This window comes from Aedes aegypti, chromosome 2 (genome assembly GCF_002204515.2).
Source record: "Aedes aegypti strain LVP_AGWG chromosome 2, AaegL5.0 Primary Assembly, whole genome shotgun sequence".
NCBI classification, from domain to species: domain Eukaryota; kingdom Metazoa; phylum Arthropoda; class Insecta; order Diptera; family Culicidae; genus Aedes; species Aedes aegypti.
Window position 1 is genome coordinate 233,764,475 of NC_035108.1, and position 124,694 is coordinate 233,889,168.

At 38.0% G+C, this 124,694-nt stretch overlaps 2 protein-coding genes and 2 long non-coding RNA genes across 5 annotated transcripts; 2 read left to right on the forward strand and 2 right to left on the reverse strand.

The window, feature by feature from the left end:
* The first annotated feature begins 65,393 nt into the window (after positions 1-65,393).
* On the forward strand, positions 65,394-79,488 carry LOC5569111. Its single transcript, XM_001652660.2, has 2 exons — positions 65,394-65,809; positions 78,168-79,488. The coding sequence occupies exons 1-2, from the start codon at positions 65,509-65,511 to the stop codon at positions 79,442-79,444; spliced, it is 1,578 nt and encodes a 525-aa protein (XP_001652710.2). The 5' UTR covers positions 65,394-65,508; the 3' UTR covers positions 79,445-79,488.
* Positions 66,652-67,720, reverse strand: LOC110676469. Its single transcript, XR_002500417.1, has 2 exons — positions 66,949-67,720; positions 66,652-66,882 (listed from the first exon to the last, which is right to left on the reverse strand). It is a non-coding gene; the product is annotated as an uncharacterized LOC110676469 (long non-coding RNA).
* A 1,592-nt stretch (positions 79,489-81,080) lies between the features above and the next one.
* Positions 81,081-85,238, forward strand: LOC110676470. Its single transcript, XR_002500418.1, has 2 exons — positions 81,081-81,972; positions 82,030-85,238. It is a non-coding gene; the product is annotated as an uncharacterized LOC110676470 (long non-coding RNA).
* Positions 85,239-87,657: 2,419 nt separating this feature from the next.
* LOC5569110 (protein yellow) lies at positions 87,658-118,636 on the reverse strand. Of its 2 annotated transcripts, XR_002500419.1 has the most exons (5): positions 118,158-118,636; positions 97,675-97,799; positions 89,170-89,414; positions 88,335-89,109; positions 87,658-88,125 (listed from the first exon to the last, which is right to left on the reverse strand). XR_002500419.1 is itself a non-coding variant. In XM_001652659.2 (4 exons), the coding sequence occupies exons 1-4, from the start codon at positions 118,397-118,399 to the stop codon at positions 88,435-88,437; spliced, it is 1,287 nt and encodes a 428-aa protein (XP_001652709.2). In that variant the 5' UTR covers positions 118,400-118,636; the 3' UTR covers positions 87,658-88,434. The 2 variants fall into 2 exon arrangements, 1 of the variants encoding a protein (XP_001652709.2); XM_001652659.2 differs by having other exon boundaries at positions 87,658-89,109.
* Positions 118,637-124,694: the final 6,058 nt, after the last annotated feature.

A 124,694-nucleotide genomic window follows, 5' to 3' on the forward strand; every position in this document is an offset into this window, starting at 1 on the left:
TTTGCTGATTTGCAAGTTAGAGCTATTTGAGTAATTAAATATATTACATAAATTTTAACGATATTTTTCATACAAAATTTATTTAAAACATACTTGTCCACTCTTCATGCACATTTTGATCAAACTCGGTCAAATAGTAACAAAATTTGCGTTTTCAGCCAAGTTTAATTGTAACTATAATAAAAAATACGATTTAAAAAAAGTTACGTAATATGTGAATAAGCCCTTCGGAAACAATAAAAATGCCAAATAACATATTTCATCGATTAGAGCGATAAAACTAGTTTTGCCGGAATTTCATTTTTTTTTTCGACCATTGTGCATCGATGCTTATTACCTTGGCTGCAGAATCGTCTGTTCCGAGTCCAGTGCAAACAACGGCGGAAAAAGTCATGGAATTTCCACCTGGGCGGAAGAGGCAGGAGCGGAAAGTATTCTACAGCTCCCAGTACTGTTAATGATAATTACACAAATCCCGAACAAAAATTAATAGACATCTCCGTTTTTCTACATAAGGATGGTAGTCATATAAATCACATGTGCTTCACTACGTTACTGAAAAGCGTTATTCAAATGCGTTGCGTAATGAGTCATTATCAGACTCATACGACAATGCGGTAAAGAAGACCATTCCATGACAGATTGACGTGATGGAAAACAGCCTATTACGATGAGAAATTGCAAAAAATTAGTTTTTTCAACAGCACTTACTTTCCTCAATTATTGAACTTTTTGAAAACGTAATTTTGAACAGAATTATGGTCTTGAAACAATGTTGGCTAAGCAGTCTTAGGGGAATTGAAAACGGTTTTTTTTTTATTTTTCCCGACGTTTCGGTCCGTTTGGGACCCTTTTAAAGGGTTAAATCATTACGGTTTTCATGATGGCCTTTTCGGGTTCAACAGAATTTTATTAAAGTTTTTAATACTAATAAGTTCTAAAATGAATTTTAAAGATACGGTGGTAACACCTTGTAGTAAGTGAAAACACTAAAAATAATACTCGAGATATTTACTTGTGGGCTTCGTGGCCTTGCGGTTAGCGGCGTCAGTCATTTAGGCGGATTGTGCCACGGGGTTTGGGTTCGATTCCGTTCCAGTCTTTTTTTTTTTTTGTTTCTACAAGTTTTCCGACCAGCATCTGCGGACCAGTATTTAAATATTTTTAATCTCAGTGGTATGACGAATGATAAAGATAACTGAATTTCTAGGTATTTTAATACCCGGAACCGGAACTTGAAGAAATGTCAAATGAAAAAGAGTTGAAGGAAATCGATAGATTATCAAGAGCAAGATTTGCATTTGTAATAAATAATTGCTTTACATGAACGACCTAAATACTGTATCTGATAACCCGACAAGAACAAAATAAAAGGTTCAATTAAAGGACTCACTTACAAAGATTGAATTGTAATGTAAGATACAGAAAAACATTTTTCTTACTAGCTGTTGCAACATATATTCATACAACAATGAAAACCCATCAGGAGGGCAAGCAGCCTGGCTGCGCCTGTACGTAACTCCGAATGGCTTGCAGGATCCTATGCTCGAGGTTGGACTTGTAGGAGCTTATCTCTCGCCATATAAAGCATTCATAACCATGTTTAGTATTCATTGTGATAAAGGCTGCTTCCGTTTCCCTGCCCGCGTAAACTCACCATCGAGACGGAACCGGTTGCCCGTCAAGGAAAATATTTTTAATAATGGGGGTTTATCTCTTTTAAAAAGTTACTTTATTCTGTTCGGATCGTAATTATGTATGTGTGCTATGCCACCCGCCCACATGGATATAGCTTTTGATACTGCTGCTGCTGCTGCTGCAAGGTTTAATGATGTCGTTGGAATCACATAAGGATTGTGCTTCGTACATAAAGGAACCATACGGTCTTATGAAGCTCCGGTGCCAGTGTAATGTGATCCCATAAAATGTTATATTCTACTTCTCGTCATATCGACGACACGCTAGCATACTGGCGAACAAGGGAAATTGTTTGCGAGTTCAGCAGGAGATAATGGTTCGTAATTTAATGAAGAAATTAAAACAGCGACCTCATCGTAGCGAGAAAACTTTTATCTCTTCTTCTGACTAGGGTGTGTGATACAAGTGTTTTGAACATGTTACTAGATAAATTGTTTGAGAAACCATAAATTATTTTAATCGAAAAAGAACTTCGTCTTGACATACTTCCGATTCTTGGCTTACACATTTCATAAACATTTCAAAGAAAGTTAATTCTATAAACCTGTTTAAATCGACATGGAAAATTTTGTTCCTTTTTGATAATTCACATAAGTCCACATGTTCTATTGATTACGACAAGCAACACAAAATGCTATGAACTTTTTAATTTGACATAGTTTATTTTTCCGACAAAGTTGTTGTGAATTACTATTTTCATCAAGTGTATAAATGACCAATGTATCGATAATCGCAGTGATTAAAATGTATACATTTGACTATTTAAATTAGGCGCTTCAAAAAATTGACGTGCAGCGTTCCAATCGGTTTTGGTATGAGTTAGTTTTCAAATATAAGTTATATAAATGTATTGGGATACTTAGGGTATTTCTAAATGATAAGTAAATGCAAAAAACTTCGTCTAACAATTTAAAAAAAACGATTTTAAAGTTGGCCTATATGACAGATGGTTTTACTTGTTTTAATTTAGAGACTGTTGCATGAAAATGCAAAATTTTGTCAATTAACAAAGAAAGTTCTCAGGTCAGTAATGTGAAGGTGCTCTCGAAATACTAAGCTGAGAAGCTTGCTCTGATGTGGTTGGAACGTAAATCCCGACAAGAGGATGGATATGTGATGATATCAATTCACTTCTGAGCGAAAAATCATGAAATGTGAACAGTTCTGCGACAAAGAGAGGTTCCAAAATCGATCATTTAGAGCCCTATCGGAACCTGTTATCGGGTGTCCGAAAATGATCGAAACCATTTAAACATTCATGACATGATATTTAATCACTTCTGAGTGAAAAATCGAGATATTTGAGCAGTCAAATGGTATCAGTGCGTAATAGTCTGGAAGTGTCCCTATAGGGAACCGATATCCGGTGACTATGTTCTAGAAATTACTACAATAGTGTCTAAACTGATGAAATAGGTGATATATTACACCAAATAATTCAATATTCCATTGATTTTTGAATGTTTTTAATTATATTTCTTGCATTTCTCCCATAATTTCCATAATCCACCCTAGGTACCCAAGGTATTTGAACCTAAACGCGGAACCATATCTAAACTCAAAAACATTAATGCAGGAATCAAAACTATAACTCATTTGTGTGTTTTTCCGAAAATTATTGCTTTTTGAAAAATCAGTTCATTATTTTGAAATGCGAATATGTCATTCATGCTACTAAGACAAGGGAATTGTGTACCACTGCAGCTGTGCAGGTCGCCAGAAAGCGACACTTTTTTTTTTGGATGAAAAGTATATAATTAAAGCAAATCTTGATTTGAAACTCGAGTGATGCTCTTATAATTTCGCATCCATTTGTTCATAAGTCTGTGCTGCAATGTACATGGTCCTCAAAATAAAACTCAACCATGGCTTACATTCATGTACGCCTATTTCACTGTGGACATCAGAAAGGATTTTGTATTGCGCACTTCATCCCAAATTGAACTTGCATCGGATAATCTTGATGTATTCGGTGCACTTGCTCCTTGAACTACAAGGAATATGTGCACAGAATACATCATCATGATTCAATGTAACCCTGAGCTTCTATAACACTTTGGAGGAGCGTGCACACTTTTGTGACGGTCCAACTTGGGGTGAAATCGACAATAAAACTACATAAAATAGGGTGGTGCTATTTTGACTTCGCAGAGTGTATGAATAAAGAGAAAGATATATTTTTTGGATTCTAGTAATATTGCCTCTTTTTCTTGCTGAACTTATGGTAACGTCCGTGGTCAAAAAACATAAAATCAAGCTCATTCAGAAATATTTTGCTGAAATTTGCCAAGCTGACACGTTCAGCAAACCAAACTGCTGAAAATCATAAAAAAATGCTGAAATTCTTCAAATTGATGCTGATAATCAGCAGAATTTGCTGAAAAGTTAAGCCATTTTTTGCTGAAAATTTCAGCAGGACTAAATTCAGACAATTTTTCCTGAATTCAATTAAAAAAATATTTGGTGTGCAAGAAATCCACAAGAGTTTGATTCCTATGCAGGGCCGCATTTACAGGGGGTCCTAGGGGCCCATGGCCCCAAGACTCTCACATTTCAGGGCCCTCCACAAATTGCGACTTACATATTTATTATTGCATATTAAAGAAATATTATAAATCTATTTGAGGATAACAACTTTTTTTTTATTCAAACAACAGTGGGACGAATTTGGGTTTTAGGAGGAAAGATGGAACTTACGCATGTTTGTGGTTTTACCCAGAAGTGATGTTCTACAAAGTTGTTGATTTTAAGTTTCGTTTATTAACATTTCAAAGCAGTTAAAAACAATTCTCTGGTAATTGGAATTTGGGAGACCAAGTCTTGATGCGATCGCAGCAAGCTGTGCACGAGGTTAGCTGCTTTTGGTTTTCTGTCAAGATTTTATGCCTTTCTCTGGTAAATTTAAATCGGCCAATCGATGCTAGAAAATTTGTGTTGCGTATCAGCATGAAATTGCAGTGAAGTTAGGGCGTTTAGCGAGTAAAATAAAGTGATCTTCATCTGTGGAATGGTGAATTGAGAAGTTATCACAAATATTGATATAGAGCAAAATCGTAGACGAAGAATGTTTTTTGTTCGGAAATTTTCATCACAATGAACGATAGAAGATGGAGGGAAAGTATATGATTTTCCAGTCCTCAATTACGAGTGAGCGGAAATCGGAAGAAAATAAAATATCGGAGCAGAATTTCCTGACAATTACGAAGAATCGCGTTTGCGGTTCCTTAGGGAATTTAGTGTTGAAGCTAACGATAGAAGTGACCGAAATAATCAAGAAAGATTCGACTGCTGGTAATCAGAGGGCTTCTGTAACTGCACCAATGCTTTCAGATTGTGGAAGCTACCTCATAAATTTGGTAAGAGATTTCCATTTTAAACTTTATTTGTTATTTTATATTTCAATTGTTTTCTATACTAGCTTTTAAATGTATGGACAATTTCTGTATAACGGGAAAGGGGCAAAACAAATTTTCATCTCGTTTCAGAGAGTGAGCAAAGGCGCCGTTTCTTCTTTTCTTGAATTGTCTCGTTCCTTCTTTTCTTGAATTGAAAATATATTGCGTGAATATCCTGATCGTCTTAATTTTTTTTTAATTATCTTCAACCCCAAAGTCTTCATAGTGGGCCTGACCATTTTAATATTTGTATTATATCGCAAATATTTTGCAAATATTAATGCTGACAAGAGAAAACCTGAATGAATTTAGGTTTTCCTAGGATGTTTTTCAATATTGACTGTGCAACCGCTTAGATTAGATAAAATCTTTTGGTAATTGGAATTTTACGTTCAATCTAACTATCAAAAACAAAAAACTTTGATAATAAATCTTCGAGCTGTTTAGTGGAATACCTATAAAAAGTCGAATCTAGTACACGACACTGAAGACGGCCTTACAGTTGAGGTCGAAATACGCGTATCTGTCAAAGGATACAAACTCTAGTGGAATTAAATGGTAAAGTACTGAATTCGGTTTTTCATCTACTTAAAAAACTCAGAGAAAAATGCTGCCACAAGATTCTGAACCCGGGCCCCACCATTTGTAAATCCGGCCCTGTTCCTATGGTTCCTGGTATGGTTCGTTATAATGATGAAAATCAACACGTTTGATCTATGTATGGATCGATCCATGAACGTCCATATTAACTTGTTGTGATTTTCTTGCAAACTTCGTGTGTGTTACACATTTAATTGTTTAGTTTAGTTTTTTATGCACTGATTCAACGTCCGGCAGCAGGGATCCACTTAAGTTCCAGAAGCTTTCCCGTTTAGATTTGTATGCGTGAATCTATAGGTGCATAAATCATCACCCAACACAAATTCAGCGTATTTTACTTATGGTTATCTTGTGTCATGATAATCATGTACAAGTTGATTGAAAAACGTCTGAAAGAGGCTCAAAATGGCTAAAAACGGCTTAAAATGGCTTAAAATGGCTAAAAACGGCTTAAAACGGCTTAACATGGCTATAAACGGCCTAAATTTGAAAATTCAAATAATTGAAAATTTGAAACGTCTAAAAGAGGCTTAAAATTGCTGAAAACGGCTTAAAATGGCTAAAAACGGCCTAAATTTGAAAATTCAAAAATTGAAAATTTGAAACGTCTAAATGAGGCTTAAAAATGGTTAAAAACGGCTTTAAACGGCTTAAAATGGCTTAAAATGGCTAAAAACGGCCTAAATTTGAAAATTTGAAACGTCTAAAAAAGGCTTAAAATGGCTTAAAACGGCTTAAAATGGCTATAAACGGCCTAAATTTGAAAACTTGAAACGTTTAAAAAAAGCCTAAAATGGCTAAAAACGGCTTAAAATGGTTAAAAACGGCCTAAATTTGAAAATTCGAAAAATTAAAAATTTAAAACGCCTAAAAAAGGCTTAAAACGAATTAAAATGGCTAAAAACGGCTTAAAATGGCTTAAAACGGCTTAAAATGTCTAAAAACGGCCTAAATTTGAAAACTCGAAAAATTAAAAATTTGAAACGTCTAAAAAAGACTTAAAATGGCTAAAAACGGCTTAAAATGGCTATAAACGGCCTAAATTTCAAAAATTCAAAAAAATTAAAATTTTAAACGTCTAAAAAAGGCTTAAAATGGCTAAAAATGGCTTAAAATGGCTTAAACCCAAGTAACCACAAGCATTAAGGTATTACCGTATTTTAACTTTAATTCAACGAGTGCAATGCATCATTGCTTTTATTCTGCAAAATGCTTGCAATAATGCTTTTATTCTGCAATATGCGTGCAATAATGCTTTAATTCCCTTTTATGAATGCAATGTAGCATTGTTTTATTGTAGCAATGAAATGTGCATCAATGGGTGATATACGGTCACCGCTCAATGCTTCATTGCATCATCTTACTCAATGCTACATCGCAACAAAAACGGCAAGACTTTAATGAAGTATTTATCGTCGGTCCTTCATTCAATCAGGCAAATAGACTATAGAAATACTTAAATATCCCTTATGAAAATTCTTCACAAGAAATCTGGTTAAAATTTGTAGATAAGACAAAGAGAAACCAGAATTTGAAAACAAAAAAAAAGTTGCAACAACCTGGAATTTAACCCAAAACCTTTCGATTGATAGGCCCGTGCGTACACCACAAGCCTATCGACGACTCAATGTGGCAAGATGCTAAAACGATACAAAAAGCGTGAAGATGAGCAACCGATTTAGCCCCACACAATCAAAACAAAACAAAATCTCAACAGCAAAAGAGCGACACTTGGAAGTGCAACAGTCGTGTCCACCAACTTATTGCGCACTTTACCCCAAATTGAACTATCACGAAATTTGTAGAGTGCAGAAAAAGTATGATATGAGTGCACACTTGCAACTGATCATCTCAACGTATTCGTTGCACTTGTTCCTTCAACCACAAGGAATAAGTGCACTAAAACCATTATCATGATTTGACGTAGCCTGCTATCACACTTTGAGGGAGCTTACACACTTGTGATGGTCCAACTTGGAGTTAAATCGACAATATTTACCACTGGCAACGAAAGGGCGCTGCTTGAAGTTGCACAATTTTCCCGGCCAAGACATGCAGCATTCATGGTCCGGAGGATAGGCGCGGGGAGTCATCGATAACATCTCAATTAATTTGGGTTCGAATCCCAGCAAAGGAAGGAATCAAAATAAGCATAGAATCAAACCAAAAAAAAAAAGTGGTCGGACAAATACGTTCGTAAGCAACGCTGACCTGACATCCAATATTTTTGTGTTTCTATTTTTGATCTTCAAATAATGGTTTCCTTCATGCATTAAATACACTTTGGCTAAAGCTTTTATACGGTACAGACAGTAACTATACTTTAGCAATTGCCAACATAGAGCTAGGAAATGTAGCCGTATTTACACTTTAATAGCGCCCTTTTCCACTTTAATACTGCATTAATGAGACATGTAATGCAGTATGACTTTATATGCCATATTTTATAGTAGCATATAAAGTGATATTGATGCACCTATATACAGCTGTACGGTTACTTGGGAAATGGCTAAAAACGGCTTTAGACGGCTTAAAATGGCTATAAACGGCCTAAATTTGAAAATTAAAATAAAATGAAAATTTGAAACGCCTAAAAAGGCTTAAAATTGCAAAAAACGGCTTAACATGGCCTAAAATAGCTAAAAACGGCTTAAAACGGCTTAAAATGGCTTAAAATGGCTTAAAATGACTAAAACGGCTTAAATTTGAAAACTCGAACAATTGAAAATTTGAAAAAAGGCTAAAAACGGCTTAAAATGGCTAAAAATGGCCTAAAATTTGAAACGTCTAAGAAGGCTTAAAATGGCTTAAAACGGCTTAAAATGGCTTATAATGGCTAAAAACGGTCTTAATTTGAAAATTCGAAAAATGAAAAAAATGAAACGTCTAAAAAAGGCTTAAAATCGCTAAAAATGGCCTAAATTTGAAAATACGAAAAATTGAAAATTTGAAACGTCTAAAAAAGGCATAAAATGGCTAAAAACGGCTTTAAATGGCTAAAAACGGCTTAAAATGGCTAAAAGCGGCCTAAATTTGAAATTTCGAAATTCGCTTAAAATGGCTAAAAACGGCTTAAAATGGCTAAAAACGGCCTAAATTTGAAAATTCGAAAAAATGAAAATTTGAAACGTTTAAAAGAAGCTTAAAATGGCTAAAAACAACTTAAAATGGCTGAAAACGGCTTTAGACGGCTTAAAATGGCTATAAACGGCCTAAATTTGAAAATTCAAAAAAAAAATTAAAATTTGAAACGCCTAAAAAAGGCTTAAAATTGCAAAAAACGGCTTAACATGGCCTAAAATAGCTAAAAACGGCTTAAAACGGCTTAAAATGGCTTAAAATGGCTTAAAATGACTAAAACGGCTTAAATTTGAAAATTCGAAAAATTGAAAATTTGAAAAAAGGCTTAAAAAGGCTAAAAACGGCTTAAAATGGCTAAAAATGGCCTAAAATTTGAAACTCCTAAAAAGGCTTAAAATGGCTTAAAACGGCTAAAAATGGCTTATAATGGCTAAAAACGGTCTTAATTTGAGAATTCGAAAAATGAAAAAATTGAAACGTCTAAAAAAGGCTTAAGGACATGTCCCCATGAGTACCAAAATGGCCTCTAATATGGCACCTTACTTCCCCCTTCGCTTTCCGCTTCCTCCTCTCACGCTTCTCACAGTGTTTTGGAGAGCGATAACAAAAAATGATTATTTGAAGTTACTAAACTTATTGTAGAGCGGTGGTTTCTTAACTGAAAGCATTCCATAATGTGTTTTTCACAAATCACCAGTTTTTGAATGCAAATAGGTAGTTATTGCTGTGATTTGTGTTATAAAATACCACGCACTTCCGAATCACTTCTTCTTCACGCACCGAGATATTGTTTGCTGGCTTTTCGGTGCCCGTTCTAAAACTCACTTTTAATCGTATTTCTACTCATCGTAGCAATTCAAAAATCTAATGCGATACTTGAAACACTTTGATTTTTCACGCACAATGCTCCTGGGAGCAATAAATCACTTATATTAGCCAATTTGTGCTCGAAAACAGCACCGGAACGCGAATTCACTGAGCCAACATTGTTTATGATTCCGATGCACCGCTCTCACTGATTGGAGGTGATGCCAGTTTTTATGTTTGCAATTAGAATGGTTTGGATATTCATACACTTGCTACAACCACGTATTTTACAATTTCATAATACTCAAAAGGTGTACAATGTCACAAGTGTTGCAAAACATTTTTATGCGTGAGAAAAACAATGTACGACGCAATTTAACAGCCAAAAAGAATATAAGATATTATACAGTACAATTGAATGTAGAATTCAAATGCATACTGATGGCAACTTTCTCCCTCCGTGAGAAGCGAGAGAAGAGAGGAGGAAACTGCCAAAAATAGTAAACAACACACGCATGGTGTGAAAAAGCCTTATAATTTTGGTCAAAAAACATGTTTTCACTACCAAATGAAATAAATTGTGATTTTGAGCTTTTATGAAGTTATTGATGAATTCATATCGACAAGAATACCTTTATATGAAACGTGTGCAAGTAATACTGCCTACATAATTCTGTAGGTGGAGGTATACATGGAACATGATGATTTATTTTTGGCCGACGCACATAACATTGTGCTCCGCCTTGTTGGGTGGCTCGAGAGGGTGCTTTAGCGGGTGGCTCGAGTGGGTGGCAACATTATGTTTACGTGCTCAATGAACCTTCACCTTAAAATCGCTAAAAATGGCCTAAATTTGAAAATTCGAAAAATTGAAAATTTGAAACGTCTAAAAAGGCATAAAATGACTAAAAACGGCTTTAAATGGCTAAAAACGGCTTAAAATGGCTAAAAGCGGCCTAAATTTGAAATTTCGAAATTCGCTTAAAATGGCTAAAAACGGCTTAAAATGGCTAAAAACGGCCTAAATTTGAAATTCAAAAATTAAAAATTTGAAACGTCTAAAAAAGGCTTAAAATGGCTTAAAACGAATTAAAATGGCTAAAAACTGCTTAAAATGGCTAAAAACGGCTTAAAATGGCTAAAAACGGCCTTAATTTGAAAACTCGAAATTAAAAATTTGAAACGTCTAAAAAGACTTAAAATGGCTAAAAACGGCTTAAAATGGCTATAAACGGCCTAAATTTGAAAATTCGAAAAAATTGAAAATATCAAACGTCTAAAAAAACGTCAAAAAAAGGCTTAAAATGGCTAAAAACGGCTAAAAAAGGCTTAATTAAAATGGCTAAAAACGGCTTAAAATGGCTATAAACGGCCTAAATTTAAAAATTCCAAAAAAATGAAAATTTGAAACGTCTAAAAAGGCTTAAAATGGCTTAAAACGGCTTAACATGGCTTAAAATAGCTAAAAACGGCTTAAAATGGTTTAAAATGGCTAAAACGGCCTAAATTTAAAAATTCGAAAAATTGAAAATTTGAAAAAAGGCTAAAAACGGCTAAAAATTGCCTATATTTGAAAATTTGAAACGTCTAAAATAGGCTTAAAATGGCTGAAAACGGCTTAAAATGGCTTAAAATGGCTAAAAACGGCCTTAATTTGAAAATTTGAAACGTCTAGAAAAGGCTCAAAATGGCTAAAAACGGCTTAACATGGCTATAAACGGCCTAAATTTGAAAATGATAAAATTGAAAATTTGAAACGTCTAAAAGAGGCTCAAAATGGCTGAAAACGGCTTAAAATGGCTTAAAATGGCTAAAAACGGCTTTAAACGGCTTAAAATGGCTAAAAACGGCCTAAATTTGAAAATTCGAAAAATTGAAAATTTGAAACGTCTAAAAAAGGCTTAAAATGGCTTAACGGCTTAAAATGGCTAATACGGCCTAAATTTGAAAATTTGAAACGTTTAAAAAAAACTTAAAATGGCTAAAAACGACTTAAAACGGCTTAAAATGGCTAAAAACGGCCTAAATTTGAAATTCAAAGAATTGAAAATTTGAAACGTCTAAAAGAGGCTTAAAATGGCTGAAAACGGCTTAAAATACCTTAAAATGGCTAAAAACGGCTTTAAACGGCTTTAAACGGCTTAAAATGGCTAAAAACGGCCTAAATTTGAAAATTCGAAAATTGCAATGAGTTTTTTATGATGAAATCGATGAGCTTTGCTTTCGATTTCCGTGTTCAAAATTTCTTAAATGTCTGTTATCAACCATAGCGAACTAAATTTCGCGACCTCGGGTGAACGACAGTCACCAGCATGCTTCAGAAGAGAAAAAGCAAATTCTAAAGCTAAAAGTGTTGGAGGAAAAGTTGCGGATTCGATTATTCTTTTATCAGTAATGATGTCCGAAATAAGAGGAGTTTATTCTACCTTTCTATAAACATAATGCATTACTTCCAGCATTGAATTTAATGTATGGTGTACAAGAAAAATCGAATTCCATCACATTGTGGACTTTTTCAGTGTAGTTCCTGGAAATGCTTTGCGTTTCCCGCCTTCTGATTTGACGAAATCAGGTTATGTCCCAAAAGGGATGTAATGTCTGAAGGATGGAGGATGAAATGTTGAAAAATATGAAGACCTTGTGTATTGATCAACACACAACTTTTAATGAATCGTATTGAACCACGTTAAAACCACGCTTGTCCTGAAAAGATTACGTAATATGATATTTTTGTTCAATCATAAAATTTAACAGTTCTTTTGCCTACAAAGGTATCGACCGTGAAAATCATATTTAATTTGTTTACCGGCATATCGGTCCATATCCATCTAGAATTCACTGCTTTCTTCTTCATGCTCCCTCTTGCTTTGAGCAAAATAGACCAATTTGCCGGTAAACAAATTAAATTTAACAGTTGTAATATTTCTAAGATAATCTATAAAAAAAGATAGTCTACAAGAATAGTAAAAAAAAAAAGATATCGATAAACCTAATATCATTTGATAGATTTTGTAAAAAAAGTCCATTGCATACATCCAAAACCATTGAAAGTAAGTTCAGTTGCAATGCCAAATTCTTCGATTCAAAAAACCGTGCACCCTCACTCTATTACCTTCTTTCATCTAGTCTTCTCGGTCGGTGAAAAATGAACCAACAAAAAACCGACAAGGATTTATGAATTCAATCCTGGCCTTTATGTTGCCGTGGTTGTCTTGGAAAATGGACTCGGAGCACGGGATGAGCGTTTTATATATAGGAGCATGTGTATGAACGCGGAATCCTATAGCCATCAGTAGCCATATCCGATGCGGAGAAAGGAAGACTCTGTAGCAGTTCTAGCAGAGTGTGGATGAAATTTATGATTTTCGGTAAGTTTCAGAACATATTTGATCATGGCGTTTATGCGCTTTATAATCGACAATTATGATGTTAGAAAATGAATATCGGTCCGGCAGCCGTTGGTGCAGAAACGTGCAGAGCTGAACGGGACTTATGGTAGATAAATAATTCAACAGTTAATTTAGGTACGAAATATTAGAGGTAATTACCGATTCGTCATGGGGATAACAGGTAATGTTATAAAAAGTGACAACGCCCTACTTTTCTCAATTGTGAGCCACGATAGCCGTCCGAAAAACCAACAATCACTGATCGCGTATGATCCTCATAATTCCTGCCTCCTGCATTTGGTCCCATCCATCCCTGATTCATTGTCATGGCCCAGTGGACAGACAATGGAAAAACAAATATTCTTATCCTGCAGTAACGCCCAAAGTTTGTTTTTCTCGATCTTGCTCTGAAACGGGTAGAAATCCATTACGAATATTTGTTTTTCACTAATTAGATGCCTGTTTACGACCTTGGATGGGTAAATGGGTCTGCTGCAAATATCTCTCTCATTAATGCATAGAGCTTCATTTGAATACGGGGTATACAGATGACAGATATTTATTGGTAACGTATTTGACCTACCATGATTATTTAGGCTGAAAGTGTGCGTAATTCATCTGTTATTTAACGGTTTTATGAATTATCAATATAATCAAATTAAACTCCCGAGCGGGCAATGAAAGCTGATTGAAAACTCATTTTTATGATGTGATATCATCGTATATGATAACTCAGTTTCATAATATTTTGATCAAATTATCAGCAATCAAACCAAAAAATGTTTTTTTTTTTTTTAATTTTGTAAGAAAATAAAGCAACTACCTTTATATTCTTATCAAAAACATCAAAATAAATAATCTATTAGTTCTTTGTTATAATGCGACAATACACAATATGAAATCAAAGTTAGTAATGCTTGTGATGTCTATATTAGAAAACGAGTTTATTATTATCTAAATTTTGCAGTTTTGTTCGTCACAGTTTTTGGATATAATTCTCGCATAATTTATGATCACTCCCTAAAAGCTCTTTGGCATAAGAATGGATTTATACGCTGATGGTTTGGATGTTTATAATTTAATATGCACAGACCCAACGTGTGCATGTTAATAAGGGCGTAAATGTCATGATCGATCCTCTCTTCTATGGATAAAGGTGACAAAATGCAAGTTTGTTGACATTTTTTCACCTCAAGGAGCAAGTTTACATAGCTGCCAAGCGCTCTGAAGTGCAAAAATGTTAACGAACTTGTTAACTTATTGACTGCAAAGATCGATTTGTATTAATTGGCCGGGCGATTGTTCACGGCTGCTATTTTCGATTCAGTAGAAAGAATTCATGAGAGAACAATGTTACAAAATGTACAATCCCAATGGGGTCATACAAAAATGACGTCCATCATTTAGGGGAGGGGGGGTCTACGAAAGTGTGACAGTGCATGTAATAGGCATTGGGAAAAGCGTGACAGAGGGGGTAGGAGGGATCTAGAAATTCCGAAAAATGATGGACGTCATATTTGGATCTTTTTAATCAATGTTTCAATGTTACAATCGATTGAACTATGAGTAATAATCCAAACAGAAAATCGACGAAGAGATCATCGATCACTGAAGATATGCCAGCCTGATACAACACGCGAGATGGTGTTTTGTATAACTTCAAGTGCTCATTTCAAGCTCAACGTATAAAAACGATTAAGAAAGATTTTAATCAATCTCCATAAAATTTGGAAGCCGAAAACTAAAATTTGGGTACATATTAGAGAATTATAGACTACACGGATAAAAATCTGATTCCCACACTATGATTTGCAAGTCATGAAATTCATAAATTGGTTAGGCCATGATATCAGGACGACAAATCATGGTTCCTGGAGCCATAATCATGATTTTTCATAAACGCAACATCCAGAGCGACAACACAAAGCGGTGCACTTTGCTTCAAGTCATTCGCATCGATCATGCTTCATTCATCACGATAGATTGGTATTGTGGTAAAGTACGTGGCTCTCAATCTAAAGGTTCTTGGATCGAATCTCGTTCTTCAATATTTTGTTTTTTTTTTGTTTTCATTTTATCGGGTTGACTGACAGAAATATAAATAGATTCGAAATGGATGCGCGAATCATGATTTTCGAGCATTCGATGCATGATTTAGAGCACTCAGCTGCAACTTGCGTCTCATTACGACAATCTGACTCATGATATCGTGAGCCCAAATCATGGTGTATTTTCATAAGATGAAAACACACTGGAGTCATGATATCCGGGTGCAGAATCATGGTTTTGGATTCTGATTTCTACCCGTGTAAATAATATCAGTTGGATATACACTCCCGTGCATAAGTTTGAGTTCACCCCCTAAAAAACATACAAAAGTGTTCAGTCCATATCTCTGGGATTACACGTCCAATTGAAACTCTCTAAGCCGCTTTCGAAAGGCAAAGAGTTATTTTTACTTCGTATGTAGTTTTCCAAAAACATTTTTTGAATTTTGTAGGGGAACACGATGAACTGCATGAAAAGTTTTATGTTTCTGTGGAAGCCTGATTCGCTCAGAGGGTTTTGTGATAACTCCTACCAGGACATGACTAGACATGTTTGAAACAAATTCTCCAGAAGGTCCGAATTGGACTAACCCTGTTCCAATTCGGACCCCCTATGTTCTAATTTGGACCACCCTATATCTCATTGTTTTTGCTATGGTAGTAATAAAATATAACTCCGGTTTATTTGGTATCAGAGCTTATTTTAGTTCTTATGTGAGTGCAGACATAAATAATAAACTTAATGTGTGACAAACTTCTATTTAATTTGAGTCAGAACTAGCTCAAGTAAAATGTGAATTTCATTTAAAAAATGGGTGAAATCCGAAGCTGATTCAAAACTGAGTACAGTCTACTCTTCCTAACTCGATTTTGAACGGCCATAGCGCATGGGAGATATCGAAGTAAAGAACACATATTTTTAAAAATTTTGAGCTTTATTTCAGTTTGGTAAAATACATTCGTATAGGTCATTTTAACTTTGAGTGTAGGAAAATTTCAACTTACTGAAACTTTGCGTGAAAATATCTGGTTAAATAGCTGAACTTGCATGGGACACTGAAACAGATAGCATCGAGTCAAAGGACATCAAATTGGAGAAGTATGGACTTAGATATAGGGGTCAAAGTACGCCATGTCTTATGATTTATTGACTCCTTTAGTTTTTGGTGATTTACCGTATTTCTTAAATATTTTCGAAGTTTTTGTCTTAACCGCAACACAAACAAAAGCACCACCGATCAACATTACAACATCTGTGATTTTCTACCAAGTCGAGAAGATTTTCACGGGGCGGAGCTCTTAGAATAGACTGAGTGCACGTTAAAAATCAAGAGATCCGTATTGAACCATATCAAAAGGTCCGGGTTGGACCAACACAGATTTTGTGATGTTAGAATTAGTTGATCACAAACAGTGCATAGACATGTCAAAGTCAGATGAAAGCTTAGGCTTTGGGGATTCCATTATAAAATAACACAGAAAGATTTGAAAATTATTGACGCTTACAAAATCTTGGAAATAATGCCAACAGACAGTACACGGCAACGCGGATCTACTCAAATTTTAGTTGTTTCAACGCAAAACCGTAGTTGAGCCCAATAACCCAAATTTGGCTTAATTTCTAAAGCCTCCATTAGGTACTTTGCCTTTAAAGCCATAATAAAAATTTACTTAAATTTGGTTTGATTCAACGCAAAATTGAGTTCATTCAACCCAAGCTTGAGAATAATGCATTTTACCCAAATTTGGCTTATTGAGCCAAACTACCCCCATTAGGTAGGTGCAGCTCTCTTTATTTTTAACAACATTGGTGGGGAAAAGAGAGAATACCGAGAGATTTTGGGTTGAGAGAATAATCGATATACTTAATTTTGGGTAAAGTCAACTCAAAAATTAGGTAATCTGTTTTTTTCCGTGTACACTAGAGCACTTCAAAGCAACAAACGAATATAAAAATCAAACGAAATATCTGGAAGACGTCAAATTTATTGTGTTAGATACAAACCGGAAGGTGGGTAGAAAAACGATACACACGATCTGTACAGTAGCGCCAGTATCAAGAAATGCTTGATGGTCTGAATTAGAACAGGAACCGAATTGGACCAAGTTCCCCTATACTAAATTTTTACTTGAAGTTGTGACATTTTTCAAAAAACACATTGAAAAAACATAGCTGATTTCCTCAGCATTGGAACGACAAAATTTTAATACAAGGTGTCATTAGAATCTTAATCTTATATTCTTTGAAGGGCGATTACGAAGTTTTTGCGGAAAATTCTGAAAATTATTCAAAATCAATGAAACAGTCGTTCAAGTCATCGTGCAAAAGTTTGGGTTCACCCCTTAGTATGGTGCATCGAAGCTGTCCGTAATATTATTCAAAACGGTATTAGGGTATCCATGACGACATTCCGCGAAAGGACTGGCAGCTAAAAGTGTGCATGGCACCGAAACTAGGGTTACCATCCGTCTGGATTTAGCAGGACATGTATCAATTTAGAGATTATTTTGTGGCGTCCTGATTTAATTTTCAAAATTCATGTTTTGTCCTTTTTTTCCTACCTGGCGAACACCATCGAATGTAAGAGATAATTCGAAGTAGTAAACGCTATCCCAACACCCTATATTGGTAGGGTGAATGTTCAAATCTATCTCAATATTTATGTTGAATTTTGTGGTTTATATATCGACTTCAGTTGCATTAAAAGTTTGGGATGGGTTTCACACAGTAGGGTACAGAGCTACTTGGGCACTTCCTTAATTCACTTTGGCATCGGGGGGTTTTCTCGCCGAATTGTCTGAAACTTTGCAATAAGAGGCGTTTCAATACGACGCATATTGTGGGCAAATATGAGCTTCGTAGCTTTCAAAAAACCCATTGCCGAAGTGAATCAAAAGTGCCAAGAATATGATCCGGTTCCCTATCACAATACCTTCAGATTCAGTTAATGTTTGACGATTCTGATGCTGCTAATAGGATCGTTTCGGCTCATATTAAATCATATGTGGTGTATTTTTTTCAGCATTGTATTGTTATCTGAATTAAAGAGATCTCCGAAACTCTGATTGGTAGTTTGAGCATAGATTGTAGCAATCATAGGAACATAACAATGTTTCGTGCAAAATTATGATACATCACAAAGAGGAATTCCCTCCATATTTTACCAAGGTATGTGCAATCGCCTAACATCCCGCGCTCCACATCATGTCTAACCATGAGTTTATGGAGAGATCCTTAACGCATGTTTCCCAGAATCGTGTAGAAAAACTTTCGATTTCCAGGGAATTCTTTGATGGATTTCTCCCAAAAACTTTGATTGATTTATGTAGGACCCTCTATGTACTTCTGACCAAATCCTAAGCAAACTCTCAGGAGATTTTTTAATTAAAGGAATCTTCTTCATCTCCGAGAAGGTTTGTCGGTTGTCTGATAAGTTTTATGAGATTATATTTAACGTACTTGTCTTTTTTTTATATTGTTAGTTATTTCCTAGCGAGATTTTGATCAGACACTAGAATGATTTTTTTTTAATCATCGGTAAATTGCTGGCAAGATTATTGCAGTATTTCGAGGGATATCTAAATTAATATTCTAAGACCCTTGGCAGATTCCTGGCGAGATACTTGATGTAATTTTAAGCAATAGCCTGGCAAAGAGATTTCTGCTTTGGTTTTCTACAGACTTTAAATAATAACCTTAAGAAAATTCTTGGCATATTTCAAGCAAAATCTTTTATGAAGTTCTAGCAAGTTTTTAGCGGATTCTATGTTTTGACTCGCGTAGTCGAAACACCCCAGTGTTTTCGGAAAAGTGATAGAAGATTGTCTTAGCCAACGGCTACATAGTTATAATTAGAAATTTGTACTTATTTTTATTAGCCGTTGATTAGAAGTTTCTCGTGATCTTACATCACAAATCCTCAACTTCAAAACCAAATCTTTGGAAACGCTGTTCATGCTCGGAATTTGACTTAAAATAGAACTTGCACAGGTCAGTTGTGAAAATTGCTATGTGTCCTGATTTTGGATCTTCAGGAGATGGTCACCCTAACCGAAACGAAAGAGTAAACAAAACATGTGAATGTTTTCAGAGCTTTACGTTTCCCTTCATAATTCGAGTTAATGGAGGTACGGTGCTGCCATTTGGAAAAAGTATATGTTGAACTGCAGAATATTGTGTTTTTTGTTTCACTTTGATGCAATTTGAAATCAAATGTGTATTACTTCCGTCTGGTTTAAGTCTGAAAAGGAAAATTCCAAAATATTCCACTAGATTTGAATCAAATTTAAGATAATTTGCGCTGTTAAATAAATTGCTCTTCTATGTCTACCTGTCAAACAAATATTTCTGGTTCAGCAAAATTTCATAAAACTCATAGTTTTAAATATTTTGCAGATCCATAGGTGTTGTTTACGGAATATAATAAAAATGTGATCCATGCCATTCCATGAAAAACCGATCTAGTGGGTCACCGAATTCCGTAAAAATTTGCTATTTTGTTCCTTATGCGAAATAAGGATACGTATTTTTGGATTTTTTGATAAGGGTTTGATTTCCAAAATAGAGTGACCAAAAAAATCACGACTTTGCAAATCTTTTATTTTTTTTTAGATCATAACTTTTGAATTTCTTGACCGATTTTCAATTTTCTTGAACAAAATGAAAGCTAAAGATTTAGACTTTTCAAGAAAAATATAAAATTTCACAAAAAAAAATTTTTAACTGAAAAAAAATCAAAACAGTCTGACAGTCAAACAGTTTTTTCGTGTTTTGAAGGCCTCGGGACAAAAGGGCTATTAATGTTCTCATTTTTCATGAAAGTCAAAAAAATTTACGTTTACTGTTTTTTAGTTTTGAGATATATTTTTTTGAAAATAAAAAAAAACACACAAAAGAAAATAGAAAATTTTCGGAATTTTCGGAATTCGGTGACCCACCAGATCGGTTTTTCATGGAATGGCTGTATACAAATATACAAATTCAGGGGGAGATCCCCCAGTACCGGACAGCACCCAATACCGGACACCGTCGAATTGAGAAAGCATGATCCAATCAAGATAGTGTATTAAAAGAAAAAGAAGCTATTATAGAGAGCAATGGTTGCGTAGAATAACACATGCTTGAAATACGCACGCTTTTTTTGAAAAGTAGAGATGCTTGAAAATCGATGAAAAGTAGACGTTTCTCCTTAAATTTGAACTTATTCGGTGATGTTTTTGAATATGGGAAAATAGTTTGGATCTCGCAAGCATAATGAAAAACCATCATAATTTGAAAGTACGAATGTGTTTAGTATCACGTTTAAACTGAATACAGTAATGACCCGATTTTGTCAGCCCCCGATTTTGTCAGCCTAAAATGTATATTTATTTTAATTAGTCTAAATACGTCTATACTGGCAATATTGGGTGCATAAAGTCAATTATGACCTTTGCCACGTCTATACAATCATCAAGGACCGAAATTTTAAAATTTGAAATTCTTATTAACTATCCAAGAAACTTATCAATGTTACCTTAGATTACGGTACATAGAGAATGAAGTTTTTCCCGATTTGAGCTCTTTCCCGATTTTGTCAACCCTAAATGCAGCATGGGGCTGACAAAGTCGGGACATTACTGTATGGTCAAACTACAATTTTGACCTAGCAGCACCTGTCCCCCAGTTTCAGACAACTTTATTTATTACATGATATCTTTGTAATTTTTGCACCAGTGTCTCCAGATGCATTCATTTTTCATAGTTTTTTATCGATCATGGTATCAAAGATGCAATATATATAAGAATAATGAAAATAAAGCCTAGATCATTTAGAAATGGGGCACTTCATTTTAGCGATAGCAGCGCAACCAGTGGTCGGATATGCAAGTTTTTTATACCGTTTTGTTGTTTGTAAACAGTATTGTTCGGTCTATTTTTTTCACAGCTCGAAACTAACGTCACGGAGAAAAATAATTGGTAAAAACAACCAAAACTCGATTTATTTCAACCAAAATTTAAGGTTGATTTTTGCACAAACATGATTCTGGTTTGAAACAACAAAGTCTCTTGGTTAAAACAAACTAAAATTACATGTAGATGCTTTCTGACGCCTACATTTAAATTCAACTAATATTTGTTTGGAACAACCTTTATTTTTGTTGTTTCATTTTGTTGACGTAAAAACAACCTAGATTTTTGGTTTATTTCAAACCAGAAAAAGTAGTTTGACATTACTAATATTTAGATAGAATTAACCTAATTTTTGTTTGAAATTAACATGCGGTTAGTAAATTCTGTTTTGTTTTGTTTCTATTTTTGAAAAAAAAACTAAGAAATTCACAGTTTATTTTATTAAAAATAATTGCATAAAAATATGAATATATAATTGTACGATAACACAATGAACCGGATAATTGTACGGCACGAATCTGGCATGATTATTCTCATAGGTATAGTTGAAGCGGGATGTTATCCTGGAATGGATGTTTGCTCCATCCATTATGATTGATCAATCAATTTATTATTTGATACGTTGTGGCGTTCACTGGAAGGTTTAGATTCTATGGATAAAAATCTCATTTAGTACGAATAAATTTTGCTGTTGAATGTTAATTTTACCTGTAGAGCAACGGCCGATTATTGCCGGCTGGTTTTTCATTAGAGTAATCTGAAATGAACGCAATCATGAGTCGAGCACTACATATATTGTATAATATTTTATACTAACCTTTAAAAATGCAGAGGTAATAATTTGACTAACTACTTGAATTTAAAGAAAATGTCCTTCGGACACAACAATTTGACTGGGCGCAAGCGAATCATCGAAGACCTGACAATAAAAAAAACAACCTAATTTTTAGTATGAACAAACTAGTCTGTAGTTCAAATCTAAGCCGATTTTGGTTGAAATAAACTAACCTCTACGTAAAAACGACATAATAATGCAAGATTGAAATAACCTATAAAACAAGGTAACTTCAAAATAAGACCATAAGTTAAATACAACCAAATTCAACCTCAAAACAATAAAATTGTTAGGTTGAAATTCAACAAAATTGTTGGTTGTTTCAAACTGAGGCGATTTTTCTCCGTGGTGTTTCGAAGATATTCGCCATGCAAGAAGAGAAAAGGAAAAAAATGTGCACAGTTACCAGCAAAATCCATCTGCGTCAACTCGGGAGTTGGCGAAACTGCTGGATTATCCCAAAAGTACCGTGGCGCGAGTGATAAAAAAGTTCAAGGAAACTCTAACAACTGCTCGCAAGGTGCAAGTTAAGCGTCGGAGTGGAACCGTTGATCGCCAGCTGCAGGTGAAGGTCTTTCGGATGCTCAAGAGTAATCCCAACATCTCGGATTACGACTTGGCGACAAAACTGAATGCCGACCGTTGTAACGTGCGGCGAATCCGTCTCCGAGGAGGCTATAAATGTTACAAGGCAAGTAAACAGCCCAACCGAAGTCTTAAACAGCAAACAGTGGCCAGAACTCGGGCCCGTAAGTTGTACGATTAAGTACTGACGAAACTAGATGGATATCTTTTGATCGATGATAAAACATACGTGAAAGCCGATTTTCAACAAATCCCGGGGCTCAAGTTCTACAAGGCTCCTGCTCGTGGCAAAGTTCTTGCACGATTCAAGTTTGTTTTCGCGGATAAGTTCGCAAAAAAGTTCATGATTTGGCAAGGTATTTGTTCCTGTGGGAAGAAAACCAGTGTTTTTGTAACAGATAAAACAATGAACTCGGAAGTGTACAAGAGGGAGTGCCTCCAGAAACGGATTTTGCCCTTCATTAGGTCCCATGATGGTCCAGTAACGTTTTGGCCAGATCTAGCCAGCTGCCATTACAGCAAGGATGTGCTACAATGGTACAAAGATAATGGGGTCCAGTTCATCCCAAAAGAGAAGAATCCACCCAATTGTCCTCAGTTCCGCCCAATAGAGAAGTATTGGGCGATAGTTAAGCGAAAACTCAAGATGAAAGGTGCAGTCGTTGGTGACATTGGTCAGATGAAGAATGGTGGAATCGTCTTGCCAAAACCGTGACTGAAGAAGGTGTGCGTCGGCTAATGAGCGGCATCAGCGGAAAAGTGCGATTTTCTTCGAAATAATGATGATTAATTTGTTTCAGATTTGTTTATGAAATAAAACATTATAACCTTTGTTTCATTCTTGGAAAGTTTTTTGATTGAAAGAAAAGTTTAAGAAATACACGCATTTGAAAGTGCCCCATTTCTAAATGAACTAGGCTTTATAGAACAACTAAAGTTAAATAAAACTTAAATTACTCTTGTGAATGTTGAAAATGCATTAAAGTGGCAATAAAATACTATTCCTAGAGTTAAATTATTCAATGATGTACAAATGTACAGAATTTGAGGTATTTCTAGATCGTGTCCGGTATTAGGTGCCACCTTTTCAGATTGGTCAATTTGGTACTAAAATACATCATCAAAATGCAATGTCAAATCTCATAATATTATTTACAAATTTATTTTTGTACGCTACAAAAATGATAATATTTATCATAAATGGGAACCAAACCCACATAAAATCAATTATTTTGGAATTACGAATTTAGCGGCTTAGGTGTCCGGTATTGGGGGATCTTCCCCTACAAATAAACCTGAAAAAATCAGTGGCGTATCGTGTATCACATATAATTGTTGTAAAGTAGGGCTGGATTTAAAATTTGATTTATTTTCGATAATTTTTGATTTTCAGCTATTTAGTTTTGTACAAGAACTGACTGTTGAAATAATACATATAACAGTCACTGCATGTTAAACGTCCATCATGTCATATGTATTATGCGAAACGTTCTCATATAAAATATGTTTATTCGAAAAGCGTCACCCTTTCATCATTTCCATTGTTTCGAATACTTTGGAAATAATTTTACAGCTACTGTACAGCATAGAGTATAGAGGATTAAGAAATAATTTTTCAAAACTTGAATTTGAAAAATTAAATTTCAATTTAAATGTAATAATAGCAGTTTTCTTGCGATGTTCATTAAAAAAAATATTGTATCGGTTGATCTATAATAGTGTTATAAGATGACGATGAATCGAAGCCAAACCCAAAATTTTCAAGAGCACAAATCTGGAGAACCAGTCATCCGTTTATGCTGATAACTTATTGGACTGGTCACTTACTGGTGTTGACCAAGCGATTAAATTTTCAGCTCAAACGGATGTTTGGTTCTCCAGATTTGTGCTCATGAAAATTCGTGTTTTGGCTTCGATTCATCTTCACCATAAGGTGCTAAAATAATCTCAACACTATTGAAAAAATTCGAGCATCTAGTGAGTACAATGAGGAAGAAACAATAATAAAAATAAAAACTCTACAAAACAATAAATCCAGTATTATATGTGAAATATGGCTTCCTTCGATTTATAGCTGCCTTTCCCAACCAGGAGTCCGTGAACTCCTAGGGGGCCGTGACGACCTCTTAAGGTGAAACAGTTTGGAATCAACTTCTAAGATTGCACTAAAACTTCAAAGCCACAAATCTCGCGAAGGAAGCATCCCACAACAGTGCACTTTTTATTTTGGCTTTGTGCACTAGCAGAAAGCTTAAAATAAGAAGATCAGGAACGTTTGCCAACTATTTCTCCAGTTTTGTGCCTTCGAAAACGTGAGTAGGGGGAGAAATCGGCCTTTGTGACGGCCATCTTTGAATTCCGAGATGTTTCACCTTAAGAGGTCCGCGAAGCCATTGAAACTAGAAATATTTGTTTGACATAGGTAACTCACGAAAATCGGACTTTTTTTAATTTCTACGAGGCAACCTGTCACATGTCGGACAAGAACCAATACACACAACAAAACGCAGCCTCTAAACCAGTGTTCCCCAAACTTTTTTTAACTTTCGCCCCCTTGAGATGAATATTTTTTAGAATCGCCCCCCTGAAACACATGTATACTCCAAAAATGTCTTTGATTGGCATACTCTTAGAATGGTTATTTATACAATAACTATTTTGATCATTTAAAAATGTTCAAAATTAATTTATTTGAATTGTTTTCGATACAAGTTTTGTCCACTTTCTTCTATTTCTAATGCAATAAGATTCGTTTGTTGCTATTTCTAAAATAACTGAAATTATTTTCAGAAATTGTGAATAGTAAATGTTGGATGTTTCTGGGAACGCTTTTTTGTCAAATCCAAAACCAAGAATAGATGTATGAAAATCCAGAAAGTTTTCCTACTGATTTTTCATTGCAATAAATAAAAGAGGTATTTTAACCAACACAAAGAAAAACTTTGTTTGTTTCTCTGATGTTTTGAAGGTTAAAATTCAACGTATATGTGATATTTCCTTAAATCTATTTTTATATAGAGTGTTTTACGTTTTCGGCATTTATCGATTTTATCATTGGAACCTGATTTTCGTTTGCCAATTTTTCCGAAATTTGTTCATTACATGAATTGTACCAGAAGAACTGCGCGCTACCGAGGTATCAAAATGGGTACTGTAGTTTCTTTTGTGAAAAACCGAATGCCAACAAACGAAACATTAGCTATCTTATCTTAGAGTTTTCGTACTAAAAAAAAAAAATCATCATATTAAACATTTCTTTCTGTACTTACAAAACATGTTATCTGTGTTTTCAATGTATTCTGTGACTTATCATTCCGATCTTGAGAAAATCTCAAATATCAATTATTGTTAAAACTCCCTTGATTTGAAAAAAAAAACGCTGAATGCATAACACAAACATTTTGGGTTTGACAATCATCAAGTGTTGTCTATTATAATTTCAAGATGACCACGCTTAGTGGTATAAACGATTCAAGATAAAATAGTCCTGAAAATACTTAATTTCGAGTAGATTTTTTTTCCGACGCATTAATATTCTTTTAACTAATGTTTGTATCCTTCAAACGTTATGAGTAATTATTTTCAATTAATTTCAATTAATTCTTATGTAAGCTTTTTCGCCCCCCTTTCTGGATTTTCGCCCCCAAATACGGTTTTACAAATTTTCGTAAGATTGGGTAAGATTCAACTCACAGATTTTCTATTCATTTCACAAAACGATAATGCAGTTCTCTTCATGTGGCTCAAATGATTTTTAGAAGATTAAAATCAATTTGAATTATCAACGTAAAGAAACTTGGGATAATCCATGCAAACAGTACTTGACTTTGCATCTGTGAGCGAAACAAACAAGTCAGTTGAAAGCAATTTAACCGTGAATGGATTATTTCGTGCTTGCCCATTTGCTTCAGGTATGAAGATCAAAAAAGCATTATCAGGGATGGAATTATTAAAAATGCGTTTTGGGAATTAACTTTGAAGATACTTTTTCTATTTCCTTCATATTTACGCACAGGGACCTAGGAGTGATTTCTTAATTGCCGATGACGACCTTGTAAAAGATTCAATATTTTTATGTTTATATAACTTAATTGCTGACAAAACCCCATGCTAACAGTTTGGTTTCGTCGGAAAGAGGAACCGTCAAAAGGGCTCGGCATAGTAGATAACACTGGTTGGGTGATCTGCCAGTCAGCGAGACGAATTCTGTGGATGAAAGATGGTTGTGGAAGGAAAATGCAATTTCGTTCTGCTCCATTGGTGTGGCTTCACTGGTGCTGAGCGAAATAAAGTTATATTGCTACCGATAGGTTGTGGAACACAAGAACCTTCTCAAATGCTGGTCGGTTTTGTCGCAAAGGATAGGTGAAGAGTAGCACCTCAAAACGGTTCGCCAACCAACCCCTAGTTAAGGGTAATATTTTGAAGAATCGCAGCATGGCGAAAATGTGGTGCCATAAACTGAACCTTACTGGATAATACATACAAATTGAGCTGTTAAACGTACAACTGCGGATCAATGTGAAATAAGTAGATTTCAATCGTAGTAATTTAGCAATATCACTTGACACCAATCATGAATGCGTTCAAATAAAAAAAAAAAAGCTCGATAAATATTGGTTGTTAATTAGAAGAGAATCATGTACCAATGGCTCTTGATAAAGTTTTACAAGCGTCCTGTCTGTCACAAAACGCGATTAAACCAGCAATTTTATATTAAACCCGAGAGAGACTCGCGAAGAGGAAAAATATCAACGTCATATGCAGCCCAGATTCTGCTGTCACGAAACGTCAAATGCAGCCCGTCGTGAAAAAGTGAAAAGTAATGTATTCAAAATAAATTATTATTAAAAACCTCAATCAGTAGAGCAGTTTTTCCAAAGATGCTGATAAATCTAAACACAAGATTAGTTATTTATAATTTCTGCTACGCTTGCTGGCATGAAATTTCACTCAAAATGCCGTTTATGCTTCGGTGTGATTCAAACGCAATAGTTTTTTGCTGCCATGCTGAGGGTCATGGGTTCGAATCCCGCTGGTCGAGGATCTTTTCGTAAAGGAAATTTTCTCGATTCCAGGGCATAGAGTATCTTCGTACCTGCCACACGATATACGAATGCAAAAATGGTCAATCGGCATAGAAAGCTCTCAGTTAATAACTGTGGAAGTGCTCATAAGAACACTAATATGAGAAGCAGGCTTTGTTCCAGTTGGGACGTAACGCCAGAAAGAGGAAGAGGAGGAGATTTTTGCTGCGATGGTCATGTGAGAGCTTGAACGGCTTGCTCAAGATTGATGTAAATAATAAGGGTAATAAGAAAAAAAACTCAGCAATCGCAGAAAAAGAAGACCGTCTCCGCGAGTCTCGTCTCACACAGTTAAAAATAATGAAGATTACACGTCATGTAAACCTTATTTATGCGATGTAAACATGACGTCATGTAAAATTAAGTCTGAAGTCATGTAAAAATGTGTTAAATGTCATGTAATCACACAGGATCCTGCTGGATTACATGACATATAATTGAAGTTTACATGACATATCATGTAAATATCCATTATACTCCACGCTTTAATTATGTGCATTATATGTCTCAGAAATTTACACGTTTCGTTCGAACTGTGCAGTATTAAACTAGTTGACCCGACAAACCTTGTTTTGTCCCGAAGTAGGCTGTTTGATAATGTGAAACGAAACTCTACTAAAAAGTGTCAGTTTCCTACCCCTGTTTCATTAATTTTCCGTGAAGTTCTTCGACTTTTTGTACACAGTAACACGTCGGAACACTTCAAGAACCTAACTGTGCAATAATCAGGTAAATCTGTTGACTCATTCTCCAATTATTTCGTGACATACAAACACCATTCCATTTGTATTTATATAGATTATTTATATAGAAAATAGATAGATAGAAGAAGATTATTAGCAGTTATATTGAAATTGTTCAACAAAGTGTTATTTCAATTCAATTATGTTATCCCAAGGTTAAACAATCGCCTGCTTGTTGAAAACAAAACTATTGTGATGGTCCTGACGAGGCTGCGCATGCTCTTGAGTTGATTCTACGAACGAATGAATTGAATTATTAGGTTTCAATATCTAGTATCCAGGGTATCCATAATAAATCGACAAAGACGTTTGAACAAAGATGTCTGGAGATTTGCTTGGAATGTTCACAGATGACTAAAATACTATTTGAAAATTCTGAATTCCCCACCGGGGGTCTAAAATATAGATAGTGGACACTTAAAACGATGTTGATTTGCATAGGTCCTCCATACTAGTATGGATTTCATAGCAAAGCATTAACGGCTGTACAAATCGTAGGTGGTAGTACAATTCTCACACAGTTCGAACGAAACGTGTAAATTTCTGAGACATATAATGCACATAATTGGAGCGTAGAGTATCATGGATATTTACATGATATTTCATGTAAACTTCGATTATATGTCATGTAATGCAGCAGGATTATGACTGGTTACATGACATATAACACATTTTTACATGATTTCCGATTTAAATTTACATTACGTCATGTTTAAATTGCATAAATGAAGTTTACATGACGTGTAATCTTCATTATTTTTAACTGTGCAGCTCTATCGGTTTTGAGAATTCTATGTGTAGTATCGCAAAAAAAAACGTTCAGTTGATCTTTTTTTTTATAATAGAAATAAACAAAACAAGCAGCACATTGTACACGTCCTTACAATCGCTGAGGAAGGGAAGGAATGTTAGATCTATGTCTACTTAAGAAGGTACAGGGGATCCAAACATAGACATCAATAGTAGGGCATAATTGTGTTAGTAGGGGTAGTAACATTTATAACAATTAATTTTTGAATTTACCTGTTCACTTCTGAAAGAGAATTGTTATTAGTACAATAAAAAGAAATCTTTAAATTCAATAATGCTCTTCCCCGCGTCCTCCATATGGAACTACAGTAATGACCCGATTTTGTCAGCCCCTTTTTGCGGAGAGCTTTTTGCTCCCACGGTTTGAATTTCAAATTTTCTCCAAATCTTATACAACTCAGTCAAAGTTATTATAAATATGCATAAAATAGTGAAGAAAGAATTATGATAACTTGTTTTATTTTTGAAGGAGAGCTGAAAAACGTTTTAAAAAAGAGGCTGACAAAATCGGGTCATTACTGTAATACCCTAATACTCTATGCCTCGGGTAGTCGCAAAAAATTTCAACGCAAGAAAATCCTCGACCGGACTGTGTTCTGATCTCACCTCTATCGACATAGTTAGTGGGGCACATTTTCAAGGGTTCGCATAAAAGACTATATCTAAGAATTTATACCAGCCTGATAAGCACCATCGGCCCTCCAAAGCGTCAATTCAACAAGGCCATGTTGAAAGTGTCTGGGTTCCAATTTCAGAAGTTCCAGGATCCTTTCGTAATGAAAATCTACCAGGTGTTTGTTGTGAGAAAACACGTCGAATTGATCAAATACAAGCCATGTTCCCCCATTGTATACTATCGTGCTCATATGAAAACAACACATCACCCAGTTTCTGTGGTTTTCGGAATTGTAAATCAACCGTCACTGTACGATATAACATACTTCAAACAAGAATACATTTACGATGACTTGTGACATTTTCGGCGAACTGAGCTCAAGTTGATTTAGTATTTCGATTGGGAACATTCAAACTCAATCAGGACACAACTTGAACGATCGGCAATAAATGAAGACACTTATTTTTCATCATTTCGTACCCAGCGGTAAATGACCCAACAGTTGGAAGCTGGGGTGTAGTTATTTTTAATTTTCCTCCGAGATCGTTCCCTCATTTCCCTCGAAATTACTTGCAATTTGTACATAAACAAATGGCACTGAAGAAAGCTAAGGGGAAAGTGGCTGAACTATGCATTCTCTCGAAACCGCTGGCGAAGAAAAGAAATGCTTTAAAATCTCTCAAATTGACAATTAGTATGGCACCCACTAAAAATTAAAATAAATTAATTTTCTTCCAACCAGTCCGGAATGAGAAAATGGTTCACAAAGCTGCTACTTTATGGGTTTCCAAGTGTGCTCTACCAATCGCGAGGCGTGAACATTCCTTGAATCTTTCTCCGCTCTGCGAACGATGGCAGCAGAAGCTAGATCTAGCTAGTGGGTCTACCATTATATTCGTTGATTAGTCATCCATTCATTCACTATAATGGAAGGGAAATGTTGCTGTAGCTCAACGGTTTTCAGATCGTGCTTTCCGGAGCACTGATGCTCCGCGTCTTCCGCGATAGCTCATAAAATTTCTATCCTAGCCTTAAAACATCTTAAATTAAAACATTTTATTTGAAAATATTGGATACCAGCTTTTTACGCTAGCTTGCCATAAATTTTGAATTACCCCATTTGACATTTTCTTGCCTATACTATAAATTGTTTATAGTTCAATCAAAACAAGCTGTGTGCTGAAAAATTTTTTCAATATTGACAAAGTTGTGTCACAACTTTTCACTCTTGGTTCACAAGGAATCACATTTACAAAACTATTTCTCATCTTTTTAATACTTATTATAATCTTTTTTGGCGAACAAGCTGCGCTGCATAGTAGCTCATAGATAATTATAGTAGCAATAATCCGAGATATTTTTGATTGGAATAATTTTGAACAAAAACTACCACTTGGAAGTAGCACGTCAAACCACCGCTCAACACTCATGCTTGTTGCAGAAAATAATTATGCCAAATTGTGATTTTCAAATTCATGATCCTACTCAAAATGTGAATGGTTCCCTATAAATGTGGTGTCTATAAATCTTTCATTAAGTGTCCTCTGTAAAAAATGTTCCCAAAATCTGATTTCAAATATGGATTTGGTTTAATGTTGTATTTGAAGTAATCATAGGTCAAACACCCCAGGTTCTCCAGGCATATTTCGGTAATATTTTGATGTCGGTTCAATTCCAATTGGTTTGAAACCTAAGTAATAACTCCACATGGATTGGTAATAGGTTTGCCAAACTCTTGATTGATTTGATTGATTTATGCTGCTCACCCCGTAGCTTACCCTACACAAGGCGAATAATGAGTGTCAAATAGACAGTCCCCTGGATGTTTTCCAATCTGTGGATAGTGTCAAATCTGCCATTATCTCAATTAATACATCCATAATTAAATGCACATTGACTAAACAAAGTCTAGACAAACTAGACAAAGTAAAACCAGAAAGCAAATATTCTTCTAACGCTGCTTTGACAACAATTCTCAGGTGAATTTTCTCCATTGGTCTGGCATGAAGCAACGGCTACACAGTGAAGGATTGAATATTGCTGTGTGCGTTTGAAACGCAAATATCAAATGCGGGAACACCAAACGCGGTAAGATTTTCCACAAGAAATGCGATGTCAAAGATACGTTTTTCTATCTAGGTCAGCGGTGATTGAGATAATCGTTGCTAGGAGTCCTTTGATTGGTTTGTGTTACCGCATTTGGAGGACATTTAGTCAAGATTTGCAACTCAAATGCAAACAGCAATATAAATCGATGCTCATCGGTAACATACAACCGTTATATTTTTCCGTCGATTTCCAAAACAAATGCTTATTTAATTCCATTATATGTGATTGAATAATTACTTCAAAGTCGAACACCTAGAACCGTAGAAAAGAATTAAAGTTTATGAAATAAATTTGGTAAATGTAAAATGCTATGAACACTACGTAATAGACAACAAATCTAGAGAAAATTTTTGACAGTTCAATCAACAAATTCATATCAGCGCCTACTAAGACTTAGCTATAAAACCTATAGGCAACAAATGTCAAAATCGAATCACCCCCTGTTATTTTATAGCTAGCGTAAAAAGTTGGATTAATTTGCCGAAATGTAGTAATTTTGTAGTTGAATACAAATAAACCGTAGTGATTGCAAACGAATCAATATTTCAGTGCCAGTAGCGAATGAGTGTCATAAAAAACGAATAAATATTAGATTTTTTTTTTCAGAAAAATAGGCTATACATTTTTTTAAGATATTTAAAGTTTTTTTATATAATCTCATGACAATCAGGAATCTCTTCCTAAGGAAATTCCCCAAGGTTTTTGTTGAAGGTAAACAGATAAAAATATTTAAATTCCAATGTAGTGTAAACTGAGGCATAGAGTAAAAATAAAACCAAATTCATTTGTTTTTACGGCATTTCGTTTAGTTTTCAACAAAAGATGCTTGAATGTTACCATGATCGTGTAAAATTAAAGTGGATTTGATTGAAAAATAAGCGATTTATCGTTGACATTTCAGTTTATTTTGATGCTCCAAATATATGCAAGAAAATAAACTTAAATTTACAACATATTTTTAGCTGTGTACCTTCAAGAGTTCAACCTAGAATATTCCAAAAATTCTACCAGCATTGACTTCAGGACTACCTCCAAAGATTTTTTCACTATTTCCGAAATCCTCCAAGAACTTATTCAGTGATTTTTCCAAGCGATTTCACTAAGATTTCTTGCAAGATTTTGAGATATGACATCTCCAAGTAATTTTTTCAGAGATGCCCCCACTGATTTCACAGCTTATTTCTTTTCGCTGAATTGTACCGCTGCGTTGAAGCCAATAACAGATGGTTGGTCTGCAAGTTGTACTCCCGTTATTTATTTAAGATCATTCACAAGGTGGACATTCTGTCGGTTGTTGAGCGTCCTTTACGAGAACCAGCCTGGTATTCGCCGACGAACAGGGTGTGTGACAGTTATTTCGACGAATTCAGCAGGGTAATCCCCTGTGATTGGCGCATTCCAGTCTGTGCCCTTTATGTAGATTGGGCTTATGAGACCATTAGAGCAACCGGTATTCTTCGTCCTCCCATACTTTCAGAAGTAAAAAAAAATTCTATAAGATTGCTAAGATAATTGTCACTCAGTTTTCCAACTAGAAACAAGTCAGTAAAATTTGTACCACCACATTTCAATAAATACGATGGAGACCAAAACAAATGTTTGATTGTAGAATTGTCCCAATTTATGCACTTAATGAAGCAGCTTTTAAAATCAAAGCGCAAATCTTTTCAGATTCTAAATTAATTGTTTTTGAATTGTAATGATATAATAGGATCCATTTAGGCTGGTCGAAATTTCCGGATTTCGAACGTAGTCGCAATCAAATTAGAAAAGTGCTCCGCGAGTCAAAACATCTGAAAGCACCTACTATAGCTTTAACCAACCAATACGTGTGATTCGGCTAAAAGAGACATAAGTATATTCACCAGTTGAAAATCCACACCGAGAGCATCGTCGCCCTAATAGTGTGAAAGTAGAATCAGTGAGAAGATCGGTTCCCCATTATCACTGCTTAAAATTCATATTGAAGAATTATGACACGATCAGTTTTAGCTTCTCAGATATACACACACTTAAGGACATTTCCCATGAGTATCAAAATGACCTCTAATATGGCACCTTACTTCCCCCCTTCACTTCCCGCACCCCTCCTCCCACACTTCTCACACGTGTTTTGGGACGATCACAAAAAATGATTATTGGAGTTACTAACCTTATCGTAGAGGGTGGTTTCTTAACTGGAAAGCATTCCATATTGTGTTATTCACAATTTATCAGTTTTTTGAATGCAAACTCGTAGTTATTGCTGTGATTTGTGTTGTAAAATACTATTCACTACCGAATTCACTTCTCTTCACGCACCGTGATGTTATTTGCTGGCTTTTCGGTGCCCCGTTCTAAAATTCACTTTTAATGGTATTTCTACTCACCGTCAGCCACTCAAAAATCTGATGCGCTGCTTGAAACAGTTTATTTTTCTCGCGCCGTGCTCCTGGGAGCAATAAAATGCTTAAATTCATTGATTTGTGCTCGAAAAAATAACACCGGATCGCGAAATCACTGCGCCAACATTGTTTATGAATCGGATGCGTAGCTCTCACTGATGGAAGTGATGCCAGTTTCTATGTTTGGAATTAAAATTGTTTGGATCTTCATACACTTGCTACAACCACGTTTTTTACAATTTCATAACACTCAAAAGGTGTACAATGTCACAAGTGTTTGCAAAACATTTTTATGCGTGAGAAAAAACAATGTACGGCGCAATTCAATAGCAAAAATAAATATTAGATATTATTACAGTACAATTGACTGTAGAATTCAAATGCATACTGATGGCAACTTTCTCCCTCCGTGAGAAGCGAGAGAAGAGAGGAGAAAAACTGCCAAAATAAGTAAACAACACACGCATGGTGTGAAAAATGCTTAATATTTTGGTCAAAAAACATGATTTCACTACCAAAATGAAATAAATTGTGATTTTTGAGCTTTTATGTAGTTGTTGATGAATTCATATCGACAATAATACCTTTGTATGAAACGTGTGCAAGTAATACTGCCTAAATAATGCTGTGGGTGGAGGTATACATGGAACATGATGTTTTATTTTGGCCGACGCACATAAACATTGTGCTTCGCCGTGTTGGGTGGCTCGAGAGGGTGGTTTAGCGGGTGGCTCGAGTGGGTGGCAACATTATGTTTACGTGCTCAATGGGACCTTCACCTTAACTGAAAACGCATTTCTATGGCGCTCTATGTCGATGGAAAAGAACTAGACGCGGCAAACCACGAAATTTTCAGCGCCATTCGTTCCCACCCATTAAAGCAGCAGTTTTTCGGTTGGTATCTTTTGGCACCTTAGAGTGCTCATTACTCATCACACATCAAACAGAACTGGCAGTATGGTTATATGAATGTAATAAATTTACCAGTTAAATTCCACATGATCATTGAAACCGTCATAGCAGCGGCATCTTTTACACGTTTGTGAATACATATTCATAGCTCTTTCATCGCTACCTTTTCATTGAAACTGCCTAAGTCGTATATGAGAACATGAGAAGTTTGTAAATGCGGCTTTGTTTGAACTTGAGTACTTAATTTTTTTAGCAAAATGAGGTGCCAAATCCCTTTTACAATAGTTAGCTGTTATTGACAGTTGTTATTTCATACAAATAGAATGTTTGTATGTATGAATTCACAAAAAGCTTGGCCAGTCAGAGATGTCGTGAAAATGGGTAAGGTTGTAAAGATAAATACAATAAAACGTTATGAATGGTTGACTGATTTAGAAAATCTAGCGTAACGCTTTTGTCTTCTAAACTATCATAGAGCAAGCTGAAGGGCCGCTAAAAATTTGAAGGGAGAACTACAAACAAATCAAAATTTTGTATGCAAAGGAATCATTGCGGTCGAAGATTTTTTCGCAAAGGGAATTTTATCGACTTCCCAGGACATATAGTATCTTCGTATAGATACCACACGATATACACATTCAAAAAGGGTCAATCGACAAAGAAAGCCCTCAGTTAATAACTGAAGTTACGTTTACGTTCATAGGAACATATCGAAATGATTGAATGGTGTCAATTATGATGAAAATCATTCTCCCAAAATTTGAAGTGATTTGGAAGAAATTTGAATGAGCACCCGCCATTTGAAGTTTATATGGAAATTTTTATGGAAAAGGCAACCCTTTTGTATTCAATTCTCTAATTACTGGTCTTAATAATCTATGTAAAAGTGAACAACTCTTCTCAATTGAAATCTTCCCAGCTACAACTTTGCGAAGACCAAATTTTGATGGGATGTGAGGATAATGTGTCATAACAAAGTTTAAAATCATGCTGATATGCAACACAGCAACACAGCTATTTTGCTGTAGAACATAGTAGCCTGAATTACTTTGATCTATTCTAGCCGCCAGGAGCACCACTGTGGCCTGCTGAACAGTGCACAGTGGTCCAGAAAGCAGTTTACGCGGGAAGATGCATTTTTAAGCTTTAGAATGAAACACTAGACGAAAACGGTCTTCTACAAGTTGTTTGTATTAGTTAGGTCCTTTGTTTGGTGCTATTGAAAATTAGGGTGGTCCACATTTTCATAGAAATGGTGTAACTAACTTTCTTTTTCGTAGAACTAATAGTATACATGATTCAGCAAAGTTGTAGACCATTCAATTTCAAGCAACTTTTCCAAAAAAAGCTTTCTGTACGTATCAACTGCTTCTGGCCAGGAACATCATTCCATTAAATAGGGGACAACACACCAAGAAAAAAAACTGAGGAAGATAACACAGGAGAATTAAACTTTCATACAAAATAGCAAAGAAAATCGACATCTTATGTTTAGTATCATAAAGGCGTAACTACAGTGATCGATTTTCTCTTAAGCTTCCCAACAAACATTTTTGCTGAATAGCTGAACAAATCACTCTTAATCTTATTTCGGTTTAAAAAACCATTGTTCAGCTACCGTCGATTGGGTGACAATGGGTCTAGGGGTGAGATTGGGTTTAAACGGCAAAATATGATTTATAAGTTATTTCTGCCAATAACGTTGATATTACTCAAATATACAATTTATATGCTAGGAAACATATTATTGAACGTCATTTATCAAAATATACACTTTTATAAAAAAAAAAATATTTTTGTTTAATATATCAATAAACTTGTATGTTGAAACTAGAGAAAATTAACAACATTAAAATTCTCCTGTGCAAAGTACCACGCATGCACCTTAACCTCTGTTGTTATATTAGTAGAAGGTTGAAAGTATTTTCAATAACCTTCACTTGTATTTTCCGGAATCCGTTTGATTTTTTCACAAAAATTTCATTTATTTTGATACGGTGTTTAAAACATTTAACATGGGGGCCTTCCTTAGCCGAGAGAGTCCGCGGCTACAAAGCCATGCTGAAGGTGGTCTGGGTTCAATTCCCGGTCAATCCAGGATCTTTTCGTAATAGAAATTTTCCTTGACTTCCCTGGAAATAGAGTATAATCGTACCTGCCACACGATATACAGGGGATAGGCAAAATGATTGAGATAGGCAAAATTTTGCCCAAATTCAAATGCTTATAACTTTATGAAAAATGAATGAAATTGGATGCATCTGGAAGCAGTCCGACGGCAAATTTGGTCCAGTTTTAGGAACTTCCTTGGCCATGCATATTGGCCACTGGACACCGGAGATGTTCCGGATTCTCTGAGGTCATGTCCAAATGTCATTTTTTCTGTCGCTTGTATTTTTGTGCGGTGTAAAGTTAGATAGATGTTTGCAATTTTCCTAGAAACTAGAACTTATAGGAAGTTGAATGCCACCGGACGCATTAAGATTGGTTGGAAATCTTCAGAAATATGACCATTTCCGTAAAACTGGTTCCGGAAAGCATGGTCAGTCATGTTTGTATTTCCAACCATGTAAATATTATCCGGAGCTATATCCAAGCGGACAGCAACCTTAAAAATGATGTTTCCTGCAGTGTATTCTGAACCATTAGATGCACAGACCACTCTATAGAAAGTTCCAGGTACCCCGGGGGAAGTGGTCAATTAGGAACATATCCGGAACCATATCAATATGGCATCAAACTTCATGATTTTCAAAGGTTATGCTTTCCGAAGCATTTCCAGCATCACCGGCTGCCATGAACACTTTATAGTAGGTTCCAGGTGCCCCGGGGGATGTGGACAATTCAAAACATGCCAGAAAACACATCAATATGGGTATAAACATCAAGATTTTTGAAGGTGATGCTAATAGAAGTATTTACAGCGCAACTTATTTATACGACCACTGTATAGTAGGTTCCATGGGCCCTGGGGGATGAGGTCATGTTTCGAATTGACCACATCTCTAGGAGCCCGAATCTACTATAGAGTGGTTATTACATCTTGTGGTTCTGAAATGATCGTCATTTTCCAAGTCACATGGATCTTACTGTTTATGGTAGAATGTGATTCTAAACAGATGAGCGGACATGTTCCGAATTGGCCACATCCCCCGGGGCACCTGGAACCTACTATAAAGTGGTCATGGCAGCCGGTGATGCTGGAAATGCTTAGGAAAGCATAACCTTTGAAAATCATGAAGTTTGATGCCCATATTGATATGGTTCCGGATATGTTCCTAATTGACTACTTCCCCCGGGGTACCTGGAACCTTCTATAGAGTGGTCTGTGCTTCTAATGGTTCAGAATACACAGCAGGAAACATCATTTTTAAGGTTGCTGTCCGCTTGGATATAGCTCCGGATAATATTTACATGATTGGAAATACAAACATGACTGACCATGCTTTCCGGAACCAGTTTTACGGAAATGGTCATATTTCTGAAGATTTCCAACCAATCTTAATGCGTCCGGTGGCATTCAACTTCCTATAAGTTCTAGTTTCTAGGAAAATTGCAAACATCTATCTAACTTTACACCGCACAAAAATACAAGCGACAGAAAAAATGACATTTGGACATGACCTCAGAGAATCCGGAACATCTCCGGTGTCCAGTGGCCAATATGCATGGCCAAGAAAGTTCCTGAAACTGGACCAAATTTGCCGTCAACTGCTTCCAGATGCATCCAATTTTATCCATTTTTCATAAAGTTATAAGCATTTGAATTTGGGCAAAATTTTGCCTATCTCAATCATTTTGCCTATCCCCTGTACGAATGCGAAAATGGCAACTTTGGCATAGAAAGCTCTCAGTTAATAGCTGTGGAAGTGCTCATAAGAACACTAAGCTGAGAAGCAGGCTATGTCCCAGTGGGGACGTTAATGTCAAGAAGAAGAAGAATGGGGGTGATATTGGGTCAAGCAAAAACAATAGTGAATGAAATTGCAAGTCTATTTTTTGACGTTTTACGGCATCGTGTGAGCTTTTTTCTCATTAAAATGTGTTTAATCTTTCTAAATACGATATTGCTGAAACATAAAAAAAAATCTACTTTTGAATTTCGTACATTGAATAACATTGCAAAGCTTTTTGACAGCTTCTCATACCAGCAATTGTTTTTCGTGCGCAGCAACATCGTATTTTTCCCGAATATTTTTTTTTTAAGGTGAAGATGAATCGAAGCCAAAGTTCAAATTTTCAAGAGCACGGATCTGGAGAACCAAACATACGTTTAAGCTGAAACTTAATCGATTGGTCACTAGCTGGTGGTGACCAATCGATTAGATTTTCAGCTCAAACGGATGTTTGGTTCTCCAGATCCGTGCTCTTGAAAATTTGAACTTTGGCTTCGATTCATCTTCACCTTTTAAATGCAATTATTTATTATAGGGTGCCCCAGAAAGTATGGACACGACTTTAACATACTGCCATTTCGAGACTAGTGCAGGTAAAAGCTAGTTTTCAACACATTCTATTCTCGCACTTATTAAAGCAGATTTTGAATTTTAAGTGTTTTTTCGCTACCTGTTTGTACATGGTGTAACATCTGCAAGCTCCTCTTATCCGTTTTGGCACAAATCGCGTTACATCTGAGCGTTTTGTTGTACAAAATTTGTGCCAGATCATCAAGAACGTACAATAAAAATCTGAAAAAAAATCTATTCGTCATTGCCGATACGACAAACGATCAGACTATCACATATTTTATTGGACATTATAAACTTAAGTATATGAAAATTGAATAAAAACTAAAAAATCAATTTTAGCTGTGGTAGATTTTTTAAAGGGTCGAAACCAAGTCCAAACCAAGTATAGATATTTGACATAAATAAATACAAAATGATTCATTTTTATTTATATTGAAAATACCTGATAAGCTATGATTTCGTGAATGTATCTTATGTGGGGAGAAAAATTAACAATTTTTAAAAATTTTAACATTTGACATTTCTAGCAAAGCCGAATATAATTTGAAACACAAATTCTTGTGGAACATCTTGGATGCAATGTACTTGAACTAATCACATCGAAGGATTTCGGTAAAAACATTTATTATTAATGGATCATTAAAATAACCAAAACGGTCGCTATGGAAAGCATAGATAGCGCTACCGTAGCCTTGTGTGTTTGACAGAACAGTAATGCTGTCACAATGTTAAATCCCATATACAGTGGCGCCTTTGTTTTGATGCGGTGAGCACTGACAAAAACTACCTTCAATGATCCATTAAGCTTCAACAAAATACAAAAGGGTTGGCCAGATAAAAATTGATTTTCTAATGTCAAAAATTCCAATGTAAATAAGTTATCATTATTATATCAAACAAAACTTTCACTAGCATCAAATGCTGCAAAATGCCCCAAAAAATACAAAACCATACAAATATGTATTTGTTTGGAAAAATATTGCGATATTCGTTTTTCGTGCCCATACTTTTTGTGACACCCTATTAGTAATTTCATATTATAGATATACAGTCAACTCTCCCTTACTCGATATTGAAGGGACCATCGAGTTAGGGAGGTATCGAGATACAGAACACATGTATTTCAAATTTTAAACTTTTTATTATTTTGATTAAATACATTCATAATAGTAATTTTAACGTGAAAAAGAATACAATATTACCATATTTACCTATGTGACACTTTTTGAACGGTCCGAAAAAATCGAAAATTTTATCACCCAGAAATGGGCAGTAAATCTTAGTTTTTACAATCAATTTAATCATAATATTCAAATTCATGAAATTTATTAACATTTCGAGGACATTTGGAACTTTTCATGAAAATATCGAGTTAGAGAGGTATACTCACATGGGAAACTGAAACAGATAGCATCGAGTTAGGGAACATCGAGTTAGAGAGGTATCGACTTATAGAGGTATCAAAGCATGCTAGATTGAAGGGACCGCGCATTCCATCGAGTTAGGGGAAATATCGAGATACAGAATATCGAGTAAGGGAGAGATGACTGTATTTTGCAGAAGTACAAATGAGTTTTTGGATCTCGGAAATACCGCACAGAAAAAAATCCGTTCTCGTATCCGTGAACAGCAAACGTGAATTCGTCAACAAGCAAAAATACACCGTGAACTAGATCATGTTTATGCGTAAACATGATGGTAGTTCATGGTGTATTTTGACAGTTCACGTTTTCCAGAACTCTTTTTTGAGCATCCGGGATTATTCATCTTCAACAACTGCCTGAAATCAACTGATCGCAGAATGTCGCATTGAAATTAAAATATTTGCGAAAGTTTAAAATAATCACTGTTTCAGTACATCTTCAAATACAATTTGAAGGAAAAAACTAGAAAATGTTTGTAAACTTGACGATATATGCTGGTTTCACATACTTTTTGCACATAGCTCTTCAATTTTTTGGTATAATCGTACTTTAAAGTGGATTTATCATATTTGCGAAACATCTTAGATGTCTTTACTTCTTACTTGCATCGTATTTCATCAATATTTTCCAGCAGTGAATGGTTTCAACATTGGCAATAACATGCTTAAAAACAAGACTTGGATCATTAAAATAACCAAAACGGCCGCTATGGAAAGCATAGATAGCGCCACCGTAGTCTTGTGTGCTTGACAGAACAGCAATGATGTCACAATGTTAAATCCCATATACAGTGAAGTGGCGCCTTTGTTTTGATGCGGTGAGCACTGACAAAAACTACCTTCAATGATCCATTACGATGACCCAAAGCCACCCTCTCTATGGGATGAGATTGGATCATTTTTTATTCACTTGTAGTACTGCGGTGAATAATTTTTTTATTAAATTTTTAGACAGTTGTTGGTGTAACATCAAATAGCATACACACCAAATTTGAAGTTATTGGAGTTAAATTTCAATAGTTATTCAATGAATAATTCATACATATCCTTTTTGACCCATTCTCACCCCAACGACGGTACTAATGTTACTTGGGTTATTATTAGGCCGGGCGACTGTTTTCGACTACTTTTTTAATTCACTAGAATCGTCTTTCACCATGCCACATCCTACAATGTTACGAAACTCAATTGAATTTCGTATAGGTACCTACTACTCCAAAGATAAAAATCGACAAAGAGAATCATTGCAGACACGTCTATATGATACTAAACGCGAGACATAATTGATATTTTTCAATTATTTTGTATAAATTCTTTTTGCAAATAATTGATTAATTGACCGAGAATGTTTCTAGAATCTCGTTTCACGCAAGTTTAAAACGAAGAAGATGGGAAAATTTTAATCAACATATAATATTAATCTTTTCGAAATATTTACCGCACTATCTGAAATTATATAATATTGGAGGTTTGTCAGAAAATTCGGTACAATAATGTCTATTAGAAGATCAAGCATCATGAATGTTTCAATTTTCCTTCCGATTCAGTCGTTATCAATAACAATTTCGGGACTACCTTGGGTGTTAATGGGTTAACAAAAATAAGAAGTAAAATATGTTTCATTTGGGTCATTTATATCTAACGATTTTTATATGAAAACCTTCAATCTTATTGTCCACAAATCCTTTGCGGCATAACATTGGCATGTGCCAAAACGGAGAGCACTTGAGATACGATAAAGCAGATGCTACAATAATCGTGTTCTCATTTACTTCCGCACTTGAGTGGCGGCATTAAGGAAAACACCAAAAATGCAAAACGTCGTTGACTCGTAAGCTGAATGTTCTTAGGTTCCGTTAGTCTTTCAGTATCGAGACAGGCCACTTAAGCATGTCTGGCCGTTCGGGATGATCGTAAAATTGACTTCCCGTTTTCCAGCATATGTGCAATGATTATGCTGTTCACTCTCACTTCTAATGCATAAGTTCATCATTGGACTTGTTTTTTACTTCACTCCAGACAGATCTTATGCGTGCCGCCAAACTTCCGACTAATTTGCCTCAGCCAAAGTCCATGAAGCCGCTCTTCGCATCCAAGTGTATGTTGGACCAAAAGATCATTGAAATATTTGTGTTCCAACACCTACGCGGAGACGATCCATTAGCGTAGGAAGCACTTCCAGAGACGAAAATAAATAAAAGCATACATTTATTTACCCACTTTTTAGTCATTGATGATCGACTAATAAATGGTGCTGCCGCAACGATCTGGTTGACGCCATTTTTAAATGTTTCATTTTTGTCGATTCTCTTCTCGTTCTCACTCTAGATTTATCCGTCCCTCCATGCGCGAGTAATTTTTATTTATTTTAGAACCTCCAATCAGGAGACTGAAATCATTCATTTTCTAGCTACTGCTCAGTCGTTTTATGGTTGTAAAATATTTAACTTGTCCTTAAATGTGAATGTTTGAGAATTAGAAATAAATGAAAATTATATTACCGTTGTAGAGCATATGCATATGTCCAAATTGATTTTTGAATGATTCTCGCAATTTGATTCAAATTATTTGACTTGACATGATCGTTCAAGAATGGAAATACGTTCATGGTATACTCACTCAGGGCTGTCAGTAAGGTTAGCTTCAAATTTAATAAAAATATGAATTATTTAACCCTTGATATATTAACATACTCTCTCACACGCATACCTGGAACCATGATATTATTTTGAAAGAAGCCAAAATTCTCATTCACAGGGTTTTATTTTATGCTTCAACCTTTCAGAAATGCCTGACTCAAACAATTTATCAGTAAAAAATTGAAAATATGAAGTTTTAATATTTTATAAGTAAAATATCAAGATAGACGATCTGTCAAACAAAGTATGCAGTGCTACGGTAGGTAGGACATGTCCTACACACAAAAATAGTTCAACAAAAAGTTCCTAATATCATTCTAACAAAAAAAAAACTGCAGTGAGCGTTCAGGGAAATATTTCTTGACAAATTAGTGGAATATCCATTAGACCATTTCACAAATTGAAAAAAAAATCTGGAATTTCGATAGTCACCCTCCAGGCTACATTCTTATGGCGAGGGTATTATTGTGTATTTCTTAAACTACTGGACTGCGAAGTGCGGCTTCATAAGTGCGAAAATGCGAATAAAAGTGCGGTGTTGCATCGAATCATGTTGGTGTCTTCAGAGCACTTATTCTTTGGACTTCGATAAATAACCCCGCTGAAGACACCCACTCTTTGAAAATTTCATGTAAATTTCAGTCTTCTATGATGCACATAAAAGAAGCGAACATTTTGACGTGAACTTACATCAGTTCTTAAAATTACATGACTGTCACAAACCAAACAAAAAAATACACGCCGTCACGTGAAAGTAAGTTATAAACATTTACTTTACGTCACGACGTGTATTTGTTTTGTATCAATTATTTGTTATGTCGGATTTGATAATATGGCGATAATCTCGGCAAAAATCTTTTTGCAATCAAACTAATTATAATGCAACTCAGCGAAACAAAACACTTACCATCTAGCAGTGAGACTGTTATATTTCTCACAATGAGGGCACCAAAAACTGAAGCATTCTAGATTCTGTGAACCCTGTCATCTAGGAGATAATGCACTCTCACTGGCGTAACCCGCTTATTTCACACAAATTGACGATTGCATCGGCAGTCACACTTTTATTCGTAGAGCGGAATCATATTATAGTTTCAAGCATTGGAAAGCCTATGGCAACAAGGATACTAATGCATCAGCTTACATTATTTATACACGGCATCATAATTAGAATTGTTATGATTTTTTCGTTCCACTTTGCTCATCCTCTTGGTCAACCATACGGATGGTAAATCACTTTTGCATCACACTTTCGCGCACTTCTTAAACAAATTGTTGAACAACACTTTTGCACACAACGGTGCTTCTTCATTTATCCTGCAAATATAGTGACGAACGAACATTTAACGGAGGCTAACTACATTTAATTTTTCCTTGTAAATGAACCGCACTCGCAATGGCTTACACCGACGACGATCGAAAACAGACTTGACTGTTTGCATATGGCGTGGTCGTCGGAATCGAAATCATGTAAATTTACGCCTTAAACAACATAGAATTGGGTAATGCGTTTAGTTTCAAATGTTGTTGTAAAAATAGGCTATAAAGCAATTAGAATTTAAGATACATCAAAAGAAACATAAAATTGAATCATATCTATGTTTAAGTCGGCAAAGAAATCAGTGTTGCAATGTTTACGTCACGCGTAAAACTCATTATTTTTAAGAGTGCCGATTCGATTTGATGCAATCGCGCACTTTTAATAGCGTTCCCGCATTTGTAAAAACTTGTGCGATAGTCCAGTGGTGAAAGAAATGCGCAATACTTGGTCAAATTTTCGTACAATTTGGTTAAAATTACGAGGTGCCTCAAGTCAATTTTATGATTTTGTGGTAATTTTGAGCTTAAAAAACCTGACTTAATCCACCGATGGTGAGACTGAACCCTTCTTACTTTTCCATACAGGTTTGAGATAATTATTATTCATCATTCATTTGGAACCTTGTACCAGTATAACTAAACATTAGAATTTTGTGACTATGTTCTATCTGCTCTAATAGTTTAATGATTTGCGAGAAAGTCCTGGCGGATATCAAACTTTATTACTTTTCATACGCTCTTTATCATAGTTTAAAAGGGTCTACAAACCCATGTTGCCATCCTGTAAAATAATATCGAAAAATGAAAAATTGATTTTGCCAGCGATTTTTTAAAAATTTTGTGTGCAAGTTTAAATTAAAAAAAGGGGAATTTTAGAAGATTTTTGAAAATAAATTATTTTTATCTCTGTAATTTATAATTCGATTGCAGTATGATTGTGAATGATGTCAGAGCTTTCAATCGATGAAAAAAAGTGCTCAAATCGGATTAAAAATAGCTGAGAAATTGATCAAAATGTAAAAAGTTGAATATCTTAGAAAAAAAAAATTTCCAGTACCTTAGAAAATTCTTCCATTGATATCTCTGTAACTAGTAATCCGATTTCAATGAAAATTTGAAGGCTTATGATTGAATATCAAAGCTTTCATTAGCCGATAAAAGAACTTAAATCGGTTCAAAAATGGCTGAGAAATCGATCAAAATGCAGACAGTTGAAAATATTAGAATATGCTTTTTCTAGTACTTCACGATACTGATTGAATCATAACTCTGTAACGAAATGTCCGATCGCAATGAAATTCAATAGCGTTCTATGGGAATGTTGTAGCTTTCTTTTAGAGCTAAAAGTGTTTAAATCGGTTGACAAACGGCTGAGATAATTGAGTGACATTTTTTGTAACACACGCACACACATACACACACATACACACACACATACACACACACATAGCGAGTGCCTACCGAACCATATCTTCGGAGGCAGTATGCGTGATTGCCGGAATGGTCCCTATCGGCTACGTTTTGGAAGAGGATAAGGAGTGCTACGAAGCTAGTAGTACTAGAGGAGCCCGGAAGATTGCCCGAGCCGACACGATGGTGAAATGGCAACGCGAGTGGGATACCACTGAGAAGGGAAGGTTGACTTATCGCCTTATTCCAAATCTGGCGAAATGGGTGAGCAGATCCCATGGAGAAGTCAACTTCCACTTGACGCAGTTCTTGTCAGGTCACGGCTGCTTCAAGAAATATCTGCACAGGTTCGGCCACGCAGAGTCGCCGCTCTGCGCTGAGTGCCCAGTCGTAGAGGAGTCGCCGGAACACGTCATTTTCGAGTGTCCACGTTTTGCTGCGGAACGTAGCGAGATGACAGCGGTCTGCGGTGCTGACGTAACCGTAGACAACGTAGTGGATAGAATGTGTAGCGATGAGGTGATGTGGAACGCGGTGAACATGGCGGTGACGAAAATAATGTCATTGCTTCAGCGGAAGTGGAGGGAGGAACAAGCCGGTGAACCGGAAGTCAGTCTCCAACCGGAATCGCCGAACCGACCTCGGCACCCAACCGGTAGGTAAGCTTGATCCACCGTCGGGGACAAGACCGAGTAGATCGTGGAAAAGCCCCGGAAATTGTAGGCTTCGTGGCCGTGCGGTTAGCGGCGTCAGTCGTTTAGGCATATTGTGCCATGAAGTGTGGGTTCGATTCCCACTCCAGTCGGTGGAAACTTTTCGTCAAACGAAAAATTCATCATTGGGCTACTGGGTGTTTCGTGTTGTCCGTTGCCTAATGTTTGTGATTGTTCAGTCTGTGCAGCCTTGAGCTGAAGACGGTGTAAATTGTCTTGCCAAATTGGTCGTCAGGGCACCTGTGAACCGGAAGTCATCCACCAACCGGAATCGCAGGATCGACCTTGGCACCTATCCGGGCAGCATCGGTACCGGAAGAACTTCCACCTCCGGGGAAGTCTTCGTCGGGGTAGGGTAGATTCACCGCCGGGGACTATCCGAATAGTGCGCGAGAACCTGGAGTGCTAAATGGCATGCGCCCAGCACCGAGAGAACTTCCTTCGTCAGGGAGTTTCTGGCACCCATGGTATCGTGAGCCGAATGGCTGAATATGGCATGTTTAGCTAACAAATTATTAATGGGAGCCGAAGGGCTCAGCATGGCATGGATTAGGAACTAACAAATTAATGATGGAGCCGAAAGGCTTAATGAAGGGTGCGCGTAGCATGTGTCGCCTCTTCTTCGAAGTAATACCGCAAGGTGGTGCCGGAGAAGAATTCTTTACGGTGACGGTGTACCTAGGAGACTGTTTTTTAGTGGGTAGGCGCCCCATTGCGAATCCCACACAGTGCCAAACCATACACTGTGGCATGAGCATGAACAAATACAGGCCAGTCTTGAGAAGATTTTTTAACTCCTAGAGATGCATGAAAAAAAAAAAAAAAAAAAAAAAAAAATACACACACACATACACACACACACACGGACATGTGCTCAGTTCGTCGAGCTCTATCGATTGGTATATGAGACTTGGCCCTCCGGGCCTCGGATCAAAAGTCGGTTTTTCAAGCGATCTTTATACCCTTCTTATGGTTGTAAGAAGGGTAAAAAGAGGAATTTTAGAGATTTTTTTGGATAAAATCGATTTTTATCTCTGTAACTCTTCGTTCGATTGCAGCATGTTTATGAATGATGTCAAAACTTTCAATCGATGGAAAAAGAGCTCAAATCGGATTAAAAATAGCTGAGAAATTGATCAAAATGTAAAAAATTGAATATTCTAAAATAAACTTATTTTTTTTTCCAGTACTTTACAAAATTTTTCTATTGATATCTCTGTAACTAGTAATCCGATTTCAATGAAAATTTGAAGGGTTATGAATGAATGTTAGAGCTTCCATTAGTCGATAAAAGAACTCGAATCGGTTCAAAAATGGCTGAGAAATTGATCAAAATGCAGACAGTTGAAAGTAATAAAATATGCTTTTTCTAGTACTTCACGATACTGTTTGAATCATAACTCTGTAACGAAATGTCCGATCGCAATGAAATTCAATAGCGTTCTATGGGAATGTTGTAGCTAAACCCAGATATGTTCAGGATCGTACTGCAAAAATGTATCGAGGAGGGTAACTTCCCCGACATTTGGAAGCGACAAAAGCTGGTGCTGCTGCCTAAACCAGGCAAGCCTCCTGGAGATCCCTCAGCATACAGACCGATATGTCTGCTGGACACAGTTGGCAAAGTGCTGGAGCGAGTAATCCTAAACAGGCTTACGAAATACACGGAGGGAGAAAACGGCCTGTGTGACATGCAGTTCGGCTTTCGGAAAGGTAGATCCACCGTTGATGCCATCCGAACGGTCGTGGAAGCTATGGATACGGCGCGGAAGCAAAAGAGGAGAGGAAATCGTTACTGCGGTGTGGTCACTCTAGACGTAAAAAATGCCTTCAACAGTGCCAGTTGGGCTGCGATCGCCGAATCGCTGCACAGATTGGAGGTCCCCGAGTATCTTTGTAAGATTTTGAGGAGTTACTTTCAAAATCGTACACTGATCTACGAAACAGACGCTGGGAAAAGGTGCACGACAGTCACAGCGGGCGTCCCACAGGGTTCTATTCTTGGCCCGACTCTCTGGAACGCTATGTATGATGGAGTGTTGAAGCTGAGCTTCCCCCGGGGTGTGAAGATCGTCGGCTTCGCGGATGACGTGGTGCTCGTAGTCATCGGCGAATCAGTAGAGGAAGTAGAGATACTTGCTACCGAAGCAGTAGACGCCGTGGAAGAATGGATGCGAGGGAAGAAGCTTGTGTTAGCCCATCACAAAACCGAAATTGTGATGATAAGCAACCGAAAGGCAGTGCAGAAGGCGAGAATCTCGGTTGGACAGTGTACCATCGACTCAAAGCGGGAAGTCAGACACCTGGGAGTGATGATTGATGATCGGCTGAGCTTCAACAGCCATGTCGATTATACATGTGAGAGGGCCGTGAAGGTGATATCAGCTCTATCCCGGATCATGCCCAACAACTCAGCGATCAGCAGCAGCAAGAAGCGACTACTGGCGAGCGTGTCGACGTCGGTACTCAGATACGCTGGCCCCGTGTGGGTGACAGGACTGCAGACGAAGAGGAACCGCTCCCGGCTGAACAGTACGTTCAGACTGATGGCCATGCGTGTGGCGAGCGCGTATCGTACGATATCATCGGAGGCAGTCTGTGTGATTGCAGGATTGATCCCTATAAGCCTTCAACTCGAAGAGGACAGCGAGTGCTACAGGGACCGACGCACGCGGGGAATTCGGAAAAGAGCCCGGGATGAAACCATGAGGAAATGGCAACAGCAGTGGGATAGCGCTGAGAACGGTAGATGGACCCACCGTCTAATTCCGTGCCTGTCGACGTGGGTAAACAGAAAACACGGAGAAGTGAATTTCCACTTGACGCAGTTTTTGTCTGGTCATGGCTGTTTCAAGAAATACCTCAATAGGTTTGGACACGCAAGATCGCCGTTATGCACCGGGTGCGGCGATGTTGACGAAACCCCTGAGCACGTGGTCTTCGAATGTCCGCGCTTCGAGCATGAGCGAGCCGAGATGACATCCGTCGTCGGCAACGACGTTAATGTGCACAATATCGTCCGAAGAATGTGTGCCGACGAAGAGAAATGGGACGCGGTAAACAGGACAATCGTTCAGATGATGTCTCTTTTACAACGAAGATGGCGAGACGAGCAGCGGCACTCAACACAGCGGACAGCACATGGCTCCGAATCGTTGGGGCAGCCGGAATCGTCGGAACGACCTTGGCGCTTGTCAAGTCAGCCTGTTGAAGCGAGCATATGAAGGAGACCAACGGGCGCGACCGGAGTAGGCTAGATCCTCCGCCGGGGACTAGACCGAGTAATGCGGGCGTAGCGTTATATCGGTAATAAGTCGTCGAGGCGCCTGCAAACCGGAAGTCATCCTCCAACCGGAATTGCAGGACCGACCTCGGCACTTACCGACCAACATCGCGTCGGAGTAGGCTATGTCCTTCCGCCGGGGACTAGCCGAGTAGATCGCGAAACAGCTCCGGCAAATGGTCGTCGGGGCGCCTGTGAACCGGAAGTTTCCCTCCACCGGAATCGCAGGACCGACCTCGGCATCTGCCCGGTCAGCTTCGGAGTAGGTTAAGTTCACCGTCGGGGACTAACTGAGTAGAACGCGTAGTTGCACCGGCAAATGGTCGTCGGGGCGCCTGTGAACCGGAAGTTTCCCTCCACCGGAATCGCAGAACCGACCTCGGCATCGGCCCGGAAAGCATCGGTTCGGGAGATCTTCCGCCGTCGGGGAAATCTTCATCGGAGTAGGATAGATCCACCGTCGGGGACTATTCTGAGTAGTCCGTAGCGAGTCACCGGCTTAAGTCGTCGGGGCACCAGTGAACCGGAAGCCATCCTCCAACCGGAATCGCTGGATCGACCTCGGCACTTCACCGGTCAGCAGCAGTGAAGCGGGAACAAACGCGTAACGTTATCGGTTTCGGGAGACATTCCTACGTCGGGAACTCTCCGCTGGAGTAGGCTAGCTCCACCGTCGGGGACTATGCCGAGTAGCGATCGTGACAACCACCAGTTTTGGGTCGTCGGGGCGCCAGTGAACCGGAAGCTACCCTCCAACCGGAATCGCTGGACCGACCTCGGCATCCAACTGGTCCAACCTGGAGAACTCGAGAATCGGCGGATTAGCAGCAGGCGCAAAAGTTGCGCAGGGCTCTGGCGAGATGCCAGCCCCAAACACGGCGCAGCAGACCAACGAAGCGTAGCAATGACAGAAGCGGCAGTAGAAACATGGCCCTGGCGTAATGCCAGCAGTACGAAGAGAGCAAGGGAAGTACAGGAGCGTAAGAAGCAAGGAGCAGTGCAGCGGTTAGCACAATAGCCTCCCCCATGAAGTAATGCCAAGAGGCAGTTCCGGGGGAATGGCTCGTGGGCGAAGGTGGACTTTAGTCGGTATAAAGGAGTCCGACACTCTGGCGCACGATGGACGAATTCGATATGACTAGCCTCCATATCGAACGTGAAACGCTGGGTTAGTTCGTAAATGTAATTTACCACTTTCAAAAAAAAAAAAAAAAAAAAAAAAAAAAAAAAAAAAAAAAAAAAAAAAAAAAAAAAAAAAAAAAAAACACATACACACACACATACACACACGGGTTGCAAAATGGTGAGTCGACAACTAGGAAGGAGCGTCCAACATAGCTCTGGTCCTCACAAGCCCCTACCTCACGCTTCCACGGGTCTAACGATGACAAAGACCGCCAGCTAAGGGTTGCGTACTTAGCTGGTAGTGCAACCTGTTGTCCTTCTGACATCAGCTAGAGTGAGGGGGTGCCAGGTGGGAGCTTGGGATTCTTACCTTTTCCAAGCGAAACTTGTACATACAGCCGTATGGAATACCACCTTTAGTACTTCCTTCGGGAGGTGGCCGAGCGTCTGGTCCATCTGACCAGGGGCTCAAGCATGGTCTACCTAGGATGTGGCGGAGGTTCATCAGTGGGCTCTGGTGAATCTCTACAAAAAACCACATATCTGCAAGTAACCCTGAACAAGCGACCTGGTACCGCTTTCAAAGTACCTTAGCCCTCTGGAGTGCCAACCGGCACATCAGGATGGATGCCAGTAAAATCCTGATTATGGTATACTGGTCACGGCGCAGAACAACGGACAGGACACGGATTACGGATTACACACCACATTGCGACACAGAGCTGACAGTCGTGTTATTCTATTCCCCGAGTAAGGATGGGTGATACCATCTTGAAACGGCGAATAGGCTAATGGTGCGATTGCCCCCGTCCCGGTAAAACCTTGGCAGGCCTCTGGATACGTTCGGAATCCGTCCATCTTAAGTGATGAGTACTAGGCTCGGATGACTAAATCCCGATCTACGCCGATCCGGCTCTGAACACGATTCTCATAAGGGATCGTGTCAACCCTTGCATGGCCTCCCTGCTTGCATAGATAACCATGGGATCATGAAAGGCGACTACGTACGGCGGGAAATGATAGCGGCCCAGAGGGGGACCCTGAAGAATGGAAGAGAGTATAATTGAGATCGAAGAAGGCGCGGCGAACCCTTTCGCTAAAGGTGGCTTAGTACGGTCACCACCATCGCAGCTAGGGCAACAGCAGCGCAATCAGGAGGAGCAGCAGGTTCAGCGGCAGCTTCAACAGCAGCAGCAGCAGCAGCAGCAGGTTCAGCGGCAGCTTCAACAGCAGCAGCAGCCTCGAGAGCAGCAGCAACAGCTTCAGCAGCAGCAACAGGCTCAGGTCAGTGCATGGTCGAAGGTGCCAAAACTACCGAGAGTTGTAGCAGCCAAGAAACTGGTGGACGAATTGCACGAGTTCGTCGATAAAAGAAGTAATGTGCACAAAGACATCAAGACTTTGGTGTTGAAGATCCAAGGAACCCTTGGACTAGCTGTCAAGGAATGGGCGGCCGTTGCACAGAAAGTGGAATCGACTGCGAAGGAGTTGTCGGCGGCAAAGACTGCCTTAGAAATAAGGCAAGTGCCGATTCAACAAACGGCGATGCCTATTACTTTTGCGAGGGAAACCAACGCAAAGAGGGACAAATCCCAGAGGACGGAGAGCGTGCCCTTTACACCGAAGAGGCCAAGAGCATCACCAGGAGATGCAAGACCGGGTGGTTCCAAGAAACACAAGGACACCCGCGTCAACGAGTCAGGCCCAGCGAACGCAGCAACCACCAAGGAAGGCCACGATACCCCATGGGAAATCGTCAAGGCAAAAAATCGGAAGACGAAAACCAAGAGCAGGTCCGAAAAACAAAGCCTCTTCAAGGGCCGGAAGAGAGGCGAGGCGCTTATAGTCAAGGCAAGCGATGACTCTTACGAGAAGGTTCTCCGTGCAATGCGGACAAACCCGGAGCTCGAACAGCTGGGTGCAGACGTGCGGAAAGTCAGGCGCACTCGCACCGGAGATATGATCCTGGAGCTAAAACGAGACCCGATGGCCAGCAGCTCTTCCTACAAAGAGCTTGCCGAGAAAGCCATGGGTAATACGGTAGAAGTGAGAGCCGTGTGTCCGGAGGCAGTCCTTGAATGCAAGAACTTGGACGCAATCTCTACGGACGACGATGTAAGGGTTGCCATGAAAGAGCAGTGCAAGCTAGGAGAAGTGCAGATGCAGATCCGCATAAGGAAGGGGCCATCCGGAATGCTAATAGCATCAATTAGGCTTCCGATTGAAGCGGCCGTCAAGGCACTAAAAACGGAGAAGATTAAAGTAGGCTGGTCGGTATGTCCACTGAGCGTCTCTCAGAAACTGGAAGCATGCTATAGATGCCACGAGTACGGCCATCTTGCTAGATTCTGCAAGGGGCCTGACAGAGGTAATTTATGCAGAAGGTGCGGAGAAGAAGGCCACAAGGCGCAAGCCTGCCGGAAGCCTCCAAAGTGCATGATCTGCGCTAACGGGGAAAATAACAACCACGTTACAGGAGGCCTGCGATGCCCGGCCTTCATAAAGGCGACTGCTACCAAACCACAGTGGAGGTAATTCAAATTAACCTCAACCACTGTGACACAGCACAACACTTGCTGAGGCAATCTGTGGCGGAGTACAAGTGCGATGTGGCTATCATCTCGGAGCCATACCGTGTCCCGGCCGGCGATGGGAACTGGATAGCAGACAACGCAAAATCAGTGGCGATATGGACGGTGGGAAGATATCCTTTCCAGGAAGTGGTACATCGTGCAGATGAAGGCTTTGTTATAGCCAAAATTAACGGAGTCTTCTTCTGTAGCTGCTACGCACCCCCGCGATGGTCTATTGACCAGTTCAACGAGATGCTCGACAAGCTGACTGAAGAGCTCACAGACCGCAGACCAGTCGTCATAGCCGGCGATTTCAACGCGTGGGCCATAGAATGGGGCAGTCGCTTCACCAACTCAAGAGGGAGCAGTCTACTGGAGGCCTTGGCAAGGCTAAACGTCGATGTTGCCAACGATGGTACCACCAGCACATACCGTCGGGATGGTCGAGAGTCAATTATTGATGTAACTTTCTGTAGCCCTGGGCTGTCAGGAAGTTTGAACTGGCGAGTGAGTGAGGAGTATACGCACAGTGACCACCAAGCGCTTCGGTACAATATTGGTAGCGGACGGCAGTTGGAAGCGCGTGCGATCCCACCGAAAGAGCGGAGGTGGAAAACGTCGCAGTTTGACAAGGAGGTGTTTGTTGAGGCGTTGAGATTGGAGCGCAATGCTCAACACGCTACTGCGAATGAGTTGACAGCGGCATTAGCACGAGCGTGCGATGCAACCATGCAGAGGGAAGGTAAACCGCGACATGGTCGCCGCCCAGCTTACTGGTGGAACTCGACGATTGCCGATCTGCGTACAAGCTGCTTTCGGGCTAGGAGAATGATGCAGAGAGCCCGCAACGACGCTGAAAGAGCAGACCGAAGACCAGCGTACAAGGCGGCGAAAACCGCTCTCAACAGGGAAATCCGGCTCAGCAAGAAAGCCTGTCTGGAGGAGCTCTGTCGAAACGCCAATTCAAACCCGTGGGGTGACGCCTACAGAGTTGCAATGGCGAAGTTGAAGGGCCCAGCTGTACCACCCGATAGGTGTCCGGAGAAGATGAAGACCATCATTGAAGCGCTATTCCCCCGGCACGAACCGACGAGCTGGCCGTCCACACCTTACGGAGCTCAGGATAACGACGAAGAAGAAGCCCAGGTAACGAACGATGAGCTGATCGCGGTGGCGAAAGCCTTAAAAACCAGGAAGGCTCCGGGACCAGACGGTATCCCCAACGTAGCTCTGCAAGCAGCAATCCAAGAAAACCCAGATATGTTCAGGATCGTACTGCAAAAATGTATCGAGGAGGGTAACTTCCCCGACATTTGGAAGCGACAAAAGCTGGTGCTGCTGCCTAAACCAGGCAAGCCTCCTGGAGATCCTTCAGCATATAGACCGATATGTCTGCTGGACACATTTGGCAAAGTGCTGGAGCGAGTAATCCTAAACAGGCTTACGAAATACACGGAGGGAGAAAACGGCCTGTGCGACATGCAGTTTGGCTTTCGGAAAGGTAGATCCACCGTTGATGCCATCAGAACGGTCGTGGAAGCTATGGATACGGCGCGGAAGCAAAAGAGGAGAGGAAATCGGTACTGCGGTGTGGTCACTCTAGACGTAAAAAATGCCTTCAACAGTGCCAGTTGGGCTGCGATCGCCGAATCGCTGCACAGATTGGAGGTCCCCGAGTATCTTTGTAAGATTTTGAGGAGTTACTTTCAAAATCGTACACTGATCTACGAAACAGACGCTGGGAAAAGGTGCACGACAGTCACAGCGGGCGTCCCACAGGGTTCTATTCTTGGCCCGACTCTCTGGAACGCTATGTATGATGGAGTGTTGAAGCTGAGCTTCCCCCGGGGTGTGAAGATCGTCGGCTTCGCGGATGACGTGGTGCTCGTAGTCATCGGCGAATCACTAGAGGAAGTAGAGATACTTGCTACCGAAGCAGTAGACGCCGTGGAAGAATGGATGCGAGGGAAGAAGCTGGTGTTAGCCCATCACAAAACCGAAGTTGTGATGATAAGCAACCGAAAGGCAGTGCAGAAGGCGAGAATCTCGGTTGGACAGTGTACCATCGACTCAAAGCGGGAAGTCAGACACCTGGGAGTGATGATCGATGATCGGCTGAGCTTCAACAGCCATGTCGATTATACATGTGAGAGGGCCGTGAAGGTGATATCAGCTCTATCCCGGATCATGCCCAACAACTCAGCGATCAGCAGCAGCAAGAAGCGACTACTGGCGAGCGTGTCGACGTCGGTACTCAGATACGCTGGCCCCGTGTGGGTGACAGCACTGCAGACGAAGAGGAACCGCTCCCGGCTGAACAGCACGTTCAGACTGATGGCCATGCGTGTGGCGAGCGCGTATCGTACGATATCATCGGAGGCAGTCTGTGTGATTGCAGGATTGATCCCTATAAGCCTTCAACTCGAAGAGGACAGCGAGTGCTACAGGGACCGACGCACGCGGGGAATTCGGAAAAGAGCCCGGGATGAAACCATGAGGAAATGGCAACAGCAGTGGGATAGCGCTGAGAACGGTAGATGGACCCACCGTCTAATTCCGTGCCTGTCGACGTGGGTAAACAGAAAACACGGAGAAGTGAATTTCCACTTGACGCAGTTTTTGTCTGGTCATGGCTGTTTCAAGAAATACCTCAATAGGTTTGGACACGCAAGATCGCCGTTATGCACCGGGTGCGGCGATGTTGACGAAACCCCTGAGCACGTGGTCTTCGAATGTCCGCGCTTCGAGCATGAGCGAGCCGAGATGACATCCGTCGTCGGCAACGACGTTAATGTGCACAATATCGTCCAACGAATGTGTGCCGACGAAGAGAAATGGGACGCGGTAAACAGGACAATCGTTCAGATGATGTCTCTTTTACAACGAAGATGGCGAGAGGAGCAGCGGCACTCAACACAGCGGACAGCACATGGCTCCGAATCGTTGGGGCAGCCGGAATCGTCGGAACGACCTTGGCGCTTGTCAAGTCAGCCTGTTGAAGCGAGCATATGAAGGAGACCAACGGGCGCGACCGGAGTAGGCTAGATCCTCCGCCGGGGACTAGACCGAGTAAAGCGGGCGTAGCGTTATATCGGTAACAAGTCGTCGAGGCGCCTGCAAACCGGAAGTCATCCTCCAACCGGAATTGCAGGACCGACCTCGGCACTTACCGACCAACATCGCGTCGGAGTAGGCTATGTCCTTCCGCCGGGGACTAGCCGAGTAGATCGCGAAACAGCTCCGGCAAATGGTCGTCGGGGCGCCTGTGAACCGGAAGTTTCCCTCCACCGGAATCGCAGGACCGACCTCGGCATCTGCCCGGTCAGCTTCGGAGTAGGTTAAGTTCACCGTCGGGGACTAACTGAGTAGAACGCGTAGTTGCACCGGCAAATGGTCGTCGGGGCGCCTGTGAACCGGAAGTTTCCCTCCACCGGAATCGCAGAACCGACCTCGGCATCAGCCCGGAAAGCATCGGTTCGGGAGATCTTCCGCCGTCGGGGAAATCTTCGTCGGAGTAGGATAGATCCACCGTCGGGGACTATTCTGAGTAGTCCGTAGCGAGTCACCGGCTTAAGTCGTCGGGGCACCAGTGAACCGGAAGCCATCCTCCAACCGGAATCGCTGGATCGACCTCGGCACTTCACCGGTCAGCAGCAGTGAAGCGGGAACAAACGCGTAACGTTATCGGTTTCGGGAGACATTCCTACGTCGGGAACTCTCCGCTGGAGTAGGCTAGCTCCACCGTCGGGGACTATGCCGAGTAGCGATCGTGACAACCACCAGTTTTGGGTCGTCGGGGCGCCAGTGAACCGGAAGCTACCCTCCAACCGGAATCGCTGGACCGACCTCGGCATCCAACTGGTCCAACCTGGAGAACTCGAGAATCGGCGGATTAGCAGCAGGCGCAAAAGTTGCGCAGGGCTCTGGCGAGATGCCAGCCCCAAACACGTCGCAGCAGACCAACGAAGCGTAGCAATGACAGAAGCGGCAGTAGAAACATGGCCCTGGCGTAATGCCAGCAGTACGAAGAGAGCAAGGGAAGTACAGGAGCGTAAGAAGCAAGGAGCAGTGCAGCGGTTAGCACAATAGCCTCCCCCATGAAGTAATGCCAAGAGGCAGTTCCGGGGGGAATGGCTCGTGGGCGAAGGTGGACTTTAGTCGGTATAAAAGAGTCCGACACTCTGGCGCACGATGGACGAATTCGATATGACTAGCCTCCATATCGAACGTGAAACGCTGGGTTAGTTCGTAAATGTAATTTACCACCTTCTAAAACTAAAAAAAAAAAAAAAAAAAAAAAAAAAAAAAAAAAAAAAAAAAAAAAAAAAAAAAAAAAAAAAAAAAAAAACTCAAAGCGGGAAGTCAGACACCTGGGAGTGATGATCGATGATCGGCTGAGCTTCAACAGCCATGTCGATTATGCATGTGAGAGGGCCGTGAAGGTGATATCAGCTCTATCCCGGATCATGCCCAACAACTCAGCGATCAGCAGCAGCAAGAAGCGACTACTGGCGAGCGTGTCGACGTCGGTACTCAGATACGCTGGCCCCGTGTGGGTGACAGCACTGCAGACGAAGAGGAACCGCTCCCGGCTGAACAGTACGTTCAGACTGATGGCCATGCGTGTGGCGAGCGCGTATCGTACGATATCATCGGAGGCAGTCTGTGTGATTGCAGGATTGATCCCTATAAGCCTTCAACTCGAAGAGGACAGCGAGTGCTACAGGGACCGAAGCACGCGGGGAATTCGGAAAAGAGCCCGGGATGAAACCATGAGGAAATGGCAACAGCAGTGGGATAGCGCTGAGAACGGTAGATGGACCCACCGTCTAATTCCGTGCCTGTCGACGTGGGTAAACAGAAAACACGGAGAAGTGAATTTCCACTTGACGCAGTTTTTGTCTGGTCATGGCTGTTTCAAGAAATACCTCAATAGGTTTGGACACGCAAGATCGCCGTTATGCACCGGGTGCGGCGATGCTGACGAAACCCCCGAGCACGTGGTCTTCGAATGTCCGCGCTTCGAGCATGAGCGAGCCGAGATGACATCCGTCGTCGGCAATGACGTTAATGTGCACAATATCGTCCAACGAATGTGTGCCGACGAAGAGAAATGGGACGCGGTAAACACGACTATCGTTCAGATGATGTCTCTTTTACAACGAAGATAGCGAGAGGAGCAGCGGAACTCAACACAGCGGACAGCACATGGCTCTGAATCGTTGGGGCAGCCGGAATCGGCGGACCGACCTCGACGATTGACAAGCCAGCCTGTTGAAGCGAGCATATGAAGGAGACCAACGGGCGCGACCGGAGTAGGCTAGATCCTCCGCCGGGGACTAGACCGAGTAGAGCGGGCGTAGCGTAATATCGGTAATAAGTCGTCGAAGCGCCTGCAAACCGGAAGTCATTCTCCAACCGGAATTGCAGGACCGACCTCGGCACTTACCGATCAACATCGCGTCGGAGTAGGCTATGTCCTTCCGCCGGGGACTAGCCGAGTAGATCGCGAAACAGCTTCGGCAAATGGTCGTCGGGGCGACTGTGAACCGGAAGTTTCCCTCCACCGGAATCGCAGGACCGACCTCGGCATCTGCCCGGTCAGCTTCGGAGTAGGTTAAGTTCACCGTCGGGGACTAACTGAGTAGAACGCGTAGTTGCACCGGCAAATGGTCGTCGAGGCGCCTGTGAACCGGAAGTTTCTCTCCACCGGAATCGCAGAACCGACCTCGGCATCAGTCCGGAAAGCATCGGTTCGGGAGATCTTCCGCCGTCGGGGAAATCTTCGTCGGAGTAGGATAGATCCACCGTCGGGGACTATTCTGAGTAGTCCGTAGCGAGTCACCGGCTTAAGTCGTCGGGGCACCAGTGAACCGGAAGCCATCCTCCAACCGGAATCGCTGGATCGACCTCGGCACTTCACCGGTCAGCAGCAGTGAAGCGGGAACAAACGCGTAACGTTAACGGTTTCGGGAGACATTCCTACGTCAGGAACTCTCCGCTGGAGTAGGCTAGATCCACCGTCGGGGACTATGCCGAGTAGCGATCGTGACAACCACCAGTTTTGGGTTGTCGGGGCGCCAGTGAACCGGAAGCTACCCTCCAACCGGAATCGCTGGACCGACCTCGGCATCCATCTGGTCCAACCTGGAGAACTCGATAATCGGCGGATTAGCAGCAGGCACAAAAGTTGCGCAGGGCTCTGGCGAGATGCCAGCCCGAAACACGTCGCAGCAGAGCAACGAAGCGTAGCAATGACAGAAGCGGCAGTAGAAACATGGCCCTGGCGTAATGCCAGCAGTACGAAGAGAGCAAGGGAAGTACAGGAGCGTAAGAAGCAAGGAGCAGTGCAGCGGTTAGCACAATAGCCTCCCCCATGAAGTAATGCCAAGAGGCAGTTCCGGGGGGAATGGCTCGTGGGCGAAGGTGGACTTTAGTCGGTATAAAAGAGTCCGACACTCTGGCGCACGATGGACGAATTCGATATGACTAGCCTCCATATCGAACGTGAAACGCTGGGTTAGTTCGTAAATGTAAATAAAAAAAAAAAAAAAAAAAAAAAAAAAAAAAAAAAAAAAAAAAAAAAAAAAAAAAAACACACACGGACATGTGCTCAGTTCGTCGAGCTCTATCGATTGGTATATGAGACTTGGCCCTCCGGGCCTCGGATCAAAAGTCGGTTTTTCAAGCGATCTTTATACCCTTCTTATGGTTGTAAGAAGGGTAAAAAATCTCAATGAAAAATGTGACGATCACTGTTTGGAAGTATTCTTTATTCTCTTCAACTCTTATGAACATTGTACGTTGATTTTTTCGAGTTTTCTCGGTAAAAACAGATTTTTGTGCTTGAATGTACCCATAAAAATACACATATCATTATGTTTTCATTCTACGCAAATTTCAGATACTTCATAAATCATTGTCAAATTTTAATCAAGCTACTCCGTGGATTACACTTGACATTTGAGTAACTAATCTATCAAGACTGGAAAAACCATAAAGTTTAAAAAATCGTAATGATTGCATTACTCTATTTTTTTTTCAGCACCGGCATGAGACTATTGTTGACAAGCAAATTAATCAAACGTAGTAGCTTTACTTTCTGATAATGATTGATGATTGCTGCCAGCGGCGCGAAAATCAATCATTGTGTGCATTGGCGAAGGAAAATTGGCAATTCATATGTCGATGTAACATACCTTAGATAGCTCAGATGGTAGATCTTAGGATTTGTAATCTTGAAATTGAGAGTTCGAATCTTAAATTTGAAATAATTTTTAGATAAGCTGTCAACGGAGAACTCTCAGGAAATTCCTGAAAAATCGTTAAAAACAATTCCTTGGATTAACCCAAGACCGCGAACACTGTTTTAGCTTCCAAGGCAATCTTGGAATGATTGAAAACTTCTTTAAAAAAAAACTTATCAGAAAGTTTACAACAAGTCATGATTTGTTCTGCATATTAGAGAAAAAAAAAACTATAGATGAGTGTAATAAGGAAAAATGAACCGTATTTTGATCATTTTCTTGAATGAAAAACGAATTTTTCAAATTTCATTGGGATTTTAAAATATTCCAATCTTCTGGTTTTTTTACGAGGTTAGATTTATTTTATTATACAGCCATTCCATGGAAAACCGATCTAGTGGGTTAGCGAATTCCGTGAAAATTTGGTATTTTGTTCCTTATCCGAAATAAGGATAGGAGAATTTGGGGCATAATAGACATAATGTTTTAAAACCATGCAATGACATTTTTTCAAATTATTCCCGGCTAGTTTTTAAGTTTTATGTTAGTACGACGTGCTACATTCATTCATGGTAATAAAACTCATATCATATGCCAGAAAAAGTGAGACAGAAAATTAGGTCCATATCAAGGCTAGTAAAAAGGTATCGGAGCAAACACTTGCATGAAATTTAATGATTCCAAAATATTTAATGTCTGTCAGTCGTTCCGATGTGTGAAAAGGCTCTTCTTCATAAGAGCTGAAAAGAACTTTCTGGGTTCGTTGTTTTGCTCAAATTCTCCCACCGCCTTGTTTATATGCCAATTTAAAGCGAAGTCAAATGTCAAAGCACAATTGAAGCAAAACATAAACTTTTTTACCGTCAAACATTTCAAATGCAATACAGATTTCATACAGTGTATGAACTTTTGATGAAGTATGCATACTCTCAGAGATTGAGGGGGTGTCCATTTCGCCCCGGGTGTTCATTATGCCCCTAATACCCCTACACGTGTTTTTGGATTTTTTTGATTAGGGTGACCATTTTCAAAAAAAGGTGGAAAGAAAAATCGCGATTTTCCAAAATTTTTATTTTATTTATTTTTAATTAAGGATTTTTTATATTTTTTCATGTAAAAAAAATCAGAGTTTTATAATTTTTCTGAAAAGTTGAAATCTTAAGCTTTCATTCCACAAAAAAGAATGGAAATCGGTTGAGCTGTTCAAAAGTTATGATTTTTTTTAAATTAATAATCTAATGCGCTGAGACGTACAGTGTGTGCCGATGAAAAATGACTGATTTTTTTATGTTCAAAAAAAGGCTCTACCCCATTTGGCATAATGCCGTTTGGCATAATGCCATTTGGCATAATGGCCATTTGGCATAATAGCCATTTGGCATAATTTAAAAAAAAATAGTATTGTTCTTTCACATTTCAAAACGTTCATTTTAGTACTTGAAATATTTGTTTAAGACAAGTGAAGTTTACTGGAAGAAGAGGAAAATATTGGTCATGATTTTTAGTCCATAGAAATTAAAGTGGAGTTTTAGGAAAAAGTGACTCGTTGTCCCAAAGTATGCATTTGAGGCTGATGACAAGCATGAATTCACATCTTAGGTTGAGCATATCGCTGGAGATGAATCGTGTAAGATGGAGATCCAAGCATATGGGATAATTGATTTCAATATAGCATCATAAGCAAGCTTTCAAGTTTGAGTGAGGTGAAACTCAAACACCGAACTGGATCGTACAATTTAAATAATTAAAGAGGGCTTGAATACCATTAGCTGAATTTCCATGTGCACCTGTATACCAATTTGGATTATTTTGAATTTTACGTATACGTTATATATCTAGAGGAGAAGTTGAAGTGGTAGAAGTAAGTCTTTGCACTTCTACCTGCAAAATTGAGCAGCCGTATTGTTGTAATTTTTCAGAAATTTAAATTTCGCACTGGTGCACAGTAATCAATTTAGATTAGTAAATTTAACCTTCTTTCAAACATGAGCTGTTCTTTCTCATCTTTTCTGAGACATAAAATCCCTGATCACGACTTCTTCGTCAGGGAAGTGAAACCGTTGGTCCCGGCCCATGAGTTGATAGGTTCGATATGTAGGGTCCCAGGTGTGTGTGGCTGTCTCTCAGGGCGTCGGCATTTTAAGTCTTCGATTCTAGACAGAAGAAAACGTTTTTCGATTAAAGTCCATAACTGCGACGTCTTGTACATTCTCCATGCAAAAAAGTAATCGAAGAAATGATTTTTGGGTGAATGAAGGCCGATGTCCGTATTTCAAAGCATCCGGGCAATTTAAATCTACACGGTACCAAGGTAATCCGATGTGAACAAACATCGATCTTGGTGTGTCTATGATTAATTACGCTGCAAACTACAAAGAACAGCTTATGTTTGAAAGAAGGTAGAATTCCCAATAGAGTAATCGTCAATTATTGAATGCCTAAAAAGCTCGCTAATTGGAGAACACGTCATTAAGAATTATGTATATGTTCAAAAATAGGCAATTTTTTAGCCGTTAAGCAATAGGCGAATTACCCCACTGAATTTTGACTCATGTATCAACTGAAAATTTAAGGAAAAGTTGAAGTTTTCCTTCTTTAGAACATTGGCTGTTCTTAATGCCTTCATGAATAAAAAAAAATATAATTTAGATACTAGGCTATAACTGCGTTTCCAGCTACAATGAAATCGTGGTCCCGATCCACGATCAAAAATTATAGGTACAGTATTACCACAAATAAAGGAAGACAGACGTCAGAGAGCATTATAAGATTTATACTCTACATAGTACGCCTTCATTAAGCGATTTTAATAAGTTCTCACAGCTACAAGTGTGACTTGGAAGGCGCCGGTGAACTCGGAAGTGATTCAATTCTATCTTATAGAGTCGGAGATGACATACATTGGATTTAGTCCAAAGTTGAGAAAAATTGTTTGTGGAAATGTGTTCTTCAAATTATGCCAAATGCCCGTTATGCCAAATGGCCTTTATGTTAAATGACCATTAGGCCAAATGGCGTTATGCCAAACGGCGTTATGCCAAATGGCATTATGCCAAATGGGGTAGAGCCCAAAAAATATGTCTCAAAAACTAAAAAACATACATCACTGAAAATTTGTCAGTAAACGTAACAGCAATAGCCCCTTTTGTCCCAAGACCTTCAAAACACGAAAAAAAACGGAAATTTTTGTTATTTTTCCATGTAAAAAAACAAGTTTTGTGAAATTTTATTTATTTTTTTGAAAAGTCAAAATCTTTAGCTTTTATTTCGTCCAAGAAAATTCAAAATCGGTCAAGCGGTTCAAAGGTCATGATTTAAAAAAAAACACAAATTTTGCAAATTTCGGAAATGGTCACCCTAATACAAAAAATCCAAAAACACGTGTATCCTTATTTCGGATAAGGAACAAAATAGCAAATTTTCACGAAATTCGGTGGCCGTTAGATCGGTTTATTCATATTAAAAATAAATAAAGGAATTGTGGAACAACATTAGCAACCGTTTAGTTTCACAGTTCATTTCATAATCATTTTTTGATAAAGCTGTCTGAGTGAATTTCGACTAAAAAATAAGTCACTTGACCTAATTAATGATCTCGAAGCTTGCTTCTGAGTCTTGTAATAATGACCGGCTTAAAAACAGTTTTTTTTTCAGTCTTGGATTCCGTAGGGTTGAACAATTTTGTCAATGAAAAAAATAAAACTCGTCATGAATCTAAATTTAAAATTAAGTATATCGATTATTCTCTCAACCCAAAATCTCTCAGTATTCTCTCTCTTCCCCACCAATGCAATTGGCCCAATAAGCCAAATTTGGGTAAATGCATTATTCTCAAGCTTGGGTTGAATGAACATGCATTTAATCAAACCAAAGGCTTCAAAGGCAAAGTACCTAATGGAGGCCTTGGAAATTAAACCAAATTTGGGTTTTTGTGCTCAACTACGGTTTTGGGTTGAAAAAAACTCAGGTTCGAGTAGATCCGCGTTGATGTGTAGCTCTGTGCGTTACTAAATGGTGAGTAGCGAATATAGCGTTACATCTAACCCGAAATGATAACTCAGTGAATGAGTGGAAAATTCTCATTTCTGAGTGCTGTGTTTTGCAGCTGTTAAAATATCGTTTTTAGACAGTGCCATCTATTGGCATTTTTGTGGTTTTCGTTTTCCATTGGAGCATTTGGATTTTTTCAGAAGTTACTCGATTAATCTGTCGAAGTGTGAAGCCGGCTTTGTTGATTGTTTATTTTCAGCTTTGCGTTCATATAAATAAAATAGTTTTATTAAAACAAGCCTCCAATTTAGTGCTGATTTGAAAATGAGTTCCGCGAAGCATCAAGACAAAAATGCTATCAAAACATGTATAGTGGAGGGCTGCGGTGCCGACTCAAAGTCGTGTCCATACCTATTCTTCCTGAAAGTGCCGCAGAATCCGGAACGACGCGTCGATTGGTGCGATGCAATGGGAATCGCCGTCCAGAAGGGAAGAGTCTACTGCTGTACGCGGCATTTTGAGATTCCCGGAGACTTCGATGGCGACGCACCGGCGGACAAATCGAGCGGCATCCGTTTGAAACTGAAAAGCGACGTTTTGCCCCACAAGGACATACCTTTCATTCGTAAGTCGGAGAATCTTTAATTTTATTTATCCATGATGATTGAGCATCAGCAGGGCTGGTAGCGAATCACTTTTTTTTGTAGCGGGTCACTATAGGGTAATTTGTGTACACGGGAAAAAATTCTGTAGTAGAAATTACTATTTTAGCTGACTACGCCCATTCTTGAAACTACCATGGAATTTCAGAACAATTTACTATGTTTACGGTACATCCCACCACATTACTGGTACATTTGACAGAAATAATTTACAACAATCTGATTTCGACTACAGACATGGTAAAATCAAGCGCATTTCTGGTCTGCTGAAAATTGCCGGTGCGAGCGCTTAAGTTAACCCCCTAAAATGGTAGTTTTTACCGCACATTTTTTTTATAATTTGCACACTTCTATTTTGATTTTGCCTTAAATAGGAGAATTACCCGCATAATTATGAACCATACATCTACTGTTTCCCATTCAATCCACAACAATTAACAACAGTATTCGTATAATTCGGTGTAAAATTAAAAATAACAATAAACCAACAGTACCATAAACGGGTTTTACAGTTCGGGGAATGGTAATTGCACAAATTACAATGTGGGGAATAGGCGGTTAAGTTATGTAACCATTTAAAAAGGCCGATTTTGTCGAACAAAATTTTGTCATTACAATCTGCCAAACTGTTCACATACCTTCCATTTTTTGATCAATCTACTGTAATCCAAACAGGTAGAGAATGGTTGAACTTTATAATTTAAATCAAAACAAATACTGTACATGTAATTATCGTTTAATTGTAAGTATAGTATTTAACCCAAGAATTATCCCTGTTGTGATTAATCAATGAAAGATGAATGGATTTGGTCTTTTATGTATTTTTTATTCATATCAGAGCAATCACACTGTAAAACAGATTGCGTTTCTTATTTCACAACTTTTTTTCTGCTTTTTTCGCCGTTCCAAACTCTGGGGTTTCTTACCCACACAATTCGGGCCTTGGAAGCACGATTTCTCAGCTAGAAGATTACGGGAAGATCGGTAACGGTAATGATTTGTTGGTTTCATTTCTAGGTCACTGCAACAACACATCCTGGAAACAACAAATTGGTGCCCGTTAGAACTTGGATCTAAGTTACACGGAATAAATTCTTCTTACCTGAGAAATCTGGATATGAAACGGGTCACTTGGGATCTAGCTCATAAGCCTTAAATCAGAGGGAAGAAGCTTGAATCCTTCTCAAATAAAGATCCGCCACTTGAAAATTTATTTCCGCACGAGTTTTTTTTCACTCCTAAACCAAACAAAACAAATGGCGAAACGATGAAAATATTGTAGGTACTTCGCTCACAAACACTAAAGCGAGCCACTGTTTGTCAAACTGTTAAAAATAGGTTGTATACGGTAAAATGTAAATGTGTTTGTGTTTTGCGATAATGACCGTTTCGCAGAATGTCAAGTAATAATTTTACCATTTCTTGGAGATTTGAAACTCCGTATAATTTTACAATATCTGGACAGTATCTTTTATTGTTACTGTTTGGCATACATCACGCAAACCATTTTTAAACGTCTTAAGCCTTAGACTGAATACAGTACAACATAAAATCAACTGTTCGGAGTACATTAACCTTAACAGATAAAAGTGATTAATTGTTTTGAATGTAAGGCGAACTGTGATTCTCTATGCGAGTTGTATAGGGGAAGTGGCGGTCAAATGAACAGGGGTGGTAAAAATTGTCGGGAAACCGGGAAAACATGGGGAGATGCCAGGAATTTTCAAACCATTTTAGTTATGCCGTTTAAAACAAGTCTTATTCTAATTGCAGTTGGAATTATTCTCATGAATTTTATCATAATCTTTTTATTTTTTTCAGCTGGTTTTAGTCAACATTTTCCATAGATATCTATAGAAATATATAATGCTCAACTGCCTTAGTCGCCTTTTTACTGGTGTGTCGATTTCAATTAATGATTTGACTATTCTATTGATTTCCATGAGCTGTACGGAATTAGAATCAAAGTGTCTGGAATATGAAAAGTCCATACATTTCTATTTATTTAACCTTCGGTCTGTTAAGGGGGGTCCGTAGCCTTGAGGTTACGCTTTCGCTTCATAAGCGGAAGGTCATGGATTCAATTCCCAGCCCCTCCACAAAAAAAACCCGTCCAGCCATCAGAAGACACCGCACGGAGGAGCGTGCTTTGGGGAGCACATTCATCCTCCGTCAGTATCAGATGGTGACTGAGACAAACTGACCCTCTTCGCAGGCAGCTAGCCTCACTAACAGCAGAGCTCTCTCCTACCTGCTCGGTGTGAGAGTGAAAGAGTAGGAGAGAGTGAAAGTTGATGTAAATATAGATAAGTTAAAAATAGATCTGTATCGATAAAGAAGCTACAGATCAACTGATTCCGGCGCAGTAGTGGCCACGAGCACGGAGTGCCTTAATAAAAAAAAAAAAAAAAAAAAAAAAAAAAAAAAAAAAAAAAAAAAAAAAAAAAAAAAAAAAAAACCTTCGGTCTGTCGCGCTGTTGTACTTTGTACAACGGTTGTGATTTATATGCTATCATTTTGCAACAATGATATCTATCGACACCAAACCAAAATGTATTCCTCAAGAATCATTATAAACGATTCGAGTGAACCACAGTTTGAAATCGGTATATCTCAAAATCCAGATACAGGTCGGACTCGATTATCCGGAGAATCGATTTTTTTTTCATTCCGGATAATCGGATCACTAAGAAAAAAATTGAAATCTTCGATAAAAGAACTTAAATATTATCTTTTTTTGTTGTGTTATTTATATGATGCGGTGGCGTAGCCAGAAATTATTTCTAGGTACAGTAGGGGTCTTTACAAGAAAAACAAAATTTGATCAGCGTACACAAAGAAAACACTTTTTCAAACCCCCCTTTTCTTGAATACGTTCAAAACTGCAAAACCATTCATATTAGCTGTGTTCAACGAGCTGCTCGAACTTGGTTGCAACCACTTGCGAGTCAGCTTTTGGTGTTCATTGAGCCACTCCAACCTACTTCGAGTCGCTCGGGTTTGTGTTCATTGAGCCGAGTCCAACCAACTCCGAGTCGCTCGAAACAGGTTGGAAGCTAGAGTCCGAGCTAGTTCAACCAGCTCGCAGTAGCTCGTGTTTTTGACGTTTAAAAACGTAAACATTGAAAAAATAAGCAAAATTCCAAAGCGATACGGATTGTTAAGTGCGCGAATTTTTTTTTCACGTGGAATTCCGGTAAATTAGTGCGGACGAAAAAGAGCGTTCATTGAGAAAGCAGCTTGGAGTTGCTCGAAGTAGCTTTGACAGTTATTTGTTGACAAAAAATACGAGCTAGTACAACCAACCCCGAGCAAGTTCGATCAAAGTCATTGAACACAGCTATTGTATATTGCAATACCAAATTATTTCAGATTTATGCATAAACATTGAAAAACAAGAACATCAAAAATCAAATTCCGGATAATCGAGTCTAAAATTCCGGATAATCGAATCCCGGATAATCGAGTCCGACCTGTAATATAGAAGCTTGGGGTCTTTAGTGAAGTTGTTCTGGAGGTGAAGCGCTATCTAATGGTACCTCATTTAAATCGGAATTTCACCGCTAGGTGGCACTAGTGGGCATGGAAGTTTTACTTCTGTTTTGCTGATATTTCAGGATCTTGAGCAGTTTTAGTAGGATGGCGTTTTCGACAAAGTTGTTTAGTAAGTTTATGACTATCATTGTTTAAGCTAGTTGATTCAAAATTTTGCCATTAGGCGGCGCTAGTGAGCATGATACTTTTGCTTTGCAGATATCTCAGGAGCCTGACCACATAGAAAGATAGTGTCGTCGGCAAAGTAGTTCAGTAGCTCAGGATCTTGACTTTTTAGACACGCATCTTCGGCAAATTTGTTCAGAAGCTCAGGGACTACCATCAGTACACCACATTCCGCTCATTTAAGGGAAGTTATGTGTTAGCCGAGTGGTTAGAGTCCGCGGCTACAAAGCAATGCCATGCTGAGGGTGTCTGGGTTCGAATCCCGGTCGGTCCAGGATCTTTTCGTAAAGGAAATTTCCTTGACTTCCCTGGGCATAGAGTTATCATCGTACCCTGCCACACAATATACGAATGCGAAAATGGCAATTTGGCAAAGAAAGCTCTCAGTTAATAACTCTGGAAGTGCTCATAAGAACACTACGCTAGGAAGCAGGCTCTGTCCCAGTGAGGACGTAAATGCCAAGAAGAAGAAGAAGAAGAAGAAGATGTGTTCAAATGTTTATTATAAAATAACTATTATGTCACTCAATGCTATTTTTATGCCACAATGTAGCTCCAAGTATAGGTAATCAGCGGCAAAAAGAATTTGAAACACTTCAATAAAAAAAATATTTAATTACATTTGTTACTGCATCTAAGTGTTCCTAATTCCGCTCACAATAAACACATTTCGTGACGAACTTACTAAAAATGCATTATTTCGAATTTTGTTATTATCGTGATATTTTTTATGGTCAAACCATAGCTACCACTGCAATAAAGAAGGCTGTATACAAAAATCGACATTTTTTAAAAATTTTGTTTTAATATTTTGCATGAGCGGTTATTGGAACACACAAAAATATCTAGTGATCCAATAATCGCTCACGAGGTCTTGTGTTTCCAATATAAAGAATTATGTTATCAAATAAAAATAATGCCAGGCGACTTCATTTGAAAGCTGTTAATATTGCTGAAATATATCCGTGCGAAAAATGTTGGGTTTTGACACGAAAAATCAATTTTTACACTAGTGAGCGAAAATAGGGGCATGAGCGGATACTGGTGCAATGATGGTATTATTATTTTACAAATTCAGGTTAATTATCAGAACTCCAGATCTGAAAGAATACCTGTAAGAGCTGGTGTTCCCCAAGGCAGCATTTTGGGACCAATATTATACAATATTTTCACATCTGACTTACCTGAGTTACTTCAGAGATGTCAAAAATCCTTCTTTGCGGATGACACAGGCCTCTCCGCCAAAGGACGAAGCCTGCGTGTCATCTGTAGTCGATTGCAAAAAAGTTTGGATATTTTTTCTTCATACTTGCAAAAATGGAAGATTTCTCCTAATGCTTCCAAAACTCAACTAATAATATTCCCACATAAACCAAAAGCTCTTTATTTGAAACCTTCAAGTAGACATGTTGTCACGATGAGAGGGGTTCCAATAAATTGGTCAGATGAAGTTAAGTATCTAGGGCTCATGCTAGATAAGAATTTAACTTTCAAAAATCACATTGAGGGCATTCAAGCCAAATGTAATAAATAGGTAAAATGTCTCTATCCCCTTATTAATAGAAAATCAAAACTTTGTCTTAAGAACAAGCTTTTGATATTCAAACAAATTTTCAGGCCAGCCATGTTGTATGCTGTACCAATATGGATTAGCTGTTGTAATACTAGGAAGAAAGCTCTGCAGAGAATTCAAAATAAAATTTTGAAAATGATTCTGAGACTTCCTCCCTGGTATAGTACCAATGAGTTACATAGAATATCCAATGTTGAAACATTGGAACAAATGTCAAATAAAATAAAAAATAATTTCAGGCAAAAATCGTTACAATCTTCTATTGCCACGATTAATGCGTTATATGTTTAGGTTAAGTTAGGTTAAGTATATTAAAAACGTTTTTTTTTTCTCTTATAAGCAGGTGAAATCAACTCACCTGTAAAAAAACTGAACTGCTACGGCAAATGAAATGTAATATGTTGTTAACAAAATGTTAATTAAATCTTAAATTTGTTTTACCAAATTAGGATGATAGTGTTGTCTAATAACACAGAACACCTAGATATAAGAAATGAATGTAATGTTTGGAATGATACTAATAAAGAAATTGAAAAAAAAAAATATTTTACAAGACTACGAACTTTGAGGATTAAACAAAGAAAGAATTTGAGCTACTGAACAACTCTGCCAACCATCTTTCTAAGTGGTCAAGATCCTGAGATCTGCGAAACAAAAGTTTCATGCTCACTAGCGCCACCTAGTGGCCAAATCCCGCATTTCTTGGCTAAAATAATGATAGCCCTTGAGCTACTGAACAATATTACCGAAGACGTCATCTTTCTAAGTGGTCAGACTTCTGGGATATTCGCAAAACCAAGGGTGTTGTTCAAAGTACAACGCGCGACTACTCGCGTTACGAAAATTCGCGCGATGACCGAATGGTTAAACTTATTCATGTTGCAGATTAAAAATCTTCACCCATCATTCGAAAATTGATATCGCCGAGGAATCATACAGAATGATTTACCGTGCCCACACAGTTACGGATCACTTTGGTGTTCAACAACGTATAACGCGTTCAAAACATAAACGTTGACGTAAAACATATTTTACCCATGTCATACTATTTGTCTTCTACCATTTGTAATATTAGGCACAACATTCAACCGCTAAATAACGGTGTTTTTGACAAATGTTTAGTTGGTACCACACAGCTATCAATATATGGTCGTTTTCTGTAAGAAGTGCCGTCAGCATTCATAAGCTCCCACAGGTGGTAAAATTCAAATGTTATAGCATAAAACATGCTCGTTCGCTTCGATTTAGTATGAATTCAACTTTGGAAAACATTTTTCTTGATTGTTGATTCTAAATACCGAATATTAGCACTTCTAACTAGTGATCCATAACACAGCGTAACAAAAATGGCATTTTTGCGTGCCTCAAGAATCAATATATGTGTCTCGAGTAAATTTGGGATTGCTGAATCTGATGCCATTCTCAGAAATGTTCCAGCACGTCACAATTTTTAGCTACAGGTCGTCAAAATTGTATAAAAAACTAGTTTCATCGATGTTTACATAATATTTTAAGGTTGATTTATCATACTTTTTTGAGATCTAATTCACCAAGCATGCAGAATAGTACTTAAACCTTCATTTAAGATATAATTTGGTGGAAATCGAACGATAAAATTTAGATGAAATCGATTTTTTCAACATGCTTGCTGTCTCCATACAAAATTCTTCGTCTCTCTTGTATGGCTAAATACAATACTTTTCTAAACCACCAAAATAGTTATTTATGCAACAAGTTGCAAAATGATGATTTTTTTCAGCACGAGTTGTACATTTATCCAACGAGGCTCGCCGAGTTGGATAAATACAACGAGTGCTGAAAAATCGAGTTTTGCAGCGAGTTGCATACAACATTTTTTGCTATTACGAAAAATGCCTTTTAAGCTGGATCATTTCCAGAAGCACAAACACACATTTCAACAGAAACCACGTGGGCGTACATCTATGTGTAGTATCATTTCAGTATTTTTCAATCGCGTAGGCTGCGCCATAGTATCTACGTATGCCACAAATTTTCTAATTCACATCAATGTGACATCATACAGACCCATATTCCTTGTAGGAGGACAGAACCGGTAACTGTAACTGTACGCCCCCAGTAGCGGGTTCTGCTGTCACCTCTACGAATGCTGGACGATCCGTTCCTAACCCAGTATTGGAAGATCGGTCAATCATAAGAAAATGCAGTTCGCCGAAAATCGATTTTTCTCGGTATCCATGGAAGATACCATGCTTCGGAAGAAGGGCACATTAGAACGCATCGGGGTGCGAATAGAATGCACCACTTTCGAAGATATCTCGCATAGATTCTGAAAAAAAATCCAACTTCGGCGAGCAACCGATTCTAACTTTTTATCGCGCCGACAATGTCACCAGTCTTGCATCTGGGTCGCACATCAGATATAGAATCAGATGGTATGGCAGAATAGACTGGGATATTTGGCTGACGCCGCCCAAACAGAACTAAAAAGTACTACTCTTCAGCACCGAAACCAGTGCTGAAAAGTAGCACTTTTCAGTATTGTTTTTTTGGTAGGAAAAGCAGGCCATTATGTTGCGTATCTTATCAATAAAAAGTTGATTGATTTGCAACGGAATCGCAAAAAGTAACTTTTCAGCATCGAAAGTATTATGAACTTTGTTGATAAGTATTGTTATCACGGCATAAACATTAACAAGGCAGGCTCTTTACTGATGTAAATATCAAGTTTTATTGTAAACATGTGGCGTCACTCCTATCGTACCATATACCTTCCGGACCACTAGATCATTTTTTTCGCAAATTTGTTCGAGGTGGATAGGAATGACGTCGTCCTGTAGCTGTCTGTTTTCGGAATATATCACCTTCTTAAATTAGTACACCGTGTATTGTTATATACATGAAGTTTGCATTAGGTGGCAAATTAAGCAAATAATTTGCCATACAAGCTGGCAAACTTGCATGCAAGTTGGCTGAAATAGTCAAATTTTAGAATATTCAATAGCCAATATCTCAAAAACTAGACGTGCTATGACATATTTGAAAACGGCAATGTATTCAACAACCCTGAATTAAGTAAATAGAGGTATTTTGGTGCTTGAGACAAAAACGTGTTTTGCAGTGTTATATGGGCCAGGAAATGATTGTTTACCACGGTTATGAATCACTTCCAAAGAATGTAGATTTCTGCCATTTTAAGAATTGGATTCGACATTTTCAGACAAAAGGATAAAACTCATAAGACATCAAGGTTTGTAAATTTCATTTTTGAGCAGACAAAAAGGTGTGGAGCGAAAACAGTTCATGTCTCAGTTACTACAATGCAGTATCACAAAAAAGGGCATTTTACCCTTGTTTCCAGCTCTAACACTGCTATTTTTTGCTGTAATATGCAGGGCAGGCAATCGTCACCGTCAAATGGAAAAAGTCGCCGACGAAACTAAAAAAAGAATCGTCATCGTCACTCAACCAGCGTTGGATGACGATTTGCTGCCGTTGTCCGCCACAAAGGCTCGGCGTCATGACGAACAAAGAAGCCTCCTCCATTATGGTCGAATCTTCGTTCGGGAGCTCTGAGCCGACTAAAAATATGAGCCGTGGCGTCGATAGATTATGAGCCTTGTTTGAAACAATAAAACAACAAAACGTGTCCGGAATTTAACAAACGAGCTCTGAATAGTCAACGTCACGCGCTTACCAACAAAGCTATTGTTGAAGCTAGAGGAGTACGGGTTAAATTGCCAATACAAGCAATTCTGGGATGGCATTCTCCGCTTTGTGCATAGCAAGCGAATATACAATAAACGCCTCCTTCGTTTGAGATAGGGAGCGAACGGAATGAAGACAAAGTGGTTCGTTGACAATTTTGGATTGACGTTCGTCGTGCATGACGGATTTCACGCCAACTCGACACGCGATTGGCAGCACCCCTTCAGAATTCAATGAAACTTTCTGGATGTCGAAAGTATGTAAAACTAAGATACTTTGCATATTTTGTTTTTTTTTCAAAATCGATCTAGACTAACATTTGGAAAGGGTCAAAGTTTTTTTTACTTTTTTTATAAACCCATATAACTCGAAAACGGTAAGACCTACAAAAAAGTGTTGTATGGGGGACTGTCGTGAAATTTCCTGAAGTTTTAGAGAAAAATATTGAAAAAATAAAAACACATTTTCTACACTGAAAAAAAAAATATTCAAAACTTTAAAGTCGATTTAAAAAAAACGGTCACTTCAGAATTTGATCATCCTTAAGCAAAAAGTTTCGTAATTAAATTTATTAAAAGTCGTCCATACATTGCAAATTGGGCATATTTTAGAGAAAAAAGTTTTTCTAACATCGAATTTTTTAAGTCCCAAAGTTTTTTTTTACTTTTTTTATAGACCCGTATAACTCTAAAACGGTAAGACCTACAAAAAAGTGTTGTATGGGGGACTGTCGTGAAATTTCCTGACGTTTTAGAGAAAAATATTGAAAAAATAAAAACACATTTTCTACACTGAAAAAAAATTATTCAAAACTTTAAAGTCGATTTAAGATCAATTGAATTTAATTAAAAAAAAACTGTATAATTCCGTTTTATTTCTTTTAACTACTCCCAATAAAACAAATATAATCTATTTTGTGATTAAAACTCATTTATCACTTGAAAATATGATCATACTAGACTACTTAAAATAAAAAATTCATTTTGGACTTAAAAAATTCGAAGTTAGAAATACTTTTTTCCCTAAATATGCCCAATTTGCAATGTATGGACGACTTTTAGTAAATTTAATTACGAAACTTTTTGCTTAAGGATGATCAAAATCTGAAATGGCCGTTTTTTTTAAATCGACTTCAAAGTTTTGAATCATTTTTTTTTTCAGTGTAGAAAATGTGTTTTTATTTTTCATTTTTTTTCTAAAACTTCAGGAAATTTCACAACAGTCCCCCATACAACACTTTTTTGTAGGTCTTACCGTTTTCGAGTTATACGGGTCTATAAAAAAAGTAAAAAAAAAACTTTGACCCTTTCCAAATGTTAGTCTAGATCGATTTTGAAAAAACAAAGTATGTAAAGTATCTTAGTTTCACATAGTCTTCACACCCAGAAAGTTTCATTGAATTCTGAAGGGGTGCTGCCAATCCCTTTGTCGAGTTGGCGTGAAATCCGTCGCATTCTCTCGTCGATGACGAGACGGCCACCTGCCAGAGTTATTTTACTGGATAACGATGCCTTTTTTTATTTCGTCATCGCACTGTGACGAATCTGACGATTGCTCCAATCATGCAATACAGATGCATTGAGTTGAACATCTCTTGATTTTATTTTATTTTTATTTATTTACACCGTCTTCAGTTCAACTGTACAGACTGTTTACTTAATCGTATATTGCCTTAAACTAAATTAAATACAGAAAAAAAAACAGGTAACAGGCATAAAACTTTTCGATCGCAATCAGATAAACAATACAATTATAGTTGAAATGCAACACAAACATACAATATCGAATACAAAACAAAATAATAACACATAACCATCGTTGCAAATAATACTGATAAGAAGCCAAAGATAATTCAAACAAATATTTCTAGCACTAAACTGTTCCGTTCATCATCGATAAAGGTTTCCAAGGATTTTTCTTCCGGTGAGCAAACTCTCTAAAAGTTAATCCGCGCGGCCAAGTAGTAGCAGTCATGGCTAATTGTTTCCATCGTTTGGGTAACACTATTTTAAACGATATATAATCCAACTCTTCGCAGTTCTTCCAAGAAGGTACTAGTTTCGTTACATTCATACACTCGGGTTTTGGAGCACAAAGCGATTCGGATACTAAGTGGGCAATTTCGTTTTCTGTCACCCCTCTGTCGATGTTCGTCAAGAGCAGAGGAAACGTCTCATCACGGGTCTGCACAGACGAGCATTCGGGCGCACATACACTCGAACTGGTTAACGATTTCGGCGAATCAATAGGTGTTGAATGTCGTTGTTGTCTTGGTGTTGTCGAAGATGACGTTGATGAAGCAATGGCAACAGATAATTTCGCGAATGAATTATTAATATCGTTGATTTGCAGTTTCAGTTTTTCAAAATCAGTTGCGAAAACATTCTCATCCGCCGGTTGAGTCTTGGAAGATTCTGGAATGCGATCTCTAGCCTTGCAGAACTCGATCATACAGTCATCGCATATCCAAATGATGTTTTTCGAAAGTGCGCATAAATCGTTCTCAGTGACACCGACACAAGTAGCGTGGAACTTTCTGGCGCATCTACCCTCACACACAGTGTAAAGACAGTTCATAATATCGATGTCTGCGGAGCATTTCTTGCATGGAACGTCCATTGCAGTTGTAGGCTGTGATTCACTTTTCGTTACGGCAATATCACGGTCAGGTTTTTGGTAATTTTCGCACTAGCAATAACTCCAACCGATACTTTTCTTAATCACATGAGTTGTGCACAGCAATACCGAGTGACAAGGACTATATTATCGTTTAATAGACAAAACTTTACGCAGAAAACATAATTTAAAGACGGAGCGCTAGAAACGTTACACTCGGGCGTAAACAACGATACAGAGCGATTTTGCGCACTGATCCGTAATATGTCACAATTTGATCCATAATATGAACATTGATCCATAATATGGTTTTCAGAAACCGATTAAATTTTTAATTTTTATGCAATCCTATGTAAATTACACTCAAAATAGTTTACTAATCAAAGTTCCAATTCGATTCAATTCGTGCTTTTAAATTATAATTTTACGTTTTCCATGTTGTTGTGTTGAATTTTATAGATTGGACTCCACACTACATATTTGATCCATAACTGTGGGGTCATGGTATTTTATATAATTTCTGATGAGTTATTCTTCACTGATGCCTTAAGTGTCCGTAATATGAATTAAAACTGTTTTATTTAAAAAAAAATACTTTTAGTTTATTACAATCCGAAATATGTTCTATCAGATGGCGAAAACTAGGGAGGGGCAAAGATTAACTCATCTACCTACCCTATATATTTAAATAATCTTTACTATTTTCCTTTCGTTTCCACTTTCAGATGAAGTGAAAAATATTTACCATCTTTTCGACATGATGAAGACAACTGGAAAAATAGAAAAGCAATGCAAATACTTGCTCCCAGCCATTGAAAACGATTTGAAGATTAGAATCCCTCTAAATATTAAGCCGGAAACTCTTGACGAGACTCACGAATATCTGATCGCGCAAATCACGGAATATTTCAGCTCAAATCTTCCAAAGTCCCGATACCAACTTATGCAGATGTTGAAGAGCCATCGCGATAAAATTACAGAAATTGCTTGTAAGAAAGTCTTGAGGGGAACACTGCAAGGCGCCGTAATGCTTAAAACTATCCAACCATTCCTCCAGTATGAATCGAAAGCGTGTCTGGATATACCGATCGGACACAAAGACCTCGAACAGTTGTATTTTGTGTTGGAAGCGAATCAACTCAAAGCTTACTTCCGCCCTGTTAATCCAGCATCTCCGATTGCCTGTAGCGACGACAATGATTTCAAAGATCTTTTCTTTTTGCCTGGCATACGAGTAAATCTAGCGATTCCCTTCTTGGAGCTGTCAAGGGAAGTTGCGTTAAACTCAGAAAAGTTCATAGTAAATACGAGCAGTATTCCAAAACCTTCGGATGCCAAACCAAATGGGCTTGAATGGTTTCAGAAAGTTGATAAACCATATAGACTGAAATCGTCAAAGGTTGGACAGAACGTTACCCTGGAATACTTGGACATTCTAATAAATCTTTTCGAAAGCTACGAGTTTATGATGAGCCAACGACAAAGATCGACTTTGATATGTCTTTTACAGCAAACAAGAAAAGATTTATCAGATTACGAAATGAAGGAACTGCAAATCACCTACTGTCGTTATTTATCTCGCCACAAATACCAACGTGTCATTAATAAGGACATTGCCAAAGAACTAGGAGATGAAGAGCTCTACATGTTTGTCAAGGAAGTCATCAATCCGGAGATAAATTTTCAGTTTATCAGCGCAATCGACACCGACGTGGCAAGTATCGAGAAAATAGAGCGGTTCTTCAGACCGATCCTAGGATATGTTAATGAGCAAGCAGAGTACACCGACGGGGAGCCCTATCTGAAGTTCGCTGAGCAGCTCAAGAAGGCCATAACGTACACTTGCCAGGAATGCAACACAACTTTTGATTCGCCTCTCGCCCATTTGACCATCAAAGAACATCGCTTTTGTGGCATCAAGAAGTGGAAATGCGTTCATTGCAAAGCTTCATTCACGGAAGCTAAACTAACTGGAGATATGTGGTCACACAAATGTTCTTAGAAATTGAAATTTGATTTAATAAATATATGACGGTTTAAAACATTTTTAGAATTTTCGTTTATTTTCCATAATCTATGATAGTGCCTCGTGGGTATTCAAAAGTTCCCCCGTCTCAAACACTCAGGCAAATTAATCAATAATTTTATATTTTTTCCCAAATGAAGCATTTAAAGCATGGAATCTATAATAGCAGTTTACGCAACAAGTTGCAGAATGATGATTTTTACAACACGAGTCGTAAGTTTATCCTACGAGGCTTACGTACAACATTTTTTGGAATTTCGTAGAAGACCACTTGAGGGTATCAGAAATTATATCGGAATGTATTCACCATTATTTTACAATATCTGAGAAATTGTTGTGTTATGATTCATTACGCAACTCAAAACAGTTGCGTAATGAAATAGCGTTGCGTAATGAATCATTACAGCACTGGTTTCATTTGCGTAATTACCATTCCCGCACTGCATACTTCAGTGCAGGAAAGTAGTCCGTTTCATGACAGATATGCGTGATATAAAACATCCTATTACAATGAGAAAGATTCCATAGCAATGAAATGATGATCATAATCGAGAAAATAGTTGAACATAATCAGGGTGTCTACTACCTGGAAAACCTGGAATTATCAGGGAATTTTGTTAAACCTGGAAAAAACCTGGAATTCTCAGGGAATTTTACTAACAATCAGGGAAATTTCTTTGAGGCAGTAATTCATGGTAGAATGTGTACATGACAAAAGATGTTCACGTCGAAATTTTCCAAAAAATTCGCCGCTCATTCAGCTGTTCAGTGAATCTTATCGACTTCCCAAGACATGATTGTCTCTATTTATGATAAAAGGTCTTTTTTCTAACCAAAATGGTCTCTAAAGTTCATTTTTTCCATATCTTGCTTGCATTGAATTCTGATACAAAATATGTAGCACCAGAGAAACCTTCAGAGATTATTACGAGACTTTTCAACTAATTCTTTAAAATTTTAATCTAAGATTTCTCGAGGAAAACCTTCAGGAATAATCCTAGTTGTTTCTCCGGAGATTTCATCTGGAATACTTCCAAGGATTCCTATCGGGATCTCTCCAGACATTTTTCTAGAGATTCCTCTACCAATTCTCTTAGATATTCTCCCAGAGATTTTTATAGAAGATCTTTAGTAATGTATTCAGAATTTGCTCCAAGAAACACTTTCTCTCGATATTTTTCCATTAATCCTTCAACTGAATTTTCTAGTTGTTACTCTAGGAGATCTTCTAAGGATGTTTACTGTATTTTTTTTCAAAGAAAACCCGTAAAGGTCAATTCCAGAGTTTTTGAAAGAAATTGTTCAGAGGTTTTTTCAAGAAACCCGACAAGAATTTCTACGTCATTTCATCCACGGTGCCTCCAAAGAATTTCTCCAAAATTTCCTCAAGGTGTTATTCGAGAAAATCTATTAAGAACTTTTCAAAGAATTTCTCAAACTCGACCCTGCGTTTGATCATGGAGTTCTTCTAGACTTTTTTTTTCTAAAAAATACTCCAAAATTTCATCGAATAATTACAATTGCAGTCGAGTCTAGTACACGATACTGAAGACGGCCTTACAGTTGAGGTCGAAATACGCGTATCTGTCAAGGAATACAAACTCTAATGTAATTAAATGATATAGTACTAAAGTCGGTTTTTCATTCACTTACAACTGCAGTTCTTCCAAACATTTCTCAAAAAATGCCATGGATTTTACAAAGGTGATAAAAATTTGAGGCTCCATACCAATTAACACTGTAGCATTTTGCCAGAAAATTTTCCATTTTTTTTTTTTGCTTTTTTTTAATTATCCCAACAATTTAACAAGAAAATCTTTTAAAAATTCCACAAGGGTCTATGAGTTCTTCTAGTAACCGGGTGACTTAAAAACTTACACAAGTTTCATCAGAAATTGCTTTTAAATTTGCTTTAGAAATACCTCACGAATTGAACATTTTCTCAAATTTCTGAAAATTTTCATTCACATTTCCAAATCTTCAAAGACTTCCTTGAAAAATCTTAAAGAATTACTGTACGAATTCCTATAGAAATCTGAGTAATTCCTGGAATTATTTTTAGCAAATCTGTCAAGGAAATCACTATCAAGGCTTAAAATTTGCTGATTTCGACTGGCCGACTGCGATACAACTCAGATCATTCTGTATACTATCAACATCATGCTGGTTATTCCGTCACCAGTGCACTGATGGTGATAGAATATGGATATCACTGAAAGGTTAAGTTCAATCTTAAATTGAGCTAATAAATCGGCAACTTATCAGTACATTAAGGGTATTCACTTAATGGCGTAAATCTCCGCGTAAAGTGTGTATAATTGGTAATTTTAAACATTTCACGGCATAGCCTCAACAGCAAATGAAATATTTCAGATTGTTCAAATCTGGTATCCAAGAGCGCCTTGGTGATGATTACAAAACAAATGTCAACAAAATAATTACAAACGAATTCGATTCCGTCGGTTTTCATAGGTTTTCACCGTTTTAGCAAATCAAAGGAAATTGTAAGAGAAATATGACCATTCTGTAATTTAGGATATTCATTATTTTTCTAATTCCAGCGGAGAAATGCTTGTGGCTAAACAATGACTTCCGATTGAGGCTCTAGGAGCAGTCATTTGCATACTACTGATCGAGGCTACGTGGAACCAGATGCAAAAACTGTTACCTTCTGATACTGGGTACTGTTCGCAAGAGTTTTATCTGTTATTTTATTGGGTTGATTCGTATTGGATTTGCGACAGTACCTGTGAGGTTACTGGACGAAACCGAACAATTTAATTGCAAGCGGTTATCCACTGAAATACAAATTTGTAAAACTAAGATAATTCTTACTTTTGCACATATATGTTGAACGTCAATAAACAAAATTGCAAACCGTAATGAAACTTTTAGTCTGAAAGCCTTTGCGCTTATGCGGAAATTCTGCCTCCCGTTTAGCGCATGAATCAAAGCGGGTCCTCAACACGAAATCGGTATCAAATGCAGTCTTCAAGCGTTTACGAACTTACAAGTTGAGGTTTATTAGTTAGGAGAATAAAGAAAATTTAATTAGACAAAAAAAAAATAACAGTCATTCAGCCAAGCTTCATATGCACGTTTGGTCGTTTACAAAAATCTTCGCACATCATATCACTGCTATTTACTTCCAACCTCCAATCCGAATCCAACATCACTCGTCCAGTACAAAATGGTACACCATTGATCCGTAAAACCATATTTAGGACATTGAATTGATCCTTCGTATCCAATATATTTCAATCATTCCACTATAACATGATCAGAACTGAACAGCAAAGATAACGAATTTTCAATGTACCTGACGCATAAACAGCTGAGTTTTGTTCTCAAATGTCAAAATGGGAATATTTCGTTTGAAATAAGTCATTACAATTAATACGCGGTTTCAGTTTTACGCTGTTTTACGCAACTTTAAGTGAATACCCCTAATATTTTTGACAGTGCTGTGGATGGATGGCAACTAGGGTAAATCGCCAAATGTTGAACGGTTAAGATAGACGTTTTTATGTTATTTGATTTTAATGGAAATTCTGATAGAAAGGTTGCTAAAAAAAGCATTCAACACCGTAGGAGATTGTTCAACATTATTCCTGTTACATTGTTGGCACTGTAATGTCCATTTTGAAATAAAAAATATATATTTGAAAAGATAGTTCTATACCCAATTGTTGAACACATACATAACCCATTTTATCCTAATGTTGAACGATTGTCGCTAAATGTTGACCGCTTTACTCCCGCATTCATTCAACTTGCAAGTTCGTGCTCCTCGTCGATTGTGAGGACAAGCAAAGCACTTTCCCTGACCACTCTGGGCTGAGACGGAAGTGAATCGTCCTCTTCGGCACTTCATAGACTTTAGCGGCTTCTCCTAATGTACATTACCTTCGACATTACAGCATCAATCGCGAGATTGAGGTTATACTCCAAATAAATCGGCAGCCGATACGCAATTTCAATCATGATGTAAACAAACAAACGGTGATGGCATTGATGCCATAGTGAAGATAGTGAAATTCGAAAAAGATTCAGGATAAAGCCAGGGATGCAATTAATTATACTTTACTGAATTGCGTTTTTCATCATTGCAACAGGCACCATTATAGGGTTTTTTTTAATAATAATGATTCAACAGATATTTAAAGCAATAAACAATACTATATTGTGTAATGCAATAATCAATTTCAATATAGGTGTTTGCTACGAAAATAAAAAAATCAGGCAATACTGTTGATGAAATCAAGACTGTCATGTTATGTTAGTGTTCAACAAATGGAAAATGTACGTGAAACGAAAGTGCAATTGAAAATGTTTTTATGTAATTAATAGGTACGAGTAAATTGTACGGATGTTTAGAAAATAACTAAAGTAGACTTTTACTGATATCGTGAATAGGTGCTTAACCCAATATACGTAGTATGTTTTACTACACAGCTTATTTCATAGCAGCCCCAGCTTAAGTTTTTTTCTAAGAGAATTGAAATTCTCGTTTCACCTACCGATAAAAATTTTCAATAAATATTTCGTTTAAGACATTAATAATGTGCTAATTAAATGTATTGTGTCCAATAGTACAGCTTATCTCCAAAATAGTATGTAAAATGATTCAATTTTCTGTTTTAACATGGTTTCTACAGATCGTTCAACATTTGGGTAGCGTTCAACAATTAGCGAATTACCCTATTTGTTGGTCACTGAAAAACATTAAAAGCTTGAATAATTATCACGTGATCACTCATTCTGCAGTGATTATGATCTAGAGGGCGGTGTCGCTTCACTGCTGTTGGTTGTCAAATCAAAATGATATTGATAGCTCGATAGTGATATTGATAGTTTTAGGCAATCAGCCATCAGTTGATATGACTGAAATTGTACAACTCTGAAAATTTGAAGTTAAAATCTTAAAGAAATAATGAAGGACAATTTTTAAGAAATCCTTAGAGGCATCTTTGGAGAAACTTCTGGTTGAATTTTTGAAGAAGTTCTAAACGGAAGTCTTAGAGGATGACCTAGGAAAATCGATGGAACAATCACTGGATAAAGAATCAGTAAAGACATTCCAGACGATCTCTGCGTTAACTTCTGCGGTTATATTTGGCAAAAACCAGGTTGTGTTTTTGAGATATCTAAAACAAAATTCTTTTACGAATTCCTTAGGAAAATTCTCGAAGGGATTCCATAGGCAATAATCACTACATGAACTCCTGGAGACATTTAAAAGGTGAGCTAGTCTCGTGTTGAAAATCTCACAAATAAAGAAATCCATCCATCTAGCCTGAGTGAATCTTCGGAGTAACATCTTGATCTTTGGGCAAATACTTGAAATAATTTCTGGTGAAATTCCTTGAGAAAATAATTGAAAAATTTGTTGAAAAACATGTTTTACGGCATGTAAATTTAATTGTGAAATATTGTCACAAACATCTGTAAGTGTTTTTTTCGCCCATTTAGCTGTCTTAAGTATCTAAACTGCGCATGAATACCATTTGAGATTTCTTCACCAAACGCGGGCCAAAAATGAATAGTGCATTATCTGTTTTTGCACAAGTACGCTATAATCAATAAACTTTAAGGGTTAAGCATACTGAAGCACTTTAAAGTTCCGTTTAGTTTACAATAATGATCAGAGCTCTCACAAGCGATATAAAAATGAGTCTTCTCATCAAATACAATTAAGGCTTTGTATCAAATACAATTCAGTTGACAAAAACTTAAGCTTCGATATTGTTCCACCTTAAAATAGCTTCAACATGCTTTAAAAAAATGGAAGCCTGGAACGCATTTGAATCAAATTATTTTGGCAACAACTTTTTGTATATCTGGAATTGGAGTATTTCTTAAACTTGGAGTTATTTTGTATAATCTGGAAATATCAGGGAATTTCGTTTAGATAAACGAGTAGACACCCTGATAATGAATGTGTACAAAATTCATTGCCCTTCTTACGATTTCCATCCATTACCAGCATAGAAAAATACATTTTTCTATGTGGTTATAACTGTAATCATAATTTAAACCACACTGTAGCTATTTGTTCTATTGTTCACATTAAGTACCACCATTAGTTTTGCTAGATATTTTATCGTATAACAATACCAGTTTCAATGAGTGTATGATAAACTGGTGTTAAATTATTTATAACTGTCTATCTATCTGCAGCTTTACACACTTAAATTTTGTTCGCGAGCTCGGCATTTTTAAATGCTGAGTCAACTCGGCTTCTGCCCATTTTGCTGAAAACCCAGCTAAAAAATAATTTTAACCGAGATTCGGCAGTTTCTGAAACTGAAATTTCGGTTAATTCTACATTTTACCCGTATCTCGGCAATATTGTAAGCCGAGCACCAACGTTAATAACGTTTTCACCGAACTCAGTTGGCTCGAATACTGATATATCGGTTTCCATCTAAGTTTACCGAGATTCTCAGTATTTTGTTTTAGTATCTGCCATCTTGTTTTCATTTACATTCGGAATAGTGCATCGGTTTTGTGTAAACGTAGAAAAGTAGTTAAACTATTGTGGAAAAGTTTCTACAATTAACCAAGTGCCTGAAATTATAACTCTGGAGGAAGTTAGATTGTATATACTCTCGTATACGAACTCTTCTGTAAGTATGCTCAAAGTTATTGTTTTTTATGTAATTTAGTATACAATGTCGTGCGTTTTCTGCCGGGAAGTAATTATGTTTTTCATTTATTTAGTTTGTGAGATGCCGAGATTCTCAGTTTAACACGGTAGCTAAATTCTTTCACAGAAACCGAGTTAATCAGCTAAAACTATTAAACCGAGTTGACTGCCGAGCGCTCGGCTGTGCGGATCTCGATTTCCGAAAGCCGAGATTCGGCATTTTATTCTAAGTGTGTATGTTCAAACTATCGTTGAAAAGAAAAAAAAATTTCTGTCTTTATTAACGAGATTTTTAGCCCTAGGCTAGTTCATCTCGGGACCAACGGTTTTACTTCCCTTCCGAAGGAAGTCGTCACTGAAAAATTTGTTTAGTGACTATCTCGGGGATGGGATTCGATCCCAGGTCCTCGGCGTGAGAGGCGTGTGTTCTAACCACTACACCAGGTCCGTCCCCTAAGAAAATATTTCTGTTTTATATAATATCGGTCATTCGGTGATCTATCGGATCATATGCTTCCTAACAACAACAACAAGGCATGTTGATACACTTTCAGTTCATCTCTGTCCGGTAGAACGGGATTCATATCCCCAAAACTACAAAATTGATTATCATTTATGAAAAGCAAACAGTTGCACCTTAAGCACCGCCGTTGTGGTGAAACTTCTTCCGTCGACGTTTTGTCGGACAGTTTCAAAAACAGTCGAGATAAAAGCCGAGCCGGCAGAGCAATGACAGTGAGTTCGTTCAAAACTTCGCTTTGGAAGTCCAACCAGCGAACTCCAGATTGGTGCTGCGAAGTCAATATTAAGTGAAGGGTCGTTACATATCGTTACAACAATAATATGTACATTCATTGAGCTACTTGAATTTTAAAGAGTTAAATTAAGTTAAATCGTGATTAGTACCTCTACTATTGGAACATTTACCCTATTGATTTTGCATGGCCCTCTCATACAAATAGTATAAATGAAGCTTCTAAAAACCATTGAAGACGTTGAGGCGTAAAAAGTATGTAGAACGTTTGCCTTTGTGACAGCGTGCTTTTTAAACATTATATGGAAAAAAATAAGTAGTAGATTGTTCATGGATGTCACAATGAGTTTATCGTGTGTTACCTTAAGTTCGTTGATAAAGAAGTGGAAATTGAGCGAAGCGCTCTTTCTGATTTTTATCGGGATGCACAATAGTAACGCACGTGCGCTAGTATCTATGCACGAAACATCACTCAAAGGTAACGCGAAAAATATTTGTGTGGCGAAATGCATCTAATATTTGGTACCGGTTGTGTGTAATGCTGGTGGCTATCACGCCTACACAATATTTTTTCAATTGATGCTTTCATTTATGAGCAATTTGAAGTTAGATACCTTTCCCCATACAAAATAAAACGAGAAAACTTCTGCTGATCAACTATGGACAAGAGCAACGCACCCCAATGGGCACCATTTTCTATATTTTGCAAGAGAATTTGCTGTTACATAGTTGATGGATGTCAACCCCCACTAAGGAATTTCGAAGGCCTAAAAATAAGGAAGATAGTTCGATTATTTAGTTATATTATGAAGTATTCTCCAATATTTACCATCAAATTACAACCAGAAATGCTTGAAAGTTGTACTCATATGGCTTACCCATACGTAAAATAAAAACAAATACATTTAATCAAACCCCTTATACCTACGCATTCCAGATTAGTTTTCAATGTTCGGCAAAATATTTGCCGGTAAGTTACAGTAAACAGATAGACAAGCTAAATTTTTGAAAAACAATTTTCTCTGCATTATTTTGTGATATTTTTAACCGAATAATCATTGCAGTGTGTGTGCTGTAATATTGACAAAATACTGAATTCAATAAAAATAATATTGCTATCTGCTCTGCGCATTCCATAATGAATCACTGAACTGCTGTAAGTTATCCAAAGTCAAACTGTTTGCAAATATGCCAGTAAATTTGAAATTTTGTTAAGATTTTTAATATTAAATTTAACCAGAGTAGCCAAGCCATCTCATACTGGTGGGGACGGACCTGGTGTAGTGGTTAGAACACACGCCTCTCACGCCGAGGACCTGGGATCGAATCCCATCCCCGAGATAGTCACTAAAAATTTCAGTGACGACTTCCTTCGGAAGGGTAGTAAAGCCGTTGGTCCCGAGATGAACTAGCAACTAGCCCAGGCCTAAAAATCTCGTTAATAAAGATAGAAAAAAAAAAATCTCATACTAAAATAGAAAATTTTTGAGCGTCATGAACAAGAAGTTTGATTCTTGTATTTGATTACTTCGCATTGGCTATCCATAGGCCCCCCAGTGATCATTATTCACAAGGGGTGCCCTTGATTATGTCACTTATCTGACCCGTCAAGATTCTATAGTTGTACTCTGCAGGATCTAGAGATGTGAAGATAAACATGGGTAGCCGATCGGACAGCACCCAAAGATTGCCTTCTGTGTCGACCTTCAGATCATTTGGAAACACCAGTGCATCACTGTCCGAGTCAACCAGTCCTTGCGTATCTGGAGTTAGAGGTTTCGCAGTATTCCAACATCCAACTCCGTCTTTGTTCACTTGTGTGTAGAAAATGATTCCGGTTTCAGGGTCGTAAAACTCTGCTGATGATTGTGAGTTTGGTCCACGATCGCCCATCAGCTTGTAGTCGTAGTAGGATTCAGGGCTTTGAGAATATGTTTCATTTTGCAAGATTCGATTCGACACCATGAATTCCTTTGTGCTGGAGAAAGAGTGGAAGTAGACTGGTCTAGTTCCGTCGCGAAGCCGTTTGCCAACAGCCATTCCGAATACTCCATCGGTCCACTGGAAGTTGACGCCTCCAATATTGTAGTCTCCAGACAGAGGATCAAAGTGGAAGAAATTATGCTTCACGCGCCATGATTTATCATCTTTAAATGAGTAGACAATAACTTGATAGCCTCCTAAATCCGGTACATAGGCGTAGGCATTATCGCAGTCTCCTCGTTCAGCATCGATGATCTGAAATTGTATGAAAATTATATGAAGCATTGAAATTACCAGTAAAAAGAATATACGTACCACATTGGCGAAAAACGAATCTTCCTTCAGTAGTGATTCTGGGAAATAGTGTCTTCGAATTAGCTTATCGGTGAACAGGTCGAAAATGGCTAAAGATGGTGTTGCGTATGATTTAGCGTCTCCTAGGATGTCCGCAAGACCGGTATCCATAACCCAAAGGCGATCACACTCATCCGCCCTCACTCGGAAGGTGGAGATGATAGTGCCGTTGTCTTTCAACATATTTGACGAACCTTCGTCAGCTTCTGGAAAATATAAAAAATATTCTTATTATTGCTAACAACAAGTGCAAATTGGCGGCTCGCTTATAGGTCATTAACCCGTACAGCTCTGAGTGAATGAGTAATTAACGGATTTGAATATTTGTTTGCTAGCAAGTATTCTACATCTACACTCAGAAATAAAAATAGTCACAGAATTACTTAAGTTTATGCATTAATGACTACTTTCTATCTGCCTTCTTTCATTCTGCTGTGAATTTTCACACTAACTGTAATTTCGACTGGGTTGAAGCTTAGCGATGCTTCAACCCAGGTGAATTGACAAATAGGAATAAAATCCCCTGCAGGATGAAAGGGAGGCAGATAGAAAATAGTCAAATTACTAAAGTTTAGTCATTCTGTGACTATCCGTGTTTCTGAGTGTAGTTTCTAGAAGTGGCCATCATCTGCACCAGTATTCGCCAAGTTTCCAATTTCGGTTCTTGATTTTCTAACCAACATTGATTTTTTTTAATGGTGGCGAAAATGGGAACACCATGGCGAAATAAGTTACAAAGAAGCATAATTTGAAGTTTAAAAAATGTCACTTTATTACTGTGTGAAACATTTAGGAATCCAAAGATTTACTTAGTTACTTCTGCTTCTACTAGCGATTTCAGAAGTAAACACATTTTTTTACACTATGACATAGTGTACCAACCAACGAACCCGATTTTCTTATTTTAAGTTTTTTGCTAGTACATGCAGCTACTATAAAAATCCACTGTTTTTTTTTAATTTCTTTTGTGAGATTTGCGCTTGGGTTCCAGGCTGTTTTACCGCAAGGAATGCATGAATTGTAATTGTAAGCGTGTATGGCATAGTTTCCCAAACTGTGCGTCGCGACCTCCAGTGGGGTCGTGAGCTACACAGTAAAAAATAATGAAGATTACACGTCATATAAACTTCATTTATGCGATGTAAACATGACGTCGTGTAAATTTAAATCTGAAATCATGTAAAAATGTGTTATATGTCATGTAATCATAGAGTATCCTGCTGGATTACATGACATATAATTGAAGTTTACATGACATATCATGTAAATATCCATGATACTCCACGCTCCAATTATGTGCATTATATGTCTAAGAAATTTACACGTTTCATTCGAACTGCGTAGTGTCTGGTGAGTCGTGAAAAAAATCGTATTTTTTATTTATTTTCTATGTTTTGAATGTTTCCTCGATCTTCGGCCACTTCATAACAGTCTTTATCTTCATTAAATTCAACCGTTTCTTGCACAGATGAGGAATTCAAGTCAGTGAATACTGATTATGAAAATTTAATTTGAACATTAATCTTAATCTTAACTGTCAAAGTCATTAGGTCGAAACAAATTGCCGATGAACAATGTTCCTATATTCAAATTATTTCATTATTTTTATCTTTATTTTGCTATTTACCTCTCATTCAAAAGTAATTCATTTCGACGTTATAGTGAGAGAGGAATGAAAACTAAGGCAGCGTCCATTTATAACGTAACGCTGAAATTGAAAATTTTTGACCCCTTCCCCCCCTCCGTAACGCTTTTTGTATGAAAAATTTCAAATTTTTGTATGAGTCGTAACGCTTGAGCCTACTCCCCCTCCCTATAGAGCGTTACGTAATTTGTGGATGCCGCCTAATGACTTTCAAATATATAATTTTTCTCAAACTCTGAAAGTTTCAATTGATTTTGAGTATGTCTATCACGCCTTGTCATTGATCATAGACAGAGTATCGAAAGACCATGAAAGTTACAATGAAGAACTCATTTTTTCAATAATTTGTCTCTGGTGGGCAGAGTTGCTTAATATCATTCATATCAGCTGATGGCTGATGGTCTAAAACTATCACTATCACTTGCGAGCTATCAATATCACTTTGATTTGACAACCAACAGCAGTGATGCGACATCGCACTCTAGATCATAATCACTGCGGAATGAGTGATCACGTGGTAATTATCCATGCTGTTACTGTTTTTCAGTGACCAACAAATAGTTTCATTCTATCTGCAACACTGTCAAAAATATCGTACTGATAAATTGTCATTTTAACTGCTTAATTTAAGGCTAAACTTGACCCATCAGTGATATCCATAGTCTATCGCCATCAATGCACTTGTGATGGAGTAGACAGCATGATGTTGATGTTATACAGATTGATCCGAATTGTATCGCAGTCGGCCTGTACAAATCAGCAAATTTGAAGCGTTGATTGTGACAGCGAGCAACTCTGCACTGGTGGGTCGCGAACAAGATGTCTGATGGCTGGGTGGGTCGCGCATCTAAAAAGTTTGGGAACCTATGGTGTATGGTTTGTATGCGGTGCTCCGGGATTGCTGATGATGCATACGCCTCGATCAAAGCAAATATGCATCTAGTATGTATGTGTACGGCTTGCAAAAATCTTCTATCGAAAGCGCGATTTTCGAACTCATTGGTGTCAGTCAACAAGGCGAATGAATCCGTGATTGAATCAATGAAAGTGGAAATTAGAGATAGCGTGCTGGCAGAGATCAAGTATGAAATTCGTTCAAATTTCAAAACTTTGATCGATTCCGCACCCCGTACCCCAGCTTCAATTTACCGCCTTCGATTAGATCCAAGCGTCTGCGTGATAATGATTGTGACGACCATGCGGCTACCCATCGGCCGGCAAAATCCATGTGTTGCGAACTAGTGCTACAGTCGCGGAGCTGGTTGTTTCTGAAGCCGCAGAAGAAAATCTCGAAAAATTCTGGCTGTACTTGTCAGGCACATTGCCGGAGGCACCAGAGAGCAAGGTCGTCAGCTAGTGGAGTCCAGATTGAAGGCAACGAATCTGCAGGTGGTTAAACTCGTTCCTCGTGGGAAAGACGCCAGAACGCTCACTTTTGTTTCGTACAAAATAGGAATACCACTTGAACTCAAAACCATCGCTCTGGCACCATAAACTTGGCCACGTGGAATACGCTTCCGAGAATTGAAAATGTTGGGAATAAGAAACAGTTTTTTTGGAGGCCGGAAGCTGTGACACCCAACCCAATCATCCAGACCGAGACACCGATAGCATCGTCCATCCTTCCTCGTTAGTTTCCGAAGAGTTAACAACAACTGCTACGTCCGTGCATCACGCTATACCTCACATCATTCCGCCATCGTTCCCCGTTCCGCCATCGCCCACCGTTACGCCGTTCCCGAGGACACCTGGAAAGTGGAACGATACTTACTATTTACTACCAAAACGTCGGCGGAAAGCGTACGAAAACTAACGATTTTCACTTACTGACCGCTTCTTGTGACTATGACGTTATCGTGCTGACGGAAACGTGGCTTCGCAGTGATGTGAGGAACACTGAACTGTCGTCCGACTATAACATCTATCGATGCGACCGAAGCAGTGAGGGAGAACACTCATCGCTGTCAAGAAGTCTGTAGCTAGCATGTCTGTTCAGCTGGACAGATCTGACTCGTTGGAACAGGTTGCTGTAAAAGTATCCTCGTCGAACAAATTCGTCTATGTTTGTGGAATCTATTTGAGACCCAACAGCGATCCCGGTAAATATGCCGCACATTCCGACTGTGTTGAGCAAATTATCAACAAAACAAGTTTCGGCGATTCTGTAGTGATTGTTGGTGACTACAATCTGCCACATTTACTATGGTCATACGATGACGATGTGAACTCCTACATTCCGACGAATGCCTCGACTGAGCAAGAGCTTTCTTTAGCTGAAAACATGTTCGCTACTGGATTACAGCAGATTTGTAACGTGCGTAATTCCAACGGCAGATTGCTCGACTTGGCTTTTGTAAACAGTAGTGAGGTTAAACTACTTGAAGCGCCATCAGCTATTTTACCAACTGACCGCCAATATAAACCGTTTGTGCTACGCCTAGCCACGCGCAGTGCCAGCGAGAATCTAGACGTTGCAGTAGGCCAAGATTTTGATTTTCGACTATGTAATTATGAAGTCGTTATTGATGATCTACATCTTTTGAACTGGGAGGAAATCTTCAAAGGAGCAAATATCAACGAAGCGATCGATACTTTCTACACATTGGTTTTCGGAATCATCAGCAGACACACTCTGCTCCGCAGAACTAATCCTCAGCGGTCGAACTATCAGCTATGGTGGAATTCCGATCTTCGACACCAAAGAAACGTTCTTCGCAAAGCTCGCTGTCGCTTCTTCCGCGATCGCACTGAAGTAAACAGGGGTTTTCTCCGTAGTCTTGAATCTGAATACAAATACAAATACAAATACAAATGTCGTATGGCGGCTCATTAAGTTACGACATCGAAGGGTCTGTCGACCTTTTCGCCGACTATTTCAAATCCGTTTATAACGTTGAAACTCCACCGGATCCGCATGAGATGCTGAATTCCCTGCTGTCTTTCGACATACATTTGCCGTTTCCCACGTTTGCTGTGGCAGAAGCAGGGTTGGGAAAAATCTTGAAATTCACTCTACAGTAGCCAAGCAAAGTCAATCACAGTCAGCGAAGCCAGTGAAACTCACGCCCATCACTGCTGTATGCAAAAAGCCTTGAAAATAGCAAAACACCCGTTGCTAAGGGCAACCCAGAATTACTGTAGAGAAATGTTCTATTTCCCGCTGCATTTCCCGCATTTAGAGCCTTCCCTGGCCACGATCACAGGGTTTGACGGTGCCAAAGTAGAAGGTGCACCATAATAATACCCGTCTGTGAAACATATCACCTTCCCGATACTTTGGCACACCTCTAACGGTTCATGATTTATCATGAAACGGCTGCATTCAGGCGGAGGATCTGTTAATATTTTTCGGCATATTATCAGGTCCTCTTCGAACGGAGGGACCGCCAGGGCTCATTAGTTACTTATAAACCAGTGCTGGTTGTTGATGGTTCAGTTTGTTTACCACGAGCTGTAGCATCCTTTGTACTAATCAGTAATGGTTGTTAAGTTTCGAAGCTAACGTGTGATCAATCGTTTTATAATGCAACATAAGAATGGGTGTTTGGTGGAACTGCGCGTAACACTCGTTGTTATTAAATTTAGTGATTGTGAGGGTGCTAATAGTCATTTTATAATAAAATCTATGGTGATGAAAATTTGAAAATGAAATTGGAAGTGATTCTGATAGATAATGATTTGAACTCTACTAATTTAATAAAGGCCATAATACGTCTTGCAATCATTTCTCTGAATATAAACATTATTGCCTAGTTCTTCAAACATGCATGATAAAAGTGTTAATAATGACAGCGAGTGCAGAAGAATGGATCGAAGTGATTTTGTTTTACTGTAACTTTCTTGATAGTGCTAAATTGTAGTTTGAATAGTAATGACTCAACAGCAGCAAAAATAATAAAACATTTAAATTGAATATCGTTTAATTACTTAGTAATGCTTACAGATGGTAAATGGTAATAACAATGAATTTATATGAAAATGGTGTGATGTGAAAAGTGATATAATGGAAAGTATATCTGAAGTGTATTACGAAAGTTGATGAGTGATAATCGGTGATATACGTGATAGTGTCGAAAATAAAAGTGACGATAGTGAGTGATGAAATGAAATGGGGAATGAGGACCTTTTAATAAAACTATTTCGTTCTTCACTTTAACCACTCTAGTAGCATTTCAGGCCTTATCATAGTTTGATAGTAGCCTGAACTACTAGATTGCAAAACTACGGTAAGGGCTGATTGCTGCTAGGGTACACAGTAACCATTTGAGCAACATTGCTTAGGAACGTCTGTGTGATGAACGCAATAGAGGCTTATAAAAGAAAATGCTGGGAAGCAGCTTAGGGCAGATTAAGAGTGCCAGTACCCTATCGCTACCGACAAAAAAAAGGTGTTATATCCCGCAGCATTTCCCGCATTTAGAGCCTTCAATGACACTCATGATTTAGAAAATTCGTGCTTCCAACATAGGCTACTTGATGAGATTCGCATTTTTGAACTACTGTACTGGGAGAACCACGTGATTTTCGCGAAAATTCAAGCCTACTACTATTACCATTCCCAGCACTGGGCAGAAGTCGTAAGTGCTCTCAACTCTGTCGATCCTTCCAAGGGTCCTGGACCTGATAAACTCCCTCCGGTCTTCATTCAACGATGCGCTGAAGTACTTGGACCACCTGTTTGTCGGTTGTTCAACCTGTCATTGTGGGAAGCTGTTTTTCCGGATGCTTGGAAAGTTGCTGCCATAACGCTCATTCACAATGTCCATGAAGTGAAAAACTATAGACCCATCTCGATTCTCTGTTGCTTAGCTAAGACACTAGAACTCTTAGTTCACAGTAGAATGTACGCTGCGGCTATGCCAGTAATATCGCAATATCAGCACGGCTTCGTGAAGAATCGGTCAACAGTAAACTTGAGCGGCTAGGATTTCCCGACTGGTTGGTCAAGTGGCTACGATCATATCTACGAGACAGAACCGCCATTGTTAATCTACGATCCACCAAATCAACTAGTTTCGCTACTCCGTCTGGCGTGCCGCAAGGTAGCCACCTCGGTCTTTTGATTTTCATTTTGTTCATCAACGACTTGAGTCATCGACTGAATTCGAAGCACCTTATGTACGCAGACGATTTGAAATTATACCGTATCATCAGTTCTATGGTCGACTGTGCTGCTCTTCAGCGTTGTAGCACGCTGGTGCATAATGAACGGGATGGAAATGAATGCGTTGAAGTGCAAAGTTATTAGCTTCACCAAATCACGGTCGCAGTTGAGCTTTAACTACACTGCAAATGGTGTCAGCTTTGAACGTGTAACGTCGATTAAAGACCTGGGAGTGATAATGGTCCGTAAGCTGAATTTCGCTGAACACATCTCAAAGACAACAATGAAAGCTTTCGCTGTGTTGGGCTTCATTCGTCGTAATGCATCCGAGTTTCAAGACTGAAGACCGTTTACTGTGCAATCGTTCGTAGCCTTCTCGAATATGCTATTCAAATCTGGGCACCATATCAAGAAACGCATATTACTCGCATAGAAAGGGTGCAACGTTGTTTCATGCGGTTTGCGTTACGGAGACTACCATGGAACGATCCGCTCAGACTGCCTCCTTACGAGAACCGCTGTGAACTAATCAAGCTTGAGCCTTTGCGAACACGTCGTGTATCTCTCCAAAGAATGTTTGCTTTCGATGTCTTGACGAATCGGATTTTCGTTCTGGCTCGGAGACCCCGCCCACGTTCATTGTTCTGGACCGCAAGACATCGTACGGTATTTGGACAAAATCACCCGATGGAAAGATGCTTTAATTTGTTAAATGTTTATGTTTTTGACTTTGATGTGAGTAGAAATAAGTTTAAAGCTAGAAGAAGATTATTACATTAGATTAAGACCAATACAGCCTGTACAGCAATGCTGAAGACGAAGTGAAATAAATAAATAAATAAATTTGATGCATGCATTGAAATTTAATTTTGTTCGATGCAATCAAGTTTTCATTTTCGTATATAATATCCTCATATTCATGTATTAAAGATTATGTAGGGGTAGGCGGGGCATAGTGAGCATATCAAGGATTTAATCACAAATAGCAGTGAAGTAAGCAATTTTTTGTCATCGTACAATTATTGTATGAAGTTTAATCATAACATTATTTCAAATAAAATGGCTAGAAATATTATTTGACATTGTGATCCATCATATTTCCGAAAGATGTGTTATCGCTAACCAATGATTTAGATGGGGCAAAGTGAGCATCCCAAGGCATATACAAGTCAAGATTTGTTAGGCTTTGATGTTTTTGAATCTAGTTTTTAAATGATCAAGTCTTTGTTGAACAGTTTATTAAAAGTTGAGATGAGATCTCTGGTCATATAATTTTGAAAGGCTCAAAACAACTAATTTCAAATTTTAGAATCAATAAATTATTATTAAAATTTCAAATACCTGCTGTACGCATGAAAATAAAAGCAAGAAACTACAAAATGCGGAGATTTGCGCTTTTCTTCTATTCCTTCTTCTTTTCAACACTTGCTCACTTTGCCATTTTTTAAGTTAAATCCCTAATAGATGTGTAAAAGAAAATGAACCGATTTCATACATTACTAATTTAAATAACTAATTATTGAAAGTTATTTATATGTTCAAAAAGTTATTCTAAAAAGGGCTTATTATTAAGGAAAGGCATAGTAAAATGAACACCTTAAGGATATCATCTTGTTTCTAATAGAAATAGATAGATTAAAGGAAATTTACGATGATAATGCACTATGCCCCGCTTACCTCTACCGTACCTTATAGTGATTTACAACATTATACATACTCTTTTCAGCTTCATTTGCTTGCGGTAATTGATTAGCTTCCCAGCTTGGGTACGGATGTAGCAAAGGTGACAAGCCGTCTGAAATATTGACAAAGGTCAATGAAGCCGCAACTCCTGATTTCCATCTGGAATAAAAACGAGAATGATACTAGCTTATTAGAATAGTTATCCCATGGATAGAACAGGTTATTGAAAATCACGTTTTAACCAAACCAAACCAACAACGATGGTGCTCTTACATTGGGGAAACCCCTGACACTTCATTTTCATCCCTCCATATTAGTAGTTGACTAGAAAGATTTATTGCGCGCGCATTGTGCTTCCCTCTGCAACAGAACAAAGCGAGTTCTGGTTTAAGAGTTGCAAATTTCACATCATTGCTGTGCAACAGGTTTTCTGTAGTTTAGGTTGTTATGTAGCCTGACCTGTTATTTTTTGTGCGCCTGTATAAATCCCCTGAACCTGGAATAAACCAAACACGTGCCATGAGGTGGGCAGAAACTGAAGTTAAATAAAAGCGCACTGATTTCAATGGCCAAGGATGCGGATGAATGAATCAAATACCATATTTTGGAACGACTAATACGTCCTACCACATGGCACAACAACCAATTGCCCTTCAAAGTGCTAAGACTTTCAAATGAACGTAATCCTTGTTGAAAAACATGGTAATAATAACATAATAACTATGCCTAATAATGGAAAAATAAAATGAACTGTATTAAAACATATGTTCAAGCGTATTATTTTAACTTATTCTACTCGCCATACAACTTCCATCCAAAATGTTGCCCAACAAATTGAAGTCCGCGCACTTGAACGATAAGTTCATGGATGGCATTTGGCAACGATCATGCACCTCACCGTGCAATGATATGGGCTCAACGAACACGTCAAGAATTCACAACGATAAGAGGCACTTGGCATTGGTTGAAATAAAACTTGTTTCTTGAGCTAGTTGAACTTAAACCAAATTGAAGGCTACTCCGGTGGTAAATTGATTTGATTGGAATATATTTAGGGTGGCTGCAATTGCAGTTGTAATGTCCTGTTAAACGTGGTAACCTTGATCGTTGAACCTTGAACTATTACACGCATATCAGAAAAGTTTTTCGTAACTGCTAAAACTTTTTTGTATTTTTGGATTATATTTGAAAAATTGAGTTGCTAAACCGTGATTGATCAGAATAATCGAAGTTGCACAAGGAACCAAGAGATGTTGCTTGGGAGTAGCTTTGCACCTTCAATGTACGCTTTCGAGAACTCCAAACATTATTTAAAAAGCAAATTAGAGCGGTGGCCACGTTCTTACGATCACCGGGAAAGGGAAGGAATGTTAGTGTGACATCCATTGTTACTAGAGACCGAGATCACTTCTGCATTTTCATGGTTGTCATGGGAAGGAGTTTTGTTAGATATGGTTATATAAGCGTTATTCTGCCTCAATTATAACATGTGTGCTACTAGGGACAATTCATGCAACCTCAGTTCAACAGATTACCTATCAGTACTCTGAAGACAACTTAAACGGTAAGTCGACTTTTTTAACGTCGCACCATTCAAAGGCTGTGTTTTGTAATGATAAAAATCAGGTAAAAGTATGGGTTTTTTAATTTTAATGTACAAGAGTTGACGAACTGTTTGTTTTTTTTTTTTCAGAATGCAGATCAAACAGCAGGTTGTGTTTTCAGTAAAGTTGCTAGGTGAGCCAAGAGCAATGATTTGCATACCTGATTAGTATGGAATAGTGTCACCCCGAGCAGAAGAAAATAACTACTGAATACCAAATTGAGGTATTCCATACCAGACAATTTCCAATACCTACAACCTGAATGAGGTAAGAATGAGCCCTGAGGTGAGGTAAAAACCTCAAATAATACCTTCTGAATATTCTACAAATACCAAGGTTATAACTAGATCAGGTATTGTAATACCTAAATAATATTTGATATATTTTCATATAAAAGTGATTTTTTTCAATAATTGTTCAATACCTCCAGCAGTCCTCAATACCTATCAAATACCAAAATGAAGTATTTTTAACATTTTTTTCAAATACCATTATAATACCAAAATGAGGTATTGACAACTGAACAATACCTAATTATGATATGATACCAAAATATGGTATGCATAAGTTATTGCGAGTTACTAGGCCTGAGTGAATGCAAAAATACTAAAACCCTCATCGCTCAGCGAATACTTAACGGATTCAAATAATGTTGTGTCAATATACTGGCACACGTCTAGCTTGTAAAAGTGGCCAGAGGAACTCGGGAATATTTCTGTGACCGGAGTTATTCCAGTGAGTCTCTGGGTCATGTCGGGTAAAAAAGGGCTATTTTTCGGGACATGCGAAGTTATCTTTCTTTTTTTTTAATGATACTAATTTAAATTTGCATAAATCATTAAGATATGATATTCAACATTATAAATAAAGAGATTTGCACCATTAAGAATGTACAGGATGTGGCCACTTGGATTTAATACTCTGAAAAATTGGCTATAGTTTTGATGGATTCTAAACCGTTTCAATTCTCGGAAAGTAGAGATCAAACATAATAGTTCACTAAAATGTGTTCCCATAAGCTTGGCACAGATGTATAGACACAAGTTGGCCACTTTATCGTAAATTTGAGACGTCCCGATGACCCAATCAATGTCATTTATAGGGTCATTCAAATGCAGGACGCATTGTTATCAAATTCAATCGTTTCTCAGAAGGTTTACGCTGATGCATTTTCCTGAAGGTGATTATGAAACAAAGCCAAACTTTGAATTTTCGAGTGCACAAGACTGGAGAATCTGACAACAGTGCGCGTTGAAAACCAATCAAATTGCTTGCTTGCTGGTGGTGACCAATGGATTAAATTTGAAACGCGGAACGCTATTTTGTTCTCAAGTCTTGTGCTCTTGAAAATGTGAGGTGTGGCTTCGTTCTGTAATCACCTTAAAATTCCATGATATAGTGGCCACATTATATCCGATTTCGGAAATTATATGTGACTTGAAATTTGCCTACCTCCAGGGGCACAAAAGCACACCACACTTTTCACCCGACCTGACCCGAGTGACTCACCGGAATAACTCAGACCGAAGAAACGTACCCGAGATCCTTTGATCACTTTTAGAAACTAGATACCATTAAGTCACCAGTCACCGTGCGGCCTCCATTCACCGTGGACATATACAAATTCCTACAGAATAGTCATACAATTTTCTCAAATTATTCTTTTGTCAGCAAAATTAAATAAAACTGATGAAATGAGGTAGTTTTTGTCACAAAGCATTTTTAAAAATCTAGTTTATGTAGTCAAAATCATGTGAATTCTGTTTGATAATGAGATTTTTCAACAGTCTTAGTCAACAGTCAACAGTTAAGGTGAAGATGAATCGAAGCCAAACCTCAAATTTTCAAGAGCACAAATCTGGAGAACCAAATATCCGTTTAAACTGAAAACTTAATCGATTAGTCACTAGCTGGTGGTGATCAATCGATTAAATTTTCTGCTCGAACGAGTGTTCGGTTCTCCAGATTTGTGCTCTTGAAAATTTGAGGTTTGGCTTCGATTCATCTTCACCTTAATTTTTTTAAAATTTCAACTAGTTTTCACTCTGGATACTATTAATAAGATGTATTTCATTGTATGAGCAATGAAATTTTATGCAAATTAGAATTTTTTATTTTGTTTCAGTCGGAACCCAAATGCGCGGTGAATGGATCCTTTTCAATACATATGGTTCCTATTACCGTGCATTAGTGTAGAAGGCATGAAATTATTTGGTAATATTTGATTTATTGGTATGTCGTCATTGAATTACTTCATATTTAGTTTTTCTAGCGTATATGAAATGTTTTGGACAATACAGTCAAACCTCCTATAACGATTTTAATGAAAAAAATATTATTTAGCCAATTATTTAAACTTTTTATGGTTTTATTATAAATGAAGATTTGAATACTCTTAAAAATGAGTGCGCACACTGCTAGCAACATAGTTGCTCCATCAACAACGTTTCTTGAAGATACAAAATTAAAATATAACAAAAACTATACGCACGGTCAATGGTGCACTTGTGTGCACGGTAAATGGTGACATAGAACGGTACAAGGCGACCTTAACATGACATTTTCAAACATAATTTTTGGACATTTTTTTATGCATCACTAGTTTTAGATTTTTCCCTGAATTATTATATAATTGCACGTTCCGTAGTGGTATTAGTACGCTTCAAATTATTTGGAAAAGTTTTATAATTTTTTGAAACGAAAATTTGAAAATTTTTCTTAAATGCACGGTGAATGGTAGCTTGACGGTATGTGTACGAGTATACTGACAAAAAATAGATGAAATCCGTTTAGTAGTCGCTGACCGGTGAGAGATTCAGTATTTTTACTTTCATTCGTCTTTACTACAATAAATCGAAATCATATGTGGTTCCTCCATAATCAGGCATATGGTGAAGCAAACAAATACCACAGATTTCTAAAACCGGAAACACAAAATTGAATGGCTCCCAACTGAGAAGCAATCCAATCTCCATTGGCAGCTTTAAAAGGTAATAAATCCTCGAGCTGTTTAGTGGAATACCTATAATACCTACACACTTAAAATAAATCACAGTATCCTGTGAAATAAATCACTGAAATTGAACTGTAAACAACAAAAATACAGATTTTCCAGTGAAATCTACTATTTAACCGACAAAATCCGTGAAATCTACTATTTTACCGGAGTAAATCCGTAAAATCTACTATTTTACTGGAAAAAATCTGTGAAATAAACAATTTTACTGTTATCCTGTGAAATACTCACGAACAGTTCGGTAACAGCATTATTTCCACCGAATTCCTGTGAAATCGTGTGACAGCTGCTCTGGCAGGCATGAGCTTCATTTTATTTCAGTTTTTGCACACGGCTTACAAGCAGTGAAAGCTGGTTTAGTAGTAGCAAGCCTGCTTCCTGATCGGTAGGTCGTGAGTTCGATTCCCGGTCGAACCATTTTCTTGATTTTGTTCGAAGATTTTACAGATTGTTCGGTGATTTTTCACCGAAGCTTCAGCTGTTGAGATTACGGTGAAATTTCACCGTAATCCGTAATTTTTTATGTGTGCCTCGCGACCCGCCTAAACAACTAGGCTGTGGCACTGATAGCCAATACAATACAATACTAGTTTATCAGATGTCATGTCCCATCGATCTTCATTCTCCTATGGTATGCCTGGGAATAATAAACTTTTGGAAATTTTCATAGGAGACTTGAAAATTTTCAGCAATATCGCAGTGGAATCTTCCAATAAATAAAGGTTCCAATAAATTAATCAGATGATGTATCCAGGACTCATGCTTGATAAAAAATTATTCACAATAAGGGCATTCAAGCCAAATGTAACAAATATATAAATTGTCTGCATCCACATATTAACCCTCACTTTCCCTTGGTAGCACAACTGACTCACAGATTTTCGACGAACACTAGTTGAATCCTGAATCGAATTGGTACGGTTGACTCAATAATTATTGGAATAAATTTATACACTCATTTGTCCTACTACCCAAGTAACAATGGTAGCTTAATAATAGCTTATTCAGCTGATTTATACCCTTATTAACTAAAAAGTTACTTGTTCAACTCGTACTTAGCAACAATGTTTGTTGGGTAAACATCGAACATAAGTTAGCCAATAGTAAAACTATTGATAAACAATCAATTGATTATTGATTTTCAACTAAAATGTTTTGAAATGATTTTTAATAATTATTAGCAGCAACTTTTGTTGAAGCACTTTCTCTCGAAACGCCATTTTGACTGTCAAATTGTGGGAAATGAAAAGTTAACTGAAAATCGAAACTTTGCGTTAAGAACAAGCTTCTGATCTACAAACAAATTTTCCGACGGGCCATATAGTATGCTATACCAATATAGACTAGCTAGGAAGGATCATCTACAAATGATTCAAAATTAAATTTTGAAGATGATTCTGAAGCTCCTGCTTTGGTATAGTATCAATGAATTACATAGAATGAGCAAATGTCGAATAAAATTATCAATAATTCTAGACAAAAATTGTTGCAATCTTCTGTTGGTAAGGTAATTGATTTATATGTTTAGGTTAATTTAGGTTCTAATTATTCAAACAACATTTTATTTTATTTTTTAGTTAACAACATAATTAACTTGAAGACGCTTGGTATAAAAGTTCACGTAATTTATCAAAAACGTTGTGTTCACAAATTATAATGATTTAAGGGCACATGTTTCTTATTTTACAGCTTCTAGTGGACCCTTGTTCAAATACCGAATGACCATTTTCAATCATCACATTATAATCAAGATGCAAAAAGTGCCTCTTAAGGATAATGAAGTCTATTTTTGATCGGTAAACAGAAAAAAAAACAGCTGTAATGAATCTTAAACGGTTATCATCACTTACTGGATTCACAGCATACCTGCTACACAGAATAGATGTCCCACAATTCATGTCCGCGTGTTTGCCCCTCAGCATTCGTCACTTGGTGAACGTAAGTACGAAGAGCCAGGGTGATGTTGCGGTGCAAAGAGATGATTAATTTATTGTGCGAAACGAGTAGTTTATAATTAGACATGGATTGATGGTTAGTGGTAGCAAGACAATTGAAGTGATCGACACAATTGCTGACGAAAACGATTCAATTTTGCACAACGGATTCACTTTTGTGGGTCACGTTTCGTTTCAGCAAATAAACATAATCGTTTTTAGCTAAGCCATTGCATTGGATGTTAGAACTGATCTATCCTATTGTTGTCTTTTTGTGTGTATTCAGTATATCGGAGTCATGACGATAGCATAATAGGTGTTAATGAAAATAAGATATAATAGAAAAAGTTATGTATGTACCTAGTTGCTGTCATCTGGAATACTTTATGGTGGATCAGTGATTAATGAAAAATAAAAAGCACCGCCCAGTTTGGTGCTGTTTATTCAGCTATTTAGTTGTCATTTCAATATCAACGGTAATATGAGCGTGAATTTGTTCATCATCTACCAGTGGTTTTCAGACCGGAGCACTCCACGGAGCATTTGGTGCTTAGACTCGATAAGTGTTCCACAGCGCTTCATAAAGTTTTCCTATTGCTCTTAAAAAGCTTGCTAATTAGCTTAAAATCAGTTGGTTGTTTAGTACTGTATGATCAATAATGTTGATAACACCCCCAACAACTGTGATTTTGTTGCAAAGTAACAATAATGAAATAGTAATGATTATTAAGCATCTGACTAGCATTGAATGTCTGGGATTCCAGCGAATTTGCGATATTAGCGCTTTGGCTAATGATAATAAATTTAATAAATAAATTCAAAGAATGCATGCACAATATAAATCATTTTAAACAAGTAGTACTTCACGACAAACGTCAAATGCTGAACAAACAGCTACCAAGATTTTCGCATACAAACACTATTTATGTATTGTTAATTACAGTCGGCTCTCCAAATCTCGATGTTCTATATCTCGATATCTCTTCTTATGTCGATGATTTCTTCGGTCCCTTCAATCTGCATACATTTTCTCTCTCCGTATCTCGATGTCCTCCTTATCTCGATTTCTCCATATTTCGATGTGTTCCTGTTGATTTTCTGTTCCCAATTATCTCTCCGTATGTCGATTTGACCATAACCTGAGACACCATAACCAAAGGTGACTAGACTAGATTTTAGTGATTCCTGACAATTTTGGATCGCGAGTTGACGTCCGCTTGTTTATTACTTTCATGGTAACGGAGTGATTTTCAATCTAGTATTCATTAAATATTTGTTCTTTGTCTCGATGGTCCGTGATCGAGATGTGGAGAGACGACTGTATTTATTGTTTTTATATACAGTGACGGGAAAACCTTTAAGACCAGCAAACTATTTTTTTATGATCGCTGTTTTTGTGTTCTTTCAGCAAATATACTTGGGGATTTTGGGTTTATAAATTTATTTATGTATTCTTATTTACGTTATCAGAATATGACCCAAGTTAAAAGAATCAGCGAAAATGTATTAACATAAAGAGCTTCCACCACTGGAAAAATACAGGGTGTCCGCAAATTATACGTACAAACTTTGAAGACATGGTTCTATGCAATCCAGCGGCATAAATTCAGTATTCTTGCATGATTCGATATATTGACCTATTACATTCTTAAGCAGTAAGTTTGACACATTTCTGATTTTTTTTTGTAAAACTAAGCCAAATGTGTTAAGTCGTTTTAGAGAGAGTCGTTTTTCGATCTCTAGGGGCCTTCCTTAGCCGAGCGGTTAGAATCCGCGGCTACAAAGCAAAGCCATGCTGAAGGTGTCTGGGTTCGATTCCCGGTCGGTCCAGGATCTTTTCGTAATGGGATGGGATCTTTTCGTAATGGAAATTTCCTTGACTTCCCTGGGCATAGAGTATCATCGTACCTGCCACACGATGTACGAATGCTAAAATAAAATGGTAAATTAGGCAAAGAAAGCTCTCAGTTAATAACTGTAGAAGTGCTCATAAAAACACTACGCTGAGTAGCCGGCTATGTCGAAGAGGGGACGTTAATGCCAAGAAGAAGAAGAAGAAGAAGAAGAAGAAGAAGAAGAAGAAGAAGAAGATTTAAAGTAGAAGACATCTTTGGAATGGCTAGCTGCCTTCAGGTATAACGTCTCCGAAAAATTTACATTTGTCTATCTCAGTAAGAAGCAATAATTTCGTAATTAGGGTAAGTGTTCCCTTAGTTGTGGGTGTTCCTATAGTTGCGGTAGTGCCGTTTCCACTGTTTTTATTACATAAGCCACAAATGTATTACATAAGCCACAAATGTATTACAATACAAATACAAATGTAGATGTATTGAAAAAGGTACATTTACATTGTTTTTAATAGTTTTCAATGTGACCTCACATATTTAGTTGTTCAGATAATTTGCAGACACATTGTATTGTTCTGTGTTATATAGAATTCAAAGTCTTTTATGGTTTAATGTATAATATCCTTTATCTTCTAGCAGTATATTGCAGTTTGTCATGTAAACAAACGTATTTTTTAAATGTTCCTCTTCCATAAAAAATATTACAAATTTCAAAACTTTTCACCCTCAAATTTAATTCGTTTTGTTTAATTATTATTTGTAACATATTTTCGACCAAGTCTAGATCAAAAGATTGGATGAATTTGGAGACAAAATTCATATAAAAAGTCTAACACCTTGTTTTTGTAATAAAAAAATAATATATTGTTCTACTTTTTATTACTTTTTAAAATATTGTTCTACTTTTGACACATTTTACACACAGCCAGTTTGGATTCAGGAAAGGTTAATCTACTCTGGACGCTATCCAGTTGGTCGTTCAGACAGTTGAGATGGTAATCGAGCAAAAAAGGAGCGGCATCCGTTACTAGGCGGTTGTCACTCCGGATTGAAGAATGCGTTCAACAGCGCAAGCTGGGAAGCGATAGTCCACACGCTTCACCGCCTCAAGGTACCGGTGCAGTTGTGTAAGCTTCTAGAAAGCTATTTTGATGGTAGGATTCTACTGTATGACACAGAGGAGGGGCAGAAAAGCGTTCGATTTACCGCGGGAGTACCTCAAGGTTCAATCATGGTCCCGCTGTTATGGAATGCGATGTACGATGACGTACTGAGGCTGCCCCTTCCGACGGGTGTGAAGATTGTTGGCTTCGCCGACGATATCACCCTAGTGGTCTATGGTGAATCGATGGAGGAAGTAGAGTTGTCAGCATCTTCGTACCTGCCACACGATATACACATGCAAAAATGGTCATTTGGCATAGAAAGCTCTCAGTTAATAACCGTGGAAGTGCTCATAAGAACAGTAAGCTGAGAAGAAGACTTTGTCCCAGTTGGGACGTAACGCTAGAAAGAAGAAGAAGAAGAGTTGACAGCAGCGCACTCTATTTCCATAGTTGAGGAATGGATGAAGTCTAGGAAACTAGGACTGGCCCATCACAAGACTGAGGTGGTGGTGGTCAACAATCAAAAGTCCGAGCAACGAGCGCTTATCTCGGTAGGTGATTGCACAATAGAGTCCAAGCGATCCCTTAGGCATCTTGGGGTAATGATCGATGACAAGCTCAGCTTCGCTAGCCACGTTGAATATGCCTGTAAAAGGGCATCTATGGCTATAGCGGCGCTTTCGAGGATGATGTCTAACAGCTCTACTGTAAGAGGCCGTGTGCATCATAGCAGGGATGACGCCCATCGGACTCATCATCAAGGAAGATGTTCAATGCTTCAACCAAAGCGGTACCAGAGGTGTCCGTGACACGTGAAAAGAGGAAACGCTCAGAAGCTAGCAGCAGGAATGGGATAACTCCACTAAGGGTAGATGGACCCATCGGCCAATACTAAATGTGTCAGATTGGTATGGAAAAACCATGGGGAAGTGAACCTGACGCAGTTTTTGTCAGGACATGCTTGCTATAAACAGTACCTGCATAGGTTCGGGCACTCAGAATCTCCTGCGTGCCCCAATTGTGCTGGTGTGGAGGAAACAGCGGAGCATGTCGTGTTCGATTGACCCCGTTTCATTGTTGTGAGAGGTCGCATGCTCGCTACATGCGGAGGGAACACGACCCGCGACAATATAATAGAGAGAATGTGTGCGGATGCCGAGTGCTGGAATGCAGTAACTACGGCTGTCACTCACGTTATGTTAGAATTGCAGCGCTTATGGCGCGCCAATCAAGAGTTGGCTGCAGAGGATTAGCCCTGCCGAGGCTGGTCCCTTGTAACATTGTTTAAGTCGGCTAGGAGAAGCAGTTTGCCTAGGCTACTTCTGCTACACATGTTGTGCTATATGCACTGGCGAGTTATACTGAGTAAATACCGGTTAATACTGAGGAGAACAAAGTTTAGGAAATTCTTCTCAAGCACAGACATTTTAGAGCAACAAATATAGTGTACATGTTGATAGCGAGGACAATTGAACTGAAAACATAAACTAAAAACAAGATATTAGAAAACCGCGTTTGAAAATTTGAGATGATGTAATTTTAAAATTAGCAGGATTTATAAATTCCAAATGAGGTAAACTTGAAGATTAAACTTCAATTATATTATTGAAGGATGTTAACTAAAGATAAGTTTAAAATAAATATCAATTTCTGCACGAAAGCCTGTGGCTGAAACTGGTAAAAATATAAATTTTATTGGTTTGATAAGTTCTCTTGCAAAACGAAAATCATTAAAGTTTTTCTGTCATATGCCCACATAATATCAGCACGTTTGGAATCGATTGTAATAGCAAACTAAATATAATAACAAACCCGAACTGCTGCGTTGGAGTCTTCAAGTTGGATTTACAACAATATGTTGGAATAGATATGGCTTCAAAATTGTGTTTTATGGTCAATAGTGGAAAAATATACATATTTTTTTTTTGTAAAACAAATTGCTCAAGGGCTTTCATATGAATTATTTTCAAACATTTTGTACTATTTTGGTCTAAATTTAATCGAAAACTTTTTTTAAGCAATCACGAAAACGGACAAAGTTATATTGCAAGAAAAAACTTTTGAAACTTTGAATATTTTTATAAAAAAAAATAACTTAGAAAAAGTGTAATTTGTTTGAACATATTTCACGCTATTTTTCGAACTGTTAATCTGAAAAACTCCGATGTACTGCTTGAATACAAAAGATAATATACTAAAAATCATGGAATACTTTGTACACACTACACCGTACAAAAATTATGGATTACGGTGAAATTTCACCGTAATCTCAACAGCTGAAGGTTCGGTGAATCAATCTGTAAAATCTTTAAACAAAAACATGAAGAAAAATAAGAAAATGGCCCGACCGGAAACCGAACTCCCGACCTTCCGATCAAGAAGCAGGCTTGTTACCGCTAAGCCAGCTTTCACTGCTTGTTAATGGTGTGCAAAACCTAAAACAAAAGGAAGCTCTTGTCTGCCAGAGCGGCATTCACACGATTTCACCGAAGTTCGGTAAAAATAATTCTGTTACCGTACTGTTCGTTAGTATTTCACAGATTTACAGTATTTTTTTTTTGTTTCACGGATTTATTCTGGTAAAATAGTTGATTTCACGGATTTCGTAGCCGTGTGGTTAGCGGCGTCAGTCGTTTAGGCATATTGTGCTGCGGAGTGTGGGTTCGATTCCCGCCCCAGTCGGTGAAAACTTTTCGTCAAACGAAAAATTCTTCACTGGTCCACTGGTCGTTCTGTGTGTCCGTTGTCTAATGTAAGTTATGTTCAGTCTGTGCAGCCTATGGCTGAAGATGGTGTAAATTGTCTTTTTTTCTTTATTTTTTTCAGTAAAACAGTAGATTTCACAGAAAAATCAGTATTATTGTTGTTAACAGTTCTAATTCGGTGATTTATTTCACAGGATACTGTGATTTATTTTGAGTGTGTAATAGGGTGCGGCTTATTTTTCAAAAGTTCTCAAAACCAAAAATTCGTGTGCTCATCTGAATTCAAATCACATTAAATGAAAAACCTCAAAATTTGAGCCAAAAATATTAACATTTAGAGGTGGTGCAAGCGTCTTGAAGGTGAATTTTCAAGTTATAAAAAATGACCTGCAGTGAAGTAAACATAACTTTGTTGTTTTTCAACCGATTTTGAAACTTTTAGCACCGTTTTCTTTCAAATTAAATTTATAAAAACTTTGTAGAACATCGAATTTGTCTAAAATCAAAACTTATCTTAGTTAAAAATACTTTTATCCAAATTTTTCCTCATTTTATTAAAAAAATCATTTTTGTTCGACCATAACTTCATTAAAACTCAATCGACTCCGAATCTTTTAACATGTTTTTGAAGCAAATTTAGTTGTTTTCAAACTGTACATACAACACATTTTTCTAAAAAATAATTTTGACTTAGGTATTCATCAAAAACTACCCAAAACCATGTTTTTTCAATGAAAAAAAATCAAATTTCTATGGATTATTTAAGTTTTTTTTGCCGGAAATAGCATTTTTTCTATAAAACTTAAATATATAAAGCATCTTGCCTTAATTACGAGTTGTATACTGCATATATTTTTTAACATATCCAAACATAATTTTGTTTCAAAATTTTTTAAAAATTGTTGCAAAGTCCTTCCCAAAGGTTTAACAAATGAGAAAAATCAGTTTCAGCTTTAAGGTTGGTTTGCTACTGACAAGAAAAGGAATCGCCTATCTCGATGCGTGGAAAATTTCTCCCAAGAAATGCTCCAGAAAATCACATTTTTCTGATCGCAGTACGCAGTTGAAAAGAAATGTCATTTCAAATGGGGCTCTCTGTAGGAAATTTCTTGACCCATTCAGTCAAGGAATTTCTTTACTTTTCTTGAGCGAAGCAGCATACTTAGCTTTAGAAACAATATTTAACTGCCAAAGATTTGACAAAACTGGCATTTTTCGTTAAAAAATCATGTTTTTGTGCCGTTTTTGATGAATAACTTGGTCAAGACATTTTTTTAGTGAAATGTGATATATGAAAGGTTTGAAAACATGTAAAAAGATTTGGAATCGGTTAAGTAATCATGAAGTTATGGTTAAACAAAGTTAAAATTTTTAGTAAAATGAGGAAAAATTTGGAATAAATCACTTTTAACTAAAACTTGTTTTGTTTTTAGACAAATTTGGAGTTCTACAAAGTTTTTACAAATTTAATTTTGAAGGTTTTGATGCTAAAAGTTTCAAAATCGGTTAAAAAATAACAAAGTTATGTGTACTTCACTGAAAGTCATTTTTTATATCATAAAAAATCACCTTCAAGACGCTTGCGCCACCTCTAAATGTTAATATTTTTGGCTCAGATTTTGAGGTTTCTCTTTTAATGTGATTTGAATTCAGTAGAGCACACGAATTTTTGGTTTTGAGAACTTTTGAAAAATAGCCGCACCCTAGTGTGTAAGGCATGTAGTTTTCGTAGAAACATTATTTCTCTTCACTATTTAAGACCTTTGCTTGTCTTTTGACAGCTACGTGTATATCGATTACCACTTGCAGTCAACTTCAGGGATAGTTACTCGCTTCAGTGGATGTTGTTGGCAATGGAGCATCGCATGGCCCTGGTATTCCAATTTCAAAGTACTGGGTTATGTTTCAGATCGGCTCAGCGTTCTGACTCATTTGTATGTGGTAGGTAAAAGTCCAATAATGGAACTTAGCAAAAATTCCGAATGGGTTACATGCACGGCCTGATTCGCTACTCACCACACATTAACGCATATGCGCATTTACGAGAAATTTGCAGTTAGATGTCTTTCTCCATACAAAATAAAATAAGAAAACTTCTGCTGATCAACTGTGGACATGAAAAAGCAGGTAATCCATTGGCAGGGGACCAAGCCGGTCTTACGATACCAGATAGCTAAATGTGGTCAAAATCGATCCATACCAACATCAATCGGACAAAAATAAATGCAGCACATGGTACTTGGGAACTAACTGTGGGTAGCTGAATATCTATAATATCATGATTTTATTATCTCGAAATAAGCATTTGATCAGTGTACATTATGTCTCCAATTCAAACCATGCTTTTTAGATCCATCGGAAATCATCTTTCAATCCTCCAATAATGTTGTTCGTAGAGGTTACTCTGGAAAAAATGTGCACTTTCCTGACACGTGGAAGTGCTTGTAGATCACTAAGCTGAGAAGCAAAATTTGTTTCGGCTGAGATATAACAACAAGAACATGAATAAGAACACTTCACCTAATGATATGCAAATGAGATCAGCATTTTGAGCATTTGCTTACTGCTGCACATAGAACATGATTTGGATTTTTTCAGGTTCTCTTTGAAACGCCACTGGAAAAAATCCTCCATACAAAATAAGCTCATCACTATTCAACGAACGCACAACAATGAAAGTCAACCCGGCATGACCTTGCTAGGTAAACGATTAGTGATAAACAAAGGTGCACTATAAGATTCCAACAGTGATTTGTGAAATTGATCTATAATAGATACTGAACCGACGCCTTCATTTATTTGCCGTTCTTAAAACTGGAATGCAATTATAAGTTCATTACATAAACTAAATCGTATATTGCGTACGCCTCGCTACTTGTACCTCCAAGCAGAAGCAGTAGTCGCAGTTGGGTTGAATGACGTGCACAAACGCCAACAAAAGCGACGCATCTGCTTGCATGTAAATGTCGATTCCATTGTATCACCTCAGCGTGAAATGGGTTTTGCAAAATCGGGCGAGATTACACAGTGATATTAACATTCGCACGTGCACGGCATGGCATTTAGCCCACAAAGACTACATGCGCTACATACAGAATGATGGTTGCTTTTTATGTGCATCAGATTCATTGGTCAACTTTTGGGTCTGATTTCTAACGATATATTCATTCAATGTACTAGAATTGTGAAGTACAGTCAACTCTCCATAACACGATATTGAACATGACCATCAGTGCAAATGTGATCCAAGCGACCATCGAAGTAGCCATGAAATCCATCGTTCACTATGGTTCTCTAACTCGATATCTTTATACCGATTATCGAGTAAGAGAGAGTTGACTGTAGTTCAATCGTATCTTTAACATATTGAAGGGTTATGACAATTATTACCATTGTTAGGTGCCAGTTGGCCGTAGCGGTAAACGAGCAGGACCCAGCTGAGAATCGTGAGTTCAAATCCTGCCGGGCGATGAATTTTTCGGGATGGAAATCTTCTCCTCTAGTCACACGATATACAAACGCAACAAAAAATAGTCCAAAAAGCTCTCAGTTAACACTCTAAATTTCGTGTTAAAAACTTTACGCGGATTACCGTGCTAGGAAAAATGTGGGAGCTAAATGTTCAAATATCTGGCTCGCAGCGACCTGTGCACTGATTTTTTATTTTCTTTCAATGATGTTTGACCCGTCATATTTATTTGATCCTGTGTGAATTTAATGTTTTTAGCGGTTTACAGTTTTCTCTTAGAGTGGCGTGAGTCATGAACGTTTTTACCGCACGGGTATAAAACCTTCCACCCATTCGAAAAATCATCCGACCGACGAATTTTATTGAATTTACGGATTCGAAAAGCTGTAGACAAACAAACGGCTAACATTTAAGCATAAGCATTGAATTGATGACCATACAATTCGTAGTTGCTACTCCGTGATTGGCCGGAATAATCAAAATTGTACAGGAAACCAGATGCAGCTTGTGAGTATCATACCATCTTCATCGTACGATTTCGAAAACTCCAAATATAGCAAAGTCAATAACGGCACCGCCCGGTCGTTACGGCCATTGGGGAAGGGAAGAAATGTTAGTGTGACGTCCATTGCTACTAGAGACCGAGGTCATCTTTGCATCTTCATGTTTTTCACAGGAAGGAATTTTGTTAGCGGGTGGTTCAAAAGCTACATGATCAGTATTCACCTGGATAAGTGATGCGATTCGTGTAGTCTCAGTTTAAAAAAAACAATCAGTGCGTCAATTTTAATGTCAAACTTTGCAAAGGTTTTTTTTAGTAACTTCTCGGCAAAGTAATACATTTCATGAAGAACTATGTGCTGGAGCAAATTCCATATTTTACCACTAGGCAGCGCTAGACAACATTGAACATTTCAAACTAATATATTGGTCGTTGCAAATCAGATAGATGGCTGGTGTTTTCGGTTAAGTTGTTTGTTAGACCACGTTGCCTTCGATATCCTGCCGGTAGCAGGCGCTAGTGATCAAACGATGCTGAACTCCTAGAAACCCAATGTTTTAGCAAAGATGTTCGTTTGGTTTAGGGCAACGTTTTGTATGCTAGATCATTTCAACAATCTGCCACCCAAACTAGTTTGGATTGAAAATTTTAATCTTTAATATCTGCTTACGTAAATCAGTGGAGGGTTGGAGTTTTCGTTCAATGAATTCCTAGCCCCACTCGAACTTATGCCATACTTTACTCTATGGATCAGTGCACGAGTTCACTATTTGACGTTTTAGCGGTGCCGTGTTATTTATGTGACCATGGAAACTAGTGAATTCGGCACCGCTCAAACGTCAAATTAGTGAACTCGTGCATTGATCCATAGATCAAACCGACTCATATCATGGATTATATCACGATGAGCCCAAATACCGCTCGGCCAAAAACAAGAAGCCCATCTATGACCTGAGATTTCGTTCTTTTTTATCTTCAGTATATTGAGAAATAGGATGTTATAACTAATATAAGGGCTTTATAAATTAACGTTTTAAGTTTGCACTATAATACAATGAAGTTCACAACAAATTTAGGGTAGATGTACCAATAGTGGAGGTACTAAGCACGATTGAACTTCATTTAAACGCCCAAATTCAAGATGCGCAATTAATGTACATATTGATGTTGTAACGGGAAGTAACGACCATTGACTTAATGAGAAAAATGATTTCATCGCAGTAATCCACGGCATGTCAGTGAAAAACAATACCTCCACTATTGGTACACAGTTCCTTTAGTTGCGGTAAAATTATAATTTGTGTTCCTATAGTTGCGGTATCCATTGTTTTCTTATGGGATCCTCCACTATAGGAACACTTTACCGCAACTATTAGTACAAGTAAGAAAAGAGAGTTCAAAAGGAGAGTATCCAAGCGAAGATGTTGAAATATGATTCCCGTGAATTTGTTGGTATTTTCCCTGAATTCCTAAAGTTAAATGAATTTGTGTTGCCCCATTTATCAAACTTGTGGTTCTGCTTCGCGTGTGTCATGTGGTTTCTTCAAAATCTAGAGTGAATTTGTGATAAAAGTGCGAATTAAACTGTTTGTGCAGTGTGAAGGCAACAATGGCCGCCCAATCATCATGCAACGCAAGGGAGTATTTTTCTTATTGCTTACATAGAATTTTCGTACACGGTTGTGGTATTTGTTTTTATGTGGATGTGTATGTCGAACCAGCGAGCGTGTTGGATGTGTAAGTCAAACATGTGTTGATTCACGCGACCACACACGTCTAAAGATTGTCAACTTTGGAATTTCGATGACTATTCCCCTTCCCCGTCAGTGTGGGTATTATAGGAAAGCATATTCGTTATAGGTACTTGTGTGAGTGAGTAGGTAGTTACCGTAGCCATTGACTGTTTAACAAGAAACTTGCAATGATCGACGCGCCACCATAATTCTTATAGCGGAGGGTATTAGAACTAACTTGGAGGTGATGATTTCACAATTTGGAGGTTAAAATCACCTCCAAACACTAGCGATTTTGCGGTGGGATGTTGACGTTTGATGACGAATAGTTACGCATTGATAGCTGATACATGTGTAGCTTGCAATGAGATATCACGCGTCACGTGGACTGTTCTATGTATTGTGTTGTTGCACTGTATTTGAAATGGTGCAAGATTTCGCGGGGTTGGCGTTTGAGCGGGGCATTGTTCACTCTATGGACCGATGCGCGGGTTCACTAATTTGACGTTTGAGCAGTGCCGAATTCACTCGTTTTCATGGTCACGTAAATAACACGGCACCGCTCAAGCTTGAATCGGAAAACTTGTTGAGCTACAGTCTTCTTGTATGCCAATGTTTTGGTAATGCGTGATGATAAATGTATGATAAAGAATTAGGATAGGCGCGATACAGCATTATTATTTTAGTGTTTTTGATCGAGTTCAATATTTGTTTTAGATTGCAGCCATGTATATCTGAGCCATGATAACCAAAACAATCGAGTTCGATTTTCTCGCAACGCCGGTGATTTTATCTCAATTTTCGCGCGTTTGTTTCGCGTCTCGGGTGTAGTAGGTGAATAGGTAGTAGAATGGAAACCCTAAAGATTATGTTTTAATTTTTTAATTTTCTTCTCGTATCAGAAGGAAAAGGAAAAATTTGAAAAGTCTTATCACTTTTTTTATAGAGTGGATTCAGACTGAGCTTTCTAAATTAATCATTATTTTGACCATATACAAAAACCGATGGTAATTTTCGTTTCACCTACAGGTAAAATTAATAGTTGAAGATGGTATAATGAACTTCCTACAAAATACGTGATCAAAACGAAAACATTTTGAAAATTTAGCTCGCGGTGAATTGTAATCCTTTCAAAAAAGAATAAAGTTCAAAAGGACTCATAATTCATTTTTATTATTTATGCCATTACACAGCATTTATATTTTAAATAAAAAAATCAAAATTCAATTAAATAAATTTTAATAATTTATGGTGAAAATAACTAAAATTTTACATAATAACTTATTCTAAAATTGATTCAGGAGAACTAGAGTACATGTTCCATTTTATTACCACGGGCTTCCGTACAGAAATCAGTCCCTTAATTTTAATTTTAATGTTTAATTTATATTTTTATTGCACCTGCCTGAAGTCGATAGATCTCAAGACCTTCAAGCTAAAGCAAATCTTGTTGGCAAACATTGTTTTCTAAATATAGTTCTTTGTTCTGATGTTTTCAGCATCATGAGCATTGTAATTTATACTCTAAAAGTCCCAGAAAAAAATGCATGAAAAAAAAATGTGCTTTATAATCAGTTTGATATTCGTTTTCCACCAATCCATCTTAGTCTCTTTTTTGTATCAATCTCGTATCATGCTTTTGTGTCGAATATGTAAAATATTATAGAACACATTTTCATCGTACCAAGAATAGGAATGCTGCGTTTATATATTTATTTTGCAAACTATAAGAGGTTCGACACTATAAGTGTCGGCATAAACACTTGTTCATGTTTTGCATAATTTTAAAAATCACTTTGAATGGTTCGACACTGAAAGTCTCGACTTAGGCGTAATCTTCAGAGATTGATAAATAACTTTTTGAACTGAGGTTGCATGAATCGCATCACTAACCAAGGTGAATCCAGATCATGTAGCTTTTCATCCCTCCCCACTCCTAAAACTCCTTCCCGTGGCAGCCATGGAGATGCAGAGGTGATCTCGGTCTCTAGTAACAATGGATGTCACACCAACATTCCTTTCCTTCCCCGATGACCGTAAGGACGTGGCCGGCGCCGTTATTGACTTCATCATGTTTAGAGTCCTCGAAAATGTACATTGATGATGACTGGCTACTCCCAAGCCACATCTGTTGGTTCCTTGTGCAATTTCGATCATTCTGGTCAATCGCGGAGTAGCAACTACGAATTGTACGGTCATCTATGCTTATGCTTATGCTTATACTATTAGTACAAGTAAGAAAAGTTTCAGCAGTTCATTAGTTTTAAAGCAATTTGAAAGCTCTTTTCAACTATTCCATGTATCTACAAGCCAATACGTCGATTGGCAGTGTCGGCTTTGTGGCTAATTTAATAGAATCAGTGAAAACGGCACTACCGCAACTATAGGAACACCCACAACTAAGGGAACACTTACCCTATGCAAACTAACGGTAATATTGACCCCAAAACACAGAAAACGGGTTTAGAATTTTGAACAAGCATGTTAGTATAACTGTCATGAACTATGCATGTTTGTTTAAAGATAATCATATAACGTTTAATTGTTCACCTTAAAATAAGTCAAACATAATAACTAAGGATTGATATGTACTATTCCTACCTCGGAACCGTGATGAACAATTTGTCTCGCCATCTTTCCAATCCAAGCGGCAGGTTGTTGGAAGCGACAAACTTCCCAGAGCTTATTGCTTCCTGTTTCGCTTCCTGTGAGGGCCAATCGTACTCCACTTCACGCCATTTGAACTTTTCTTTCAGCTTAACCGCATCGACCGTGGAAACCATCACCACAATTGCTGCTGCGAGCAAGCAAAACGTAACGATCGGTTCTAGTTTTGACCTCATCGTTGTGCACTTCACCTTTCGCTATTTCAGACCCCGTTGCTCTATTTTTCACAAATGTACCCCTCAAGCAACTACAGCACAGTTCTAGCCACTAATTCAAATCAAGTTCACTATCCATTCACCAGCACTGCACAAAATTTCAGACCAGGTAAGTACCAACTTTTTCCCAGCACCCGGACAGCTCGTATTCCGACCGAAACGATCGCGTTGAGAGATCGAACGCTTTTGATCTCTGATCGTCGCTCGCAGTTAGGTTTTGTTTACCAGTTGTGATCGGTGCTTCTCTACGAGATTTGCCTACGCTACAACTACTAGTTCGATGATCTCGGAGCCGGTTCTGCATGGCATTCGGTTTCGGTCTGCTCGGTTAGCAACCACACATACTTCCAAGGGTGTGACAACCGGTAACTATGCACTACTTCATCATAGGCTCAGTGTTGCAGTACTTGACCGAATTCCGGAATGTGTACAGGTAGAATATTTTTCGAAATTTGTAACCTGCGATAAACCTTAGGTTTTAAATAAATATTAAATTATACATTATGCACAATGCAAAAAAGTGGTCACTCAACAAATAAAACGCTCAACTAATAATCTTGGAAGTGCTCAAAGAATAATAAGTTGAGAAATTGATCTTTTCCCAGATGAAGAAATTATACAAAATCGAGAATAATGCATTATTTTAGAAAATACTTCCATCCAAAAGTTTGAAGTCAGCCCTGAAACTACATATAGATACCTATTCCTTAAGATGCAAATAAAAATGGTACAAAAGTCAAAACTGAAAAAGCAGTTTTCGCTTTTAAAATAGACAAATCAAAGAAAATAGAAACACACAGCTCTTTTATTTGCCAAATAAAACAGCTGTGTGTTTTAATTTTGGATTTGTTGGTTTGAAAGGAGAAAACTGCTTTTTCAGTTTTGACTTTAGCACAATTTTTACTTGGGCCTTAATACCTCTACTATTTAGGCGATATATTTTTTTTCACTTATTGCTATTATTCTAAACATTACATTTTTTTTCTTATATCTAGGTGTTCTGTGTTAGAAAACACTATCGTCCTAATTTAGTAAAACTAAATAAAGCTTCTATTACCATTTTGCAATTTGTTGTTTGCAAAAAAAAAGAGTTTTCAATTTACTTTACTTAACCTAATTGTATAACGCATTAATCGTGGCAATAGAAGATTGCCACGATTTTTGTCTGAAATTATTAATTATTTTATTTGACATTTGTTCCAGTGTTTCAATATTGGATATGCTATGTACTATACCAAGAGGAAGCTTCAGAATCATTTTCAAAATTTTCTTTCTCCCTGGTATTACAACAGCTAGTTCATATTGGTACAGCATACAACATGGCAGGACTTGAAACTTTGTTTGAAGATCAAAAGCTTGTTCTTAAGACATTGTTTTAATTTTCTATTAATAAGGGGATAAAGACATTTTACATATTTGTTACATTTGGCTTGATTGACTTCAATGTGATTTTTGAAAGTTAAATTTTCATCTAGCATGAGTCCTAGATATTTAACTTAATCAGACCAATTCATTGGAATCCCTCATCGTGACAACATGTCTACTTGAAGGTTTCAAATAAAGAGCTTTTGGTTTATGTGGGAATATTATCAGTTGAGAGCATTAGGAGAAATCTTCCATTTTTGCAAGTATTAGGGGGAAGTCTTGTATGCTCGGACACTTTTTGTTGAAAATTCAAAATTCCAAAAGTACAGTGATACCTCCATGAGTCGATGTTCCATGACTCGATATCGACTCATGGAACCATACTAGAAACAAAATTTCATGGTTACTATGATGGTCCCTAGAAACAGCTTTCCAAAGGATTGCTGTTCCCACGGTGCTCCAATTACCGTAATTATCAAATAAAATATACCATTCAAACGGCAGTCAGCAGTTGATTCCTGACGTAGTTCTGCACCTCTAGGCCGATTTTGAAAAAAATCCTTAGCCAGAATTTTGAGTTACGCCCTTTTGAAGCTTATATATGATAGAAATCACATAAAATAGGCCATTTTTACTTGTTTAAACAAAGAGATTATACAAAAAAATGTAGTTTTGATTTTCTATCTAGTTTTTGATATTGAAAAACACATTTACCTAAAAAAAATTCTAGACCGACATTTGAAAAGGGCCAATGTTATGTTTAGTTATAGCTTATCAACCAATACACGAATAATTATATCTAACAATCTAACGCCTGATAGTGATATTAGGAAATTGTTCAAAGTATTCAAATATGAATGAATAATTCTGGACAAACATTTCAAAAGGGCACATCGACATTGGTAAACATTGGCTTTGCCAGCCGCTCTTGAGCCCAATTCAACTCGATCACGCTCACCAATACCACTATCAGGAAGAGCTAACACCAATCTTTCTGATAGTGGGGTTAGTTTGCGTGGGCGGGCTAAAAAGGGCTCAACAGCAACGTTTCTAAAAAAAGGCTCAAGACCTCTTGAGCCCTTTTCAAATGTTTGTCCAGAATTCTTGGACATGATATGCAGATACGCCCTTTTGAAGTGTTTGGAAAGAATATTGCATGGTGAATTCCGTTTCATCTATAATCAACGGTTAGGTGCATACATAACACAGCGCAATAAAAATGACATTTTTGCGTGTCTTAAGAATCAAATTATGTGTCTCTAGTAGATTTGGGGTTGCTGAATCTGATGCCGTTCTCAGAAACTTCCCAGCACGTCGCAATTTTTAGCTACAGGTCGCCAAAGTTGTATAAAACATTGGTTTTATTGATGTTTACATGAAATTTTAAGTATATTTCATCCACCTTTTTTGTGATCCTTTCCACCAAGCATGCAAAAGAGGACTTAAACTTTCGTTTTAGATATATTTTGGTTTAAATTTCACGATTAAATTTAGATTAAACCGATCTTTTTCAAAATGCTTGCAGTCTCCATAAAAAATTCTTCGTTTCTCTTATATGGCAAAATACAATACTTTTCTAAACCATCAAAAAATAACTTTTCCGCATCAAAAACTTTGATGATAAGTATTGTTATATACATAAAGTTTGAATTCTGTGGCAAATTAAGCAAATAAATTGCCTTACAAGCTGGCAAACTTGCATGCAAGTTGGCTGAAATAGTCATTTTTTGCATTTTCAACGATCAATATCTCAAAAACTAGACGTGCTATGATATTTCTGTAAACGGTAATGGATTCAGCAACCCTTAACCCTTTCCTTACCAACCCCCTAAACAGTGTTGGAAAAACACGTTTTGGGCTTGTAAACGTTTTTGTTTTTTGACAATTTTTTAAACCAAATTTTGACACAAGAAGGAAATCTTTTTGTTTGAGGGCTTGGACAGAATTTTAGGATTGGTCACTGGTTCCGGAGTTATTCCGGGAACCAAAATGGGTGTTTCGAATGGCCACTTTCGAAAAAGTGAAATTTGCAATATGAAAATCAGCTGATTTTTTACAATGATTAGCTCTATAACGAATGAGGACGGATGTTTACAGGCCATCATGGTCATTGCATGCCGCGGATCACAAATTTTTCGGATGTTCCCACGGGGAACCGTTCCGGGGCCATTTTTGGAAGCGAGTAAATACTATCAATGCGCACAATCAAAACTTCATCATTTTTCAAATGATTGCATTCTATGACTGAGCTGCACAGTTCAGAACCCAGTTGGCCACTTTGGAACCGGTATCTGGGTTCCGAGGAACCGGTTCCGGGGTCAATTATTAAAAATCAGTGAACACTGTCATGCGACACATCAAACTTCATGATTTTTCAAATGATTGTATTATATGACTGAGCTGCACAGTTCAGAACCCATTTGGCCACTTTGGAACCGGTATCCGGGTTCCGAGGAACCGGTTCCGGGGTCAATTATTAAAAATCAGTGAACACTGTCATGCGACACATCAAACTTCATGATTTTTCAAATGATTGCATTCTATGACTGAGCTGCACAGTTCAGAACCCATTTGGCCACTTTGGAACCGGTATCTGGGTTCCGAGGAACCGGTTCCGGGGTCAATTATTAAAAATCAGTGAACACTGTCATGCGACACATCAAACTTCAAGATTTTTCAAATGATTGCATTCTATGACTGAGCTGCACAGTTCAGAACTCATTTGGCCACTTTGGAACCGGTATCCGGGTTCCGAGGAACCGGTTCCGGGGCCAATTATTAAAAATCAGTGAACACTGTCATGCGACACATCAAACTTCATGATTTTTCAAATGATTGCATTCTATGACTGAGCTGCACAGTTCAGAACCCATTTGGCCACTTTGGAACCGGTATCTGGGTTCCGAGGAACCGGTTCCGGGGTCAATTATTAAAAATCAGTGAACACTGTCATGCGACACATCAAACTTTATGATTTTTCAAATGATTACATTCTATGACTGAGTTGCATAGCTCAGAACCCATTTGGCCGCTTTGGAATCGGTATCCGAGTTTCCGAGGAACTGGTTGGGAGTCAATTATTAAAAATCAGTAAACATTGTCATGCGACACCTCAAACTTCGTGATATTGAAAGTCATTACATTCTATATGTGAGCTGCAAAGCCTGAGACCTATTTGGCCATTTTGGAACCGATTTCCAGGATTCCGAGAATCCGGTTCGGGGTCAATCTTCAAAGGTGACTAAATATTATAATGCGACACATCAAACTTCATGATTTTTTCAAATAGTGCAGAACTCATATGGTCATTTTGGAACCGTTATCTGGGTTTCAGGGGAATCGTTTGCAAAAAAACTGTAGACAAATTTCATTAGATTGCAAGATGTCATATTTGAAAAACTACATAAAAAATTAGAGATATTTTTTTGTTATTTCTGAAAAGATTCCTGAAGCTATTCTGATCAGCTGATGAATTTTTAAATCAATTGTGTTGCAATTTCAAGAGTTAGCTCAAAGTATTCTTTCGTATTTTTTCAGTATTTCTCCTGTAATTTTAGTCATTTTAGGTGATTTAAGTGATCCTGGATACAATTTCAACGGAAAGATCTTCAACTTTCATAGAAAAAACTTTAAATGAACAGCCTACTTGATGGCAAGACAAAGTTTGCCGGGACCTGAGAGAGACTCGCGAAGAGGAAAAATATCAACGTCATATGCAGCCCAGATGCCGCTGTCACGAAACGTCAAATGCAGACCGTCGATTTTATGGCTGAATAAGTGAAAAGTATTGTATTAAATTTAAGATATTATTAAAACCTGAGTCAGCGGAGCAGTTCATCTAAAGATGCTGATAAATCTAAACACAGAACTAGTTATTTAGAATGCCTGCTACATTTTCTGGCATGAAATTTCACTCGAAATGCCGTTTATGCTTCGGTGTGATGCAAACGCAATAGTTTTTTTTGCTGAGATGGTCATGTGATAGCTTGAACGGTTTGCGCAAGTTTGATGTAAACACTAAGTGGAATACGAAAAAAAAACTCAGCAATCGCAGAAAAAGAAGACCATCTCCGCGAGTCTCGTCTCAGGCCGGGACCATTAGTTTTAAATAATTATGAGCAATCAAAGGATGTAAAACTAGCACCCAGTTAAACTTATATCAGTCCCAGAATAATCATATGTACTTCAAAATCGCTTCAAAATCGTTGCAGTGATTTAATCTGTAGTATTAAAGTATTAACACGGTTTCGAAAACTGGTCCAAGAACTGTTTTTTTGGAAATCACATTATGATTCCTAAGTGACCGAATGAGTTCTACATTGTGCAATTCACCCAGATGATGCAAAAGTTGTTGGTATATTATTTTGTTTGATATGTCGCTTGATAGCATATATTCCTTGAAAATCAAATGGGTCAATACAGTGCAGTTCAGCCATGAAATACAAAAAATTGCAGAATCTTGAAGTTTGATGTATGGCAGTATTTACTTACCTTCGAAGACTCATCTAAAAAATATTACTCCGGAACCAGTTCCACAGAATCCCAATATATTAATAATAACGAAATGTCGCATGACATTGTTTACTGATTTTCAATGATTGACCCCGGAACCGGTTCCTCTGAAACCCGGATACTGGTTCCAAAGTGGCCAAATGGGTTCAGAACTGTGCAGCTTAGTCATAAAATGCAATCATTTGAAAAATCATGAAGTTTGATGTGTCGCATGACAGTGTTCACTGATTTTTAATAATTGACCCCGGAACCGGTTCCTCGGAACCCAGATATCGGTTCCAAAGTGGCCAAATGGGTTCTGAACTGTGCAGCTCAGTCATAGAATGCAATCATTTGAAAAATCATGAAGTTTGATGTGTCGCATGACAGTGTTCAATGA

Excerpts from the sequence above, each read along its gene's own strand:
- LOC5569110 (XM_001652659.2), bottom strand. The coding sequence starts at position 118,399 with ATGAGGTCAAAACTAGAACCGATCGTTACGTTTTGCTTGCTCGCAGCA. Across the intron at positions 97,800-118,157 it reads TTGTTCATCACGGTTCCGAG|ATGGAAATCAGGAGTTGCGG; the intron begins GTAGGAATAGTA and ends TTTTTATTCCAG. Across the intron at positions 89,110-89,169 it reads ATTCGTTTTTCGCCAATGTG|ATCATCGATGCTGAACGAGG; the intron begins GTACGTATATTC and ends ATACAATTTCAG.
- LOC5569111 (XM_001652660.2), top strand. The coding sequence starts at position 65,509 with ATGAGTTCCGCGAAGCATCAAGACAAAAATGCTATCAAAACATGTATA. Across the intron at positions 65,810-78,167 it reads CAAGGACATACCTTTCATTC|ATGAAGTGAAAAATATTTAC; the intron begins GTAAGTCGGAGA and ends TTCCACTTTCAG.